A 114917-nucleotide genomic window follows, 5' to 3' on the forward strand; every position below is an offset into this window, starting at 1 on the left:
GCTGGTTTCTTGGTTTGTCCACAGCAGGACCCAAAACCGAGGGGCTACAGCAGCGTGTCGTCCCCCCCAAGGGCTCGGGGAGAGGGGGGCTCTGGGCCTGGGGACACGCGGACCTGGAAGGCATCGCTCCTCGTCCGCGGGCGAGGCCAGCTCCGGCTGAAGGACAGCGCTGCAGCCAGCGGCGGAGCTGGGGCTTCGCCAGGGTCGAGGTGGCCGGGGCTCGGGCGCGGTAGAAACGGGAATTTCCCATGGGGTCGGGTCGGCACCGGAGGATGGTGCAGCTCAGCGCTGGTCCTTCACGTGCCCCCTGCGAGCCCCAACACCCGGGGCGGTCACCGCCTCGTGATGTGAACAGAACCCATCTCCTCTGAGCCTGAGGAAAGGCCAGGGCCTGGCACCGGGGAGGGGACGGGCCCCCGGGGACAAAACGGGGCCCATCGTGGTTATTGCTGGTAGCATTTCCCCAGGGAAGAGGACTGGGGGGATGACGGGACATTTCCAAACTCCCTAGTGGGAGGTTCTCACCCTTCCAGACATCAACTGGAAAGCGAGGGGAAAAATAAAATGAACCTTCAAATCTTATTTTAACAACAAAAGCAGGAGAGAAAAAAAAAATTAGTTTTCTGCTCCACCACCCAGGGGAACCTCTCCGGGTCCCCGCCAGCACCGAACCGGGACAGGCAGGACCACGAGTCGTTCAGAACTGTCCCCCCCAAGGATGCCCCCTGCCAGGTACAGCCCCAAAATCTGCTCTTCGGAAGGTCTCCCCCACCCTCGCAGCACCGAGCCTTGTCGGTCCAAACACCACAGCCCTGCCCCACGCCAGCAGAGAGGACGCTCACGGCCAGCCCGGGGGGGGGGGGAGCTCAAGCAGCCCCTCCAAGTCACAGGGAGGAGGGAGAAATGCCCAGATTTCATCCAAAACAAAACCAGGCTTGCAGGAAAGCTCCGCGTTCTTCCCCCGCCGCAGTTGTGCCAAGTTTCCTTCCAAGTCAAACTCCGCAATGAACCAATTTTCCTGCTGGACCTGAAGCAAGGCTTTGCCACGGCAGGGGGAGTCAAGCTGTTCCTCCAGCCCCTGCACCCCTGAGGAGAGCAAGATGCGCCGCGAGTTTTTTTCCACTGAAGAAGCCAGAAGATTCAAAGTCAAGGTTTAAAATTAAAAAAAAAAAAAAAACAAATTATATATATATATATACACACAAAAATAATTCTGTTCCCTATCTTCCCCTGCTCCCCTCCATTTTGTGATTTGGCAACAGCGTCATCCTCCGGCAAGACTCGTTCTGCGAGGAGACGGCGAGCGCAGGAGCAAACGCCGCCCTTCGGAGCGTGGGGTGGGGGGTGGGGGAAACACACAGCTCCTCAGCGAACCCCCAACGCCTCCAGGGCCCCCCCTCCGCGGGGGAACAGACGTCCCGCTCCGAAACGAAGGGCGAGGAACCCGATCCAGACGTGGCCAAAACCGCCCCGACGGTGCGGAGCAGCTCCCACCCTGCTGCCCCCCCAGAACTGACCGAAAGCCTGCTGAAACGCGGGCTCACGGCAGCACAGAAACCATCAGCCGCCAAACCGATGCGCCGAGAACAAAGCTCCATCGATAACATCTTTATGGCTCGTAACTCTCCCGTCATTCAGACGAAGGACCGGGCCCCCGAGGGATTTCACAGGTCCCGAACTCATTGCACAGTTCACGGAAGAGAGACCGGCGTCCGAACCAACACCGACGGGCCTGCCCACGGGGGGGCGGGGGGGCGGCTCTAACTAAAGCACCCCAGACTGGAGACGCGGTTAACAACCCTCCAGAGGCGGCCAAGCTTCCTCCCACGAGAAAGCCGCCTGGTGACAAGGATTCTTACACAAGCACCTGCCAGGGTTTAACGCCCGGAAGAGTTTCCTCCGATATTTAAAAAGTTACAATACTTTGTGTTTTATAGAAAAAGAGTCACGGTATAGAAGACTGAAATAAAAACAGTAAAAGCCACCTTCGGAGTTTGGAGGGGCTGCCTGCGACCCAGACAGGAATGCCTCCGACCGACCCGGCCTGCAGAACCAAAACCGCTCGCGAGCGGCTCCGGAAACACGGGGCCTTCGGTCAACGAGCGCGCGGCGGCTCCCGCAGCTCTCGAGTCCTGAAGCCTCCAGGCGAACAGTCCCCCGCTGCCAGCGCCGCACGGAGGAGGTGCCCAAAACCACAGCGTCTTCCTCCCGCTCGGCCATCCGTCCCCCAGGCTGTCGGGCAGAGCTCTGCCCCCGGAAGGTAGGAAGTGTCCAGAAAGTTCAGCAGTCTTTGAAAAAAAAAGACTTAGGTGTTCTCCTTTACACGTGGGTATTATATATAGCTATGATTTGCTTTCCCTAGGGCTCGTTTTATTCTGAAAAAGAAGGGAATATATTCAACTCCGGGAACTCCTCATTGTTGTAGTTGGGTCCCTGGTCTCCCAGCATCGTCAGCATGTCCTGTGAGGGTACAAGGAGAGAGTTACGACCCGGACGAGAGCATCACGGCGGGAATTTAGCGGCGGAGGCGTTCGCCAGCGCAGGTACCGCGCGCCAGGGCGGTCCCTTCCCTCCCCAGGGCCCACGGGGTTTGTGTCCGAGGCTGCGGGAGAGATTTAAGTCACGAGCGGCGACGGCACTGGCTGCTTCGCAAGCAGGAGGGGCAAGTCGTGAGGAGAGCTGGAGCTCTCAAGAGTTCAAGAGGGGAGGGGGTTGGCTTTTCTGTTAGGGTTTTTAAATCGGAGCTAGAAGGGTTCATTCGGCCGCGGAGCTGGCGGAGTTTCGCACTGATGCTGCAAGGGACCAAGACACAAAGCCAGGCCCAGCCGAGGCCTCTCGGCCCCTCCTCTCCAGTTTCAGCTCCCTCAGGTTATTCACGAGTTCGAGGCCTCACCAGATGCTACAGACTAGAGGGACAAGCTCTATCCGCCCGCCGCCCGCGCTCGGGGAGCGGAGACCATCCGTCCCCACCCGACGGGCCCACGCCAGTCCTCACTCGGGAGGTTACAAAAAGCACCGTCTTACTGAGAAGACCTCAGGCTGGTTTGGCTGCGGCTGCTGCACGTGCTGCTCCCCGGACGCCGGGCCGTGGTGCTGCCCCTGCCACTGCGGCCACATGCCCACGCCTTCGGCCGCCCGCGTCTGGAACGGGGCCGGGGTCTGCGCCGCCTCCGGGGCTGTTAAACAGAGAACAAGTCGGCAAACGACGCCCGGCGCAGGGTGGTGGTTTCTGGGATGCTTTACTGGGACTGGGAAGCGCCCAACTCCTCGCGTGTTAAAGGGGTAGGATCTCCCCTCCAGGGAAAGCCACGGAACTGCCACATGCACTGAGGCACTTGTTGGCACCCGCCTATGAACAACAAAGGCTGGGGGAGTCCCAGCGGGGTGTGCTCCCTCCCAGTCAGCTTAAAACGGCTCCAAATTCACCTGCTCTGGACGGCGGTTAAAGGCAAGACAGGCCCAGTTAGCCCAAGCAGGGATTTGGCTGTGCTCCCTGCATCCAGGCATTCCCAGCGCACACAAGGAACCGATGGAGCGCCAAGGCTGCACCGGGCTGACGCTCCCAGCTTTCCTCCGAGGGGATTTCGGTGCCACCCCAAGCTCCCCAGCGCCCCGAGCCGCACTCACTGAAGCCCGTGCCACGGCTGGCAAGGTTCGGGTAAGCAGCCCCGGTCGGGGAAGCCGTAGAGCCAGGTGGTGTCATGGGGCTGAAGGAGGACGGGGTGCCTTGGAACGTGCCCATGCTGAAGGAAGGGGGCCGGGTCTTCACCGTCTGGGATGCCACTTGCTGTAAGAGAGCAAGAAACGGGAGAGGAAGCGGTGAGACACGTTTACTGGGAACCTCATCTTCGCCAGGGTGAGAAGTTGCCGGGCTGGCCCCACAGGGGAAAGCCCACGGGCACACAGCACCGCCCCCTCGCTCCCAGTTAAAGCAGGTCGACTGACGACGGCGAGAAGGGTCTGGTAACGCAGCGGGGCCGCGGGGCCTGCACCGAGGGTTCAGGCTTTGCTACCTGGGGTGCGAACGCCGGCCGCGTCCCTGGAGCCCAGTTGGTTCCGCTGACCTGAGCTGGGTTGGAGTGGCGGGAAATCTGCGCCAAGATCCGGCCCGCTGAGGAGGGTTGCTGCTGGATGATGTTCACAGGAGGTACCATGCTGCTGCTCCTGGAAGACAGAACACACCCACTCTCAGGACACGAGGTATCACGCACAGCATGAAGGGGCACCAGCGCCACCCGTGCAAGTTACGGACGGGGGGGAACGAGCCCAGCAACGCAGGTAACTCTGCTCACGTGCCAGCGCCCGCCACGCTGCCCCGCTGCGGGCACAACCGGCAGGAGCTGCTGGGTTCGTGGGCAAGGCTGCTCTCAGCCAGCTCAGCTCCTGGGCTTCGGTCTAAGCACGTCCGAGAGGCACAGCTGTCCCACGGACAAGCCACAGAGCAGAGGGGGATCAGGGAATCGAGGCGGTAGCCGGGAAGGTGAAGATGAGGGCGAGGACTGGCACAGCAGAGGAAGGGCCGCGCTGACCGGGCACAGCCCCAAAGCTCCTGCACCTCCGACCAGGAGCAAAGCAGCCCCAGGCAGGAGAGCAGGAGCCCTTCTCGCCCCCACCCCTCAAAGAAGCCGACGCCTGGACGGGCTCCCTGTAACTGGGCTGCGGGGCAAGGCTTTGGCAGCGGGGGGGTTACAGGGGTGGCTCCTGTACGAAGTTTCCCCCACGTCCGATACAGCCCATGCCGGCCGGCTTTGAGACGGACCCACCGCCGGCCAAGGCCGAGCCCATCAGCGACAGCGTTTTTCGCCTCTGGGATAACGTATGTAAGAGAGTGAAACAGTTGTGGGGCAGCAGGAATTGCAGCAAGTGAGAGGAGGGAGAATGTGGGAGAGAAACACCCTGCAGGCACCCCGGGCAGGGCAGAAGGAGGGGCAGGAGGTGCTGCAGGCGCCGGAGCAGCGATTCCCCTGCGGCCTGTGGGGAAGACCCCGGTGAGGCAGGCTGTGCCCCTGCAGCCCGTGGGCGGGGGAGCAGAGGACTGCCTGCACCCCGGGGAGGACCCCACGCCGGAGGAGGTGGGTGCCTGAAGGAGGCTGTGACCCCGTGGGAAGCCTGCACCGGAGCAGGCTCCTGGCAGGACCTGTGGCCCGTGGGGAGAGAGCAGCCCCCGCTGGAGCAGGTTTGCTGCTGGTGACCCCATGAGGGGGCTCACGCTGGAGCAGTCGGTTCCCAAAGGACGGCACCCCATGGAGGAGACCCACGTTGGGGCAGTTCATGGAGAACTGAACCCGTGGAAGGACTCACGCTGGAGAAGTCACGGAGGACCTGGGCATTTTGGCCAGGGTCAACCCACCACACTCCCCCCGGACTTTCTGCGCATCCTACACCGAACACGTTTATGGACAATCCCCGCCCCGCAGGGAGAGGCTGAGGACACTCAGCAGTGGCGTGAGGACACCCGGACAGGACAGGAATGAGCGCAGGAGAAGCCAGAAGGAACACGAGGCCATTCAAAGCACGGCACGGGAAGCCTCACCTGAAGTTCTCGGCAGGTCGCGACGGGGTGAAGGTGTTTCCCTGCGTAAAGAGGGGCTGGTTGGCAGGCACCGTGCTGGCCGGAATGGCTTTGTTCTGGTCTGCGGAGAGAGGCCGACGCACCTTAGGGCTGAGAGAGTCTCAGCAGCAGGAACAGGGACACAGAACCAGTCGCCAGAGACAAGCCCGTGTAAAGGAAAACTGTTCTGAGCCAAAGCAAACACAACCCTTCCTTATCCAGACACGCACTCCAGATGGTTTTGTAAAAGCCTGTTTAATTCGATTTCCTCTCCATTTTCTAATAAACTTGCATTAAGGTCCTCTGGGGCTAGAGCATCCACGACTTGCAGTGCTCAGACCAGGGACACTGAGAACTGCTCTCGAGGGACGAGCAGGAAGGACCAGGCCACGGCAGGCAGCAAGACCAGAGCAAGAGCCACCCCACCACCCACCCCCTCCCCAGCAAAACGGCGGCTGCGGGACAATCCACTGCCACAGCAGCACCTCAGCACAGACGGGAATTACCCACCCAGCACCAAAACCAGCACTGTCCCGCACAACGCTGAGCCCCTGCACCAGGGGCTGCCCCGAGCGACTCGGGAAAGAGCACCGAGCGCTCCGACCGAAGCCGAGAAATCGGCTAAAGACGCGACGTGCCCCTGGCCGTGCCGCGCCGCCCAGCGCTCCCCTACCTGTGTTGATCCCGCTGTAGATTTCGCTGAACCTCGGGTCCCGCTCCTGATTAAAGAGGCTCTCTGCCTTCTCCAGGGGCTTGCTGTGCTCCGGGCCGGCCGCAGTCACAGGCTGAACGGGAACCTGGGAGCGGGTACGAGCGGGAGCCGTTAGTACCTCGAGCACGGGGGGGGAAGGCAGCGGCGCCGCAGCCGGCGCGGAGAAAACGGCCGAGGGCTTCGCAGGCAAAGCCCTCGCTCCGCTCTCTGGACTCCTGCGCGTTTTTATTGGGATGATGTGGCCGTTTAGGGCTGGCGGCGCCAGCGGGGAGGGTGCTGCAGGGGCCGATCAAAACCAAGCCGGCAGATGCAGCAAAACCCAAAGGCAGAACACCTTCCTCTCCCAAACTCTCAGCAGCCTCCCGTCCATCCGGTGTGGCCACCTCTAAAGCCCCAGCAAAAGGCAATTTAATAAAGCAGGACAACGCACACGAGGAGTAACCAAACCCCGAGTCGATTTACCTGCGAGTGGTCATAACCAGACAGGCTCTCTCTTCCCGGGACCACTTCCAGCTCTGTCTGTGGTGGTGGCTGCTGCTGCCTAAAATAGAAAGTCTCTGTAACAGGAGAACACCGGCTGCTCAAAATGATTGCCAAGGGAACAGATAGTCTGTGGTTACACCAATGATTCATTAGCCCAGAGGAGTTCATTGCTGCAGAGAGGAAAGTTTGGGGAGGAAGGCTATGTGACAGGAGGGCAGAACCAGCGAGAGAGGCACGGTAAAAGGAGCTGAGCACCTCCTGACCTTGAGGGCAGCTGTGCTGTGCCCATCTCCAGGGGAAGGCTGACACTCTGCCCCAGCTGGGGCCTCTGCATTGAGTTTGACAGGGCAGGCCGAGACTCCTGGCTCGAGTTCCTTTAAAGCAAAGAAAGAAAGAAAGAAAAAAAAAAAATGTATTTTAAAAATACTAAACGAAAACAAACAGCTGGCTACTGCGGGCAGGAGCGCGCGCCTGTCTCGGACAAGATTGGAAGCTTTGCTTTTGCAAAACCTGTGCGAGTGAAGGATCCTGCCACTCGGTTTCCGTGGTCTCTGAAAGGGGCGGGGGGGGTGTCACGTAATGCAACGCTGCCTGCCAGGAGCCGCAGGGCTCTGCCCCCTCGCCGCTGAGCAAGGGAGCGGTTCATAACCTACACCAGGAGCACGGCCAGATCTGCAGCATCCTTAAAGCACAAGCAAAGGTTGTAGAAAGCTAAAAATCCCCGAGGCTTCCATTGAGCTCTGTCAGACACTCCAGAGCTGGAGCCCGCAGAAACCACCAGCAGTTTTAGGTTCTAAGCCCAAGACAGCGGTAGAGTTCTTTACGCCCCTCTGTCAACCGGCAGAAGTCAGTTAATGTTTAACTCCCACGAGAAAGGAATAAAAATCCAGCGTTTTCTCGACAGTTCTTTTGCAAGCTGCTGCTTCAGTAGTACCTGATCTCGAAGATGAAACAGTACAGACCACCTAGCAAAGATGCACACAGAGAAAACGCGCCTCAAACACAGCCACGACACAGACTGCTGCTTCTCCGGCCTGAATTTATGCCGTGCTTTTCGAAGGCGTAGTATGGATGTGAGAATGGATGCGTGTGGAATGAATGAGTTCAAAGAGATACCGCTAACACCGGGACAGGAATTAAGGCCTGTATCAGATCTGCATCAGATTTCAGCCCTGCACTGAGGGATTTGTCACTGCTCAAGTCTTAATCCTTCCTCCTCAGGAAGCACCAGCTGCAGGAAGGGAAGGAGCACTCCCTGCGCTCTAGGACTTTGTCTCTTGGCAAAAAAATCCTGGCTTTTCATTTGCCCACAAGCACTCTAGCCTCCCGTTCGCCTGGCTGGAGAGACTCCATTTGCTGCGCCCACCAGGCCCGCAGCCACGAACCACGGGCGGGCACCTTTTTTATTTATTTATTTATTTATTTTTCTTTATTTCAGTTGCAGCTCTTCTGCAAGGGGCCTGGAGCTCTCGCTCGTGGGAAGAGAGCGCAGCTCTGGTCGCTCCCAAAGGGGATGCGCCAGCCCGCTAGAATAGGCGAGAGGGGAAAAAGAAGAGAGCAGCAATGAAAGCCTCCCCCGCTGGAGCTTGTTTCCGAATCCAAGGAACAAAAACTACAGCAGCGGAGAAAAATAAAGCGTCTGCCCCCTACCATCCGCTGCCGACAGCCCTGCTCGCGGGAAAAGCCACCCTCGGGAGCAGCAGCTGCCCCCCCCGGACTGTCGCAGGAGTCCAAGAGCTGCACTCCCCGGCAAGACTTCCCTAATATCAGCTCCGAACGCAAACACAGACAGGAGAGCGGCTCCAGCACCCAGCGTTAAAAAAGGCACTGCCGGCGCTGAACCTCGGCAGCTCGCTCAGCCGTACAACCGCGACAGCCAAAGGAATTGCATTCCCGGCACTTTATAGTCCTCTAGTGCCTGCCACGGCCCAGGGAAAGAGCGCTCACGGGACCCAGCAATTTCTCCAGGGCCTCAGCAAATGGATGGGAAGTTCAGTGAGGGGGAGAGGCCGAAGCTCCCGCAGTTCTGCGCTGCCGGTTGTGCCGGGACAAGGTCCCAGCGGGTTCGTGCGCTATCACTGGTGGTTGGCAAGTCATTTCCGTGTACATACTTGACGTTGGTGTTGGTACAGATGATGTACTCAATTTCATCCGAGTAGGGGTTCTGGAAGGTAAAGGAGCTGGTTCTCATCCAGAGCCATTCCCGGTTTTTGGATCGGAATCGGAACATGACTGACAGAACCTGGCCTTTTAACTTCACCACCTAAAAAAACGTAATGCCATCAGTAGTACCTGATAAGAGAAGGTGTTGAAGAGCAACTTGCTTCTGAGAACGAGCCACCCCCCGCTCAAACCTCACAATGGCCCTTTGCCTCCAAGCCTACCCGACCGCAGCTCGCTCTGCCCCAGCTGCGCGGGGCTGCGCTACTCCCCTCCGCTGCCTCGAGCCCCGAGTGACACGGGAGGGCAACCTAACGCCCCCTCGCTGGCCTTCGCCTTTCTGATCTCTTTGCACTGGTGAGATGTATGAAAAAGCCTCCAGCAAATGAAGCACATGCTGTTGCTCCTGATTCCAACTATTTGGACAAATGGACATGAGCAGCTACTTTTTGGAGTCATGAAAGCACAGGGGCAGTCTTACCTGCCCTGCCACAAGTCCAACGCCCTCAGAAATAAGAGTAACGACAACAGGGCAAGCAAACCACATCCATTTCGAGTTCTGCAGCACTGGGCTGGGCCCTAGAGATGAACCAGTGTTTCAGCCACAGAAGCATGGCATTCAAGTAGGCACTTTGTAGCCACGTCTCTGGCCCTAAAAGCAGACTGGACTAGCAGCCAGAGGATGAATTCAAGAGTTAGACATCGGGTGCTTCTGGTTTGTTTTGCACATTTACAGTTACGTGACTATAGCTGTAACTGTTTGCCATTGGGCAAAGGAGAAATAGCTAAGATTAATTTTTCTCTTGGTTTTCCAAGCAATTTCATCATTTTGCAAGCACCAAGACAGATTCCAGCCTCAATACCACGCTGCAAAGCGGTAGCTAAGGGTGTTGTACCTGCTGAAAGCTGTCCCGCAAAAGCTGCTGGTCTTCCGGGTGGCAGAAATCCACAATGTCTTTCCCCAGAAGTTCCTAATTTTAAAGGAAGCGAGAGAGAGATCAAGTCAGCTCGTCTGGCAGGCATGCTCCCTCTTTCAGGTCTGCCCCATTAACTCCGCTTTGGACAGGTCGTTACTGCTCCCCCCCCACCAAATCTCCGTCACACAAAGTGCAGGACCCAGCGGGCGGTATTTTAAAGAGAAACACAGCAGCAGCTGACTCACGTTTGATCTCTAACTCGGAGGCAAAAATGATCTTAATTGACAGCAGACACAACCCAGAGCCCCCCACCCTTCCAACGATCAAAGTACTTAGAAAAGAAACTGGTGGAGAAGCAGCACACGTACGGTTTAGGCCCTGGGCATTGTTTTATCAGACCTGTCAGACAAGCAGAGCCGTGATGTACGAGAGAGGGAGGAAGGGAAGGGAAGTCCGAAGGGTTTCTTGGCAAGCTCCTACCATTTCCTCACCTGCGGCTGGTAGCCAACCGTAGCCACGCACCGGTGATCTATGAAGGTGAAGATGCCTTCGGTGTTGTGCCGGGAGATGAACTCTGTCGGCTGACAAACGTTGTTCATGTCCGTGCAGTTGGGCGAGCTAGTGACCTGCAAGGTAGCAGGGGCCCGGCGTCAGCAAAGCTCACGAGAGCTGCTCGCTCCTGACCAGCCGGCCCTGCGGCCAGACCGGGGAACATCTTCAGACAGAAGAGTTTAACTCTGCGGACTTTTAGGACAAGGACCACTGCAAGGTGCTACCCACCTGGAGCCTCCCAATAGCCACGAGGCAAAACTTGCTGCCCTGGCCAGCGTCCGGGTCATCATCAGGCAGTGAAACACCTGAGGGGGAAGGGTCAAAAAATTCCAGCAAGGTTAATACAGGAAAACCTGCTAATTTCAGGGGGAAAAAACCAGGCAGTTCTGACTTCAATACATCTCTCTACCCTGTGTTCCAATTCAATATCCTTTCCCATGAAGGAATTTGGTACAGTAAGTTGCCGCCTCCTCCCTTTTTTTGCCAGAAGGGTTAAAAATCTCTGTAACTTTCAGCACAAGCCAGCATATCAGACGGCGTAATATTATTTTAATCCTCTACAATAACTCTACCGTAGAGAGACACGTCTCTGATCCGGCATCTGCAAAAATTAGCTCAATCTTAAAATAAGAGAGAGACAGTCGGAAAGCATTTGCTGGCACGTTTGGTTCCCGGCACGGACAACTTCAGCCCACACGCTCCTACAGCCGGGCACAACCGAGCGCTTCAGCCAAGCCGTTACCTGCGGGGGGCCAGGCCTTGATGTAACCCGTGCAGTGCACCACGACGTAGTGAGGCTCGCCGTCTTTCGCCGCACCCAAGCCGTTCCTTGGGAGAGAGAAACAGTCTCACTGTGCCACGCCGGGGTAAGGCGAGGGCAAGGTTTCTACTTGTGCTTTTAAAAAGCTTCCACAGAATGTCTTCAGGGTAAAAAAAAAAAAAAGAACAAAGACTCAACATAAACGCAAGAGGATCAAGAACAGAATAGGCTGGAATCTATCCCCGTTTCAAATTAACACGGGGCAACGTACACCAGAGCCCAGCAACAACAGGGGCGTTAAATCGACTTCAAATCCAACCTTGGAAAGATTCGTCTTCCCCAGGATCATCTTCCTCGACACAGTGGTACTTTGGTTCCTCTACCAGCAGAGGTAAACCCTCCTGTGAGCTGCACCCCCCCACACCCCCACCGCTCTGGTGACAGAGCTGCAGCTCCCTCTGTCCCTCGCGACGCGGCGCCCTTGCCCATCGTCTCGTATCATTTACCTGCAGCGATTCCTCATGAAGCTGAGACGATTTACAGAGACCGGATCCACCGAGCTGTTGCCACACCTGCACCAGAATCAGAAACGCGAGGGGAAAAGGCTCTTATCTTTCTTGGTCACCATCAAACCACCTTGACAATCGTGAATCAGAGGAAGGACCCTCTAAATGGGGACGACCCTTTGAATCTCCCGTCACCCAGGTGACAAGCCCTCATTCTGCAGGCTTCAAGGGAGGTGACACGCGGGGCCAGAACAAATTGTTACTTGAAAGTGGATCGTCTGAGGAGCCGTCTTTGCATAGGGCAAAGAAAAATCTCAAGAACTGGACTGCTAGCACTGTGGGGAAAGCTCAGCCACGTTCGAGCACGTCTACATCAGGCCGAGCAAAAAAAAAAACCCGCTGAAATAAAAGCGGGACAGGGCCAGGGAGCAAGTTCAGCTTCAGGCTCCAAGGAGGTTTTCCCGAGGGCTCTCCCCGTTACCTCATTCGGCAGATGAAGGACCTTCGGGAACCCATGCACATCCTCATGGACTGCTGGCCTTCCTTCTTGACAGTCCCCGTCTTCAAGTCTAGGATGCGACCTCAAGAGAGAAGAAAACCCAAGATGCTGCTGCCGGCGCGGGCCCTTTCACCCCCACAGGCACCAGGCAACGTACGAGGAAACTCGCACGGCGCAAGCGTCACCAGTGGTACCTTTAGATGCACTCTCAGGGGGGGCTGCAGGATCCTTGTTAGAGAGGCACCAGGGTTTGGTTCCTTCTACAAAGGGAAGGTTTTAATCCAAGTCCTCCGCAGGCTTTCGCGCCGCCCGCCCCACTGCCAGCCCCTTCCCAGGCTGCTTTACCTGTCAGCGCGTTCTCCGAGGTGGAGAGCTGCTCCCTCAGCTTGCCCACGTCATCGGGGTGGACCTGGTCGTACAAGGTGCTGCCAAACCACTCGGATTGGGGCTGGTTCAGGACAGGAGTCACAGAATCGGAGACGTAGACCACCCTCCCGGTCTCGCAGGACACTATGAACAGAAAGCCGTCGGCTGCCTCTAGGATCAGGTGTTTGAGTTCCTGCATTCACAGACAGACAGACAGACACGCTCTTAACTCCGGAGCCAAGCAGCTCACACCGTCTCAGCCCACCCTGGGTGCCCACCTCCCCCCACCCGCCCTTTAATCCCACCCCCCGCCCCGCTCTGAGGGCGGTATTTCCCACCAAGCAGCATCAAGCCAAGACCTGGTCAGTGAGGAAGGAGGGTTTGTAGGTGCCGTCAGTGGAGGTGTTGCCTGTGCCACGCAGGGACTTCATGTGAGACACAGCCATGCGCAAGATGGTGAGCTTGTCTGGTTTGCGGGCCAGGGCACTGCAGGTGGGCACCATATCCGACAGCTCCGTGATGTAGGCAGTCATCTTGTTCCTCCGCCTACGTTCGATCTCGCTGTGATTCTCCCTGCAAAAGGCCAGGGAGGAGGAAGACGAAGTTACCGACGGGCCAGAAGCCTCAGCCGTTTCCCCACGTCAACGCTTCCACAAGGCCAGAGTGCAAAACACAGAGATGCATCGGGGTCATCAGGAGTTAGAAGGGCTACAAGCGCCTCAACATGCTGGGCGTGCACAAAGGAACGCAGGAACAAGTGCAAGGAGGAGAGTCTACGGTTGGACCTTCTTTGCTGCGGACGAGAACCTCGCTTTCAATCACATCAGCTCCCTGGTACCTGGCGAAGGCAACGAGCTACACTCGGCTGCTCTGGCAGAGGAGAAGCTTCCCCATCAATTCCACAACACTGCAGCAAGCCAAAGGACTTCTTCCTTTGCCACGGCCTCTGCTCTCCAAGTGGGGTTCACCTCCCTTTCCTGAGGAAATCTGCTTTTGAACAGCACTGGTGCAGACAGACTAAGACACTAACACCCCACACAGTGCCCAAGGATGAACCCAAGCCCCTCCACCACCACCTTGCAGACGCCCATGCGCCTCCAACCACCAGGCCAGGGCTGCAGCTAAGACTTGGGCCCCTAAGTTACATCCGAGGAGCCTCACCTTGCAGCGCTTTTAGGATGATACTTCTCAGTAACGTCAAGAGCCTCTTACACCACCACGGCAGGAGGGAAAGCTTCAGAGCAGATATACACCTGCTCGCTCTACAGATCAAGGCCAGTGTGGATGGACCATCCAGGAGGCACAGGCCTGGGTGGTGCACGCAGACCCCTAAAGAGGCACCCCGACGAACGCCGCCCGCTTACAGGCCTTAAAGAGGTTCTTCACACCCCTTTGGCGAGTCCGCTCACCGGGCACAGGCCCCATCAACCCCCCTCCCCCCCCCCCCACCCCGAGATCAGAATGTTACTTATTTAGACTTGGATCTTTTCATCCAGCACGTGTTTAACTGGGTCACTAAGGCGGGGTTTTCAAAACAGAACTTAAAAGCCAGGTTTCCTGTATAGAAGGATGGATCAGATGCAAGGAAGCACGTGGTGGGACATGGAATGAGATGAAAGTGTTGGAAGGAACATAGACAGGCAAGTGAATTAAAGAGGGTAAATACAGAAACGAAGCGTTTATCACTACCAGGTGTGTGCAGTCATTCAGTGACCTTGCTCCTTGCAGCAAAAAAACCTGATATTCGGAAAAAGCAGCGCTTCGACTGTCACACTCACCTGCAATTCAGTTTCTCCAAACTCCCATGCTCAAGAGGGAAAACGAAGCCGCCTTCACTACAAGAGCTACTGGGAAACCACCAGACATCTCTCTCACCTCACTTCCAAACAGTCTTTACTACAGGCTCTTGCATGACAGCAACAACTGACCGCAGGGGACAGAGGAAAGGGTGGCTGCTCCTCTGCAGGAAACCCCCAGAGCACTGCTGCTCCCTGCATTCGCAGGCCCCACCTCGGCTTTCCTTATCTCCTCAAGTATTTAAGCTATGCAACACTGCAGTTAGCAGAGGCTGCTGTTTGGGGGGGTATTTTTTGATTTAAAACCAGCCAGCGAGCAATAAACTGCCCAGAACCGTGCTGTTCGCTGCACTCGAGACCGGCTTTTTAGTCCTGTGCGTTGCTTAAGAGCAAGTCCAGGGTGGAACGGTCCTAAGCAGCTGCAGAGCAAGCCTGCAAGGCGGCAAGCCACAAAACAAGCCATTCCTCACAAATCACCAGCCCTCAGCTCCAGTAACGAGCTGTGGGTGGCAAGCGACAGAAACCTCGGTGGGGATTTAAGCGGTTTTTATTTCGCAGCTTTGAAGCGTCCATTTCGAGGTGGGGTTTTTCTGCCGGGGAAACGCCGTCCTGACCACCCAGCAGCTCAACGCACGCGTTCCCAGGGCTCAATGGGGCAGCTTCGAGATGCTCCTTCAGCCATTTCAGCCACAGTCCCTCATTAGGAACTTGGGGGGCGGGGAGGGGGGGAAATAATCCTGTTTTCGGTAAGCCTGAACTGCTGTAAACTCCCGGAAGTTTTTAAGGGGTGGGAAAAAAAAACCTGACCTCAAACATTTTAATGTCTGTTTTGACAGTAAACAGCATTCCTGCAACATCACCTTACCAAGGTGAGAACAGGCCATTTGGCACCTCGATCCAGCCCAAGAGAAACTGTATTCAGCCCAGGTTAGCAAAGCTACAGCACTGGGGAAAGCAAGGGCCCAGCCACGCTCTACCCTGCGGTCTTTGGCAAACAAATCCTTTGTGTATTCCCCAAAGACATTCTCACAAGGAGACTAAATGCCTTTCCCCTCCTAATTCCAATTACACAGCGATTTCCAGAAGTCTGTTCAGCTTCAAGTCCTCTACTGCAGCAGATGAGGGAAGGAGGGGGGGGGGGGGGGGAAAGAGAAGGGATGCCTAGAGAAACATTAAGGAAAGGAAATACTCTGCTTGTCCATGCTTGAAATCTCCATTCTCCTACCTGGCAAGTCTCTCCTTATCCGCTGAACTCTGCTCATCATCAGACCTAAAAATAAAATCAGCGATCTAAGCTAAAATGGAAAAAGTTTAAAGAAATGAAAAATGGGAAGATGTACTAGGAAACCCAGCCTACAGACACGTCTGTTTTGCAGAGGAGCAGTTCCATAAAACAAAGCAGTCATTAGTTTGCAGCATTACACACCACACGGGCGCCTGCCGTCCACACCAGGCTCAAGTTGGAAGTCGCTTACCGAGGCTGCGAACAGGCAAGGGGGAGCCCTGCGTTACACAGCCTGGGGGCAGATTGTTCTGCGCAAGATTAGACCGTTAATGGCAGAGCTGGGAATTAGGGTCCCAGCCGGATTAAACTACTCTTTCTTTAAGGGGAAAAAAAAAAAAAAAAAGAACAGAAATCAATAGCCTCTTTGATAGTATTAACAAATCAGAAAAGCAGATTAAAACCACCCCAAACCCCACAAACAGCGCAGGAGTCACAGCTAGACCACGCGTTTTCGTAACGCTGCTACACAAACACCGCTCAGGACGACCCAGCCGAGAGGGCTGCCCGACCAACGGCACAGACGTCGCGTGCAGCACCTCCAGAGGGGCACGCAGACGCCCCCACCGACCCGCCGGCGCTTCCAGCCTTCAGAGAAGAGGAATCTGCAAACCTTGTTTTACAGAGGCTGCCGGTAAGTTTTGCTCCTTGAGGTCTGGCTGGCCTTGGAAAACAAATAACGCCCAAAAAGTACCGCCAGGAAAGGGGAAGGTACCACACGTGTTCGGTGAGGCAGGCGGGCAGTCTCAGAGGCTGAGCGCCTACAACAGGCACTGCGGATTTGGGGAGCATAGGAGGGGTTTTTAAGCATCAGCCAGCCGTGGTACCCCGCCACTTCCACCAGGTTTTAGTGCAGTCTTTAAAAAAAAAGCAGCCTCCGTGCTCTGTTGTGCCTCACCTCACCGGAGGAGGGAGGATCTCTACCTTAGAGCCCTGCTGACGCCCCACCAGAGAGGGGCTCTGGGCCTTCGCCGTCCAGAGGTGCCATTCAGTCCTTTGGCTGCTTTGTTCATTCCTTCCTCGCCTGCCACGTGGCTATTAACCAGGGTGACCACAGGCCACGGCGCTACAGGGGTCACGAGGAGCCAAGACCCCGCTCCAGCTGCGGCACCGCCCAGGCAGGCGGCAGAACTTTGAACCTGAAGGGCCGTGAGGCTGCTCAGCACCGCAAGCTCGCCCACAGCACCCGCTTTTCTGGTGTCTGGCGTTACCACAGCACTGAAATGTCTCATTAGGGTCTACTATACCTGAAGTTCCCAGAGCTCACGACTTAACACCGGGGAACAAAGTTACCCGAGGGGGGCTGGCAAACGCACTTCTAGTCTGCTTGACTTCGGAGCGAGTTAAACCCCTCAAAAGGCTGGAGGACCACAGCTTAGAAGCCCCTGCTGGCCCCGTGGCAGGTAACAGCGCGACCGTGACCTGAAATTTCGGCTTTGCGATATTTTTTTGTTGGCCACTCTGCATCGAGACTCCGACACAGGTTTCTAGCTCTGGCTGAACCATCGCAGAACAGACACTTTGCACGTTTCTAGACCCCCAGTGTCAGCACGTGAACTCACAGGGAAAGGCCCCTGCACCCACCACCATCCCCGGCTCACCCTGGGATGGGATCTGCCCTGCTAACCCTCAGGCTCCTTGACACAACACGCTGGGCGGTCCTTTCCCCAGTGTCCTCAATCACTTGAATTTTAACTCCTATTTCAGGAATTTCTGAAGGCAGATCCCTCCTTAAGACAAGTCACTAAGCACAGTATCTTGGCCATTAGCCTGTATTTACTCATTTCATCTCGTGGCAAGACATGGCATGAGGTGCCTTGGTGCTGAGGGGACACCCTGGAATTTACAGCACTGTGGAATGCCCACAAAAGCACCTCACTTTGACAAAAACATCAGACATCAACACAAAATAAACCCATGAAACATTTAAATCGAGTTCCAGGGGCTGTAAAAATACCATGAGGTCAGTCCCAGCACTAGATGGTACAGAGCTACGTTCAGACACCAACGGGTAAACAGAGTCAAACTATTGCCTATGATGTTACTGCGCCCTCTGATCTCCAGAAAATCCCCCGTCATAGAGAAAGCTTCTGCCTAGCGCCCCCCAAAACACAACATTTGCCGGGAAACCCTGTTCAAGCAAAACTTGAACTAAGCATGAAACTCATCTCTGCAAGTTTCTTGAGCAGGAGAAAAGAACGAGAGTCCAAGGCAACAGCTGAAAGAAACGTTGAAAAAGAAGAAGGTAATTTCACCAAACTCATAACGAACTGGTCCAAAAAGCCACCAAGGAAAACGTCTGGCTCCTTTGGCGCACCTTCCTTCAGAGAGAGAAAACCTAACGGCTGGTTACGGAAGGGTGCTGCAGGACCCCTCTTACATGAGGGTTGTTTGGCACCAAAAGCTTCAAAAACTGCATCACAGCAGGTTCTTACCTGGCAAATCTCTCTTTATCGTTTGGCATGGGGTCATCATCACATCTAGAAGGGGGAGAAGAAGAGTTCTTAGAGCGGTTACACTTACTTCTTCCCCAAAGGCACCGAGAGAAGAACAAGGTTCAACAAGGGCTGGTGTTAAAAAGGCAAACTCCGCTGCACACGTGCAATCCAGAACCACGCTCTTCACTCAACTACAGTTTATTTTTATCACCTTGATGTTGTTTCCCACCTCACGTTCACATCAAGGACAGTGGCACCACGCTCAGCAATCCAAGCACAACCACACACAAAGGAACAGGTTAAACGGCGCTTTGGAGATGCAGTTGGCCCAAATCAAGACCCTCATCCAGAGGATCTCGGGGGTAAACCCTGCATTCCTCAGGACTTATCACCTCCAAGCCGCTCCGCAGCCATCTTTGAAAGACTGCAACCTATTACAGTTGTCCAACCCTAACCCGTGCAGCGAGGCTACAAGCGAACGACACAAGATCTTCCAACTCTTCTGTGTTCCATATGGATCACGAGAGGATACTTGCAGCCTCGCCAGCTCCTCGGCACTAAGGATGTCTCTGTAACCGAAGCATCCTTACACCAGATGAGAATTCAGCAACACGTGTCTGAGGCACTAACAAAAGCTCAGCGTCTCGCTGCTGGGCCGAGAAGCGATTTGGCAGAAGATTGGGTTTTCTCCCCAATCGAGAGGGGGGCTTGGCCAGCAGCGCTGCTCCTCCAGCGCAGCGCTGGAACAGCCAGCGGCCTGCTGGAAGCATTCATGGAAACTGTCGAATCTTTCGAGGCGCTGGGATCGAACGCAGCGACATCGCCACGGAGGCCTGCAACGCCAGGGCTCGCAAGGCTCGCTTCTTCAGCCGGCCTCAGCCCGCTGCGGGGCCCAGCAGGGAGGCTCGAGGTGGAGGCTGCGTCCAAAGGAGCACCGGGACCCTCTCCCAGCCACGGCCCCTTCTCCGGGCTCACAGGCCCCATGTGCGCAGCAGCTTTGCTTTGGCATCAGCTGCAAGGCTGGAAGAATACTGCTGACTAGGAGAAAGGGAAGAGTTTAAGGAAGGGGAGTGCTGCCTCCTTCAGCCTCTCCCCACTTCCCTCTGGAGAGGACAAGCCACCTGAGCAGCACGCTCCTGCTCCGAGGGGAACGCACAGACCCACCTAGACCACACAACAGAAACTGCAAGGTGCCACGTTCTCCCTCACCTGAGGAATTTACTGTTCCCTTCTCCGTCATCATCAAAATCAAGCCTGAAAAAAAAAAAAAAAATAAGCAAGAAGGTAATTATTAACCAACCAGTTTCTCCTTCACACGCTGCTTTTCCACCTGTCCCTACGGGGCTGCAGAGGACTCTTGAAAGGAAGATTCAAGCACTCCCAGGGGCTGATGTGAAACAACCCACGAAGTCTAGAAGGGAGTTTCCTTCACGTGTCAATGGAAACGGAGCCAGGAAACAGTTCAAAAGAGAGAAAGCCCACTTGGAGCACCCACTGCGTCACAACCTCCTCCACCAAAAGCCCTGCTTCTCCCACGTGGAGCCCAGCAGGCTGCCACGACCACTCCTCGCTCCCACCTCACGAGCCTGGATCTGTTGCATTTGTATAAAAACAACAAGGCAAAACACTTCAAGAGTCAAAAAGCTCAGCGCGGTGACCTGCGGAGTTTGGGCTCTTAGCTCAACAGCGGACGACGTCACTGTGTTTGCTCTAACAGGGTCAAAGAAACATCTCTAACAGGCGTAGGTGGGAGGGCAGAGGCAAAGCTTTGCACCACGCTCCCCTCCTGGATGGAAAACTGCAGCACCGCAGCGTGCGTGTTTGTCAATGAAGTGCGAGGAACAAGTAGCAGACGGTGTGGGAGGAGCTGCAGGGGAGTGGGAGCATCAGCGCCTGGAGGTGAAGGGAAGAGTTTGAGCAACTGGGGGGGGGGGGGGGCGGGGACAGATTTTAATTAGTTTGAAAATTAAAAGGAAATTTCTTGTGCCAGGAATTTTAAGAGCAGCCACTCAATATCCTTTTAATTTGCAAAGGCATTTTTAGCAAACAAAAAGCCTCCCACAAGCACACTGTGGCTTCCCCCCACCCTCTCCCAGAGAGGGCCCAGTCGCAAAGGTCTGAGGAAGGCCCCAACGTTCGCGTTCTCCGTTCCTCTACCTCTCTTGCAGCAACTGGCTTGTCTCGCTGCTTCAGCCACTCCCGTTTCACTCTCAATCCTTGGTGAGCAACCCTCTTCTCCTGCGAGATGCAACTCGACTGTTTAATCCCCTTTTGATATGTAATACAGAACCTGGCTCTAATGGCACAAAGCACACCGCTCCAAAGCAAGAGGACGGGATACAACGCACCCGGAGGAACCGGGAAACTCTTCTTTGCTTAGAAGCAGACAAGTTTCCTCATCACAGGGCTGACCGCTCTTTGAAGAGAGCAAGGCTTCCTCAAAAAACACACTTCACACACACGCCTCCCCCCCCAAAACGAAAGCCACCAGGCGCACAGAGCACACACTCACCCGGGACGCCTCTTGCTGGCTCTCTGAACGATGGCTCCCGCGGCTTGGGCACCCGGGCCAGGGTTCCCAGAGCTGACGGCTGCACCCAGCGAGGAAACATCTGATGCCATTTCTAAACAGGAGAGTAGAAAAAGAAAATAGACCAGTATTACGTCAAATCCCCCTCGAGTTCAGAGGGTGGAGTGTCCTCCACATACAGCTCCCACTAAAAGCGACCGCCTTTCAGCATCTGAGCGGGACAGATTTTGTGCAGGGCGCGTTCCCAGCCCTTTCATCCACGGCCTCGCCAGGGCCTGCACCGAGGGTCCGTTCCAAGCTTTGAGCACACGCTGTTTCCATCAGCCCAAGCGCTCAGATCGCTGAGCTGAAAGATGTGGTCTCCTTCGCAGCCAGAGGAGGAGTCGGCGTGGGCAGGGGCTGAGCCCGTCCTCCTCCGCCAGCTGCACGGGTACGCAGAAGGGGAGGAGAGGAGCTGCGGGTTTGCCCAATAACGTTAACGCCGCCTCTTGAGGAGGGTTTATTTTCCCAACCTAAGAGACAAAGAACGAGGCAAGACGCTTTTAAGGCACCTGGAAAACCACGATCTTCCAGACAGTCATTCCTATCCCGCAGCGGTGCTGACCTGCGGGCACCGCAGGCGCGATCACCCGTCGCTGCCTACGCTCCTCCGCAACGGGCCCCGCACCCAGAGCAACAGAACGTCATTTCGGGGAAGAACTGATACACCTCCCTCACACACGACAGCAGTCTTTCTCGGAACCAAAACCCTTGTGTTTTACATGCAGACAAGTTTCATAAGCAGCAGGACACCTCATCAATGGTTTCCAAGAGATGAAACAGGCGGGTCACGCTCTCGAGAAGCGTGGAACTGGCGAGGCTTCAGAGACCGCGCCACGCGTACTGCAGCGCTGCTTCGAGAGGTTCCTCGCAGACCCAACATTCGAGAAAACGAGAAGTCCGCTCCGAGGTGGGAATAGCAGCCCTTTGTGGTGGCCGGGAAAGAAAAGCATCCAAGTGGAGAACTTGAACGCGGGGCCCTCACAAGCCGGACAGAGGCCCCAGCCCGTTAGGTGTTATGGGTTTTTTTCCACAGAGAAAGCGCAGACCTCTGCTCTCCACGCAGCCACGTGCCCACTGAACCACTTGTTTTTAAAACAAGTTATAAGGCATTTTTTTCATGTTCCTGAAATAACTCAGCTCTGCGCTCATTTTAATGGCTGTGGTTTTTTAACCCGCCGCTAGACTGCAACCAAAACCATTGCTCCAGCCAGAGAAATCTCCACCACAATCCTCGCAAACCAAGTTGTGAGGAGCACCTCGAAGGTAGACAAACCACTTCTGCTTTAGCCAAGTGGAAGGGACCAAAAAAGAAACCACCCCAATGCTCACAAAAAAAAAAAAAAAAAGCCGATCGCTGGGGTTCCCAAACCACAGCAAAGCGGTACACGGATGCAGAGAGCTGCCCGTGCCTGAAACGCTGCCAGAACCCGCGGGACAAAGCAAAGAACTGAAGCCAGATTTAACAAATATGGCAACAAACCGGGGCTTGAGCTGCGAGGCTGTCAAACCTTCGCTTCGCCGAGACCAGGAGGCTACGGCTCGACCCGTAAAGCAGAGCTATACTACAGCGAGCTTCCGCGTGAGCGTCTGTTTTTATTTCTCCCCTCGAACATAAAACAGCCTTTTGTATTCCCAACATCAGGAAAAGAAAGGGAAAAAAAAAAAAAAACAAACCCCATTTTCAACATCGTAGACACGCCTGGGTTTAACAAGGATTTTCCCAGCTCCCGAAGCCAGATTCCCATCCAAGAGCAGTTTAATCTCAGCAGCACTGCCCGAGCTGGACGGTGGTTCGCTTGCAGCTACGAGCAGCGCTGTGCAACAGCCCAGCCACCGCCGTGGTGCGGCCGGCTCGCAGCGACTGCTCCAGCTCTCACAAAACATGTTCCAAAACTTCTGGTATTTCTTAAAGAAAATTAAAGAAAAAAGAAGTCTCTTTTAGCACAGTAATACTGCTAGCCTGTGTTACTGCTCGATTGGTTTTTCTCCGAGCAGCTGGCATGGCTGAAGAAGTTTCTGCCTCGCCAGCCCATAGTGTTTCCCAGGGGTGATAAAATATGGAACAAGCATCCAGCCGAACGCTCGGCAGCTGACGGGGCCCACAACAGTCCCAAACAACAGCGTGAGCGAGCACACCCAACCACAACACCACCTACAGCAACACCAACACGGGGAGTGCTCTGAAGTTTCAAAAAAACCAGTTGAGGACAAAGAACCAGGTATGGAAAGAGACTGGTGAAAGGCTGTCTGAGGGTGGCGTATGGGAATCCATACGGTCTCCATCGGGAAACGGGTCCCTGAGCGATAAAGTCAAGTCAGCTGATGCGATGCACCGAAAAGAAGCGGAGGTTGGCCTTCCTCACCCTCCGTCCTCCACACCGGGACCACAGACCTTCCCCACCGCCTCTCCGTCCGATTTCAGGTCACTTGGACACCTCTGAGCCCCTTCCCTCACTTCTAAGTGACGTCCCAGGGTGCAGAAAGGGCCGATATCAAAGGTCTTTGTTTAGTGCAACGTGGCCCCGAGTGCAAGTAAACCGGGTCAGAAGGTTTATTCCTTTTCCCCAGGAGCCTGTGGCTTTTTGACACACGTGTTTAAATGCCGCGGTCTGAGCAGAAACATCGTTTCTGGAGCACAGCAGATAATCACTTTATTCAGGAGAGAGGAATGTCCGCTTTCGGGCAGGGGAAGGAAGTGACACTGCGCTGTTCCTCTGCAGATCAACCTTTAAAGAGGGCTGGGGGCAGGGAGGGCGTCTTTGTTTGTTTTTAAAGGCCGCAGCCGAGGCTCTGCTCTTTCCAAGGAGCCTGCCGCGCGGGCCGGCATCTCACCGTCGCGTGATGAAACCCCTTTCCCTCGGGCTTCAGCTTCCCACTCGGAAACGTTTGCCTCTCGTGGTACAACGTGCCCTTTCACACGTGGAAGAAAACAAAATATCTTGACATCTGGCGAGGCGAGTCGGTAATATTTTGTTCTGCGTACTGAGGGGGAGCATCCACACGGTTACGTTCTCTTTCACGCCACCCTCGGCCTCTCTACCACAGCCTCACCCCAAGAACAGCGAGAGCACGGGGCAGGCGGGCAGGGTGGGAAGGGGTCTTGGTTTTTCACCTGTCAGAGTTTCGAGGACACTCACCCTTCCTTCCAAACCCCCGTTTTCCCCCGATCCAAACGCGGGCCGTGTAGCAACACTACGCTGAGGCTACCCGAGGCAAAGACCCAGCTGAGGGAGTCGACCAGCTCTAAGCAAGCCTGGTGCGTCCCAGCCTCCCAAACCCCAGATGCGCAACTGAAAACCACCGTCACCAGGAAAGCTGCCCACCAGCTCTTCAAAGCAGCGACTAGCAGCCCCCAGGGACCAGGAGGCTCAGCCCTGACCCAACACACCGAAGGCCAAAGTGGCCAGAACAAAGTTTTCCAACTTCTCCAAAATAACAAAAGAGGCAACGAACACGTTCCTTCGAAACAACCAGTGTTGGGAGCTACAGGACCAGCGGTCATTTCCCTATCGAACGTGGCTTCTTCAAAAAACAGATGTGCCACCCAAAGTCCCAGCCCATCTTTCTCAGAGGGCAGGGCGGGTTTCGCAGCGTCCCTGCCGCAACAAGTAATATCCTCGGTCAGTCGCCGTTCCAGCCCTCTCCAGAAGCAGCCCCGGCTTGCCTTTAACATGTGCTAAACCTAACTAGGGCCAGAAGAGATAAGCAGAGGCAGCGCAGAGAAACTGCGGGTCCTCGTTTGTCACTGAATAGAAATCTGCGAGCCCAACCCCAGTTCGGCCAACAGCTCGACCCAGAAGAGAAGAGGCTGGAAGATGGCGAAGGGAATGTCATCTCCAGAGCCAGACTTCCAGCCCCGCTCTCCTGGGAAGGGCTCTGTTGCAACTACTGGCATCTCAACAGTGAAAAAGCTTCAGAAATAAAGTCACTGAAAATATTGCGAACGGTGATTTACGAGCTGGGCCTGCCACAGCTCTTGGATGCGTTTTTGTTGCACCACTTGGTCGACTACAGCCAGGCGCTGCACAAAGGCCGGTGAAAACGGCGGGTCCCGCTGCACGGTTCTGGCCCAGGCTGTTCACCAGGCTCGGCGTCAGCCAGCGCGTTCTGGCACGGCAAGACTGAGTATAAACCTAACCATGAGCGAGCTCCCCAAAAAGCCACGGGAGTTTCGAGCAGGTTTGGGAGCGGAGGACAGCTGCCGAGCCAGGCTGCTACTACCCCCTCCCCGCCGCCTGCATTTCACTCACGACTGGAAGGCTTCGCTCTGAACAGCGCACGTGGCTTTGTATTTACAGAGTGTCTCAATTTCTGTGTCTCAGGTACATGAAAGATTTATTTTTGGAAGTAGGTGGGAGGTTTCTTGAGGTGGTTTGAACTCCCATGCAATGCCAGCTCAGCGCTTCCATCCCCACGGGAACCTGCTCCAAGAAGCGTTACACAAGTTCGCTAAAATCACCAGAAAAGAAGGGACCCTCCACTTTCCCCATGTGTGAAATCACACATCCATAAAAGTAAATGTTTGAAGCGAAGCTTCACCCAACCAGCACCAAAAGTGTCCCAATAGTCGAAGTTAATACGAAAACCTGTAAAGTGAGGCAAGTGAGGCAAGTCACTCTGCTCTTCTTAATCCCTCCTCACGTTTCCTCCCAGTCAGTGGAGGCTATTCACTCTTCACTCCTAACCAAGAGATTTCAACAACATAAAACCTGCTTCAATTGGCACAGCTGAAAGCTTTCAATCCCGCACTCTTCACAATTTAAGTCTTTTTCAGTTCACCAAGCCCAGGGAGCCGTGTGGTGGCTCACCTCAGACGAGGCAGCAGGAAGGTTTTGCAGATTTCTTTCTCAGCAAGTTTATCTGAGCACAGAGAAGCGCTTTATCCCCCTCTCCCAGGCCTGAGGTGACCCGCTTTGCCCGTGTAGCATTTCCAGGAAGGGCAGAAGGCCCAGGAGGGCACCGCAAGCTGCGGTTTGAACGCTTAAAATAAGCTCCAACTCACGGTTGTGGCCAGTTTGCCCTGCTCAAACTGTGAGGACATTGAGATTCGGGGGCACTACCCAGTATCCACTGCAGCCCTGCAGTCTGTTTCTCAACATCAAGAGGACCCAGCTTCTAAAGAACAATTGTCACACGTTGACCAACAACCTCTGCCTGTACAACGCTCAAGCAGACTGTCCGTATCTCCCCCCCCCGCCGCCGGTTTAAAAGGGCCAGGCTGACATTGGCCAGCCAGTCCGCCTGTAGTCACAAATATTAAACACAGATGTGGAAAGTTCTTTCTTTTCTCCTTGAGAATTGGTTTAAAACTTTCCTATTATGCAAAACGTCACGCGGCTCCGAAGGCCGCGCTCACCCAGGCCCTTCGCAATACACCAACGGTTCAGAGCCACGAGGATCTGCCTCTCTCATCCACTGCAGTCTTACAGAGCTGGCTCAGAACGTACATTTTCCATTCTTACCCCAAGCAACAGCGTTTATTTTCCCCCCCCCCCTTTACATTTAGCCACGCATCCTTTGTCCGCCAAACCGCACCACCTCACTCCAGCCCCACGCTGGCGGGAGAAGCGGTGAACTTCCCGACCATCCCACACCACCACCGACACACACGACTACGGTTTCACCACTCGCAACAATCCCACTGTTTCGTGGGACGCCGCTGTGAGCCAAAAGCGTATTTTGCTGCGGGATGGGATCACAAGTTTGACAGTTTCCATGTCGGATGCGTTTCTGCTAGGCTGAATCGGGAATTCTTGGGGTTTTTTCCTAACACGCCACCTCTAACTTCTGATTGCTGAAGAATTTCAGATCGTTATGTGAAACCACAACCACGTATTTCCAGACACCAGTTCTGCCCCCTTGCCTCAGAATCACCACAGACAAATGACCCAACGTGTTTTCCTCAGTATTTAAAGCCACAAAAGCTTCCTATATCCTTAGAACGAAAAAAAACCCATCCTTTAGAAGTTACATTGAACAGTGCTCGATAAACCTGAACACGCCACATGGCCCAAGACCTCGCCAGCCTCAAGCCACAAGCAAGAACAGTCAGAAACCACAAGCCAAAAGAAAAAACCCCAAAAACCCCACAGAAGCTCAAATTCTGATCTCAGACACCACATTGTAAATCCACTGCGACTTCAGGGACACTGGATTATTCCAGGTAGAGACTAATTTCAGAGCAATTCAGCCAGAATTCTGACAAAGCCAAAACAATTCGATTTTATTCGGCAAGCGTCAGATATCTCCAGCTTCCTCCGAACAGGGAGTCACCCCTTGGTTATCGACCTGAGGGAGCAAAAGTTGAAAGTATATTCTGCTTTCTGCTGACACCCACACCCTTGGTTATGCACCCTCAGCTCAGCAGTTTAAAGGAGAGCTGGAGATTTCTAAAAATCCTTTTCGAAACAGCACATTGGGTTTTGTCTGTTGTTAATTAAGAAAACCTCAATGAAACATACAGCAAAAAAAAAAAAAGGGTCTAAAACTAACATAAACCATGAAGGACGACAGACACAAGCGAGCTCCACTAGTGCCTGCTCCCTCACAGGAGGGCGATGATGGAAACCAGAGCCCAGCACCAGGTACACCAGACCAGCGTGTGCAGGGCCCACACCAACCCCTGAAGCTCAGGGAGCGGAGATGAGCACGGACACCTTCCTCCCCGCCACAAGCAGCTCACACACCGTTTCCTTCTCCCCTTCCAGCTTACCTCCTTTCCAAACCAGCCTGCCACTCAATGAAGAGCTTCCTTTAAAAGTTTCTGCCACTTGACAGCCCCGCTGGTTCTCCAAACCCTCCCGGAGCACCCCAAGCCGGGTCCCTCAGCGCCCTCTCCCCACACTGACTCCCTCATTTCTTCTCACGGGTGCCCCCCACCCTCCCACCACCCACAGGCCCCTCCTGACCCAGCCCCAAACCCCCCCAACCTCCAAATAACACCCCTTGGCTCCCCCAGAACGCCTCCCCCGACCAAGCCTCCCACCCCATTAACCCGGCTCCTCGAAAGCCTCCAGCCCCGTGACACACCTTCGACCCACCCCAAAACTCCTACGGCTCAACCCGGGCCTCCTCCACGAGCCCTGTAGCCCAACCCAGCCCCTACTAACGGCCCCACCGGCCCGGTCCTCCCACCCAACCTCCCTCCGCCGAGCGCTGCCTCTCTCAACGCCGCCCCAGCAGCCCCCAGCCCGGCCCAGGGTCCCCTCAGGCCCCCGGGACGCCCCAGCCCGAACCCCCCAGACCCGACCCGACCCGCCCCCCCCCGCTCCCCACGACTCCCACAACCCCCCCCCCGCAGCCCCCCGGCCCAGACGCCCCCGGCTCACCCGGGTTGGCGGCGGTAGCTGCCATGGCCGGTGCGGGCAGGCAGCCGCCCCCCGCCTCCCTCCTCACCGCCACTGCCAAGATGGCGGCACAGGAAAACCCTCGGAGCTGCCGCGCAGCCTAACCCGCCCGCCGGGAGGGGCGGGACGGGGGACGAGGGACCGCGCTCCTATTGGTTCAGGCAGGGGGCGGAGGGCGGAGCGAAGGCGCCAGACGGCACAGACAGCAGGGTAGGGTGAGCGTCGCCATGCCCCGCCCCGACCGCGGGAGGGGGCGGGGCTCCGGCAAGGGGGCGTGGCTACGGCGGGGGGTGTGTGGCGCGCGAGGCGCGGGTTGGGTGACGTCACGTGTTGTGGTGGGTGGTTTTTTTTTAATCGGAGGGCAGGAATCCTGCTGGGACTGGGACTGGGATTAGGGTTGGGACTGGGACTGGGACTGGGATTAGGGTTGGGACTGGGATTAGGGTTGAGACTGGGACTGGGACTGGGACTGGGATTAGGGTTGGGACTGGGACTGGGATTAGGATTAGGGTTGAGACTGGGACTGCGGTTGGGCTGGGACTGGGATTGGGATTAGGGTTACAGTTGGGGATTGGGACTGGGATTGTAACTGGGATTAGGGTTGAGACTGGGATTAGGTTGGGGCAGGGACTGGGATCGGGGTTGAGACTGGGATCAGGTTGGGGCAGGGATTAGGTTTGAGACTGGGATTAGGACTGGGATTAGGGTTAAGGCTGGGGTGGGGGCTGGGAGCAGGGATTCAGACTGGCCAGGGGATTCGAGTTGGAACAGGGACGGGGCTCTGGGTGGGGACTGGGGCCGGGCCCCCTTGTCCCCCCTCCTGCTCCCCCCAGGCACCGGCGGGACCCCAAAACTCAGCCTTTGCCAGAAAAAATCCCTGGAAAAAACACGCCACGCCAGCCTGGGGGCACTCGCCAGGGTGGCAAAGCTTCGCTATAAAATAATGCTCTTCCTCCAAATGATCCTTTTTCCTCTTGAGGGGGCAAAAATAAAGAAACCCCGGGAGCAGGGACATTCCTGACGTGTTTAAACCATTTCGGGGCGTTTTGCCGGGGCCGTTTCGCAAGAGCTAAATGGGCGGCTCCGTTCAAAGCCCAAAGCGTCGCCGTTTCAAAGAGTTTTCCCCATTTTAGTCCAAAATGAGCCAAGGGCCAGCTCTAAGGTATCTCACAGGGTGCAGAGACCTGGTTCCCGCTGTGTTTCGGGGATAAATCCTCCTCGACGCTCCCCAATTCACCCCGGGCCTTGCAAGACCCGCGAAGGGACCCCGGAGCCGTCACCCACCGGGCCAAGGGGGTGCTGGAAATAGCGGGTGAGAATTTAATCCGCCGGATTAGTTTCTCCCCGTTCCTGGGAGCGCCTGAAAGGCGACGCCGCCGCATTCCTGCAGTATTCATGAAGCCCCGGTGACGGGCAGGCACCCACAGCCGGGGAGGAGGACGACGGGGCAGGGAGAGGGGCAGAGCGTCCGTCCGTCCGTCCACAGGGAGGTAAGAAGCTGCCCCAGTCGGAGCTCACGGGACGGGGCTGAGACCCGGGGGCTTCCCGCTATCCCTGGGTGCTGCAGGACTTGGTCCTGGCGGTTTATTCACCACCCTCAGCAGAGTTCGGGCTGTGGGCATCCGCTCCTGGAGCATGTGAGCTTTATAAAAAAATATATTAAAAAAAAAAAAAGGAAATTAAAAAAAATCTATATATCCCCAGGCACATGCCTATATACACGCAGCTCGGGCCGTGTGGCTCTCCTGGCGCCACTCAACAAGCCTCCACCTCTTCTCCAACCTTGTAAAAATCTAATTATCCGTCCTCTGCCACAAATATCTCTCTTCAGCAACGAGAAACCCCTCCTTTTCCACCCCTGTTTGCTCACCGGCGGTTTCTCGTCCCGTCCTGCTTCCAACCCCCAGCCAGCGTCCGTTTTGCTGGGCGTCAGCCAAGCCCCGGCACGATCCTTGCACCCAACGCAGTGGGGAGTGTGGGGTCCTGTGGAAAAAAAAACCAAACCCAAACAAAACAACTTAATAGGGATATTTTAACCTGCTTTTTCCTGGGAAATGAGGAGGCTGGGCAGGGAAGAGAAGCTGGAAGGGGTGGCAGGGCGAGACGGCGAAGACCCCTGTGGCGAGGGTGCCTGGGACAAGGACGGCTGTCCCCCAAGCTCCAACCAACAGCCGTGACAAGGAGCAGAGGGGGTCTCAAGGCCGTTTTGGCTGGTTTTGACCTCCCGCCCAGCACTTCCCCTGCACCGTGACCCGCTCGGCTCCTGTGGATCCCACCCGTCTGTGCCCCGCAGGGATGCTGGTCGCAGCCGGGCGCCTGGGGCCACGCACCCGAGGGCCACCCGCATGGAGAACGCCACGGCGCCGCCGGCCATCGACGTGGACAAGGGCTTTGCCATGGCCTTCGTGGTGCTCCTGTGCCTCTTCCTCCTGGCCATGATGGTGCGGTGCGCCAGGCTCATCGTGGATCCCTACAGCGCCATCCCTACCTCCACCTGGGAAGAAGAGCAGATCAACTGAGCCGGCGCCAGCACCGCCCAGGGACCCCCGGCACCCCCAGGGACCACAGCCCCCAGCCCTCGCTCACCACGGGGTGCTCCAGAGCACCCCAGGGCCCCCAGCCCCACCCAGGACCACCCAGCACCCCAGGGCCCTCCAGCACTGTGGAGGCCTCAGGACCCTCAGAGCCACCCATTGCCCCCCAGGACCCTCAGAGCTCCCCACCACACCCCCCTCAAGGCCCCCCAGTGCCCTCAGAGCCCTCCCCCACCCCCAGCACCTCAGCCCTCCCCCTCAGGCCCCTCAGAGCTCCTCATCGCCCCCCAGGGCCGCCCCCACCTCAGAGCCACCAGTACCCCCAGGGCCTACCCATCCTCCCCGGGTGCCCCATCACCTCTGGGCCCCCAGTACCCCCGCCTCGGGCCTACCCGGCCCCTCAGGGTCTACCTGTCCCCTCAGAGCTCCCCCCCACTCGGCACTTCATACCTCCCTCCTGTAGGCGGCAGCACTGCGCCTTTCCCGCGGCGCTGCCCCTTTAAGAACCCCATCCCCAGCTCCTCTACGCATGCGCTTCGACCAGACCACACCCCCCCCTCGCAGACCGGTGGGCGAGGCCCGCCCCTCGCGCATGCGCGGTACGGCGCCTTCGCCGCCGTCCTGGCGGGCAGGGGAGGGACGAGCACCTGAGGGCTGCTGTTACCGGAAGTGACGCAAGCAGCTTCCGGTGTGCAGCGCCCCCACTTGTGCTCCTTTCTCCTCCGTCTCCCCAACCGCCGGGGTCGCGGCGGGCCCCGGGCCTCGGGGCCTCGGTGAGTGCGGCCTGTCCGAGGGGGGCAGCGCGGGTGAGGGGGGGCTGGGGGGCAGGGGGAATTGGGGGGGGGGGTCGGGGGGGTCTGCGAGGGGCCCGTGGGGCAGGGGCTGGGGGGGGGGGTGGGAGGTTGGGGGGCCCTGTGTGGGGGCGAGAGGGCGCTGTGGGGCAGGAGGAAGGGGGCAGGGAGGGGCGGGGGGGCACGTTGAGGTGGGGAGGGGGCTGTGGGAGTTGGGGTGAAGACTTTTGGGGGGGGGGGATGCTTGGGGTGAGGAGGGAGAGCGGGGAGCTCCCCGCGTGGGAGGTGTGGGGCTTGCTTTGGGGGGCAGGGGGGGGGGCTGTGAGGCAGGGGCGTTTGCAGGCCAAAACTTGCAAATAAAAGCAATCCGTGGGGTGTAAGGGAGTCGGGGGGCTGGAGGTTGAGGGGCTGGGGGGGGGCTTTGGGTCGCAGGGGGGCTGTGGCGGCGCTGGGAGGAGGTGCTGACAAGGGGCCGTTTGGGTGGTAGGGGTGCGTTTGGGGGGGGGGGGTGGTCGCTGGGGTGGGAGCGGAGCTGGGAGGTGTTGGGGGGCTCTGGGTTGCCTTTGCGTTTGTAGGGCTGGAGGAGGGGGGGGGGGGGCTGGGGGGGGCCTTGGGTGCAGCCGGGAGGGAAATGCGGGTGGGGGGAGCTGGGAGGGGCTGGAGTGGGGTGACAGGAGAGAGGAGGGAGGTGTGGGACCAGGGCTGGCAGAGGAGGAGGAGGCAAAGGGGGGCTGGAGACCCGGGTGTGCTTAGATCCAGGGAGAGGTGAGAGCAGGGAGGAGGAAGGCGCCTGCGAGTGCTGCGGACGGGGCGGGGGGGGCAGGCTCAAAAATAATGGAATTATTAAAAAACCTATCACCAGGCCCAGCTCAAAGGGGGACGTGGGGGGCTGCAGGCCTGGACAGAGGAAACTGCTGGGGCCATCCTGGGGGCTGGAAGTTATAATGTCCCTTAAACACCCCAGGCAGGGGAAGGACAGGGGCTCTTCTGGGCTGCTGTGCGAAGGTGTGGGACAGGCTGGGAGAGGCCTCGCCGTGGCTCTCCTCCCAGGCGAGGCAGAGGGTGGGGAACTGCTCCGGGGGTTTTGCGGAGGGGAGGGCGCCGAGGTGGGGAAGCGTAAGGTCCCGGCGTTGGGCGGGTTTGGGGAGCGGGTGCAGAGATCTCGGGGAGGCGTCGGGGAATCCCTGGTTGTCCTGGAATCCTCTGGCTCCCCAGTTGGCTTGCACTTTGGTTATTTTTGGCTCCCTGTGATACGTTTTCCTCCTGACTAGCTTTGAAAAAAGGGAGCTGATCCCTCGCGAGCGCTGTGCCTGGGTCTCGCTGGCCTGTTCTCAGCTCTCTGTGGTGTCAGGTGGAGCAGAAATGGATTCGGAGGAGATCAAAGAGCTGCAGCAAGAGGTGATGGAGGAGCTGGGAATCTCCATGGAGGAGCTCCAGGAGATCATTGACAAAGAGCTGGAGAATTTTGAGTGCGTGAAGCAGAGGAAGCAGCAGCTGGAAGAGCTGGAGAAGTGCGTGAAACAGAAGGAAGAAGAGGTGGCTCGCGTCGACCGGCTCTTTGATGATGCTTCGAGGTGGGTGCGCTCGGGATCCCGGCCCCGTGTCCGCGTCGGGCCTCAGAGCAGAGGAGGGGGAGGCCGTTCGGTGGGTGCTGCCCATTTCCCTTCCCTGTAGACGGACGGGGTGACTCCGGGTTGGCTCGTTGCGTGGGGTTAGTGAGGGGTAACTCAAATGATTCCCCTGTGGTTTGAAGTCCTTCGGGTGAAGGCTCTTCCCTCACCTCATCGGGGCTCTAATTAATTAGCAGCTCCCCAGCAGTCGGTCCCCGTTTCCCCCCGCGGTGCTGTGGGACGTGCAGCTGGGCTCACCTTCTCGGCTCCTGTCCCTGCCCTTCTTTCCCCCCCCCCCCAGAGCCATCGATAAATGCGAGATCCTGGTGAAGGACCTGTACTCCAAACTGGGCCTCCAGTACCGCGAGAGCAGCTCTGAGGACGAGGACTTGGCCGCCAAGGCCATGGAAGTGATTGAGATCCCAGACGAGGATGACGACGATGTCATGAGCATCGATTCGGACTGGAAGCACAGTTCAGTAGCTCGTGGCGCCGGGGGGGAGGGATGGAGACCTGAGGGTGTCCTGGAGGAGGTGGGAAGGAGGGGGATCAGTAAGGGCGTCCTGAAGTTGGCCATAGGCCACGCTGGCCCGTGGCGGGGAGAGGATCAGGTAGGAGAAGCCGTTGGCTCGTGAGGAACGTCACCGCTCCCGTGGTCCGCCAGGGCCCCTGACTGTCCCGTTGTTCCTGGACTCCCAGACGGAGGCTTCTCCCTGGGCAGCTGCTGGCGGGTGTCTGGAAGGGGTGGCTCCGTCAGCGCCCTGCTTGGGCGGGTGTCTTGGCAGGGACGGGGGAGGCTTTTGTGTGGGTGCTTTTCTCTGTTCCCTCTTCTTCCAGTGACTTAACTGCGATGGATTTTTCCCTCCCCAGGATATTTTAAAACCACTTTTTTTTTTTCCTCTTTCAACACAGGCGACAGCAGTCCCAGGATCACCAAGGATCAGACTCTGGTGAGTTGGAAAAGACCTGGCTGCTGTGTTCTTCTGAAGGGGGAGCCCTTGGGACAGCAGCGTATTGGGGCGAAAACGAAAAGGTTCTTCATGTTTCCCTTCTCTTTCCTTCCCTCCAGCTGCGGGAAGCCATGGCTGCAATGAGGAAGTCTGCCCAGGACGTTCAGAAGTTTATGGATGCCGTGAACAAGAAAACAAACGCCCAGGACGCACAAAGAGGTCAGCGTGTGGGAGCTGCCTGGGGTGACAGCCGGGGGCTGACACCCCGTGCGCCCTTCCCCCGGCCCTGTCGGCACCCTACACCTCTGGGTTTTCTTTCTGAAGAAGAAAATGGCCCTTCTGTTTCCCGCTGGGAAGGCCCACTAGGGTACATTGATTCCAAATTCCTAATTTTCTTTGAGCCCTTTCCGAAAGCAAATGCGAGTGGTGAAGTTTCCATGAGGTGAAAGCTTTTTAACAGTGATTAAACCTCACTTGCTGCTTCCTCCATCCAGTAAAGCTGAGGCACGCAGGCTGATGGAGGTGAAGGAGGGCAAGAACCTCCTGCCTCGGGTCAACAATTGTTCCTCCGATCGCTGGCACCAGAGAGGGCGTTTTGGGGCGCTTTCTAACTTCTCTTGTGCTGTTCCTTGGGTAGATGCACCAGCCCCCCAGGAAACCCCTGGCGCTGTCCAGCCCGTTGGCCCCGCAGCGGCCGGGAGCGATCTCAGCAATGACGGTGACCTGAACGTTGGCATGAGGATCCTGGGTAAGAGGAGAACCAAGACGTGGCACAAAGGAACGCTCATTGCCATCCAGACCGTCGGTACGTCCCTCGCCTGGCGCGGCGACGCGGGGCTCGGCGCTTTCGCTCGCTTTGGGTGGGTAACGGCGGGCACGGAGCGGGTCGGAGCGCACCCGGAGGGAGCTGTGAAGGCAGCACGTCCCCGCTCTGGTGTTTTACCTTCTAAACTCGTTTCTGAAAGGCTCTCAGAGAAGTTCTGAACCTGGATCGGAACGGGGTCGGCTGCTGGGCTCGTGGCGTGACGTCGTTTGCCTTTTGTTCATCTTGCCGCGTGGGAATGTCTTTCAGGCGCTGGGAAGAAGTACAAGGTGAAGTTTGACAACAAAGGGAAGAGTTTGCTTTCGGGCAACCACATCGCCTACGACTATCACCCCTCACCCGAGCAACACTACGTCGGCCGGAGGGTTGTGGCGAAATACAAAGACGGGAATCAGGTCTGGCTGTACGCTGGCATCGTGGCTGAAACCCCAAACATCAAGAATAAAGACAGGTATTAATTCTTCTCCACGCTCAGGTAACCCCCTCTCTCTCCTTTTTGGTTTGCTTGGGTTGGTTTTAGGGAAAAAAAAGAGAAGGAAAAAACGGTGCATTTGTGTATTTGCTGTCGTGGGAGCTAAATTCTTTTCTGCCCTTTCTGGGGTCGCAGCTCTTGAGTGTTGTTTCCTCACCCTTTCCTATCTCCGAGAGCTCTGGGTGGAGCTTCCATTCTGTTTCTCGTGTCCCTGAGTCAAAAATCGCACCTGGTAATTCATCCCCATGATCACACCCACGGCAGCCTGCGCTGCTCGGGGCACAAACCACAGCGCCGGGAGATACGAGCCCTGGCGGCGTTCAGTGCCGGCAGCGCTGCCCAAGCGCCGGAGGAGGAGGAGGAGGAAGAGCAGGTCTCAAGCAGCCTTTTCCGTCGCGTAGGAAGACGGGGCAGAGCTTCAGGGGCTGCTTTAGGCTCGTGGTCTTCCCGAGCAGATTCATCAAGGGTATAATTGCCCTTTGTTTCGAATGTGGATCTGCCCTAAGTGCCTAATGGCATCGGATTCTCTCCGATACACGTGGAGTGACTGAAGAGGAGCTGTGTTTACTACTCGTTGCACAGTTACTCCTCCTGGCCAGGCTGGCTGCATGGTGAGAGCTGAGCGTTACAACCTCCACGCAGCTCCGTGTCCCGAGGTTGCTGCTCAGAGGCACCCGGCGCTGAGGGGTGCCCTACCCAGCCCCGTGGTGCCCTGGGGGCTCTGGGACTGCAGGTGGAGCCCTGGGGGCGTCCCCAGCTCCCTCCCCGTGGTGCTGTTCCAGTCCCGGTGTGCAGCCTCTGCGGAGGCTTTGTCCCAAAGGCTCCAAAAATACATTTTCTTGGAGAATTTAGGAGCGATAAAACCATCTTTTCCTGTGGCCGAGGCCTTCAGGACCCTCCGGAGACCCGGGAGGGGCGCTCCCCTGCCACGAGGTGGTGGGGGGCTGCGTTTGATTCAGCTGCATTTCTAATTCTACTTCTGCTGCTCCCCAGGTTCCTGATCTTCTTTGATGACGGCTACGCTTCCTACGTCAAGGAGTGGGAGCTGTACCCGGTCTGCCGGCCACGTGAGTGATCTCTGCCCCTCCCGTGCCCTTCTGCTGACGCTGCCCGGGGAGCCTTTGGGTGTGGGAAGGGGCCTGGGCTCCAAGGATGGGGGACAGCCGGCGTGTCCCCCTATGGAGCTGGAGGAAATGGTGGTTTGTTACCGGCGGAGCGAGCGTGCGGTGGCTCCTGGGTGCATTCACGTGGCTGGACCGCCAAAAATCCGGCCCCTCGGGATCGCTGCTTGGTTGTTCTCGTGTAAAAATCCATCGGAGATCTCTTTAGAAAAGGAATTCAAGGTTCTCTTTGGAAGAGTCTTTTCCTCCTCTTGCCTTTCTCCCGCCCATCCCTTTCTGACCAGTGAAAAAGACCTGGGAAGACATCGAGGATGTTTCCTGCCGCGATTTCATCGAGGAGTACATCACGGCCTACCCCAACCGTCCCATGGTGCTGCTGAAGAACGGCCAGCTGATCAAAACGGAGTGGGAAGGGACCTGGTGGAAATCCAGAGTGGAAGAAGTGGATGGCAGTCTGGTCAAAATCCTTTTCCTGGTAGGGCAATTTCCTTTCTCCCATGAGAGGGGGAAGATGGGCTGAGATTTGAGGCTGGGAGGGGGGGGCTGGCTCCGTGGGGCTGACTGCTCCAGTTGCCTCGTCCACGTCGGACGGGGTCCTGGGGCTGGGGGGGGGTTGGCTCGGTGGTTAGACTGGCGGTTTCTGCCGTGCAGTGACTCTCCTTTGCGTGACAAAAGCTTCGAAAGCCCTTTGAAGCGTTTTGCACAGGAAACCCTAAAGTGGCAGAGGAACGAAACCGCTCAACCGCCGGTGCTCTGCCCTCGTCCCTTTCTTGAGGTGAACCCCAAGCCACGTCTTCTGTCCAAACACAAGGGCTGGTTTGAGGAGCGGGAGCGAACTGGAGCAGCAGCTCCCACGCTCTGCTGGCTCCAGCTGCACAAGCCGCAGGAAGGGAGCGGACGTACTGCCCGTGCCCGCTGTCCCCCCTTCCCGCCCGGATAACGGCGTCGCCGCTGGGGCTGGGGCTTCCAAACTGAACCTGCCTCTCCTAGAGCAGCTGAGGAGGTGGCTCGTCTCCCGAGGGTGTCTCCCACAGCCCTCGTTAGTCAGTGGGTGGGCTCAGAACAGAGCTGTGCTTGAGGTTTGGGGTCTTGGTATTGGGCCTCTTTCTGGATTTGGTTTGTATTCGGCGTTCCCCCCCCGCTGTGAATTACCCCTTTTGTCCTCTCTTGGCTGCACAGTCTTCCGAGAGCCTTCAGGTCGATGCTTTGCCGCCTTTCCCTGCGGTTCTGCTCCCCGTAAAAGCACGCCGCTGCCTCCCAGGCCCGTGTTGCACCTCGGGAAGCTCCTGCCGTAGGTGCTGTGAGTGTTGCCTTCTCCTTGCTGCAGGATGACAAACGGTGTGAGTGGATTTACCGGGGTTCCACCCGCCTCGAGCCCATGTTCAGCATGAAAACTTCCACCGCCTCCACCCAAGAGAAGAAGCAGAGTGGACAAGCCAGGACTCGTCCCAATGTCGGTACGTGGCATCTTTTGACGCGCGTGCTGGAATTTGAACGAACGCGTTGGCGGGGGGGCAGGTGGGTTGGTTTGGGGGTTGTTTGGTTTTGGTGGGGGGGGGGGGTGTGGTGGTGGTTTTTTTTTTATAGCAGAACTCCTGGAGATGTGAGATTTGCCGTGGCCTTTTTCTCCTGGCACAAAGCTGCCGCAAAACCGGTTGTGTGAAGTGGCCAGAATCTATTTTGGGTGACTGGCCGTGACTCAGAGCTCAGCCAGTGACCCGGTGTTAATTGCACTTGCCTTTGGGAACCGAATCGGTTGTTTTGGGAACTAAATCAATATTTTGTGGCTAGTGCCACCAGCTTTGGTTGATGGTGGAGACTTCTCCTGTTGATCCTTTGCTCTTTCCCCTTCCCCACCAGGTGCTGTCAGGAGCAAAGGGCCTGTAGTCCAATATACACAAGATTTAATGGGAGCTGGAACCCAGTACAAGCCGTTGGAGCAGATGCAGGCAGCACGGTCCGTTTCTCCACAGCCTGCTGAGATGGAGTAAGTACAAGCCAGTCCTCTGCTTCCACCACTCCTTCCTTTGCCTTTCCTCTCCAGCGCTCCGCTCTTTCAGGCACCGCCACCCTTTCTGTGTCGAGGCATCCTCAGGTGCAGGTTCCCTCCATGACTAGGCTTGTTTCCCAGTTACACAAACCGGTTTTAGTTGTGCTTTGTGGGGGGGGAAACTCTAGAGAAAAGGTTTCTGGATGAGTCAGTGGGGGCGGGAGAGCTGACAGCCCAGCACCCCCCGAGCCGAATGCCGTGTTCTCCCTCAGGGCTAAAGCTTCGCACTTGATGTATTTCCGAGTTAGAACGTTTGCTCCTTCTCTTCTGAAAATCTGAATTGCTCCCTCGTGTCACGATCCAGGCACTGGCCCCCGGCTGCCTTGTGTCCCTCCACTTGGACTGACCTGCTCGCAGACCTCGGTGACTTACGAGGCCCTGAGAACTCGGGATCAGTGGTTGGTCTCGGTGGTCACGGACCAAACCTGGTCAACCTAAGCCACAACCAAGTCACACACGTGCCTCCCGCTGCCCGGGGCCCGAGCGGGACGCTCTCGGAGGCGCAGGCCGGTGCCGGAGGAGGCCTGGATGAAGGAGGAGCTCGGCCTTGTGATGGAGGGAGCGTGTTGGAGAGCACCAGGGTACCTGAGCCTGTGCTCTGGGACTTTAATCTGAGGGAGAGAGATGCTGTCCCCGTCCATTTTTGTCACCACTGCGGATTTCCCATCCGAATTTACGGACGCCTGGCCCCCTGCCAGCACGTCTTCTGCTGCGACTGTGCCTTGCTGCATGGGCAGAGGGGCGGAGGGCGCTGTCCCAGCTGCCAGGAACCTGTGCAGGAGGTGAACCTCTATTCACCGGACGCTCTGCGGGTGTAGCAGCCCCTAAGAAACCCCCCCAGCCGCCGGCCTCGGGAGGGGGGTTCCTCTCCCAGTGCCGTAGGATCCCTTCTGCCCCCGGACGTGGGGGCTGACTTGGAAACGCTCCCCCTGTGCCGTTCTGACCAAGCCTTGAGGACCGAAGCCAGAACAACCTCGTTCCTCGCCTCCAACGCAACCGAGACGAGAGGCCGCTGCTGAAGGGCTGCTCCAGCGTGAGACGGGCAGCGCTTGCCTCCTCCACCGGCAGCCCCGGGCCCCGCCCGTGAGCAGAGGAAGAGCAGGGCTGTCCCCCCCGACACGAGGGCACCCCGAGCCGTCGAGGGAGCGGGAAGGATGAGCGGTGACACGGCGTGAAGACGAAGTCGGACCGCGGCCATCAGCCGGCCTGCGGTCTCGCCGGCTGCCGAATCGCTCCTTTTCCATTCAACGGGCCTTGCCGTGGTTACAAGACACATTTTTTTTTTCCCCTCCCTCTCCCCCCAGAGGCTTTGACTTGAGGAGCTCGTTCTCAGCTCTACCCCAAGCAGACACTACAGCCCTTGCCCTGCCCCTGCCGTTAAACCTGAACTGCTTGAGGGCGCCTGGTTTTTAGCGTTGACTGAAGGCAGCGTTCTATATCCACGTCCCCGCCGGGATACTGTTGGGTTAAAAACACGTCGGCTTTAGGTTATTAAAAGTGGGAGAATGGTTTCTTCACTGTGGTGTTTTGTTCGCTCTGACGAAGGCCTGGTTCTCTTCCCTCTCTAGTCTCGCTCCTACGGTGCCAGGGAGCTGCTGTCGGCCACTTCTGGCTGTTTAAAGCCCGTTGATGGAAGCTTTTATCTCTTGCTTTTGAGTTTTGGAATGCGGTTAACACCTTGCTTTTGAGGCAGATGTTTGCAGAAACGGCCACCCCCTCCTGCTGTCACTGTCTCCTCCCTTTCTGCCCTGATAACTTCACGACGTTCTTCCACTTGGGGGGGGAAAAGCAGCGCCTGGTTTTGTGGGGGTGCTTCTGTTTCATCGGTATAAACGGGTTGAGAACCTCTGCTGCTGTTTTCTCAGAGTGGCAGGGCCGGTGTCTTCCAGGTGCCTCCCACCTTCCCGACGTTGTTCGGTGGGTGCAGAGGTGTTTGGGAGCCATTTCGTCCCTGGTGTTCTCACGTTCCCCTGCACACTCTTACCTTGTTCCTCGGAACGGACGGCAGAGTCCTCTGCGCTCCTTGGTCCTCCCGCTGCTCAGTACCGTTGCACTCGCTGAGCCTCCGTAAACTCTTGTTCCTGCTAGTGCAGGGGTTTCTTCATGTGCTGGTTTGCCCGGCTTCCTGAAATCAAGGCCTTGGACACCCTCATTCCACTCCCTCTCGCCCCCATGCCTCGCTTCCAAATATTTGTCAGAACTGTCAGAAGCAGTTTGGAAACGTAGCTGAGTTCTGGCACTTGGGGAGGGGGGAGGGGGGGCGCGGTGGGTGGCACGAGCCGTCAGAAATCGGCTGACGGTCACCCTTGTTTGGCAGAAACCTGCTCCGCTTCTCTTGGTCGGGGCCCAGGCGCTGCCTTGCGCGGGGGAGCGTTACTTCGTGTCTCTCCAAACCCTGCCCGCGGCGTGAGCGGGCGCACCTTGCAGATCACCTCCCTTCTTCCCTCGCGCAGGGGCTCCGACGGTCAGCTGGCCCAGTCGAGAAAGCAAGTGGCCAAGAAAAGCACCTCCTTCCGCCCTGGCTCCGTCAGCTCGGGGCAGTCGTCGCCTTCGTCGCCCGTCCTGAGCGACACCCCTCCGGCGGGAAGGGCCGGCGCGGCCCAGCAGCATCGGTAAGCAAAGCTTCTACGTGATTTCGTACAGATCCCGGCGCCCCGGTGAGAACTGGGGATGCTGGGAGAGATCTGGGGCTTGGCTGGTTGAGTGCAGGCTCACTTCGGGGTGGGCTGACGCCTTTATTCGCCAGCTGGGCCGAGCGTTTGTCTTCCTCGTGGCTTGTTCGCCCTCCCAGACGACTGTTCGTTACCTTTTGTGGTTGGCTTGAGCCTGGAGGGTCCCTTATCAGTTCTGACCAGCGTTTACCCCAGCAGGACCCCGGCCAAAGCCTCTGGCCCTGCTGCTTCTTAGCAGACTCCTGTTTCTGCGAGCTTTCTGGGCTGCTGTCAGTGTAAATCTGCAGGTGGCTTTTCCACAGTGGTGGCACCACTCCGCAGCACAGAAGCTGCTGATCCCGGTTCCGAGACCACAACCAGCTTGTGCTTGTTTCTGCTTTTGGGGGAGGATTTTTTTTTTTGAGTTCTCTGCGGCTGTCGCGCTCCCAGCCCTGCTCCCCGGGGGATGCTGGGGCTCGCGTCCAACGCGACTCGGCAGCAAAGCCGACGGGGCGTCCCAGCGCGTCGCTCGCAGCTGCCTGGAGAGGAACGAAGCGCCGCTTGGAGGAGGAAGCACCGCTCCCTCCTTACGCCGCCGCCGCCGCCGCTCAGCGTCTCCCTTGCCCCCTACCAGGCTCTCCGGCGGCCCGGCGCAGGCCTTCCACGGCATGATGGACCGCGTGCCCAACGAGCCCTCGTACCGCGCCCCGCTGGAGAAGCTCTTCTACCTGCCGCACGTCTGCAGCTACACCTGCCTGTCCCGCGTCCGGCCCATGCGCAGCGATCAGTACCGCAGCAAGAACCCCCTCCTCATCCCGCTGCTCTACGACTTCCGCCGCATGACGGCCCGCCGGCGCGTCAACCGCAAGATGGGCTTCCACGTCCTCTACAAGACGCCGTGCGGGCTGTGCCTGCGCACCATGCAGGAGATCGAGCGGTACCTGTTCGAGACGGACTGCGACTTCCTCTTCCTGGAGATGTTCTGCCTCGACCCCTACGTACTGGTGGATCGCAAGTTCCAGCCCTACAAGCCCTACTACTACATCGCCGACATCACCAAGGGCAAGGAGGACGTGCCGCTGTCCTGCGTCAACGAGATCGACAACACCCCGCCCCCGCAGGTGGCCTACAGCAAGGAGCGCATCCCCGGCAAAGGGGTTTACATCAACACCAGCTGGGAGTTCCTCGTGGGCTGCGACTGCAAGGACGGCTGCAGAGACAAGTAGGTGACTCCCGGGCTGTCGCTGGGATTGGGGGGATTGGGGGGAACAGCACCCGGGCTGCGCCGCCTGGCCTGGGGACAGCCCCAGCCCGACCTGCTCTGGACCCCACGCAGCTCGGGGGGGGGGGCACAGACTTGCCTCCAGGTCCCGTCTCTGCGTTGACACGCGCAGAAAGACGGGATTTCTTTTCCTTTCGGCCGAAACACAAACTTTTGGGGCGCGGCCGGGGGGGGGGGGGGTTTCTGCCTGTCTCTCCAGATCGAAATGTGCCTGTCAGCAGCTGACGGTCCAGGCGACTGGCTGCACCCCCGGGGGGCAGATCAACCCCAACTCGGGCTACCAGCACAAGAGGCTGGAGGAATGCCTCCCCACAGGGTAAGCCGAGCTGCCCCTTCCCCTTCCCTCGCAAATACCAACCCCAGAAACGTGGCCCTGGGCGGTATCTCCCGGAGCCGAGCGCAGATGCTGAAAACCTGCCGCTGTCCCCGATTTCCTCTGCCGCTGGGTGGCCCGGGCTCCGCGTGTGTTACCTGGCGCCTGCCCTCTCCCCAATCCCCTGCTGAGCTTTAGGGCGCTGCTGCGAGTCCCCTCGGCGTCGTTCCTGGTGCCGCACCGAGCCTTTTCCCGCGCTTTCCGCGAGGAAGAGCTCGCCTCTCTCCTTTCTTCCAGAGTCTACGAGTGTAACAAGCGGTGCAAGTGCAACGTGAACATGTGCACCAACCGCTTGGTCCAGCACGGGCTCCAAGTCCGACTGCAGCTGTTCAAGACGCAGAACAAAGGCTGGGGCATCCGCTGCCTCGACGACATCGCGAAAGGCTCGTTCGTCTGCATCTACGCAGGTGGGACCTCGCCCCCGCTCAGCCACTCGGTAGAAGCCTCTTAGTTTTTGAAACAGGGGCTGGGAAGGAAAAGCCTCGCTTGAGCCAGCGCTCTTTGAGGGGTTTGGTCAAGGAGGGGGAGAACCAGTATTTGGAAAGATGTGGTTGGGCCAAGCTTGTGGCAGGCCTGAGGCCTGGGCTTTGCGTATCGCCCGGTGCCAAACCCGCGGGCGTGAGGCTCTTCCTGCGCTCGTTGAGGGGACGGGAAAGTGAAAACGCGGACCTGATTTCCTAATTCACGGGCCCTCCCTTGCCCGACTCTGCGACAAGCCGCTGCAGAAACCCCTGTGGCCGCAGCGCCGGCGTCGAGCGAAGCGCTCGGATCCCCAGCGCCGTCTCGGCACCGGGCCGGGGGGGAGAACCAACACGCGCCCGCATCCTGTTTACCCCGCGCCGGGCGCTGGGACGGCGGCACGAGCCGGTAAAATGCAGAAGTTGCGCCGGGCGGTCGCGTTGCTTCTGAAACAAAACGAACCGCAGGCCCTGCCCTGCGCTGGGGCGCGGGTTTCTTGCCCTGGGCGTTGCCTCTGCGCTACACCCTCGCCTCCACCCTCCAGAGGAGAAGCAGTCGCCCTGTTTGAGCGGCTGGTTGTAGAGGTTTCCATGGTGGAACCCCCAGGCGAGGGCCACACGCTTCAGATTTCCGTCGCCTCGAGCGCCGGGGGTGACACGTTGTCCTTGCCCAGCGCTGCGTTCGGGTGGTGTCGGTCCCGTTTGCCCCTCAGCGAGCCCTCGGGGAGGATAAAACCGGTGGGAATGTCACCTCACACGCCCTTTTCTATTCGTTTCCCACCCCCAGGGAAAATCCTCACGGATGACTTCGCCGACAAAGAAGGGCTAGAGATGGGCGACGAGTATTTTGCGAACCTGGATCACATCGAGAGCGTGGAGAACTTCAAGGAGGGCTACGAGAGCGACGCCAAGTGCTCTTCCGACAGCAGCGGGGTGGACCTCAAGGACGACGAGGAGGAAAACACGGGCACGGAGGAGCAGGAGGAGTCCAACGAGGACAGCTCTGACGACAACTTCTGCAAGGACGAGGACTTCAGCACCAGCTCGGTGTGGCGCAGCTACGCCACGCGGCGGCAGACGCGGGGCCAGAAGGAGAACGGGCTGTCGGAGACGGCCTCCAAGGACTCGGGCCTCACCCGCCAAATCAGCCACGACGAGACGGCGGCGGCGGCGGCGGCGGCGGCCTCCTGCAAGCTGCCCGTGTCGGAGGAGAGCTCCAAGAACAAAGTGGCCTCGTGGTTGAGCTCCAACAGCATGGCCGACGGCTTCCAGGACAACGACAGCGCCTCCTCCTTCAAGATGAGCGAAGGAGGCGAAGCCAAGGCCGGCAAAACGGAGCTGCCTGGGGAGAGAGAGAAAACCTCCGCTTCTGCCCCGGGCGACCTGGATGGAGAGTCAAAAGCATCGAAGAAGGATGTAAGGGAGGGCCGTGGGGCGGGGAGACGAGAGGCTGGGGGTGGGGGTGAGGGAACGGAGACCCAGAGGTGTGTCCGGAGAGGGAGCCGCCGCCTGCCGGCGTCCCCGAGGCGGTGGAGAGCGCTCGGACAGGGCTGGGGCCAGCAGGGAGCTGGAGGGGGTCTCTGTCCGCCCCCTGGGACTGGGAGTGTGGAGGGTGGGAGACCTGTGGTCATAACTTGGCCCTGCTGGAGCAACCCCTGGTCCGGGCGTCACGCTGAGCGGTGGGGACAGGCGGCTTCTCACAACCGGGCTGCTCTTTTGGGGGAGCATTTCCACGGGAGGGCTGAAGAGCGCTCCGGAAGGGAGAGACTTTAATCGTCCCCACTTCTCCCCTCTGCAGGAACCTGAAGATGCAACCAAAATTCCCGGGTAAGGTTCCCTAAATTGTATTTTCCTGCTTTTTTTTTTAAAAAAATTTCCAAATACCGCTCTGAACGAATCGCCCCAGCTCCGGGGCTGTCCCTTCCCTCCGTTCCTGTCGCTGCCAGAGCTAACGGGAGAGCTTGGGCGGGTCTGGGCTGCGCCCCAGGGAGCGCTGCCGAATTAAACCCTTGGAGAACGCGCTCCGGTCCGGCTCCCGGCTTCCCTCGGCCGCTCTGGCGCTGCCCGGCCCCGCAGCCGCTCTCCCTGGCGATGCAGGGGTCACCCGCTCTTGTCCTCACCCCCGCAGGCTGAGCGACCTGGGAAGGATGTACGGCTACAACCCGAGCCCTCCCAAACTGGAAGGGGTCCGGAGGCCGATGAGCAAGACGGCCCTGCTGCAGAGCAGACGGCATTCTCTCGCCCCGCCGCCCGCCACGGATGCCGGCGGCGATCCTTCGGGCTTCAGGCACGGGCCGGAAGGGGTGAGCCTGGCTTTGCCTCAACTCCCGACTGGTTTGGTGAAGAGCTTGATCCTTGCTTTGCCTTGTTTCTGTGCCGCTTTCCTGCCCAGTCGAGCACCAGCGCAGGGCTCGTGGGTCGTAGTTGTGGTTTTCCTGGGCGGGGGGGTGGGGGGGGGGGCAGTTGGTTTCCTTCAGCCGGTGGGGGGGGGTCTTTCCTGGTTCTGAGAGCCCCAAAAAACCCCACGGCACGGCGGTTGGGCCGTGTGTTACAGTGGGACGTAGCACCTTGGTTCGCGGGGCCCAGCACACCGGGGACCCGTTGCTCGGCAGAGCCGGGTCTAGGAAGCCATCCCGAGGGACGGGCTTTGGGGTTGGGGGCTCTTCTCCCTTCCTTGCGAAGCCCAGAGCACCTGCTGCTCGCGAGTCTCGGGCAGTCTGGGTGCTGCAGGACCAGCCAGCCCCCCGAAACCCCACCGCTGTTCCAGGCATTGGCTTGTGCGATGGGGTTCCTGTCCCGTTCCAGCTCCGAGCTGCGAGATCCGCTTCCAAAGGGCTTCCCAGAGCACGGAGGGGCCTTGCTGGAAGAGAGCAAAATACTGCTGGGGGGGGGGGGGGGGGGGAAAGGGAGCCCCCAGCGCCGCTCGGGAAGCGATGGAGCGGCGCTCCCCCCGCCCCGGCACAGGCCGCGCTCGGGAGCTGTGAATCCCTTTCCGCAGGACGTGCTGACCCTGTCGAGCAGCACCGACAGCGAGGGGGAGAACGGGCAGGCGGCGGCGGGGCAGGCCCAGGGCACCACCAACGACAGCGACGACATCCAGACCATTTCCTCGGGCTCCGAGGAGGAGGAAGGGGACGACAAGAAAAACCCCTCGTCCGGATCAGGTGAGGGCAGCTGCTGGGGCGGGGGGGAGGAGCGAGGGCTGAGCACCGAAAGTGCAGCGAGAAATTGGGGCCAGAAAGCACCAGGAAGGGCTCACGAGGACACGGTGCGTCCTGCCGCAGGCGTGGCTGAGCTTTGCCTCGCCAGGGTTTGAAGCTTCCCCGTGTAACTGCAAGCCCCGGCCCTCGAGTACTAGATTTTTGTGGATATCTTAAAAAACGGCAACTTTGAGGCTTACCAGGGTGGGTCTCCAGGCTCCGCTGGGTCGAGTGGAGAGCGGGGAGATTCCCAGGAGCCATCCCAGGGTGGCGGTTTAGCCCCAAGCTGCATCCCCGAGGGGTTTATTACCCCGGTGTGAAAGAGGAGAGCGTCTCGGGGGCGGCAGCACCGCGGCGGGGCTCCTCTTGGGGGAAGCCGGAGAGAGAAGGCGGCAGCGTTGGCTCCTCTCTGGCGGCAGGTCCCGTGAAGAGGCAGGTGGCGGTGAAATCCACCCGGGGCTTCGCCTTGAAATCCACCCACGGGATCGCCATCAAGTCGACCAACATGGCAGCGGCCGACAAGGGCGAGAGCGCGCCCGTCCGCAGGACCACCCGCCAGTTCTACGACGGAGAGGAGTCCTGTTACATCATCGATGCCAAGCTGGAGGGGAACCTGGGCCGCTACCTCAACGTGAGTCGCTGCCCTTGGCCGGGGACGAAAGGGGAACGTCCTTTGGCAGCTGAGAAGGGAAAGGGAGGTCTTTGGGGTGACCTGCCCTTCCAGTGGGCGCGTTCCTCCCCAAGACTAGCTAAATACAGTCAAAAAAAGTGGGGAAAGAGCAGAACTAGGAGGAGGATCCGCTCCCCCGCATGAAACAGGGCAGCTGCTCCGGCCCCGTGACGCGCGGTGAGCGGGACGGCGCCGAGTCAGGCCTTCCAGCGCCCGTTACCGAGCGTGGGCCTCGTGACTCACCCCCGGCTCTGCAGGCAGGGGAGGGAGCGTGTCCCGTTCCAGCAGCCCGGCGCTGGGCGCAGCGGACGAATCGGGAACGGCGCTTGTTTAGAAAGGCTCGTGTTCGCTGCTGGCCGGGTCGCATCGCGCCCGCCGCGGGGCCTCGCTCACTCGGGCCGTCTCCGCTCCCCTTACAGCACAGCTGCAGCCCCAACCTCTTCGTGCAGAACGTTTTCGTGGACACCCACGACCTCCGCTTCCCCTGGGTCGCCTTCTTCGCCAGCAAGTGAGTCGCGGGGGGCGCCGGGGGCTCGCTCGGACCCAGCTCCTTGGCTGCGCCACCAGGGCGGGCCGGGCGGTTCCCGCTCCTGGGTAACCTCAGGCCCCGGTTTCACAACAGCCTGAGCTGGGGCAGGGAGGGGGGAGAAGCTCGGTGAGGAGTTGGGCGAGAGCCTCTCTCCCGGGCGGGGGCTTCTGGGGCCGTTTTCCATCAGGTTTCGACCTTTCCAAAGCGGGGAGCTCAGCACGGAGCGGCCGCCTGCCCGGCTCGGTGCGGTCGCACCCCTCGCGGGCGGCAGCGGCGGCGGAGCCCCGCCACGCGCCTCTCGGGCACCGCGAGCGCGGCGCCTCCTCTGCGAAGCCCCACGGGAGTGATTCAGCGGGGGAACTTTGTCCCTTCGCTCGCGGCGGAGCCAAAGGCGGCCGCGGCGGCTGCTTCACCGTTGCCCCAGGGGAAGCCGGACTGCGCCGCCCGGGCCAGAGAGGTCGTACGGAGGCGTCGAGCTCCGCTAGCGGGAGCCCCGGCTTCGCCTCCTTTTCGGAAGGGCCTCTTCTCCCAGCCCCTGCCTGCCTCGTCATTGTGTTTTCCCTCCCCAGGAGGATACGAGCCGGCACGGAGCTGACGTGGGATTACAACTACGAAGTGGGCAGCGTGGAAGGCAAAGAGCTGCTGTGCTGCTGCGGGGCCATCGAGTGCCGAGGGCGGCTGCTCTGAGCCCACCCGCCCCCGCCCCGGATCCGGCCCGCCCGCAGGCTCGGTGCCGCCTTTCCCTTTGTGAGGGCAAAGCTTCTCCTCCAGAGGTGGCGGTTTGATAGGGACCGTGACGGAGCCGAGTGGCTTCGCGGTCTCCCGTTCGCTTGAAAATCACAGCGGGGCAGAGGGACACGCAGCAGAAACGTAACCTGGCCCCTGCGGCGGCCGCGGTGCCCAAACCTGGCGCCGTGAGCTTGGCCGCCACCGCGGCCCGGCGGGCGAGGACGGTCTCTTCCCTCGGCGCCGCAGGGAAGGCCGTGAGCCGAGCCGTGCCCGCTCCTGGCAGCTCTTCCTGCTCTCTTCCGCCTCCCCTCCACCAAATTTCAGCCCCAACACCCACGTGTTGCTCACGGTTTTCCAGCAGGAAACACTTCACCGAGGCTCCAGGGACGTGCTTTGCCGTGGGGAGCGAGAGGCCGATGTCCCTGCGGCCTCTGGGAGGGAGTGAGGATGGGGGGGGGGGGAGGTAAATCCAGGCTGGTCCACTCTTCCTGGGCTCAGAGCAGTGACACGAATTTAAGTGGAAAAAAAAAAAAAAAAAGCAGTCTTCAACTGTGAGATGTTGTAAAGAATCTTTTCATTGTTAAAAAGCAATAAACTATGTTTTTCTATTAAAAAACTGCCCTGAACTTTAGACGCAGCAAAAAAAAACCCTGAAAGAGCAGGATTTAACCACTTCCTTCATCCTTGTTGCCATGGGGCTTGCGGGAAAACGGCCAGCGGCAGATGGGCCCGGACACGGGCCCAGGGAGGGCAACGAGCTCCCAAAGGCATTTTCACCTTCCCTCCAGCAAAACAAATACTCATTAAATCCTCCACTTGATGAAGCTCGAGAGAATCCGGTCAAACTTTTCTTGCCAGGGAGTAACTCGCTGCCGATCACCTTCTCCCCCCTCCCAGGACAGGCTCGGAAGCGAGAGTTTGGCTTCAAGGGCTGCCGTTGGGGCTGGGCCAGCCTTGATCCCGGCTGGATCAGCCCAAACCTGATTCGGGCACCGGTGGCCGGGGGAGGGAAGGGCAGAGCCGGTGCAGGCGGCCAGGGAGGGGGGAGCAGCCGCCTGCCAGCGGCTCTGGCTGCCGGACGCGGCAGGACCGAACCCAACGGCGGCTCCACGAGCAAAACTCGCTCTTTTTTTTCCCCCCCTGGCAGAGGTGCAAAATGCCAAGCGTTGGGGTTTGGCTTCGCTTTCTTTTTGGGGAGTGGGGGGGGGGGCACGGCTCGTACCTGCGCATCCAAAGGGTTCAGTGACCCACCGCGACCACGGGCTAAAAAGAGGCCGATTTTGACAAACTGGACTCAAATCTCCCACCGGCTGAAGAGCAAAACCTCCGTCTGGGGGAGAGCTGGAGCGGCAAAAAAGTGGGTTCCAGCTCCCACCCCCGCCCCTCAGGCACCCAACCCGAGAGCAGCCCCTGCAGCACCGCGCTCACACAAGGGAGGCTTTTTTCTGTGCTAAATAACCCTTTTTTTTTTTTTTTTCCTCTCCTTAAAAAAAAAAAAACCTTTCTGGGGCCTCCGCGAGCTCCAGTTCCACCCGTAGCGTCCACCTGAATGGCAGCTTTGTCACCCAGCAGGGCGAGGAGGGCGGCTGAAACCCACGCTCCGGCCTGGGTTTGAAGACACGGAGAGCTTTCGGGGTGGGGAAAAAAAAAAAAAAAAAAAAATCATAAAAAAATACCAAAATCCTCAACTCCGCCCACTCCTGGCACCGTCTAAACGAAAGCTAAAGGGGGCTGTGCCAAAGCCACCACCCCCAAATCCCCACGGGAGCCAGGGCCACTGGGCCAGCCACAGAAGATGCCCAAGGCCTTTAGTTTTTATACTGAAGTTTATTAGTTTTTTAACTTTTAATATATTTAACCTTTTATTTATTTTTTTTTTTTTAAAAAACAAAAACAACAAAACATGTTTTGGTCTGACGTTGGTTAATGGTCCTTTTCCCCCACCCCTCCGCGCTGGGAGGTCTCGCCACATCCCGGGTGGATGCGGGAGGCAGAGCCAAGCCCGGCTCCTTCTGTCTTCCAAATAAATAGAAACAAACAAAACCAAACAAAAAAAAAAAAGAAAAGAAAAGAAAAGAAAAAAAATCAGTTGTAAATTTGTCCTGTTACAGCTGGGGAAGGGACCGGGAGAGACCACGGAGAGGGAGAGACTCGAGACCCATTTACAGAAGAGGAATAAGGGGCTTAAACTCCTCCGTGAGACACTACTAGTGACTAAACCCTGCAGCTTCCTCCCCCCAGTCCTTCCATAGCGTCGTCTCATCGTTCAGCCTCTACAACACCCAGGACTTCACCTGCTCCTCCCTCCCAGCCCCCCGAGGACCTTGGAGCAGGGATTTCCACCGCCCTCCCTCGCTCGGTGCTGGCGGAGAAGCCAGACCCGGGGCGGGGAAGGGGAAATAACGCAGGGCTGGAGCCCGGCGAGGGGCTGGAGCCGACGCGAGGGGCTGCGGGGAAGGGCAGGAGCCATCCCGGAGGGAACCCGGCGAGAGCCGCCCTCGCTCTGCCTGTCCCGGGGCACCGCGGTGGATTAAGGCAGTGGGTGAAAGGCAGGCAGGGCACCGACGGTGAGCGTGAGGTGGAAAAGCAGCGACCGCTGCCGTCCCCGGAGCCGCGGCCCCTCTCCGGAGGAGGCGACAGAGGGGGCCGGGGGCCGAGACGGCCTCTCCGGGGTCCCGGTTTGCTCTGCTGGACCGGGGAGGGGAGAGGAGGGAGGGGACGGGGACCTCGGCACGACACGAGGGTGGCATCGGTGGGATTCGACATCTCACGGGTTTGGCCTCCGGCGGGGCCCCCGGCCGCCCCCGCCAGCGCAGAGACGGGGCGAGGGCGCTCAGTCGGTTTTGCGGTGGTTGTTGTTGAGGACGGGGTGGCCGTTGGAAAGGGGCCCGTTCTTCGCCGCCGCCGCCGCCTCCTCCTCCTCCTCTGAATTATCCGTCTCTTCACGGTCGCTCCTCTCGTCCTCCACGACCTGGGGGGGGGAAGAGGGAAAAGGTGGGGGCGGGGGGGGGCTCGGTCAGCGGCACCGTGTTTTCCTGCCGTGCCTCAGTTTCCCTCATCGCAACCGCCGCTGTTTCCTCCCCACCCAGGGCTCTCTGGGGCTCGGGACGCCAAGTGCAGCCCAGCTTCATGGTTTAGGGGTTCCCCCCTGCAAACCCCCTGCTTCCACCTTGCTCCCAGAGCGGACCTGCACGCTCCACCCACCCCGAGCCGCGTTGGACACAGCCCCTTGGCCCCACAGCAGCGTCTCCCCGCGGGGCTGGGAGCCCCGAGCCAAGCCCAGGCCCCCTCTTGCCTTTCCAGTTATGAACTTCTGGGCCATGCGGATGATGAGGTAGGCCCAGAAGATGTGCAGCGACTGCAGCACCACCATCATGAAGTTGAAGAAGTAGTAGCCGAAGAAGGCCGGGTAGAGATCCAGCGGATAAACCATCGTGCAGTGCATGATCCTGCCGGGAGACGCAGCTCTGTTACGGGCACGGCCCAGCATCCCACCCCCGGAGGGTCCTTCCCCACCCCGTGCCTCAGTTTCCCCACCCGTTCGCCAGCCACCGGCGCTCACCAAAAGGGCAGGATGACCAGGCGGGTGACGATGAAGACGGCGGCGAAGACGATGAAGATGTTGTTGCAGGTGTTTCTCCAGCCGGCGTAGTTGAACATCTTGGCGGACTGCAGGGGAAGAGGGGGGGGGGGGGGGGGTGAGGCGGGGAGGGGCCACGGGACGCGGCCGCGGCGGCGGGGAGGGGGACGTACCTCCAGCAGATAGTCCGAGGAGTCGTGCAGGGCCATGATGAGGGTCCCTGCCCGGATGTAGTTGGCGAACCAGGAGAAGCTGATGAGGATGATGGTGGCGACGTGGTGGATGATTTGCTCTTTGAAGTCCTGCGCCCAGGAGAAGGGGGAGTCGGGGCGGGGGGGGGTGGTCACAGCAGCCCGGCTCCAAGCCCAGCGCCCCACCACCCTCCTCGGGGCACCGTGGCCCCAGATCCTCCCAGCCCACTGGTCCCCAAGGGCCACCACGAGGGCGAAGAAAACCCTGCGAGGACGCGTCTGCCACCCCTGTCCCCAGAGCCCCACCGCCGCAGCCCACCTTGCGCTTGACGTCAGAGGCGATGCTGAAGAGCAGGGACCAGTAGAAGGAGAGCTCGATCATGTAGTACCAGTACTGGGAGGGCAACATGCTCTGAAAGCCAAGAGACAGGTTGGGGGGAATCCTCCATGGCCCTCAGGGGGGGTTTGATCCCCTTCCGTGGGCACCAGCCAGACCCTGGCGACCCTCCTGCACCCCCCCCCGCGGCACGCAAACCCCTTCTCCAAACCCACGCGGGTGCCAGAGACACCGGGTAACCCCAGAGAGACCCTCCCGCACCCCCTCACCCTCCAGTTCCCATCTCTGATGGCCCAGGCAGCTCCCAGGGGGGAGGGAAGGGCCGTGGGACGGCGACTGGGAGGGGGTCGGGCGCTCACCTGGATGGGGTATCCCTTCCACACCTCCCGGAGGTCGTAGAACCAGGGTTTCTGTGGGGTGCGGGGAGGAGAGAGACAAGAGAGGTGTTAGAGGGGGCTCGGGGGGGCCGAGGGGGCCGGGCGTGCGTGGGAGGGGGCCAGTACTTACATCCACTATGACAGCCATGCCAGCAATGAAAGCAATAAGGTAAAAGGTGAATCGCCAACTGGAAAAAGGAAGCAGACGGTCCTCAGACGGGCACCGGGGCGAGGGAGGGAGAAGGACGGACCCACCGGCCCCCTATTCCACCCTCCCAGGGCAGCTCCTGGCCAAACGGGGGCCCCCCAGCCCCATCTGACGCCGGGGACGCCGGGTCTCACCTGGCCTCCCTGAATTTCTTGAGCAGGCTGGGCCGGTCTTGGTTGCGGCGGCGGCGAAACCAGCGCTCCACCTGCCGCACCGTGCAGCCGCTCTTCTTCGAGAGCATCTCCACGTCGGCCTGGGGGTTGCGGGGGGGGGGTGGGGGGGGGCAGGGATGTCACCGCCGCGCCACGGGGCCCAGGCTGCGCCGCTCGCCACCACCCCCACCCCCCCCAGCGACGTCGAGCCCCTTTTTGGGGACCCCCCCTACCCCTCCCGTCACCTGCTTGGGGTGTTTGGTGGTGGCGGCGTAGAACTTCTCCAGCACGGCGTTGGGGGTGGCTTTTAACCTGATCTTCTCCTTGACGTTCAGCAGCCCGGCCAGTGGGGTGGCCACGTACCTGGGGAAGGAGCAAGGGGACACCAAACGTCCCCATTTCCGCGTCACCTGGCTGACACGGCCCCATCAAAGCCACCCAGAGCCCCACAGCCACTCGGTGCCTCAGTTTCCCCAACGCACTGGGTTTTACCCCGTCCAAGGTGGGTTTTACCACGGAGGGAATCCCCCAGGAGCCTCTGTCACGCCAGGGGCGGGGGACCGGCCCCCCACGAAACGGCAGGGCCGCATCCACCCCGGCGAGGGGTGCCTCCCCCTTCTCCCGCCGTCCCAACAAAGCCCCGTCTGTTCCCGGCCTCGGCTCGCCATTGTTTGCCCAACAAACCGCTCCTCAAACGCCGGGGCCCGCGGCCGACCGTGCCGCGATAAGGGCGGCGGAGGATGCACAAAGCCGGGTCTGTGCGGGGCCGCCGGGGGGCAGGTCCCCGGCCCTAAATGGAGGGGGGGGGTGGGGGGTGCACAGGCAGGACCCCCGGGGGGGCCACGGCCACCCCCAACCAGGCTGAGAACGGGGTGACGCCTCCAGGGGGTCACCACGGCGTGTCCCCAACCCCGCGGGGCGCAGGGAGAGCTGCGGCGGGGTTGTCATCCGCCACACACATCCCCCACCACACCCCCCCCCCCCGGGAAGGGACTCACGTCTCAAAGAGGTGCCGGACGATGAGGAAGAGGAAGGCCAAGGGGAGGGTGATGTAGAGATCGGCGGCTTTGGCGTAGACTCGCCCATCCCGGTCCTCCAGGTCGGCCCAGGTGAGGTTTGCCGGGAGCCAGAGCCGTTCCCACCAAAAATAGCTGTACAGGGTCTGAAACATGCTGGGGCGGGGAGGGAAAGAGAGGGAGAGGTGAGGGGGGCACCGCGCACCCCCCAGGACGGGGGGGAACCCCATACGGAGGCACCTGCTCGGACCCCGGTTCCCTGCTCGCAGCCGGTCGCGGCTCCCTCCGGCCGGTGCCACCGGGGCCGGAGCCCAGCACCCTGAGCCCCGGGGAGGGGCGGCACCCGGGTCCCACCTCAGCTCCCGGTGAGCCCCCGGCCAAGGCACCCGCCGGGGAGGGTCCGCGGGGCCGGTGAGATCCCCCTCGTGCCGCACGGAGCGGCCGGGCGCTGGGCTCCGGCACAGAGGGACTTTGCTCCCTACGGCGGAGAGGTCACCGGGTGATGATTAACCGAGACCGGCGGGACCGATCCTTGGCACCGGCCAGAGGGAGGAGGCACCGGGTTCCCGTTCTCCGGGACATCCCCGACGGCGTCGCACCGGCCAGCGACGGGCACGCCGCCAGGATGAAGAGCAGCGGGGGTGGGAAGCCCCCCAACACGGTTCCTCTCCTGCCTCAGCACCCTGAGGTTGATGGCGGGATCAGAGCCCAGCGTCGGGGCGGGGGGGAAACTGAGGCACGGAGCCCAGCGCCGGGGTGGGGGGAAACTGAGGCACGGAGCCCAGCGCCACCCCTCGGCCGGGCAGCCGGACCGGGGCGGGCGCGCGGGGCAGGATTAGGGATTTGCCAGCGGCACAATGAGCACCTTTGTGCCTCAAAAAGGCTCCCGGCGGGCACGGGGAGCGTCACCGTCACCGTTCCCGCAAGCCACCCCCGCCGTGGGGTCGGTGCATCCCGGTTCTTCCATCCCCTCCACGCTGGCACCTCCCAGCACCGGAGACGAGCCGGTTTTTCCCCAAAAAAACAGGGCTCCGTGGGGCTGGGCTGGGGGGTCGGGGGTCCCGAGCCCCGGGGAGGCGAATCCCCACCGGGATTCAGGCGCGGGATGAGGCGGCTTCGCTCCGGGGAGGGGGAAAGAGGAACCGCCGGGGCCGGTTTCGCAAGCCGAGGAGGGAGTGAGCCCCGGTTCCCGCTGAACCGGGCCGGGACGGCCGCGCCGCGGGCAGGTAACGGGCCGCCGGAGCGTGGGAGGCCCCGGTGGGGACCGGTGGCATCTGCTCCCGCGGGGAAACGGGGACAGCGGGGCCCTGCTGGTGTCCCAGGGACAGGGAGGAGCTGGAACCGGGTACCGCCGAGCCGGTGCGGGGGGGGGGTGGTGGTGGTGTCACGGTCAGCCGGGACCCCGCCCCCGCGAGGGGATTTTAGGGAAGTGGGAAAAGCCTAAAATTTTTAGGTCACGGAGTGAAAAAAAAACGGGATCGGGAACATCGCTGGGGAACCGAATCGCGGCGGGGACCCGGCACCGAGGGGCGAGGGGGGGGGTGTCCCCGGCTGGGGGTACCGGGGCACCACCGGCTGGAGACACCCCGGGGCGGGGGGGGGGGGGGGCAGAGGCCGCACCCCAGCCCCGGCGGGGACAGAGGCCGGGCCCGGGGCCTCGCAGCGGGCCGGGGGGGGACACACACCGCCTCCCTCCAGCCCCGGCCCTGGGAGGGGGAAATCGAGGCCCAGGGCCGCCCGGGAAGCACCGTGTGGGCTCCGGGGCGGACCCTCCCGCCCCGCCGCAGGGCCTCCAGCCGGGCCCTGCCCCGCCCGCCCGCCCCCCCACCAGGCCCCGGCCCACCACAAGCGGGAGGCCCGGAGGATTGGGGGGAGGGGGGACGGGGACGACACGGACGGACAGGGGGAACCGGCCGTCTCACCGCCGCCGCCCCGTCGCGACCCGGCCCGAGCCGCCGCCCCGGCCCGACCCTCCCGCCGCGGGGCCGGGCCCGGGCCCGGTGCTGCCCGGCGGAGACCGGAGGCTCCGGCCATCCCCTCCCCCCCCCGCCCCCGCCCCACTCACGCGCCGCCCGGAGCCGGAGCCGCCGCCGCCTCGCGCTGCCGCTCGCCCCCCCCCCCCCCCGCGCCCCGCGCGCGCCCCGCGCCAGGCAGCGGGCGGGAGTGACGTCACCGCCAACGCCGAAGGCCCGGAGGGGAGCGGGGCCCGCTGAGGGGCGGGGCGGGGCGGGGCGCGGCGCCAGGCGTGAGCAATCCATCGCCGCAGGGCGGATCGGCGGGGGCGGGCGGGGGGAGGGAACCGAGGGAGGGGCGTGGGGTGGAGCCCACCCACCCCCATAGGCCCCTGCACGCGCCCCGACGGCCCCCCCGTACACCCCCCCACACCCTATACACACCCCCTATAGACCCCCCCCACCCCCGGCTGGCGGCGGTCCCGGGGAGCGGCGCCCCCTGCTGGCCGCGTCGCTACACCCCAAACCCCCCCCAACCCACGTGCCCGTGGGGTACAGGGGGTCCTGTCACCCCAAGCCCCCCCCAAACCCGCGCGTCCGTGGGGTGCAGAGGGTCCCGTCACCCCAAGCCCCCCCCAAACCCGCGCGTCCGTGGAGTGCAGAGGATCCCGTCACCCCAAGCCCCCCCAAAACCCACGCGTCCGTGGGGTGCAGAGGGTCCCGTCACCCCAAGCCCCCCCCAAACCCGCGCGTCCGTGGGGTGCAGAGGGTCCCGTCACCCCAAGCCCACGTGCCTGTGGGGTGCAGGGGGTCCCGTCATCCCAAACCCACGTGCCCGTAGGCCCCCCCACGTGTCCAAGGCCGCAGCCACGTGCGTGGGGACAAGTCCTTTATTTGCCAAGGGCTAAGGCCACATTTCGGACACAGGGTGCGTGTCATCGTCCCCCCCCGAGACACGTGTCCCCTCCGTGTCTCAGAGCAGAGATTGAGGGGTGGGACACCCCCCCTGCGAGTGGGACCCCACCCGTGTTAAGGCCACTGGAAAGATTTGGGTGGTCCCAGCAGTGGGTAAGGAAGGGCAGACCCCACTCCCCCCATATGTGCGTGTCCCCCCACTCTTGTCCCCAGGGACCCCCATGGGAGTCAGGGGGGCTCTGGGCACGGGGACCCCACCCCACGCCCCAGCTCGGCCAGGAGTCGTGGGGGGGGGATGGTGGGGATGGGGCAGGGGTGCCCCCCCCGGGGGTCCGGGCACGGGGCGCTATAGGAGGGCGCAGTCCAAGTCCGGCTTCTGCCGCTGCCTCCGCTCTCCGCCCGGCTGCGCGCGGCCCTGCGGGCACAAGAAAGGGGCTGAAGAGCGGGAGGACCCGCAGAGACCCCCCCCTCATCCCCCCCCAGGGGGACACTGCCACCCTCCCCGGGGACCAGCCCGTGGGGCACAGCGGGGGGGTGAGAAGCACCCCACGGTGCAGCGCCGGGAGGGTGCACCCGCTTACCTGCGCCGCGACCTGCTGCTGCCGCTGGTGAGGATGAGGATGATGGTGATGGTGATACTCCTCCTGCTGCAGCTGGCGAGCGAGCTCCAGGTCACTGAGCACGGAGGAGGCCGGACCCTGCTGCTGCTGCAGGGACAGGGCGATCATGTAATCCTGGGGGGGGACAGAAAGAGGGGGGGCAGGGCTCAGCACAGCGGCTCCAAACCCTCCAGCATCGCCCGGAGCTGGGACAGGACTCAGGTGTCCCCCGCTGCCACCGGTTGTCCCTTACCTGGTCCACTTGTCTCTGCTGGAGCCGGTGGTCCGGGGGTGCCGCGACAGCCCCCTCCTTGCCCGGAGCGTGGCTGAGATGAAAATCGGTGTCGCAGAAGCAGCTGTCACCGTCCACGTTGTGGAGGCTCTCCCAGACCACCCTCTCCTCCTGCAGGAAGCCCTGGTCCGTCACCAGCAGGTAGAGGTGACCCTGAAGAGAGGGAAGAGGGGACAGTCGGCCCCAGCCAGCACTGGGAGGGGGTCCACCGGCTCGAAGGAAGCCGGGGAACGGGCCAGAGCCGCACCTTGTGCTTTATCATGGTGCTGAAGTGGTTGTTGCGGAAGAAGACGCTGAGCTCGCCCTCCCTGACGGCGGCCGTGAGCTCGCAGAGCCCGTGGTAGGTCAACTGGGAGGCCGTGGACTCCAGGAACTGCTCCGCCACCAGCCCTGGGGGGGGGGGACAGCGGGGTGGGAGTGGGGCCGGGGTGTGGAGGCGTTGTCCCCCCAGGGACCCCGGGGAGCGAGCGGCCGTTACCTTCGCTCACCAGGCTGGAGTCGCTGGCCTGTTTGCAGGTGATGATCTTCTCCACCAGTTGGTTGTAGCTGAGCTTGCCCACGGCCTGCACCACCTCTGGGCTCTGCGGGGAGGGGAAGGGCCGGGGCGGGGGTGAGCACCGGGTCTGCGGGGACCTGCCCTCCCACCCACGGCAGCCCCGGAGGGTTCACTTTGAGCCCTCCCCAACCAGCTGGACCACTGCTCCGTCACGGGGACATCCATGAAGCCGAGCTGGGGGCTTTCACCGTGGGGAAGGACCCATCACGGAAGGGTTTGGGTTGGAAGGGCCCTTCAAAGATCATCTAGACGCCCCCTTTGCCACGGGGAGGGAAATCTTCCACTAGGTCAGGTTGCTCAAAGCCCCGTCCATCGCCTCACAGAAGGGTTTGGGTTGGAAGGGACCTTCAAAGATCTTCTAGTCCAACCTCCTGCCGTGGGCAGGGACACCTTCCACTGGAGCTGGTGGCCCTCTCAGCCCATTTCCCATGACGGGGCAACCACAGCTGCTCTGGGCAACCCGTTGCAGCGTCTCACCAGCCCTTGGATGACTCCTTTGCATCCCCGGACCCACGCAAGCCCCCGGCCAGGCAGCAGGACAGCTGTGGGGCCAGCTCACCTGGGGGTCCACCAGCCAGCCGTGGTAGAGGGGGACGTTGAGGAGGTCGAAGACGATGCACTCGGGCGTGTACTCAAAGTCAGAGACGCCCGTGAACCGCACGTTGACATCCAGCCCCGTCGAGAGCTTGGGGAGGACCGTCATGGTGTCGTTGATGTTCTGGGGGGGGGGGAAGAAACAAGGGGGCTCGCTCAGGAAGCGCGTTGGCACCCCGAGTCTCGCAGCCCAAGGCCACCAGCGCTCCCCAAGACGGGGGGGGTGGTCAATTTTCGGGCTGGGTGACAGGCGTCCTCGCTCCTCACCTGCTGGAAGTTGAGCTGCAGCCCCTCGGAGGGCTCCCGGGGTTGGGTGGACAAGATGCAATCCCCTGCAAGGCAGCGCGGTCAGCCCCCGGCGAGCCGGTTAACCGCGGCACCCCGCCGGCCCGGCAAGCGGGGGGGGGCAGCCATGATGGGGGGCCCCCCGGGGAGCTCACCCAAGTGTGCCATCAGCTCCTCGGCCGTGACCACCTCCTTCTGCGGGGGCAGCTTCACCTGGAAGCACCAAGAGGCTGGGGACCGGCCTGTGGCCCCTTCCCCTGGCGATCCAGGGGGAGCCGAGGCCTGTGTGTCCCCCCCCAGCCCCCCCAAACCCCACCCCACTGCACCCCACTTGCCTTCCACTGCAGGAAGAGGATGTTCATGATGGCCAGGAGCGGGCAGGGCCCGTTCTCGCTCTGCATGATGACGGGCGTCCGCTCGCCCTTCCAGGGGATCCACTTCACACAATAAAAATCCGCCTCCGCTTCCCGACTGGGGGTCCGGGTTGGGGGGGGCTCAGCCGGTAACCCCACCGGCCCAGCACCCGGGCTGTGCACAGGGGCACCCGGCAGGGTCCCCCCACCCTCCGCGGGCTGCTTCTCCGGACCATCTTCCCTCGGATGCTCATCGGAGGGGAGACGTGGGGCGCAGCCCGGCTGCCCCACGGCGGGGCTGGAAGGCACGTCCACCTCTTCGCCACGCGGCACGGCGGCTTCCTTGTCCGGTGCCGGGCTCTCCCGGCCACCAGCCGGCACTTCTTCCCCATCGACGGCGTCCGCCGGGAGCTGGCAGGTCCCTTCGCCGCTGGAAGGGGCCGGGATCGTCCCTTCCCGCTCGGGCGGCTGCTCCATGGGAGCAGGCAGACCCTCACCGTGGCGTCCTGCCTCGAGTGGGTCCGGATCAGGCCCCTGGGAATGCTCTGGGTCCATCCGGGAACAGCCACATCCCAAACGTCTCCCTTAGAAGGTAAAACTTGGGTATTTCAAGAAAAAAAAAATATAAATTAGTCCAATTTGTTTACCAGGTACGGCTCGTTTACCTCATTTTTTCTCCCCCATCCCCTTACATTCACTTAAATAACGAAAAATAAACCGTTGCCTGCTCACACCTCTAAATCACCACTAAAAAAATTGATGCCGTGGCCACGGGCGGCTTTTCCTCCACCTCCCGATGGCACAGAAAGGGGAAAAAACCCCAAACCGACCTGGGAGGGACTGAGGGGTCCGACGGAGCCAAAGGGGCGTGGAGGGACGGTCGGAGTCCTGCGCTTCCGCCGGCGTTTTCCTGCGAACTCAGCCCGGAGAAGGTGCTCCTGCGGAGAGATTTGGAAAATTCAGCTTTGAAATAGTCAAGAGAATTGGAACATTTGGCCTCGAGATACTCGAGAGATTTGGAAAATTCAGCTTTGAAATGGTCAAGAGAATTGGAACATTTGGCCTCGAGATACTCGAGAGATTTGGAAAATTCAGCTTTGAAATGGTCAAGAGAATTGGAACATTTGGCCTCGAGATACTCGAGAGATTCGGGAAATTCAGCTTTGAAATGGTCAAGAGAATTGGAGAATTTGGCCTCAAGATACTCGAGAGATTTGGGAAATTCAGCCTTTGAGCACTCCGTGCCAGGAGGACGGCTGCTCCAGCTTCAACTGGGTTTTCTGCCCCGTCCGCCCGCGGTGCCCCCGCCGCGGCACAGCCACCCACGCCGGCTCACCGGGGATCTCCTCAGCCCCTAATCCTCCTCCCGCCCGGCGCAGGCTGCGCTCACAGCCATAACGGGGGGACCGGACCCTCTTGGAGCCCCCTGTGTTCCCAAGGGAGACGGGGATGCTCAGGGAGGGATACAGGCGCCAGCGGCGATAACTGGTGATGGAAACACCCGGGGAGGGTGGGAATTGGGGGGGAAAAGGGGTTTTTTGGGGAGGTGGTGGGAGCCCAGGAGAAAATTCAGGGGGTCAGTGCCCTCCATGCCGTTCCTGTCTCTTTTTGGGCCGGAGCAGAGGGGTCTTGGGGGAAGGAAAAGGAAGGGGCTGGATGGAAACCCGCCTGTTTGTTTGTTACGATTCATTAACAAGTAGTGCAGAGAGAAATAAATAAGCAAATAAATATTATCAAGAAAGAAACTGATATGCAGATAAAGCAACAGCATCAGCAAACAAATATTCTTGACAGGCGGGTGGATAAATCCATGTTCTTAATAAACGAATCCATAAACAAACAAATAATGTCTGTAAATAAACAGGGTGGAAAGAAATAAACAAACATCCCCCGCAGCGATACAGGTGAGTGCGTAAGTAAGTGGGATTAGCGACTGAACGGGTCATAAACAAGTATTTTTGGTACAGAAGCAGATGGGTAAGTAAACAGTCTTATGAACTAACTAAATAATGGGCTTTATAAAGAAACAAAACAACAGGGACTACAGTAAAATACAAAATAAGACAAAATAAAATACAACACAACACTCTATAAAGAGGGAGCGGCCGGTGTGGGCGCGGAGGAGCGGGTGCTGCCCGGTGCCCGGTGCCCGGCTGAACCCGCCGCGGCCGCTCCCGCCGCACCGGCCCGACCAGCAGCCGGGGCAGCGCCCGGGGAGGCGCCGGGAACCGGAGAAACCGGCTGGGGGCGGCCGGTGCAGCCCCGGCCGGCGAGGGCTCCGGGGGCCGCCTGCCTCCCTTGCTCCCCACCTGGCAGCCGGGCCCTCAAAACGCCCCAAAACGCCCCAAAACGCCGCCGGCGCTGCCACAAGCCCCGTGTCGCCCTTGACCCGCGCCCACCCGTCGCCCACCCACCCCCCTGACCCGCTCTTACTGTGCAGCCGCTTTGCTGTCGAGCCCCCGCTCCCTCCTTTTCCCTCCTTTTTCGTCCTTTTCTCCTTCTTTTTCTTTTTTCCTGCCTTTTCCTTCTTTATTCCTCCTCTCTTCTCTTTTTTCCTTATTTATTCCTCCTTTTCCCCTGCTTTTTTACTTTTTTTTTCCTCCCTATTTATTCCTCCTTTTTACTCCTTTCTGCTCCTTTTTCCTTCTTGTTCCTTTTCCTTCTTTTTTGCTTTTTTCCTTTTATCCTCCTTTTTTACTCTTTCCTCCTTTTTTTCCTCTTTATTCCTCCTTTTCCCTTCCTGTTCCTTCTTTTTCCTCTTTTATTCCTCTTTTTTACTCCTTTCCCTCTCCTTTTTTCCTTCTGTATTCCTTTTCCCTCCTTTATTCCTCCTTTTCCCCTCCTTTATTCCTCCTTTCCCCCCCTTTATTCCTTTCCCCCCCTTTATTCCTCCTTTTCCCCTCCTTTATTCCTCCTTTTCCCCTCCTTTATTCCTCCTTTTCCCCTCCTTTATTCCGCCTTTCCCCCTTCTTTATTCCGCCTTTTCCCCTTCTTTATTCCGCCTTTTCCCTCCTTTTTCACTCCTTTATTCCTTTTTTCCCCTCCTTTTTTCCTCCCTTTTCCCTTCTTTTTTCCTTTTTCCCTCCTTTTCCCCCCCGTTTCCCCCCTTTCCCCGCCCGGGCAGAGGCCTGCTCTCCACCGCCGAGCCCCACGCTCCGGCTCTCTGCCGGGAAGGCGGATTTACAGCCGGGGCGAGGAGGAGGAGGAGGAGGAGGAGGAGGAGGAGGGGCAGGAGGGGCGGGGAGAGAAGGCAGCTGCCTGCAAAGCCGCCACACCGCCCCGCCGCCGCTTCCCTCAGGCACGGCGAGGCCTGGTCGCCGGCGGCGCCGAAAAAAAAACCCGATTTTTTTCTTTTTCCTCTTTCTTCCCTATTTTTGACACTCGGCGCTGGGCAAGAGAAGAGGGGCGGTGGGGGACACACCCCCCCCCGGTTTCACCCTCAAGCCCTCCCAGTCTGCCGGTTACTGGTCACCGGTCGCGACTGGGGCGGCGCCATCTTGAGGGGCCTGGGGGCTACCACCCCCCCCCCCCCATCACCCCCCCCCAGCCGCGGCCCGCGGGGGCTGCCGGGAAGGGGGCGGGGTCAGCGGCGGCCGCCGCTGACCCCGCCCCCTTCCCGGCAGCCCCCGCGGGAGGCCACGCCCCCGATGCCTGAGGCGGGGTGGCGGGGGGCGGGTCGTACTGAGCCGTACTGGGTTGTACTGGGCCGTACGGAGTTGTACTGGGCCGTACCGGGCTGGGAGGGGTCGGGAGGGTCGGGGCGCGGATCGGCGCCGTTATGGAGCGGTTCGTGGAGGGGAACCGGGCGGCTCTGCAGGTAGCGGGGCCGGGGGGGAGCGGAGCAGGGGCTGGGCTCTGGGGGAGAAGGTGGGGGGGGGGGGGGCCACACGGATACTGGGTGCTCGGGGGAGATGGGTGCAGGGGGATGGGGGTGCCCAGGGGAGCGGGGTTCATGGGGACTGGGGTGCCCAGAAAAGGAGGGTGCAGGGGGACTGGGGTCTCTGGAGACTGGGTACCCAGGGGTTTGGGGTGCGGGGGGGGGGGGGGGGGGAGCTGGGTGCCCAGGGGAGCAGGGTGCATGGAGACTGGGGTGCAGAGGGCTTGGGGTGCATGGGGACTGGGGGAGCTGGGTGCATGGGGACTGGGGGAGCTGGGTGCATGGGGACTGGGTGCCCAGGAAAGAAGGATGCAGGGGGAAATGGGGTGCAGGGGGAGCAGAGTGCACGAGGACTGGGTGTGCAGGGAACTGGGGTGCAGGGGGAGATGGGTGCTCAGGGCAGTGGGGTGCAGGGGGGAGTGGGGTCTGTGGAGACTGGGTGCCCAGGGGCTTGGGATGTTGGGGGGTTTGAGGTGCCCAGGAAAGCAGGGTGCAGCAGGGTGCCCAGGCGACTGCGTGCCCAGGGGAGCAGCATGCCCAGGGACTGGGGTGCGGAGGGGGGGGGAGCAGGGTGCGGGGGGAGCAGGGTGTGCAGAGGATCAAGGCCCCCGAGTGGGGTGCACCCACCTCCCCTGGAGAGAGGGGCTGGTCGTGTGCTGCCCCTCAGCCCCACGACAGCCCAGGCTGGGGTGGCACAGCCGCACCGGGGACACCTCAGACCATTTCCATGGCTGGGGGCTCCCCAGGACCCCCGACCCCACCCCTGCAGCCTCATCCCTGTCCTCGGAGCTCACGGGTGCAGGTCCCCTGGCTGGGTGCGGGGTTAATGCCGCAGGTGGCTCTCGGTTGTTTACTTCCTCGGCTTATACTGAATAAATGAGCGAATCTGGGTTATGGCATGAAATAGCTGTCACCAAAAAAGGGCCTGGAGACAGGGCGGCTCCCTCGAGCGGGACAGGCGCCAGCAGCCGGGGATGGGAGATTTGTAGGGTGACATGGGTGACATTTTTTTCTTGCTGCTGCAGGCAAGAAAAAAAAAAAAGGGGGTGAAACACCGTGTTTTGGGGGACAGCCAGCCCCAGACTCACCATCTCTGGGAAAAACACTTTGGTTTGGGGTTAAAGTAACTAAAGGTTCCCGGGGCTGCGATGGTGTCCCCCGGGGTGGGAACGTCCCTGTCCCCAGTGCCATGGTCACTTGTGGCCGAGCTGAGTTTTCCCGTTCTCGCCGGGGCCCCAGTGTGCCCAGTTTCTTGCACGTGCCCCAAAAACGTGAGGCTTTCGTGGCAGAAATGGATCCCGGCCAGGTCGTGTGCCAAGGGCAGGTCGGTGCTTTGGGGATGCCAGGAGCCCAACCAGGGGCGGCTGCGAGATGGGTGCTGGCGGGTGGCACCCACGACAAGTGGCTCTGGAGACGCTGGCATGTTCCCTCGAGGGCAGTGAAGGGGAAGGGAGCAGCTTGGGGGTCTTTGGAGGACGGGGACGCATCGCTGCTGTGCCTGACACCTCCCACCCCGGCAGGAGCACGTCCGGCGTCACCAGGAGATCCACGTGGTGATGGGCAACGAGGCCTGTGACCTGGACTCCACCGTCTCAGCCCTGGCCCTGGCTTATTTCCTGGCGAAGGTGAGGCTCGCCCACCGGCTCGGGGACAAACAGTGGCTTGGGGGGCGCCTCACCGGGTGTCACCCCCTCCGCCGCAGACCTCCCCGGCCCCCAAAGCCGCCTTCATCCCCGTGCTGAACATCCCTCGCGCCGACTTCGCCCTCCGGACGGAGACGACGTTCCTGCTGCGGGAGCAGGGCATCCCCGCCGCCTCCCTCATCTTTCGGGATGAGATCGACCTGGGGGGGCTGCACCGCGCCGGGCTGCTCTCCCTGACGCTGGTCGATCACCACGTCCTGCCCGGGTGAGCAGCGGAGAGGGGGGGGGACACAGGGACAACCAGGGCCACCGACGCGAAGCCTCGCTTGATTTTTGGCCCAGGGTGGGTAAAACCTTTCCCTTTCCGGGGTGTTTTTAGGGTAGGAGGAGAGGAACAAAGGGGGTTTCCAGGCTCTGCTGGGGGTGACGCGTCGCGGCTGCACCCCGGGGCTGTGCCGGGGGTCTCACCCTCCCCGTCTCGCCCGCCAGCGCCGACGCAGCCCTGGAGGAGGCCGTGGTGGAGGTCCTCGATCACCGGCCGTTGGAACGGGACCGAGCTCCCGGCTGCCAGGTGACGGCAGAGCCGGTGGGCTCCTGCGCCACGCTGGTGACGGAGCGGATCGCCCAAGGTCCCCCCGGCGTGCTGGACAGACCCACGGCCGCGCTGCTGCACGGTGAGGACAGGCGGCGCTCGCTGAGCCCCATCCGAGGGGGACGGTGACGACTGACAGCCCCTGGTTGTTCCTCCCCCCCCCTCGCCAGGCACCATCTTGCTGGACTGTGTGAACCTGAGCCCGGCCGCCGGCAAGGTGACGCCCAGGGACGTGGCGTGCGTCTCCCTGCTCGAGGCGAGGTTCCCCGAGCTGCCGGCCCGCGACACCATCTTTGGAGCCCTGCAAGCGGCCAAATTTGACGTCTCAGGTCCGCCCGCTGTGTGGTGGCATCCGGGGTCTGGCTGGGACGGGCATCCTGGGACAGACCCCTCTCCCTGGGGACGAGGACGTGTCCCCAAGGCTCACGCTCAGCCCCTCTCGCCTCCCAGGGCTGACGACGGAGCAGATGCTGCGGAAGGACCTCAAAGTCCTCTCCGGAGATGAGCTGGTCCTTGCCGTCAGCGCCATCTACGTGGACTTGGAGGTGAGGCTTGGGGGGAAGGGGAAACTGAGGCAGGGGGTGGCACGGTGGGGACGGCGAGGTGACACCAGCATCTCGCCCCCTCCAGACCTTCCTGCACCGGCCTGGCTTGCTGCAGGACCTGGATGCTTTCTGCCAAGCTCAGGGCTACGCGGGGCTGGTGGCCATGACCATCTCTTTCAATGAGCACAAGGAGCCCTCCCGGCAGCTCGCGGTCTACAGCCGGCGTGAGACCCTCCGCAGCGTGGTGAGCAGGGGACGGGGGCCGGGCACCCCAATCCCTCGGCACGGGGGTCTGGGGTGGGAGCCAGGCGGTTCTCAGCTGCGGTTTACCCCAAAACCCCCCAGTTTTGGGGGTGCTGGGGGTGGTCCCAGCCGCTGTGCTCCCTCCCTCGCAGGTGTGCCAGGCGCTGGAGGAGGTGACGACGCCGTCCCTGCACCTCCAGCCCCTCCCGAGCCCCTGGTCCTGCGTGGGCGCCTACACCCAGGGCAACGCTTTGGCGTCACGGAAGAAGGTCCTGCCCATCCTGCGGGCAGCCCTGGGGGGGCCGGGCGCTGCCGGGGGGCCGGAGGAGGAGGTGGTCCCACCGCCCACCCCGATGAACAGCCTGGTGGAGGAATGCCCGCTGGCACAAGCCGTACCCCCCCTCTGCCCCCAGGATGTCCTGGAGCGGGTCAGCCGCATTGCCGCTGGGCAGCCCCCTGGCTCCCCAAAATAAGAGCGGGTGCCCCCTGGCTTGTGGGGGCCGTACGAGGAGGTGGGGTCCCGGGGCAGGTCCCGGCGGGGTGCCCAGGCGTGGGGGGGTTGCAGCCGTCTTCATTAGAGCTCGGCTTCCTTCGTTACAGCTTGGCTCCTGGCGGGGATGGGTCCTCGTTGGAATTTGGCTCCCCCTGCCCCGATGGCCCTGCGGGGGTTTGGTCCCCCGGGGTGCGTTTTTGGGGACCCCGTGGGCAGCGGGGCCGGGGCAGCGCTCACACCCACTTAACGAAGGCGCTGAGGGGATTAACGAGGTTTTGCCGTTCTTCCTACCTTGGGGGGGGGGGGTGTGGGGGGCCCTGGGTGGTGGGTCCGGATGCGCAGCCAGCCCGCGACGCTCACCCACCTTCTCCGAGGATTAAATTTCTCTGTTTTCTTCCACTTCTGGCTCTTGGCTCTTCTTCCGCGACGGGTTCGGCGCTGCCCCGCCCTCTCTGTGGGCATCCCCGGGGGTGAACCCCCCTCTTTTCCTGGGGCGCAACCCCTCTGTCAATACCCTCCCCGGGTCAGAGGAGCGTTTGGGGGGTCCATAGGATGGACAGGGGGGAGCTTGGTGCAGCCGAACCTCCAAATCCAGCCCAGCCGGGAGGAAACCGGTTGTGCCGCGACGAGCCGTGGCCTCTACTGGCTGCGAATGCAGCCAAACCAGTTTGGATGAGCCACCGGTGCCGTCACCGGAGCCCTTCACCGGTGGGGAGCCACAGGGCGGGAGAGGCTCCCCGGAGAGGTGAGCGGCCCCGGTGCTGGGAGTCTCTGAGGTCTCGTAGAGGGTTGAGCAGGGCCGCGATGGGGGTCCCTGGGGAGTGTCCGCGCCGTCTCCCTGCCGCCGGGCGCACCCATTTGCAGGTGCTTTCGGTTTGGCAATGGGGTGGGAGAGGTGGGAAACGGGGGCGGTTCAGCGTGGAGCTGCTGGGGGATGCGAGAACCCCGGGGGGGGCTGGTCCCTGAGCATCTCTCTGCAGGTGACGGTGACAAGGATGGCCACAGTGATGGCCACCGGCGTCAGCCTGGACCTGAGCGAGGAGTGGCAGGACGAGGACTTCCCTGGGTAAGCGGGTGATGGGAGCGGCACCCCCAAACCCGCTCCCTCATACTGGGGTCCCACTGACCGCCCAGCCCTGTCCCTGCCAGGCCCCTGCCGGAGGGGTGCCCGGGGGCCGGGGGTGCCCCGCGGCGCATGCGGAGGCGGCTGCCGGCGCTGGAGCGGACCGAGAGCGCCGAGCGCTCCCCCGACGCCAGCATCGACCTCGACCTGGATGCGCTGGAGACACCCTCGGGCAGCGACGGCTTCGAGTGGGAGGGTGAGACCCGGCCGGGGTGGGGGTGCGGGGGACCCCCAGGTTCCTCCCGCCCCAGTGCCGCACTAACCGGCTGCCCGCAGAGGAGCTGCCGCACCCCTGGGGCTTCACCGAGGGGGTTGGCAGCCGGCGGGTGCTGGACACGGAGGACGAGCAGCCGGAGGAGAACATGGACCTGAGCGCGGTGGAACCCTACAGCCGGGTCCTCTCCCATGGGGGTAACGCGGGGCTGGAGGCCCGGGGTGGGACTCCTGGGTCCCCTCCCTGACCCCGCTGGGTCTCAGCGGGGACGATAGGTGCTGGCAGTGCCACCTTCTCCTCCGGCCAGGGTACCACGGCGAGGGCTTTGGCGCCATCCTGCTCTTTGCCGCCTGCCACCTCCCAGACAGCGGCATCCCGCGGTACGGCTACGTGATGGAGAACCTGCTCAGGTGGGTTCCCTGGAGGGGACCCAGGAGCCTTCCCATGTGCCCCGTGCCTCAGTTTCCCCAATCTGACGGGCCACGCCGTCCCTCTAGGTACATCGTGGGCACCCTGGAGAGGACAGTGGCCGACCGCTACATCCTGGTGTGCCTGAGCGGGGCGGCAGCACGGGGGCAGATCCCCTCCTTCGGCTGGATGAAACGGTGCTACCGGGCTATGGATCGGCGGTGAGCGTGCCGGTGGGGGCGGGGGGGGGGTTGGCAGCGAGTGTGCCGGGATCGCGGTGAGCCCTGGAGCATCCCGGTCCTTCCCAGGCTCCAGAAGAGCCTCCAGGCTGTGATCATCGTCCACCCCACCTGGTACATCAGGGCGCTCGTGACGCTCTCCCGGCCCTTTCTCAGGTAGGGTTGCTCGCACCCGCGCGTGCAAGGCCTCGCACGGGGATGGTCGCCTCCTCCCTGGGGCTTCCCGTGCCAGCTCCTGGTGAACCGGCCCTGTGACACGAGGGTGTAACGAGCTGGGGGGGCCTCGGCCCCCCACCTCCATCTCCCCCAGCCCCACCTTCAGTGGCAAGATCCGGTTCGCCGCCAGCCTGCGGGAGCTCTCCCAGCTCATCCCCTTGGAGCCGGCGCACATCCCCGAGCCCGTCCGGCGGTGAGTCCCCTCCGCAGGGCCGGGGTTTGGGGGGGTCCCTGCACTCCCAGCCACGGATGCTCTTTTCTCCCCGCAGGCTGGAGCCGAGCTGGGATGGCAGCCGGGACGGGATGAGGTGACAGAGACACACAGGGACCAGCGGTGGCATCAGGGACGCACGGTGTGCCCAAAGCGGTCCCCGAGCACCCATGGGTGAATAAAGGACGTGGATGGGAGCGTGGTGCCCAGCGTATGTGGGGGTGTCTCGGCTTTTCCTGGCAAATTTGGCAGCCCCGGCAGCAGAGGAGGGAGGCGAGGAGCCCCGGGCAGCTCGCGGACGCGCTCCTCGGGCCAGCACAAGGGTTTTATTTCAAGGGTGGGTGGTTGTGGCCAGGGGAGGGGAAACCGAACGGAGCCTTGGCACTCGCTTACCAAGGCCGAGCGCGCCGCGGGGCTGGAAAAGCCTGGCCCCACGCAGGAGCATCCCGGCGTGGTGTGGAGCATGGCACAGGGGAAAGCCGCTGCCGCCTGGCTGTAATGCCCGGCACGTGCTATTTAATATTTAATCCCGGCGCAATTTAAACTATATACACCCGCGCCCGAATTCGGGAGCCCGAGTCCCTCCTCGGGTCGGGCCCCGTCCTGCCTCGGCCGGTGCCGGTGAAACCCTGGTGGCGATGCCGGGTGGAGGTGACCCCACCACGGTCCTGCCTCCGAGGCGGCAGAGGCTGCCTAGTTGCTTTTTTGAGCTTAAAAAAAATCATATATCCTAAAAAAGAAGGAAGGTGGCAGTTTGCTGGCAGTGGAAATGCCGGCTGGAGGCACCGTGGGCTCGTTGATGGTGTCAGCGCTGAGCCGCTGCCGGTGAGACGCCAAAGCATCGGGGTTTAGTCCCGGTTTTGCTCTTCTACGCCTTTCGGGGAGGGCACCAAAGCAGCCCCTGCACCAGGACCGGCCTCACCACGATCCCCCGGGGAAACCTCGGCACCACGGCCCAGTGCCGAGAGGGGCCCATGGGAGACGCTGGTGTGGAAAAAAAGGAAAACTGGGAGGATTTGGCACATCTTGGCTGCACCTGGCAGCTGCTGGCGTGCTTCGGGAGGGCGGCTGCGTCCTTTCGGCTGAAACGCTGGTCGGGCACAAGGTGGGGGCTGCTGTCCCCGCTCCCTCCCCGTGTCACCGACCCGATGCCTCCGGGAAGGAGGGATTTGGCGGGAGGACGACGACCAAAAGCCACCGGGAGCCGGGCGAGGATCGCTCTGCATAAATTACCGCGGGATTAAAGCACTCGAGGTCGGATTCTCCTCTGGTTGGGGGATCAGGCAGTTCAAGTTTGGGCTGAAAAAGCCAGGAATCTGCAAAGTCCAAGAGGACGAGTTATGGAACGGCACAAGCGGTGGCTCGTTTGGGTGTGTTAATTAGTGGTGGTGCCTTGGAGGGGGACAGCGGGTGCTCAGGGCTGCCACGGCCGCCCGCACGGCCGTGTACTCACACGCTACAAGACCCGGGAGTTGCTCCACTGTCGCTCCCGACCGCCCTTGGACCTCATCTCCTGGACCGCGCCAGTCTGTGGGGAAGGTGCCAAGGTGCGTCACCACCACTGTGACACCCACCCACCACCCAACTGTGCTGTCCCATCACCCAAGCATAAGACCTGTCACCCCAACACTGACACCCACCACCCAACCGTGATACTCTACCACCCCAACACTGACACCAACCACCCAATCATGAGACCCAGCACCCCAACAGCAACACCCACCACCCAACCGTGAGACCCAGCACCCCAACGCTGACACCCACCACCCAACCGTGAGACCCAGCACCCCAACAGCAACACCCACCACCCAACCATGAGACCCAGCACCCCGGGGCAGGGTACCATGGGCAGGCCTTCTCCTGCGGCCATGTCGCCAGAGCCGATGTGTGTCAGGTGGACGAAGTTCATGGGCTCCCCAATCATGGAGCGGTCGATCCGTCTCCTCCTCTTCTTCTGCAAGTGGATGAAGGCCATCAGCCCCCACTGAGCCCATGGCCCCAGGACCCCAAACCCTCCCCAAACTGTCCAGGCTGAAGCTACTCACGGGCTGTGGCTTCTCTACGACGCAGCAGCCCAGCTTGTGCCAGAAGTCACTCATATTCGCGGCGGCCAGCTTCCCTCCGCGCCGGGCCGGCTGCCGGGGTGGGCCGCGCCGGTGCAGAGACCCCCCGTACAGGGTCACTCCATGAGGATGGGTGAGGGGACCTGGTCGGGGTGGCACGGCGTGGAGAGGAGCAGCCGGCTGTGGGTGTGAAGGGAGGGGTGATGCCTGCACTCCTGACTCCCCGAATCAAACCTAAATCCACTTCCCATTGACCAAACGGAGTCAGAGACTCCCGAGGGACCCTGGGCATCGTACAGAGACCCCCCAAAGGACGCACCAGGACACCCCCCAGGGACCCGGGGCATCACATAGCCAAGCAGAAGAGTTGTCCCCGTGGCCAGGGCAGGATCCAGCCCCAGCCCACACTCCAGCGCAGGACGCATCTGAAGGATGCTGCGGCAGGATGGAGCGGGGGGACAGAGGCAGCCCTGGCAAATCCCAACTCCCTGAGCCAGGCAGCTATAAATATCCCGGCCTTTCCAAAAAGGGGCCGGAGGCTGAGCTCTTCCGCTCCGGCTCGAAATGCAGACGGGGGAAAAATAAACAGGGGCTGTGCCCGGCCGGTGGGACTCTACCCCAAACCCCCACGGCCTCGGCTGGGGCAGCCAACGGGGGTGTGGAAAGGGGGTTCACCCCCAAAGTGCGTGTTCCCCCCCCAGCCCCAAGGAGAGACAACTCCTTCACTGCGAAAGCACCCGGCGGCGTGCACGCAACTCACCCACCCACGAAGGGCCGTGGCCTGAGCACAGCCCTGTATCAGCCGCCAGAGAGTCCCCACGCCGGCGTGGGGGGCGGCGAGCGGCTGCGCCAAGGCAAGGACAAGTTTTGCCGGAGCTCGGCCGCGGCAGCAGACGGGTGCTGGACCCCACCGTGCCGGCAAACAGGAAAAGTCCCTTCCTCTGCCCCTGCGCCGGCGGCGCCGGATGGGTCCAAAGTTTGCGGCAGCTGGCCTGCGCTTCCTGCCTGTGGCGAGGAGGAGTGGGGGCCATGGGTGCTGGGTGCCGGGGCCGGCAGCACCCCAAAATGGGTTGCTAACCCCCACCTTGGGTGCCCAGGGATGCTCTGACCCTGCGGGATTGCGTCGCCACGGCACTGTCCCCCATTCACGGCCTTGCCAGGGCCAGCGGGCAGGATCTGGCCCCCGGGTGACCCGGGTGCCCCCCAGGAGTGACCCTGCGGCGAGGCAGCACCCACAGCCCATCCCCTTGGCGTCAGGGCACCCGCGGGTGCGTGGCCATGCCCACTCCCCTGCCGCTGCCAGCCTGGCCCTGGGTCCCAGTGGGGAGGCGGAGGCACGACCGACGGAGCCCCCGCAGAGCCCCCCCACGCCCCTCACCCTGCTGTCTCAGCCCTGGCCCCCAGCTCCCACCCCCCCGCCGGCGAGCGCAGCTGCTGAGAACGGGCAGGTTGTGACACGTCCGGGGTGATGTAAACTGGAGCCGTGCCCACGCCAGATCCATGCACCGGCACCCCCCGGCCTCTCCCCCGGGCTGCGGACGGCCAGACGGCCGGAGCGGGCTGGGGGGGGGGGGCTGCCTTTTCTTTCCAGCCTGATTTCCTTAGGAAATGAGGCTGCCGGAGCCGGCCCCTGCCATAACGCCCCGGCTTGCCGCCGGATCCGGCAGTGCAGTGGAAAGGCCTTGCGGGGGGATGTGGGGGTGTCACCCCCCCAAATTTGGCATCGTAACCGGTTCCCGGGGCGCTGGTAGAGCCTCTGCGGGGAGCCCCAGGAGTGAGCACAGCCTCGTACGAGCCACCACCGAATCCTGGATGTAAATCCCAAGGGGTTCAATCCACCGTGACCCCCAGCTCGGACCGCTCCTTCCTCCCCCCAAAACCGCCCCCCAGCACCCACCGGGCCTCACGTCCTCACGCCCAGCGAAGGGCGACGGCTGGGGCCTTATCCGGCCGCTCTCCTGGCTCCGGGCGGTTGTCGGCGGCGGGTCCCGCAGGCCGCAGCTGCCCCCGGTTCCCCCCGTTCCGTGGGGGGGGGGTGTGTGTGTCTCACACGCCCCCCTCACCGCTTGCCCACCCCTGCAATGAGTTGTGTCCGGTCTCAGCCCACCTGGTCGGAGGGACCTGGCCCCGCGGTGGCCCCGGGGAGGACGGCTCACAGCCGGGCCCGCTCCGGCACACACAAAATGACTTCCCTGTTGGGAAACCACCGCTCGGCGGCTCTGCGTCACCGGCGGGGAACCGGGGAGAGGAGCGAGGCTGTTCGGGGGGGGTGGGGGGCACTCCAGGCCCCCCCAGCACTGGGGGTCACCCACCCCAGGGGTGCCCGCTGGGGTCCCCCCAAGCTCAGAAGGGAGGGCGGCGTGTGGGGATGAGGGGGTGCTGGATGAGAACCCTGGGACGCCCCTGGCTGCAGGCCCGGCACCCCCAGGATGGGGTGGCAAAGTGGGGGGAGAGCCTCCTTTGTGGGGGACGGTCGCGGCTGCCATCCCGGGGGCACCCGGTGCCGGCAAAGGTGGGGGAGCCATGCGGCTCGGTAGGGCCGGGGGGTCCCAGAAAGGCTGGAGGTTCCGGGGGTCACTCTAAGGCTGGGGAGTCCCAGCAGGGCTGGGGACTCCTGGGGTCCTGGGGGGTCCCGACAAGGCTGGGGGGGTCCCGGTAAGGCTGGGGGATTCTGGTGGGGGTGGGGGGTCCAGGTAGGTTTGGGGGGTCCCGGCAGCGCTGGGGACCCCGGGGGTCCTGGTAGCGCTGGGGGATCCGGGTAAGGCTGAGGGTCCGGACAGAACCGAGGGTCCTGGCAGGGCTGGGGGGTCCCGGTAAGGCTGGGAGGGGGTCTCGGTAAGGCTGGGGGGCTCCCGGCAGGGTTCGGGGTGCCGGCAGGACTCCCCGGTCTGAGCAGAGGGTTGCAAGGTGGGGGTCCCCCGCCGCCCCCCACTCCCGTCTCGGTGCCGCCCCCGGTGCCCCCTCCCCCCCCTCCCCGTCTTCCCACGCCGCTTTCCGGGGCCCTTCCGCGGGCTCGGAGGGAGTGGGAGGGGGGCGGTGCCGATGGGGGTCCCATTACCTGTCCCGGCGTAGGGTGCGGGGTCCCGGTGCCGGTGCCGGTGCCGGTGCCCAGCTCGCAGCGGCCAGGCGTGGCCCGGCGGGTGCGGGACGCGACGCTCCCCCGCCGCCCGGCTCGGCTCGGCTCGGCCCGGCCTGGCCCGGAGCACAGCTCCCACCCTGGACGCCGCCGGCATTGCAGGGGCCGCGGCCGGGAGGAGGGCGGGGGGAGCCGGCGGGGTCGGGGGGAGCCGGGGTCCCGGAGGGGATGGGGGTCCTGGGATCCCGGTAGGTTTGGGGGGTCCCTGTAGGGCTGAGGCGTCCTGGTGAGGCTGGGGGGGTCTGGGCAGGGTTGGGGGGGGGGGGGGGTCGCAGCAAGGCTGGGGGGGTCCCTGAAGGGTTGGGGGTCCTGGGGCTAAGCAGTGCTTGGGGGTCCCAGCGGGGCTGGGGGTCCTGATAGGAATGGGCGTCACAGGGGTCCAGGGACTCAACAATGCCTGGGGGCTTGGTAGGGGGTCCCTGGGAGGGATGGGGTTTCTGGGGGTCCCAGTAGGACTTGGGGTTCCAGGGTGTAGCAAAGCTGGGCATGCTGGTAGGGCTGGGGGTCCCCAGCTGGAGGGTCCAGGGGCTCAGCCACGTCAGAGGGCCCCACATGGCAGGGGGTTCTGGGAGCCCTGGGGGGGTCCCACAGGTCCTGGTAGGGCTGGGGGTGCCCAGCAAGACTGGGGGTCCCCACCAGGGCTCAGTTATGCTCCCTATCAGCCTTATTCCCACTTTTTCCATGGATGTGCCAGAGCCCTCGGGGGACAAAAGCACCCGGAATGGTGGAAACCCCCGGAACACCCCACAGCCAGGGTTGAGCAGCGTTGCATCACTTCCAGCTCTGGGACCTTCTGCTTGCACAACACCCGCCGTGGTCCTGCCACCGCCACCGCCGTGGTCCTGCCACCGCCACCGCCACCGCCATGGTCCTGCCACCGCCACCGCCACCGCCATGGTCCTGCCACCACCACCACTGCTGCTGGCAAAATCCTGCAGCTCCAGGCACCGGCCAAGCTAGACTGGGACCTCCAGGGTGTCCCCTCCTGGGGGTCCCCAGCTCTGGGTGAGCCCCAGAGTGTCCCTTCCCGTGTCAGCCCCCAAATCCAAACCATCCCCATCGCTCCCACTCCGTCCCGAACAAGGCGGCACTGTCCCCGCTCAGTCGGGTCTCTGTCCCGTGCCTGTCCTGAGCCGTCAGGGCGGCCCCGGCTGATAATACCCCGAGTGTTCGAGACCTCATTTCAGCTGAAGAGCCCTTTTTTTTTTTTTTTTTTTTTTTTTTTTTGCTTTGCTTTTTGTGCTGCCAGAGGACATTGTCCCCCGCTACAGCCCCCCCCAGCAATGTGTCTGCTGGGTCTGGGCAACCCTCCTGAAACCACCGAGTCCAAAGCTGCTGCGGCGAAGAGATTTCAGCCCCTGCAGAGCGGAGGGACCCCAGATTGCCTCGTCCTCCGCCTTCCCCTGTGGGGTTTGGCCCCGGGTCCCTTCTCAGAGAGGGACATCGCAGGTTTGGGTTGTCACGCCTGAGCCAGCCCTTTCAGCAGGTGTTGCCCCAAAGTGAAGGGGTTGGGCAAGGCAGATGGGTCCCATCCAGCTCCCTATCGAGTCACCCAGCCAAGCTGCACCCCGTGGCCTCGGGGATCCCCAAAAACACAGCAGCTCGACCCCCCTGGAGGGATCAGCATCCTCCACTGAGCCCCTGGTTGGCATTTTCCCTGTGCTGGGCGCTGGCCGGGCCGAGCCGAGCTGAGACCGGGTCTATTTAGGAGCAGAGGACACGGGATCCTCTTGGCTCATGGCGGTGGTGGGGAGAGGAGGAGGAGGAGGAGGAGGCAGAAATAGCCCGGCTGAAAGCCGAGCGCTGGTGAAAGGACTTGGCACTGGCAGAAACAAACCACACAGAGGGAATGAGGAGGAAAAGGGATAAAAAAAAAACACCTAAAACCCCAGAGGAATGTTGATCCTGGGCAATGCCCCGGGGAGAGGAGCGCGAGGGCTGCCCTCAGCCTCTCAGGTGTGTGGATCCAGCCTGTGCCCCCCTAAAAAAGGCTGTTTCGGGGCTCCGCAGTGGCTGGGGCAGGGAGATTCGCAGGTCAGAGGGGGTGCACTGGGGTTTTCTTTGCTGTCCCGCTCCCCAGGGTCGCCGTCCCTCCGACACCGCATTGGCACGGGGGCCGTGGTCATGGCCTGGTGCCCACGGGTGCCGTGGCGGGGAGCAGGGGGGCAGCAGGGCTGCACGAGGTGCCCCCCACCCCTGGCTTCGAAGCAGCCCTTCTCCCAGCCCTGGCAGCGATGCCGGCTTTGGGTGTCTCCCTCCTATTTCTAGCACCACGTCTGGCTTCAGACACAAAGCCGAGATATTTTTGCTCTGTAGCATCAGGACCAAACACCTCCAGACTCAGCAACGCCACAACCCCCCCCCCCAAACCCAAGCTTTATCTGTGTTTTTTCGCACCAAACCTCCCTGCGCTTGACCTGTAAAGCGCCCTCCTACAGCCCAAGGTTCAGGGGTGCTGCAGCACCCCATTTCTTCGCACACAGGTAAAAAGAAACCTTTGCCAGCTCCTTGGAGGCTGAAAACAACCCATTATCCCCCCCAGATCCTGAGCTGGAGGCTGCAGGAGCGAAGTGGGAATCGCTGCGGGAAATCTCGCATCCTCTCTAGGTTTAATACATCCCCGTCTTGGGGGTCCAGCGCGCAGGATCCCCTCCTGCGCGTCAGCGGCGGCCGTCCTCCCCCTCCCCGGCGCGGGTGGGAGCCGCTGACTCATCTGCCCATCGTCTCCCTCCCCTCCACGACGAAGGGGAATTCATCGAGCGGCTTCGAGGGGCTGCATTGCAGACCCAGACGCGCCAGCAGACAAAAGCGACGCTGCGACACCCGCAGCTTCCCAGCACAAAGAGCCCGGCCGGCATCGAACCCACCCGTCCTCGACAGGTAAGGGGTAGCGGGATGAGGGCGAGGGGGATCAAAGGCAAGAGGATGCTTTTTTTGGGTTTTAAGATGCTTGGGTAGAGGGGGGCACTGGCACACCGGGATTTTTATTTGGCGGGGGGGACATGAGCAACAACCAGCAGGGATTAATCGGGTTAAGGTGGTTTTGCCCCCAAGGGACCACACTGGTCCCGGGGGAGATGCTTTTCCTTGGGGGTGACACACCACGCAGGAGGGGGTTTCCCCCATATCGACTGCCTTTTCTGGATATTTTAACTTTTTTATTTCTTGTCACTCAATTCTCTTCCCCCCCCCCCCCCCCCCTTGAAGCTTTAAAACCTATTGTCCACAACATCCTCACCGTTAAATCGCTCGCTGCTGTTGTGCAGAGAGATGCCCAGGGATGTGTCCCCGGGGCGGGGGCTATTTCAAAGCACCGTGGCTCAATTTACCCTGGGGGGGGGGGGGGCGGGTGACACAGGAGCCTTTCATAGCCTCTGAGTTACATCGGGAATCTTAAATTTAGCAGCTGGTCACCCCTCATTGCACGGACGGGGAGCGAGGGAGGGCGTGATTCAAGGTATGTCTGAATCATCCTTTAGGATCCCAGTTCCCAGGGCTTAAAATGGGGGAACCGGTGAGAAAAGGAGGATATTTTGGGTCAGCCAGTTGATTTCTTCCTCCCCACCTCCCCTGCCAAATGCGGGGAGGTGAATGACATAATTCTGCCAGGGAAAAGCAAGTCAGCGCGGCAGTGACTCAGCTCAGGCCGCGCCGTGCCGGAGAAAAAGCTGAACCGCGTCCCCTCCCGTTCTTTCCCAGTTCTCTGTGGATCCGGGTGGGGTTGCAGGAGGGGCTCTGCGGCACGGCACGGCGGGATGGCACGGCACGGCGGGCACGCAGCCGGCACCGGCGGGGTGGGTGGGGTGCGATGGCAACGCCGAGCGACGCTTCTTCCAGCCCCTTCTAGAGGGTTCGGTCGCGGTCCCCCGGGGCGATGCGGTGCCACGCAGGCCGGGGAGGGAGGGGACGGCGTGGGGTCTGCAGGCAGCGGGGGGATGTGCAGGGACACCCCCCCCCCCCCCCCCCGCTGCCTCTTCAGTTTGGTGGAAAAAGGGTTCGTCTGGATCCTGGTTTCTGTCCCTCTCGGCAGAGCGGGATGCGGGGGACGGCCCCTCTCTGCTCCCCGCTGCTGCCACCCCACAGGCAGCGAGGTGCCCGGGATGGATTTTGGGAGATGCGGCTGGGAAAGGGCTCACCCTCCACCCCAGCCTTCCTTCCCATGCTCCCTTTTGTGTGGATGGGGAAACTGAGGCAGGGGGGCGACAAGTCCCATTGTACCCCCTCCAAATTAGGGCTCAGAGAAGGGCCGTGACCAAGGCCGTGGATAAGACCAGTGGCAGAGCTCCAGTCTGTTTTTAGACCCAGCCTCGAGTCAAACCTCCACGACACCACACTCTCCTGCCCCGCTGAATCTATTTGGGGGGGGGGGGTATTTGGTCAGTGTGGCAACGCCCGAGAGTTTCGACCACTTTGGGGCAACTCCTGGGCCATTGGTAGAGCTTTTCTCCTCCTCTTCTCTCCCCTCACCCCCTTCACAGCCCGAAAATGCTGGACACCATCAGCAGCCAGTACGATTCCTTCATCTACTGGAGGATGCCGATCCCCCGGCTGGATGTGGCGGAGCTGGAGGGGCTGGGGCTCAGCGACGTGGCCCTCTACAAACCCAAAGGAGGGCTGGGCAAGCTCGTCGGCGAGCGGGATCAGGACGGCCGGGACATCTCCGAAGAAGAGGACAGTCTGCTGCAGTTCAACAGCTTTAATTTCTGGAGAGCTCCTATCGCCAGCATTAGCTCGTTAGATTTCGATCTAATTTGAAGGCCTCCTTTCTGCCCCTCCTCACCCTCCCTGCCCTCTCCCTCTCTGCTAGGCATGCCAGGATTCGGTTTTGTTGTCAGTTTGGAGGTTGTTTTTTTGTGTTTCCGGGTAGTTTTTGACATCGCTACTTAACTCAGCAGCTTACCCCGGCCCCGATGGCGATGGGCTCTCCGCAAAGCTTCGACCTCTCTCTGCCTTCCCCCTCTTTTCTTCCCTTCTTGCAGTAGCGCTGGACGGTGCAAGCAGGGGGGTAACAGAACAGGGGGCAAACCCGAGGGGAGGGGGCAGAAATAGCCACCCCACCGCCCCACGTCCGCACGCTTGAGGTGCTGGGGGGGGTTTCTGCCACCACCCCGCACCCTGCGGCTGCGCGGCCGCGGGCGTCCCTGTGCTCTGGGCCGAGTGTTCGAGCTCATTTCTCATGTGCTTTTTTAAGAAACTCATTTGTGCAAAGGGAGCGGCGCAGGACCGATGGGAATCGCCTTCACATTGCAGAAAACATCGTCCCCGCTCCTCTCCCAGGGACACAGAGACCCTCTGCCCTCCCCTGGCCCAGTTTCTCCAAAAGCCGCTTCGCTCCTTAACCTTCCCCTTGAGAACACAAGGTGGAAGAGGCAGGGATGTGCCTGGGACACCAGCACAAACCTCTTTCTTGAAAGAAATCGTCTCTTTGAGCCTTGTGGCTTGAGCCCAAGCAGGAGAAACGATGGCCAGGAGGGTAAATACACATGGAAACGCTCCAGCCTTGCTTGGTAGGGTCAAGGCGGGATGTTCGCTGCCCGAAATTCGATTTTTTTCCTCCCTTTTTTCTCCCCCACGTGCTTTATCCCAGGTGTGACTCCTGACTGGGACAGAGGCTGGGTACGTTGTGGGCTCTGGATGGGTAAGGGGGGCTGAGCTGAAAGATAAGATGGAGAATTTAGTTTGATCTTACCCTGAAATGAAAAAGTTTCTGGTTCCCCACCTAATTAATCAACTCCTTTAAAAATAACAACAACAAAATGCTGCATTCACTCAAGTGGAAGGAAGCCTTGCGTTTTCCCCGGGGAGGTTTTCACCTGCACTCTCCCCAGGCTGAGGCTTATTTCTGAGCATCATCTCAAAACGGGGAAAAAAACCCAAATCAACCCAACTTTGAATCATTTCCAGCTTTTAAACACTTCTTTTCCCCCCCAAGATTTTATTTCTGGGAGCAAAAGACTGGTTTGTCTTCTTGAATGTGCTTTTTTTGAGTTTGATGGGGGTGATGTGGAGCATCCCAAAACTATCCTAAGAGTTGAGGGGGTACATGGCTGGGAGGAGGCTGAGGCAGCACTTAGAAGGTGCCAAAAAAAAGAGGCAAATATTGGAAAATTCTGCGCTCTGTCATGAGAAGGGAGTGCAGCTCTCCTGTAACCTCCAGAAATGACCCAGCCTGCTGGCTTTGAACCACCCGTGTGAAAACAGAGGTGAAAAATGTAAACTCTCCTATGCAGAGCTGTTTGATTTCTGCGTTCCCAGCTGGGAAAACCCACAGGAGAAGTATTTATTATGAAACTTTAAATAAAATGATTTAAAAACATACACATTCCTGTGGACACTTGAAAAAAAAATTCCACATAGGCCCGCATCAAGTTCTTCCAGTAATTTGCCATTAAATTGTTTTAAATCTTTTTACAGTGAGCTGAGAGCTGACGTGAGAACACGCGCCCACGTGTCTTCGCAAACACTGTGGAGGATTTAACGGCAGAAAAACTAAGCCTCAGGGATTATTTTAAGAACCTGAAGGATATTGTTTAAACTTCAGCTTTTCCAAACCCCACAGGAAAACGTCCCAGAGGAGCCCCAGAGAAGAAAGAGGCCCCAGGGTTTCACATTTACCTCAGAAAGAGCATTTTTAACACATTAGGGGCACCTGAGGGGGTAACACACCGCAGAGACGGGGGGCTTCGGCACCCTGAGGAGAGCCCACCCCTCGGCAAGAAGGCACCCAGGGGAGGCAGAGATACACAGACTTTATCTACGTACATATACACATATTTGTATTTATAGGCACATCTAAGGGCCGAGAGCTCTGCGGAGGACCTGGCCCCGCCACCTCACGGAGGCGCCAACACCCCTGAGCACACACCACCGCCGCCTCCCTTTTATACTTGGCGCCTAAACGCCTCTGCCGGAACTAACTGCAGGGGCGCATTACCCCCATCCGCGGTCATGCCAACTAGAGTACTTCTCTTGCTATCCTTCCGCTAGAGAAATTACTCCCCTTTTAGGGTTCCCCCGTTGCTCGCCGCCCTCCTCCCATCCCGGTCGGGGAGGGGGACGGGGCAAAGAAGGAGAAATTCCCTCAGCCCGCCCCGTGCCCGCTGCAACAGAGCGAGGGGAGGCCCAATCCGCCCTTCCTCCGCCGACGGCCGCGGACTCTTTTGTTAAGCCGCGATGTATCCTTCCGCCACGGCCTCCCGGCCTCGCTTCCGGGTCGGCCATTTTGTGTGGCGGCGGCGGGAGGGGCGGGAACAGCCGCGGAGGGGGGGGGGGGGCGCGGGGGGGGCGGGCTGGTAGCGAGGGGGGCGGTGCCGCGCGCCAGGAACAGCCGCGTGCCTGGGGGGGGGGCCCGAGCCGCCGAGTGAGTGGGGCCGGGGGCGGCGGCGGGGGGGGGGGCCCCGGGGGGGGGGCCCGGGGGGGGGGCACCCCGTGAGGGGGCAGTGCCGGGGGCCGGTTTGATGGGGTTCGGAACGGGCTGTCGTGTGTGTGTCCCCCGCGGGGAGGGGTGTTTTGGGGGTCCCGTCGGGGTGTCCGTATGGGGGGGGGGGAGCAGGAGGGGCCCTGAGGGGGGGTCCCGCCGCGGGAAGGAGGGTCCCTGCCCCGGGGGGAGCGGCGAGAGGACGGGCTCCTCGGGGGGGGGGGGGGGGTGGTGGTGTCCTGGACCCGGAGAGGGGAAAGGGGCTCCGGTCTCCTACAGGGCACGGGGGGGGCTCGGGAGTTTGAGGGGGGTCATGAGGCAGGTCTACGGAGCTGCCCCCCCCCCCCCCCCGGCTGTTGGGGGGAGGTTTGGGGTCCGGAGAAGCGCTGTCTGTCCTTTAACGTCTGAAGTGCGGCGAGGGGGAGGTGGAGGAGCCTGTCAACGGGAGCCCGAGCTGCGAGTAGTGTAAATAACTTAAAAAAAAAAGAGGGAACCTCAGTCTGAAATCCCCCCAGCAGCCGGTGGGAAGAGAGCAGGAATGCGAGGAGAGGCCTCCGAGTAATTAATAAGCGGCAAAGGTTCATTTTCAAACGAGGAGAGGAACTGGTGGGTTTTGTTAATCATCCAGCTTCTCCTTTCTTTTCCAAGCACGCCCAGAGCGGTAAACTCCAGTCTCGCCAGTACGTAAGCTGGTGGTTCGCGTTGTGAACGCAGCGTTCGGTGCAGCCGCTCATGCCCGGAAAACATGCAAGTGTTTTCAACGTGGGTGACAAGAAAGAACACTTAAAAAAATATATATATTCTCTGTCCCACAAGAAGTGAGAAAGGGGAAAAAAAAAACCAACCCACCCTCAGACTGGAAAGTCCTGAAGGGCAGAGGGGTTGTGGTAGTCAAACGCGTGCGTGGTGAAGGTCCTGGTGGTTGGTAAACTCTTGAGCTCTTGACTTCCAAGCCTCGGGCGTTGCACGGAATAACTGGGAAAAGCTGCACGTGCGGAACAGTCTGTTCTTAGAGCGAGACGTGTTTGTGGAGGGAGGAGGCGTGGGCGCCGCGTCCCGGTGAGCTTTAGGGGTGAGCTCTGCTGCTTGGCTGGAAAGGGCTTGGGCTACCGATAGCCGGTTGTCGCTGAGGACGGGGTGGGATGTTTCTCTTAAAGAACAAGAAATAAGGTGGGAAGAAACGGAGCTTTCCAGCTGTTTCACGGAACTGTGATTGAAGGGAAAAAACCATCAGTCGAGGGCCTTGGTGCTGTTGGGCCGGGGGGGGCTCGGTGCCCATTTGCACAGGCGGTCGTTTGGAGCCGCTTGCTGGACTGGTTCATGAGTTGGTGGATGGACTTTAGCGCCCGTCTCTGGTAGGCCTGGCCTACCAGCGTCACCCCCTCCTTGGGGGAAAAACGCTGTCGTTCGCTGTGGCCGTAATTACGCTGTTTTGTGTCGCTCGGAGTAAATAGAGACGCTGTTGTGCGGCACGTTGAGCGCAGCTTTTGGGTTCCGCTCCTTTTGCGACCTTGAGCAAGTCACCGGAGTCGCCAAGGTTTGTTTTACCCTCTACCGGCAGAGAACGGGGATGGTCCCCCCATGCTCCGTTGCTAGCGCTGGGGTCACACAGAGCGGCTCGGAGATTAAATCATGTTCTTAAAGCGCTTTAAAAAAAAAAAAAATCACAGCGGTGGCGTGAACAGCTTTGCCGTTGCTTTTGTAGGTGCTGCTCTTGGAACGGGATCCACATGGGCAAGTCTTCGTGTCCGTGCACGGCGCTGTTGAGGTGAGCGGGATTTTGCAGGAGCTCTGGTGGCTTGTGGTGTCTGGCCCGTTGGCCGAGCCCCCGTGCTGCCTCCTCGTGATGTTCTGGGGCATGGAGTTGTAAAATATGATAAACATTTGTGCCTGTTTATGGGTCGTGTTGGGCCCGCTTCTGTACGGGAAGCTGGCGTGTGTGGACGGGCCGTGGTGGTACAGCGCTTTGACGTGCCTCCCCTCACTGCTTTTTGGTCTGTCTGCTTTCTGTTTCTTGCTTTCCAAGCAGCTTTCGGCCAATCCTTGGTCCCATGTACGAAGATGTCCTTAGTGGACCTAGGGAAGAGGTTGCTGGAAGCGGCTCGCAAAGGCGAAGATGACGAAGTGCGGAAGCTGATGGCGAGCGGTGCTCCCTTCACCACCGACTGGGTACGTCGGGGGGAGGAACGGGCGGTGGTTTTCTGTGCGAAACGGGTCGCGCGGGCGCTCCTCGAGGCTGGGCCTGAAGCATCGAAATGGGAATCGGAGCAGGAAAACCAGTGGGGATTGGCAGAAAATGCCTCTCTGGGTTTCTGTGGCGGAGCGGGTTCCAGATAAAGCACTTTAAAACCCGAGATGTTTCTCAGGCAAAGATGAGTTGACGTTTGTGTAAAGATTGATCTCTGCCTGACGCACGAGAGCCGTGCTGCCCCGGACAGCGGCGTCTGGAGGGTTCGATGCTCTAAGAAGTGCAGTTCCCAACAGCTGAGCTAAATGATGAGTCAGGTCAAATTGGAAGAACCGTTAAACCTCTCGGCAAGAGGAAGTTCTTTTAAAAAAGCTGTATTTAATTGCTTGAACTTTCTCAGTCAAGAAACTCATCTTTGGGGTGTTTTTTTTGTTTCCTTAAAGAAACAAACCCCTGAAAACAAACAGCCCGTCCTGGGTTGCAAAGGAAATAAAAGCTTTAATGAAAGTGAAGAGTAACAGTTGGATAAAGAGGGAACCAGAGGATACCGAACAAGCCGTCGGTAGCCGTTTTCCTTCTTTGCTTCCTAACTTACCGGTCTGCTCGTTCGTAACGTTGCGAGGTGAAGGCATTAACTGTCCCGGGAAGCAGCAGAGCTTCGGAATATCGCGACGCTGCCCTTTTCTGAACGGCGGTGGAATGGTCTGCCGTGGTGTTGAAGTGGCAGAGCTGGCCTGCTGCCGTTTGGAAAAGCAGCTCCGTGATGAATGGGTGGCGCAGCGGAGAAAGTAAAAGCGTGTTTGATCTTCAAGTTATCAGATAAAACCCCGGAAAAGTTTAGCGCTTGTTGGGAAAATCATTGGATGGGCAGCCCCTACTTCTAAGTGGAGAGAAAAAAAACCCACAAGTTAAATTAGTTACTTGCCGAAGCTTCGTCACTTTGGTTACTGCCGGGCACGCGCGTGGTGATGGCTGTGCCTGTCCTCTCTCTCGCTGGGCGCAGGCAGTAACTCTCCTAAATTAACACGCAGCTCGGGACGTCGCCCCTTCACCTCGCTGCCCAGTACGGCCACTACTCGACAGCAGAAGTGCTGCTGCGAGCTGGCGTCAGCAGGGACGCCCGGACGAAAGTGGACCGGACGCCGCTGCACATGGCCGCGGCCGACGGACACACTCACATTGTGGAGCTGCTCATCCGGGTGAGTAGCTTCGGTCGGACTTCAAGGCTGGTCTGAGTCACCCTTGGAGTTTGGTGTTGGTGTTTAAGCGCCAGCGCCGGCACCGCCTTTCAGACACCGAGCGGTGCCGCGCAGGCAGGTGACGCCTGGTTTCCTTCAGAACGGGGCCGATGTCAACGCCAAGGACATGCTGAAGATGACGGCGCTGCACTGGGCGACAGAGCACAACCACCGCGACGTGGTCGAGCTGCTCATCAAGTACGGGGCCGACGTCCACGCCTTCAGCAAGTTCGATAAATCGGCTTTTGATATCGCCTTGGACAAGAACAACGCGGAGACGCTGGTGATGCTACAGGTGGGTTGAGGAGGGAGAAACTCGTTGGGAGTTCTCTGACCCACGGCCGTGTCTGCCCCAGAGCGAGGGGGGATCCTGTTGTGTCCGGTGGGATCGTTTTCTGCTTGCAGAGAGAGCCAGAAACGCGGAGGTGGACGAGGTTTGTTGGCTTTCGGCGTCAGCTCGCGCCTGCCTGCTGGGGGGCGGTGGGGATGGGGTTTTGTTGCCGGTCGTAGCGTAAGTTGCCGGGTTTCGGTGGCAGTTTTGTCACAGCTTTTGCACTGGAGCCCCTGACGTGCTGCAGAGAGGAATAATCTGCCTCTAGAACGTTTCAAGGATGCTAGGTGCCCCACAAAGCGTGACGAATGAGTGCCTGACCCCACTCTCTTTCCCAGGAAGCGATGCAGAACCAGGGAGACGCTCATCCAGAGAGACCGAATCCCGTCACCAACACCGTGACTCTCACCTCACCATTTATTCTCACGCCAGGGGAAGTTTTCGATCTCACTGGTCTGGTCTCTTCAGCAAACTCCAAAACAACCTCAGGTAAGGTCTTAGGTGACCTTGAGTGGGGAAGGCTTGAAAAAAGGTCCTAGGGCTGCTTACCAGCAGAGGGCAGATGGTCGTTTAGTAGAGGAAAAGTGGTGAAATCCGGCCAAACACGCCCAACTGCTTCCTGCCCCGGAATATTTTTGCCGGGGAAGGTAACAAAGCAGATTTCTGGCTGATGTAAATAAAAGTGGTTCCACAGTGAGCGGCGGAGCTCTGCTGAGCTCAGCTGCGGGGCTGCTCCAGCTCTGTTACAGGCAGCAGAGCTTGAGAAAATGGATTTGGCCGATTGCAACAGAGGAATAATGGGAATTGTTGCCCGTGCCAAACCCCGAGCGGTGCAGAGCGATGGGGGAACAGTTTGCTTTGTTCTTTGTTGGCTGCGGGCGCTGAGCGAGTGTTTTGCTGTACGTAAACGTAGAGTAAGGAAATTGCAGAATGAGCAGGTCTGTTGGGTCTGTCGATGGCTCCTTGTTCCTTCTGTCCCGCACGTTAGGTGGAAATAATTGTGTTCCTCGTTGTTCCGTGGGCCTTATTTGGGTGGGAAGACTTTGAACTTAAGGCTGAGTGCGAATTCTCTTTGTGCAATTCCAACTTTCATAATAACTCTTGAAGTGGATTTTCTGTATTGGGGGAAATCCAAACCGTTGTTTCTCTTCAGCCTCAAGGAGGCTGCTAAATACAACTGTTGTGGAGCTGTTTGGCCTCATCCTGCAAACGCTTCGGCATGTGAGTAATTCTTCGATTAGTGGGCCTGTTCACACGCGTGAATGTTTGCCTGTTGGCTAGAGAGGGCTCTCAAAACCCCCGGTGCTGGTGTTCTGCACTCTGCCCCAGACCTCTCCGCCTGTGCCTGCCCAGGGCGACGGCAGGAACGCTCCAGACGTGCTCTGAAAGCCGTCAGGGCTGCTCGCAGCTTTGAGGCACTGACAAACCCGCGTTTGGAAGGGGGAAAAAAAAACCCCAAAGCGTTCCTCTCCTCCCTGTGAGGAGAACGTGGCGCGATTGGCACGCGTCGCCTTCGGTCGAGGGTATGCCACGAACTCAAAGGGGTGGAAAACTTGGGATTTTTGGACCCCGGGTGACTCTGGCCACGGTCGGCGTCGCTGGCTCTGCAGACGGGTCTGGCTCTGCCTGGGAGCCAGGTAGGAGTCGGAGGCTCCCACCCTGCTGAAAGGCAACTTTGGAAACTGCTGGTTTCCAGAGGAAACGCACGCGCAGCCTGTTCAGGCCTTCTCCTGGTGCGAACGCAGCCCTTCAGTTGAAATCATTCCCCTTTTTCCATCGCCTCCACCCTTTTGAGGCGGAAATCAATCCTGTGCCCTCTCTGCCGCTGTTTCGCTGGGCTAAGCAAGCCGGTTGTCCCGAGTCCCTGGAATCCCTCTGCGGTGTGGGGGTGAGCTCTAGATGAGCTCTGGGCGCTGCCCTTGTGAACCCCCGTCTCTCCCCGCTCCTCTCCTCGTTATCTCCTGCAATGAAATCGCCTTTTTCGCTGCCGCAACGCGGCGGCGGCGGCTTATTGTCCGCGTGTGACTGGGCTGAAATACCCTGGGTTTTCCCCCCGCCGTGACCCTTCAAGCATCGGTAGTAGCTGGTCGGTGTGAAATACCCGGTGCCTCCTGCTCTGGGCCACGTCAGGAGCGTTTTTTCCTCATTTCCCACAAGAGGGCATCAGCGACTGCGCCTTCGTTACGACAAATCTCCTACTTAACGCTTAGGGCCGATGATTTTTCTTACCTCTCTGAAATTCCCTATGTCTTCCGTTATTGAAAAGGGTTTTAAATGGGAACAAGTCGCTTCAGCTGGTCTGAAGAAATGTGGCTCCCAGCTGCTGAAAACAGTCCCTGGGCCCGTGGTATTTCCACACGCCTGGCCCACGGCCTCTTGAAAGTGTCGTTCTGTGGGGAAAAAAAAAAAAAAAAGCCCCTTGACAACCTTTGTAAAAGCAGGAGCCGGCGAGAAAGAGAGGAAATCGGTTGCAAGGGTTAAGGCAGGAGAACTTTAGCTGAACTTCCCGTTGTGTGCTTACAATCTCTTTATCTACGCTGGCAAGGAGGTACAGGATCTTTTTTTTTTTTTTTTTTAAAGAGGGACGGTGGGTTACAGGCGCTGAGTTTGCGCCCGTTTAGTTCATTTCCTCTTCCATTCTTACAACGTCTGCCTTTGAATAGGGGTGACCGTGGTCAATTGGAGGAAGAAACATTGTTTTTTTGGAACCGAGAAGACTGGTTTATCTCGTTCCAATCAATACCCCCGTCGCAGGGACCCGTGGTCTTTGCGTGGCTGAACCCGAGAGGGGAGAGGAAAGGAGCAGCGTGCCCAGCACGTTGCGGCCGACTGACCGGCGCAGCCGGTCTCTGCGTGGGAGCAGAGGGCCTGTGCTGAGGCGTTCGGCCCGTGAAGTAGCGCCGGAGACTTTCCCAGCTGAGGAAGAACTTGGGGGCTGTCGCTTACTCCTAAGAGCCACCGGGTTCGAGATGTTCTGGAGGTTTTGTGAGTTTGAAAGTCGCGGCACGACGCCCGCAGCAGCCGCCCTGCGCGGCACCGCCGCGGCCAGACCCCAGCGTGCCGATGAGTGTCACCGGGCGGCGTAGCCGCGTCCTGGAATGCCACCGTGTCCCCAGGTCGGAGCTCGGCGTGCCGAGGAGCCCGGCAGGCCGCCTGCCGCTCTGCGGTTCCCGCAGCGGAGCTGGGGCCGACGGGTCCGCGTTTGCTGTTCTTTTTGTTACGCGATTCAGAAAAAACTTAGTTCAACACTTGCCTTAAATTCAATTCAAATTACCCTGAGATACCTGGAGTGGGGACAGTCTGTCCTAGAGTCCTGTCAAAGCCCTTGGTGCGGTTCGCAGAGGCGCCTCCCGTGAAAACGGAGCCGTCCCACCACCCTCCCTCCGTCGACCCCTGGGAGCCCAGGAGAGGCTTCGTGCCCGATATCTCGGTCCCCAGATGACAAAACGGTCGCGTTGCGGCTGCTTTGGTCGCCGTTCAGGCACGGCAGGTCCTGACCGTCCTTTCCTTTGCCCTCCTCTTTCCCGAGCAGGGGACTCGCCCGTCTCTACGGTGCAGTTTTCCAATTCGACGACGTCCGTCCTGGCCACGCTCGCGGCCCTCGCCGAAGTGTCGGCCCCGCTGTCCAACGCGAGCGGAGACCCAGGTAGGGGCGACCGGCCAGATGCCGATCCCGGGCTGTGAGGTTCTGGTGAGTGTCTGGCCTGGGAGTTGAAGGAAATTGAAGCTGTGGAAGTGAATTTGCTGCCTTTCAGGGGGAGGAAGAGAGGATTATAAATATTTGTGAAGCAGCGGGTTAATTTTGTTTGTTTGTTTATTCCACCCCAGTTCAAACCTCATTAAAAAACCAGCGACTCTTACCAATAGAAGTAGCTTGATTTTTTTATTAACCAAAAAAACCCCAAACCCCGATGCTCCAGAGTGGGGGTTTCCTTTAATGTATAAATGTAGATGAGTATTTGTTTGGGAAGGGAATTGTGGGAAACGCTTTCTGTCCCCAGTCTGCTGTAAAACCCTGAGCCCTGAGTCTCTGGGAGCTTTTCCTTACGGAAAGGTTGGGGCGTTTTTTGTGTTTGGGTTGTTTTTATGCTCTCGTAGGCTGTGTTTGTAGAGTGTGATTGACCTTTAATTAACTTCAGATTTAGGAATTTGATAAAGTTGAAGTTTATATAATCCTCTCGCCTTGGAATTCATTTATTTTCCCCGAAGCTAAGCGTTTTTCCTAGAATCTAGACACGAGCAATTTGCCTTCTTTGAGCTGCTGGTGCCACACCACTGGTTCCTTGACCCGTGCTGCTCGAGTGTTTTCCTCTCTGGCACCCGGAGCGCCCGCAGCAGGTCACATCCCCTCTGTTTCCTGCGCTGGGAGCAGGATGCAGCCGCGGGGCTGAAATCCTGATTGTTTGTGCGAGCCGTTGAGTCACACAAAAAGTGTCCCAGGGAGCTGAACCGCTCTGTGGTCGTCCGGCCAAACTAAACAGCCCCCTCACGGCTGCCTTGGCCGGGCTCTTGAGGCACCAAGAGTTTTTTGCGTGCGGTTTGTCCTCGTTAGAGCTGGGGAAGGGTCGTGGAAGGAGCTTTGCGGAGCCAGGTCTGCTGAACAGCTGCCCTCAGCTCCGGGCTGTGTAACTGAAGTTTGCTGGATGCTGGCACGGAGCAGTTCACACAAAAACACGGGGTTACTCTAGAAGACTTGCTCTGCGAAGGGGTAGCGGGTTTTATTTTCCCTCCCCTCCTAAGACTTAGTGGATCCCCAGATCGTTTTCCACAGGGCGGGTGTCCCGGGAGTCTCAGCTGAGCTCTTTCACTAGACTTCAGTTTCTATTCAAGGAAGAGAGAAGGAAATGCTGACTTCTTTTTTTTTTTTTTTTTTTGGCTTTATTTCTCAAGGTAAGACGGAGGAAATCGTGGAAGCGAATTCCGTCGATTCTGCCCTGCACCAAGTGGTCGGCAGCGGAGGGCAGCGCGTCATCGCCATCGTCACCGACGGCGGCCTGCAAACAGCCATCCCCGCCGGCGGCCTCGGCCAGCCCTTCCTCCTCACCGTGCAGGATGGGCAGCAAGGTAAGGAGGGGCTGAGCTCGGAAGGCAGCGCCGAGGATTAACCTCAAAAAGACGAGACAAAACAGAGCTGCTGCCCTGTCGAGCCCCGCGAGGCCGGCGGCCGGTGGGGTCTGGCGTGTCGGCGCCGTGGTGTGACCGATCCGCGCCTGGCGGCCGGGCTCCGGGAGGAGCTGAAACGTCCGTGTGGCTGACGTCAGCGGCGGAGCTCGCCAGCCCTTGTTTGCAGCTTCGTGCGCGCCGCTGCGCTCTCGTAGCTTGGGCTTTGCAGGAGAACCCAACGCCTTCAGTGGAGCGTTGCGGGAGGAGAAATGCCAAGTTGCCTTTTTGGCAGCCGGGCAAAGACGACTCCCTGGGAGTAAATCACTTGCCCGATGAAACTGCAGCCTGTTGCCTTCAGCCCTCGCTCCCTCGTCCTTGTAAAACTTAGCGTGAGGCCGTTAATATCAGCTTAAACACCCGTTCTCCTCCGTGACGCGGGTTAAACGCGGCCTGGGGCAACGTGCTCCCTCGCTTTTACAAGGCAAATGTGAATCGTGCTCAGTAAAACAGGGCAGAGCTCCAGGGCGCTGATACAGGGAATTTGCCTTTCCTCAAGGGATGCAATTCATCCGCCTGCCGGCTGCCGGCAGCTCCTGTGGCGTGTCCTGGGGAGGCTCGGTGATTTGGATTAACGGGGGCGCAGAGAAAGAGGATTAGGAGGCAGAGCAGCTCTCCTGGCCCACGCGTGCAGCGCTGCAACGTGAGATGGGTCACAGCGGCTCTGTCTTGTTTACCGGCTTCACGAGCGAAAAGCAATTTTCCAAAGCTGTTAATTATTCAGAATTATTTGCCAAATTACTACAAATAATTCCTGGCTTGTAACCCGTTCTCAGTCGGAGGAAGACAAAGGGAGAACTGTTTAGGTAGCGCTGCCTTCAGCGGCTCACGTGGTGCCTTTCTCCTCCTTCGTTGGACGAATTCTTGCTCCTGCCTTCCCCGAGCGAAGCCCGTGTTTGCAGATTTAAAAAGTGTTTGTTCTCTGGCGCGTTTGCGGCTCTGCCTGCGCGTAAAGCTGATTCGGAGCTTAGCCACCGGGGCTGGGAATTTTCGAGAAGAGCTTTCTGTTCCACTTGCTTGGCCTGTCTCGGCCGTTCGTGGCGTTACTGAGGCATCAGGGTGAGCGGTTTTGCCTCACGTGTTTTCTAAGAGGCAAATCCTTTGATTTTGGATCCTGTCGGCCTCGTTGTGGTGAAATACTCGGGTATTTCAATGGCCTGAATAAAGAAAACCAGAAGCCCGGTCCCGAGTTTCTCTCCTCTCCGGGAAGACTTGGGCATGGCCGATCCACAGGTCTCCTGCTCTCTCCAGAACCGCGTGGCGCCCTCACTTCGGAGAAGCCTTTTGGGGAAACATCTGTGCGAAACCACGTCTCGCGCCGTCTAACTTGTCACCTTCTAATTTTGCAGTTTTAACTGTCCCTGCTGGTCAGGTGGCAGAAGAGGCTGTTGTTGAAGACGGAGGTGACGCAGACGGCGAGGAGAAGCCGGCGGCCAAGAAGCAAAAAGTGGAACAAAGTGTAGATGACTCGGAGGAAGCCAAGGTAGACCCTCCCGCCCGTAGCTTTGATTCCCGTCGCCTCCTGCGTGCTCCTCTGCTGCGCTGAGGATGTCGGGCTCCCAGACGGAGCCGTCTCGGATAGAAGCGAGCTGCGCCCTGCTGGGCTGAGCCCGGGGGTGCCTCTGTCCCAGAGGGCTCGGGGGTTCCCTGCTCTTCCCGCCCGTGCTCCTGCGTTAGCGACGGACACGCGGGCGGCGGAGAGGAGCGATGCTCCGTGGAGCGGGGGCAGGAGGAGAAGAGGCAGCAAACCCGCTGTGGTGCCTGGGCCGAAGCTGAAACTCGAGGTTTTTAGATGAAGCGTGGTCGTTTACGGAGATTCTTGAGGATTTCCTGTAGAAGCACCACGCGTGGCCTCGGCTCTTCCTAAAGCAGCGGGAGCGACTCTCCCGTCGCTCTGTGGGGGAGGAAGAACGTTCTCGGCTGCCTCTCGGCGCTAACAGCCCTTTGTGTCCTTGTGTCTTGCTCCACCCGCTTCCACCCTTTGACGTTCGTCACGGTGAGATCGCACCTAACTTCCCAGTTCGTGCCTCCCCGTGTCCCAGTTGCCTCTGGTAACCCGGGAGGAGAAGCCAGTTGAACACAGCGCGACCCCAGCCCGTTCCTAGCGCGCTTTGCTGTCGTACCTCCAACCGTTGGAGCGTTTGCCGGCCCCGCTCCCTTCGTGTCGCGGGCTGGGCTCCGTGGCGGGGCCCCTCAGCTCTTGTTTTCTGCAGGACAGCGTCGAAAGGGAAGCGCTGGAGCAGCAGCTGCAAGAGGCGAACCGGAAGGCTCAGGAGTATCGCAGCCAGCTCTTGAAGAAAGAGCGAGAGGCGGAGGAGTACCGGCTGAAGCTGGCAGCCATGGCGAGGCAGCAGCCCAACGGGGCGGAGGTGACGGTGCTCGAAGAGGTCGCCGAGGTTGACCCGCTCGTGGTAACCTCGGAAGACATCAAGGAATCCGTGCTGTCCATGCTGGAAACGGATCAGCCGACTGATATCGCCGTGGAAACTGTAACCTCCTAATCCTCAGCGACCGACTGGGTTTTGTAAAGGAAAATAACTTTTTTTTTTTTTTTTTTTTTTTTTTTTTTCCCGTTGTTAAATAAGGTGCTGTTGGCCGGCGGGGCTGAGAGCAGAGGGCTGTTGTCAAAGCCGCCCCCGTCGCCGGGGCTAGAAGCTTCTCCAGCCTCTCGCAACGTAACTCTGCTTTCCCCGCGGTGCCGGAAGGTGCTTTTAAAGCCTCACCCTGAGAGGTGGGAGCTTTGGAACGAAACGTTGAGCCAGCGAGTGACACTTGGCGATGGCAGTACCTGCGTCGGCGGGGAGTGGAAGAGAAAGACCTCGTTGCCAGAGCGGCCGGTGTTGGCAGTGACCGCTCCGAGCCCAGACGTCCTGCGGTGACCCGAGCCGTTCGCTCCCTCCTGCGGGGTCGAGGCACCGGGTCTGGCCCTTCAGAAGACGCCCGGGGTCTCCTGAGGTGTTGCTCTGAAACCTTCAGAGGTGCGGAGGGGCTTTCCCCTCCAGCCAGAAAGCGAGTTACAAATTCCTCTTCTCCCAAAGCCATCGATCTTTTTGATCGAGGCAACCTTCGGTGCAAGAGCAAAGGCCGGGCTGAGCGGGTCGGCCGGAGCCTCGCGTGCCGTCGGGGAGTCCCGCGCTTCGCCCTCCTTGTGGCACGAACAAGCCGGGGCAGCTCTTCGTTTAGAGCCTTTGGCTGCCCGAAAGGGCTCGCAAAAAAGAAAATTCCTCCTCCGGGGTGGGATCTTTGGGCAAATGTTCCGTTTGAGGGGTTGGCGCCAAACGGCGGCGTTCCCCGGTGACGTGCGCGAAGCCGCGCGGGCGGCGGCCCGGTCGGGTTGGCTGTGGTGACACGAATCCTTTATTTTTTACTAAACAGGTTTTATTTTTAACCTTTTTTTAACAAGCAGCTGGTCTCGTCACTGAAACGTTCGCGGCTTTTTTGCTCTTTGCAGGCCCGTTTGGCGCCGGGGGCAGGGCGGGTTTCAAGGCCCGAGCCGTGGCGTGGGGCTCGATGGCGGAAGGTTATCGCTGAAGGTTAGAAAAATGCCGTGAACAAGTAAAGTTTAGAAAAACACCGTCACGAAGCTGTGCCATCGGTCCTGAGAAGGTTGGAGGGGCGAGGAGCGGCCCCAGCAGCTCGCCTGCTCTCCGAGAGGATCGGCTCGCCAGGAAGAGCCCACAGCTCCTCCGGCCCGTAGGTCATCGCGTTGTTGGGGATTTTTTGTCCCAGTTTTGTGACCGCTGGCGGGATTCACGGTCGTAATTCGACGTTGTGGTCCCTGCACCGCATTTTTCCGTATTATTTCTGTGCGTGTCCAGATAACAGGGGTTTCTCTTGGATCAGGTACTGCCCTTGTTAGCGTTTCTTTGCCGGTAGGTCGGCCCGTGTCCTGACGTCAGAGACGTGACACGGACTGACGAGGTCATAACGGTACGAGCGCAGCGTCACGGCTCTGAGGGAATTTCCCACCCCAGGAGGAACCCGCTTTTCATCCCCAAAACGGTCGGTTCCTGGTGGTTGGGGTGAAAGGAAAGTGGGAGCTGCCGAAATCCCGCCTTGGGCGGCGTGTCGGGGTGTTTCCCCGGGCGGGTTCGCCGGCGAGCGGTGGGAGAGGAAGGTTTTTGTGACTTCCTGGAAGGGCTTGGTGAGACTTGCTGGGTTTTGAGAATCGAAGGGCATCTATTTATAGCCAGTGCAGCTGTATTTATAGGCGAGACTGAAAATCTTTCCAAAAGGTATTTTGAAGAAGGCTTTAATAATTATTTTTTATGAATCGACGTTTGGAGAGACTCAGGTCCTTGTTATCGATCACTTCAGCGTTTCCTCGCTGCGTTCTTTTCTTCTCTTCCCCAGAACACCGACAGTTTGGGTCTGTCTGAACTAAAAACCTGTGTTAGAGGGTTCGAGACAGCCTTAAAGTCATTCCAGGCTGGTTCTTCTGATGCCCAGAGGCGTGGACGGGTGTGAGGGACTCCGTCAGCTTCGGCTTTTACCTTGTGCCTGACATTGGTGCTGCTGCTTTGTAAATTCGAGGAGCTCGCCAGCTGTAGCGTGTATAAACGCTGCGTTGTGCCTTCCAGGCTCCGTTCTCTCCAGCCTTCCCCTGAAAAAGGGCCGGTTTTGCCAAAAAGTCCCTTCAGCTGCGAAACAAACTTCCCCTTCAGAAGAAGAGGGGAAAAAAAACAGAAGTCCGTGGCGCTCAGGGTAACCGGGTTGGGTTTGCGGAGCTGGAACCGCTGGAGCTGGCAGCGTTCGGACCGCGTCGCCTCGCGGGGGGCTGCAATCGCTCCTCCATTTTATTTTTAGAAGTACTCGCGTTCGGGCTCTGGACAAAGACGAGGGAATTTGATCTCTGCCCGGCATTCAGAAAGAATTTCAACCCGGCCGCCTCTTTCACAGAAAGGATTTGGGGCTTTTTAAGCCAAGACCAGCAGTTTTCGGGTCGGTGCGTGGTCAGCCCTGGCAGCGTCGGGCTGGCGCGAGCGGGTCAAGAACCTCCCCCCGGGCCGGACTCTGCCGCGTCAGGGCTTTTCTCGCCTTCGCCGTCCTCTCGCCGCCAGGCGCAGGATCCCAGGAGGTTCAAGGCCAAACCGACCCCTTCGCTGGCCCTTAGCGAGGCCGAGCAGCCACGCTCCAACTCCGCCCGCGCGTCCGGCCCCGCCGCGAGCTCAGCATCGCCGGCATCGCCGCCGCGCTGGCTCGCGTGCTTGCGCGGGCGGGAGAATCCCGGCCCGCTTCCCGGGGCCGCCGACGCTCTTCAAACCGTTGTTTCTCCGCGCTGGGGGAGGCGGCGTGGCGCTCATTGAACCGCTTTGGGGTTAATTAGACGCTTATTTCCCCTCTCGTTCGCGGTAACCAGCTCTGAGCCGTTCCCCTCACCCGAAATCCGGAGCAGGGCGTTGTAAATCCGGTGGGGACGAGCGGAGGAGGTCACGGAAACACAAACTCAATCCAATCCAGATACCCACGAAGGGGAATAACCAACCCCGGGGGTTCAGCTGAGCGTGGCGCGCGTCCCCCCCTCACACCCCGACCTGTCGCCCGCGGGGCGGTTCTTGGTGCCAAATCGGATTATTCCTTTAATCTCGCCTTTACCGGGTTGTTTTCCCCGTGCCAGGCGCGGCGCCGGGGTATTTATCGCAGAATAAATTGCCGCTTCGTGGCGGCAGGTCTCTCTCGCGCCCCGTTAGTGCTGTGAGGAGGACCCGAACGCTTGGGACCCCCTTTCCACCGCGGGTAAATGTTTGGAAACGTGGAAATTTCAATGTTTATACCTACGGGGTTGGTTTTGTACTGTTTCTTAATAAAATACCACGACCTCAGTGAGTCTCCACCCTGTCCTCAAGCTGGGCTCGGGGCTCTGGTGGCACCTTCCCGCCCCCCTTGTCCCACCCTCACCCCGGACAGAGCCAGGCGGGCACCGGTGTGAGATCACCCACGTGTTTAATGGCCGAGCCCTGGTCCTACACGGTAGGACGAACCGAGCTCTGGCACGGCCAGCCGCCCTGGTGCCCCCCGGGGCGAGGGGGCTGCGGCCATCAGGGCGGGCGGCAACGAGCCCCAAAGCAGCGAATAAATTAGAAAGGATCAAAAAAACCACCCACCCACCCACCCGAGCCCTGGGAGCCGGCGACGTGGGGACCCCTCGGCACCCCGGGCCGCGCTGGGGGTGGCTCAGCGTTGTGGGGACCCTGCCACCCAGGGCAGGGCTTGTGGTGTGTCCCCCACCCCCACCACCAGCCACAGCAGGGGTGTCCCATGGGTGCTGGGGACCAGGGTGGCCCCAGTGGGGGGGGTTCAGGGCCACCCAGGGGCCGCTGGCACCAGCGGGGGCTTGGGCAGCACGGGGGGCTTCATGGAGAGGGAGCGCTCCAGGGTGCCGGGCCGGGGGCCCCAGGGTGGCCCCCCCGGAGCCCCCAGCGAGTGCATGCGGGTGAGCCCCCGGCCCAGGCCGGGGGGTCTCGTGGATGTCCCCCCCAGCGAGTGTCTCTGTGCCAGGGGCCGCCGGGGTGGCGGGGGGCTGTCGGGGGGCACGTCCAGCCGCCGGGGCGCCCCGTCGCGGGGGGCCGGGGGGAGGCTGGAGAACAGGGCGCCCGGCTGCACCCGGTTGGCGAAAGAGCCGGTGCCCGGGGGGGTCACTGGCCACCCCGAGCCCCCCGCCCCGTGCAGCCGCTGCAGCAGCTCCTCCAGGGTGGCCTTGGGTGGGGGTCCCGGGCCGGGGGGCTCCGGGCACCCTGGGGTGCCGAGATGGGTGGCCTGGTCTCGCCGGGGCTCCGCCGCTCGCTCCCGCGGCGTCTTGGTGGGTGGCTGCGGGGTGGCCTCGGGGGTGGGCAGCTCGGGGGGGTCCCGCAGGCCCCCGGCCCCTCCCTGGGGCGGCAGCGGGGGGTAGAGGCGAGGGGCAGGCGGCTGGGCCGGGGGTCGCGGGACGGCGGGGGGCTCCGGGGGTCCCTTGCGGACAGCGGGGCGGCGGCAGTAGGCCGCCAGCAGCCCGGCAGCCAGGGCACCCAGGGCGAAGGCGCCCAGCACGCAGCCCACCAGCACCGGCACCGGCACCGTCGCCGCGGCCCCTGGCCCAGGCTGACGCACCCCTGCAGGAGCGCCCATCAGCCCACCGCGCAGATGGGGACCCCCACGCCGGGGTCCCTCCTGGCCCTTGGGGGTCCCTCTCCCACCCCTGGGTTCCCTTCCTGGTTCCCCAGGGTCCCCCCACCCCAACGTCCCTCTTCTGTCCCTGGGGTCCCCCCACGCTGGGTCGTTCTCCTGTCCCCAGGGCCCCCTCCTGGTCTCTGGGGTCCCTCTCCCATCCCTGGGGTCCCTCCTGTCCCCAGGGTCCTTCTGTCCTATCCCTGGGGTCCTTCCTTGTCCTTGGGGTCCCCCCCACCCTGGGTCCCTCCCCAGTCCCTGAGGTCCCCCTGTCCCTGGGATCCCTCTCCCATCCCAGGGGTCCCTCCCGAGTCCCTCCCTGGTCCCCAGGGTCCCTCCTAATGGGGTGTCCAGGGGGTACAGATGGGGTGTCACTGACCATGGGCCAAGTCCCTGTCCCCATCACTGTCCCCCGCCGCTGGTGCATCTGTGAGAGCAGAGCAGGGTTGGGCCAGGCCACCCATGTCCCCTGGGGCCACCTGTGTCCCCCCCCTGCTGTCCCCAACATCCTCCAGTGTCACCCAGGTGTCCCAGGGCCCCCAGTGTTGCCCTGGTGCCACCCGCATCTCCTCATGACCTCATGTCCCCAGAAGTTCCCATGGTGACACTCCGTGTCCCCAAATATTCCCATGTCCCCAGTGTCCCCCATGTCCCCCCCCTTCACCTTGGCAGGTCTCAGTGCTCCCGGGGGATCCCTCCATGTCCTGCTCGAAGCCGCTCCTGGGGCACACAGCGGGGGGGATGTCACCCACTGTCCCCAGTGTCCCTACCCCGTGAGGAAGGGACCCAGGAGAGTGGGGTGGGGGGGGACACTGACCCCCCAGGGAAGGCCACCGCGGGGGACACTTACGGCAGGTCCTCGGAGAAGGGGACGCAGCCCCTGGGGGGCAGCCAGACGCAGTAGGGGTCACGGGCAGCCAGGCAGCTCCTGCACGGGGGGACGCAGGCGGAGGGGTGCTGAGCTGCCCTCGCACGCCCCTGTGCCCTCGTGCACCCCCAGCCCTCGCACGCCCCTGTGCTCTCACGCGTACATCTCGGTGCCCGTGTGTGCCCCCGTGCCCCCCGTGCACGCCCTGTGCCCGTGTGTGCCTCCGTGCCCTTGCACACCCCCGTGCCTGTGCGTGCCCCTGTGCCCTCGCACACCCCCAGCCCTTGCACGCCCCTGTGCTCTCACACGTACATCTCCGTGCCTGTGTGGCCCCATGCCCTTGCACGCCCTCGTGCCCTTGCACAGCCCTGTGCTCTCACACACTCTTGTGCCCACGTGTGCCCCTGTGCCCTCGCACACCCCCATACCCTTGCACACCCTCGTGCCCTCGCACACCCTTGTGCCCGTGTGTGCCCCCATGCCCTTGCACACCCCTGTGTTCTCACACGTACATTTCCATGTCCGGGTGTGCCCCCCTGCCCTCGCACGCCCCCGTGCCCTCGCACGCCCCCCTGCCCTCGCACGCCCCCGTCCGCCCCTCGCTCACCTGCGGCAGGCGCCGTGCCGGGCGCAGCGGCTCAGGGGCAGCCGCACCAGGCACCCGGCGAAGGCGACGTAGAGCTCCCGGCCCGGCGGGTGCAGCTCCAGCCCCAGCACCCGGCTGGCGTCCCGTGGCCCCCGGCACCTGCACCCCCCGTAGCACCCATCGTGACGGCCCCACGGCACCCGGCAGCACCCCACAGTGCCTGCCAGCACCCTGCAGCACCCCGCAGCACCCGGCAGCTCCACGGCACCCACCAGCAGCCCACGGCACCTGCCTGGTCCTGCAGCACCTGCCTGACCCCACGGCACCCATCAGCACCCATCAGCACCCATCAGCACCTGCCTGACCCCACGGCACCCATCAGCACCTGCTTGGTTCCACAGCACCCAGCAGCACCCTACAGCACCTGCCTGACCCCACAGCACCCATCAGCACCCATCAGCACTTGCCTGACCCCACGGCACCCATCAGCACCCATCAGCACTTGCCTGACCCCATGGCACCCATCAGCACTTGCCTGACCCCACAGCACCCATCAGCACCCTACAGCACCTGCATGACCCCATGGCACCCATCAGCTCCCCGTGGCACCTATGTGGCCCCCACCAGCACCCATCAATGTCCCGTAGCACCCACATCGCCCCCCAGCACGTACCCCACCACTGCACCCATCAGTGCCCTCTGCCTCCTGGCACCCATCGGCACCCATGGCCCCCACGAGCCTCCCAGCACCACCAGCACCCGCAGACTCATGGCCCCCCACAAGCCCCCAGCATCACCAGCACCCGCAGCCCTGGGCACCCAGTGCCTGGCACTCACCGCCCGGGGTCATAGAGGCTGATCTCCTCCAGCAGCAGCGTCTCAGCGCCGGCCTCCCCAGCGTCACCGGGCTCCCGGCTCTCGCCAGGTGCCAGGGTGCCACCGGGGTGCCGGGTGGCCCCGGGATGCCGCGTGGCCGCCAGGACCTTCAGCACCCGCCCGTCCTCGGCGCCCAGGAAGAGCACGGTCTGGTTCCCCCGTGGCCCCGCGCCCGTGTCCACCGCCAGCTGCGTCAGCCTGCGCCCAGCGCACCCTCGCACGAGGCCTCGCACGCGGCTCCGCAGCCGCTTGCACACCCCGTGCACCGGGGCGCGGCGGGCACTTGCAACGGGGCCTCGCACGCTGCGACACGCCCTCACACCGCGGCCCCTTGCACCCGAGTCTTCCCCACCCCCACGTGGGTTTCCACCGGGGCTTTGCACCAGGGCCTCGCACACCCTTGCACAAGCGCCTTGCACGAGGACCCTCTCCACCCTGCAGCACCCACACCCTCCTCGCATCAGCTCCCCCCCCCGCCGCTGTCCCCAAGGCCACCCTGTCCCCGAGGCCACCCATCCCCGCCACCGGGGCGTACCTGGTGCCGGTGCGGGTGAAGAGGGGTCGCCCGCCGGCGGGTGCCACGGCGCCGTGCAGCAGCGGGTGCTCCTTGGCGAAGGCCAACGTCTCGTCGGGGAAGTCCCCAGAGGTGACGATGCCGGCGGCCGGTCCCATCCCGGCGCAGCAGCCCGGCCTGCGGCACAGCCGGCGTGGGGACCCAGGCGTCCAGGCGGCCACCGCGCCCTGGGGGGGACCCAGGTGTCTGGGTGCAGGGGGCGGGTACCTGGGTCGGGGCACCCTGTCCTCGGGCACCAGGGTCCAGGTGCCGGCGGCGCCGCGGGGCTCAGCGAAGGGTCCCTCGAACGCCCGCTCCACGTCTGCCAGGTAGAAGGCGCAGACGGCCGAGCCGGGGATGCTGTGACGGTGGCAGGGGGTGGCACCAGTGCTGGGGACGCCGTTGTCCCCTCCTGGGGCTGCCTTGGTTGGGCAGGACCCCTCCACGCCCCCGTTGGTCCCCACTGTGTCCCCACGGCCTGTTCCCCTGCGTCTGCGTCCCCCTGTCCTGTCCCACTGTGTCACCCCATCCCCATGGCCCATCTCCCATGTCCCCATCTCTCCTGTCCCCACGTCCCCCCATGCCACGCTCCCCTGCCCAGCGTGGCCTACAGCCCCACATCCCCTTGGCCACCCACGTCCCCATGCTCACGCCCCCGACGAGCCCCCGTCCCCGTGTCCCCGTCCCCCCCGCCACCATGCCTGTTGGGCTGGGTGCCGAAGAGGGCGAGGACGGCGGGGCGCCCGTGCAGAGCCCGGGGGGGTGTCACCGCCTCCAGGACATCGAAGTAGAAGACGGCGTCCCCGGGGACGGCGCACTGCAGCCGCACCTTCAGGAAGGACGTCCAGCGCCGCTCCAGCACCCGCGGGGAGCCGCCCCGGTCGTTGCGGCACACCCGCGCCACCCGCGCCACCACCACCTGCGCCGGCACCCGCGCAGGCGTCAGCACGTGGGCACCCACGGGCACCAGCACCCAGGGACCCACGGGCACCAGCACACGGGCACCCATGGGTGTCAGCACCCAGGGACCCACGGGCATCGGCACTGTCACCCAGAGGTACTGGCACCTCCGGCTGGCACCCACGGGCGCCTCCACGTGGGACTAGCACCCAGGGGCACCCACGGGCATCAGTCACCGTGGGCTGGCACCCAGGAGCACCCACAGGCAGCAGTGCCCAGCCAGACACCCCAGTGAGGGGCACTGGGGTCTCCCCTGCCTTGATGCCGGGGCAATGGGCACTCGGGTGCCCCCTCCTCGTGCCGCCACGTCCCCGCGCCCCCCGTGCCCACCTTGCCCAGGGCGCTGAGCTCCACGGCGACCTCCCTGAAGAAGAAGTAGACGTAGGGGCCGTAGGGCAGCGCCTGGATGAAGTGGGGCTCTGGGGGGGGGGACCAGAGGGGGACACCGTCAGCCCCCGCTGCCTCTTGTCCCCTTCCCCCTCTACGGCCCCAGAGCCCTGTATCCCTAGATCCCAGCCCCCAGTATCCCCCACAGCCCTCCAGTCCCCCGTACACCCCCAGCCCCCCCAGCGGGGTACCCTGCAGCCAGCGGGAGCTGTACTTGAGGGTGCGCAGCGGGGGGCGGCCGGGGCTGAGGCTGCGGTAGATCACGGAGTCGCTCGCCTGGAAGTCGGCCACCGTGGCTGAGTACAGGCTGCCGTCTGCGGAGGGGGGGACACACACACACCAGCGTCAGCCCTGGTGTCCCCCCCACCAGGGGATCCCCATCCCCCCCCCCGCCCCCTCCAGCACCCACCGACAAAGAGGGCGACGATGCTCTGCTTGGCGTCGAAGGGGCACCGGGCCTGGCCGCTCACCTCCTCGCCCTCCTGCGCCAGGCTGCTCACCTTCAGGGGTGGGGGGGATGAAGCAATGAGATGACCCCCCCCCCCCCCATGCTCATCACACCCCCTCACGCCGCCCCCAGCCCCAGCACGGAGATGCTGAGGACCCCCACACTCACCACACCTCTGGGCACCGCCCCGCTGCGCTCCCCAGCGGAGGCTGAGACCCCCCCCCACTCATCACACCCACCACCACCTCACTCGCCAGCGGGGGCTGAGGCCCCCCCCCACTCATGACGCCCTCGCTCCCTCCCCGGCTCCCCTCACCTGGTAGGTGCGGCAGAGGGGGCTGAAGGCGTTGGTGCCGCAGGCCAGGAGGGTGCCGGCGTCGCGGGGCACCAGCACCCTGATGTAGTTGTGGCACTCGTCCTGCGCGGGGACGCGTGGGGACATGGGGGTGGGGGGGTGGAACATGGGGAGCCCCCGTGTCACCACCTGCCCCTGCCCTGAGCCCCGTTTGCCCCCGTACCCTGTACCCCCCACATACACCTGTACCCTCCTAAACCCGTATCTCCGTACCCCCTACCACGTACCCCGGCACCCCTGTGCCTCTGCACCATGTCTACCTGTACCCCCAAACCCCCAGCACCCCGTATCCCCCCATACCCCCCCCCGCACCCCTCTGCCCCACTCCCTGTACCCCCACCCCGTACCCCCGTACCTGCCGCCGGCCCCGCATGGCGCAGTTCTCCCTGTCCCGCGTCTCCCAGGTGAGGTGCTGCCGGGCGAGACGGGCGGGGTGGGCAGGGGGACACCCCACCCCGAACCCCCGTGTCCCCAGGATGGCAGCCCCGGCCCCCTTACCCGCTCGGGGTACAGCGTCCCCTTGTCCTGCCCCAGGTCGAAGGCGTAGATGTGGTCCCTGGGGGGTGGGAGCGGGGAGGGTGTGAGCGTGCGAGGGGCACGGGGATGTGCGAGGGGACACGGGCACACACGCCACGCACAAGCACAAGGGACATGGGGACACATGGGGGCACAAGCACGTACAAGTGTGCAGGAGCACATGCTGGCAGGCACAAGTGTGCACCAGCACGGATCATGGTGCTCGAGTGTGCAGAAGAGGGTGCAAGTGCACGCAAGCGTGCCCAAGCACGGACGAGCACACACAAGTTTGCACAAGTGTGCACAAGCTTGCAGAAGCAAACAAGCCTCTAGAAGCACACGCGAGCATGAACAAGCTTGCACAAGCACAGGTAAGCGTGTACAAGCACGCACAAGTGTGCACAAGCATGTGCAAGCATGGACAAGCATGCAAGAGCACACACAAGTGCAGACAAGCATGTACAAGCACACACAAGCACGCACAGGCACGCACAAGCTGGCAAACGGGGGGACAAGCTTGCACAAGCACAGACAAGGACGTACAAGAGCACACGAGCGTGCACAAGCTTGCCCAAGCATGCACAAGCACGCAGAAGGGGGACGAGCTTGCACAAGCGCACACAAAGCACAGGCAAGCATGCACAAGCACACACAAGCTTGCACAAGCTCAGCTAAGCACGCAGAAGCGCGCACAAGCACACGTGAGCTTTCACAAGCAGAGAGAAGTGCATAGAAGCATGCACGAGCGTGCACAAGCACAAAGCACCTAAGAGCGTGCACAAACACACAGAAGTGTGCACAAGCACAAAGCACACAGGACCGTGCACAAGCACAAAGCACTCATGAGCGTGCACAAGCACGCACAAGCACAAAGCACACACGAGCGTGCACAAGTACAAAGCACACAGGACCATGCACAAGCACACAGCACTCATGAGCGTGCACAAGCATGCACAAGCACAAAGCACTCACGAGCGTGCACAAGCACACAGGAGCGTGAACAAGCACAAGCACACACGAGCGTGCACAAGCACACAGCACTCATGAGCGTGCACAAGCATGCACAAGCACAAAGCACTCACAAGCGTGCACAAGCACAAAGCACACAGGACCGTGCACAAGCATGCACAAGCACACATGAGCGTGAACAAACACAAAGCACACACGAGCGTGCACGAGCACAAAGCACACAGGACCGTGCACAAGCACAAAGCACACAGGACCGTGCACAAGCACGCACAAGCACAAAGCACTCACGAGCGTGCACAAGCACAAAGCACACAGGACCGTGCACAAGCACAAAGGACCGTGCACAAGCACGCACAAGCACAAGCACACATGAGCGTGCACAAGCACAAAGCACACAAGACCGTGCACAAGCACACAGCACTCATGAGCGTGCACAAGCATGCACAAGCACAAAGCACTCACAAGCGTGCACAAGCACAAAGCACACAGGACCGTGCACAAGCATGCACAAGCACACATGAGCGTGAACAAACACAAAGCACACACGAGCGTGCACGAGCACAAAGCACACACGAGCGTGCACAAGCACAAAGCACACAGGACCGTGCACAAGCACGCACAAGCACAAAGCACTCACGAGCGTGCACAAGCACAAAGCACACAAGACCGTGCACAAGCACAAAGCACTCACGAGCGTGCACAAGCACAAGCACACACGAGCGTGCCCGAGCACACGGCCCCGCTCACCGGGCGGCGACGAAGAGGGTGCCGTTGAGGCGCAGCATGTGCTGGAAGTCGAGGCCGAGCTGGGCCGTGGCGTTGTCCCCCCGAAAGCCCCCGAAGCGGGGGTAGGCGGCGGTGGCTGCGGGGACAGCGGGGACACGCCGTGACCCCCCCATCAGCCCCCCGAGCCCTGGTGAGCCCCCCTCCCCCCGGCCCAGCACCCCCCTGCCCCCCCGCTCACCTGCCAGCCCCACGGTGCTGCGCGCCACCAGGTCCCGCGGGAAGGACTGCGCCGCCCCCCCGGGGATGAGGATGAGGAGGACGAAGGGCAGCGGGACCCTCGGCATCGTCGCGGGCCCCCGGCGGGGACGCGGGGCTGAGGGTGACCCCCACCCCGGGCTGCGAGGGGCTGAGCTCAGCGGGGGGAAACTGAGGCACAGGGGAACGTGGGGGGACACAGGGACAGGCGCCCCAGTGCCTCCTCCCAGTGTCCCCAGTACCCTCCTCCCCGTGCTCCCAACCCAGTGTTCCTGTATCCCCATCCCAGTGATCCCAGTGCCCCCTCCCAGTGGTCCCAGTGCCCCCACTTCACAGTCCCCAGTGCCCCTGCTCCAATGTGCCCTTGCCACCATCCCCAGTACCCCCGTCCCAGTGCTCCCGGTGCCCCGGGAACTGGTGCCAGCAGCGCCGGGACACCAGGCACAGCACAAGCGTGTGCAGCGGGGCACGGCTGTGCTCACCCCCACCCCCCCAGCACAGCGCCCGGCCCCACAGCACCCACCTGCACCCTCACAGCACCCCAAAATACCCCACAGCACCCACCTGCACCCCCACAACAGCGCCCCACCGACACCCTGCCACAGCACCCCAAAACACCCCGAGTACCCCTCAACACCCCCTCTATACTCCAAAACCACCCCCAAAACACCCCAAAACCACCCCCCCACAACATCCCCCCAACGACACCTCACCTACACCCCACAAGCCCCTCACAGCACCCCAAGTACCTCCCACAACACCCCACCTACACCCCCAAACCCCTCCAAAACACCCCAAAAACACCCAAAACCACCTTCCCCACAATGCCCCCCCATATCCCGCCCGAACAGCCCGCCTGAACCCCCCTACCCCCCTCACAGTACCCCAGAACCCTCACAACACCCCAAAACCACCTCCAAACCCCCTCCAACCTCCCCCCAAACCTCTCCAAAGCACCCCAAAACCCCTCAAACCCACTCCCTCACACCACCCCCCCCATATCCCGCCCGAACACCCCGCCTACACCCCAAACCCCCTCCAAAACACCCCGAAACCCTCACAACACCCCAAAACCACCCCCGAACCCTCTCCAACCTCCCCCAAACCCCTCCAAATCTCCCCCAAAACCTCTCAAACCCACCCCCTCACCCCCACCCTCCCCGTATCCCGCCCCAACACCCCACCGACGCCCCCCGAACCCCCTCCACAACACACGCCCCCGCCCCGCCCCGACCCCTCCGCTCCCGGTACCGGCTCCGCTCCCCGAGCGGTCCCGAACGGCCCCGAGCGGCTCCGCCCCGGAACGGGCCGGGACCGGCCGAAGCGGGGCCGGGGGCGGGGACCGGGGACCCCCGTGGGACCCCCCCGGGCCCCCCCCCCGCCCCCCGCCGGGGCCACCCTATAGATAGTCGTTAATCCCCGCTAATGAGCTGATCCTCATTAACTACTGGGGAGGGGCGGGGCTTGCACACGCGTGTGCCCAGCGCTGCGCCCGGCGGGGGTGGAGGCGCGCGCGCGGGGGGGTGGGGGGGGCTTGCACGCGCGTGTGCACAGCCCCGCCCCCGCGTGCGACCCCGCCCCCGCGCGGAGCCCCTTGCACACGCGTGTGCGACGCGGCTGTCACCTCTGCGTGCGTGTCCCCTGTCCCCCCTCCTGCACCAGCGGGCGGCCGTTTGCACGCACGTGTGCAGCCGGCCCAGCGGGGACTGGGAGCTACTGGGGGTTGCTACTGGGAGCGCTGGGCTCCTCCCCCTCAAGGTACCCCTCAGGCCCTGGTCCCCAAATGCCACCAGTCCCCCCGGAGCGGGGGACCCTGGGGATATCCCGGGGGGGACTGGGTGGCCCTGGGGAGACCCCCGAGGTTCTGGAGGGGTCCCCAAGGGTGCGGGGACAGGGTGACACCTGGTGGCACAGCGTGGCGTGGCACCTAGGTCCCCTGGGTGGACCTGGGTGGGGGACGACGGTGTCCCCAAGTGGATGCCCGCAGCCCCGGGGACGTGGCTGCTCCCCCAGAGTGTCCCCGAGGGGTGACAGCATCCCCAGCAGGTGACCACGTCCCCAGTGGGGTGACACTGTCCCCAGGGGGGGTGTCCGTGTCCCTGAGGGGATGATCACGTTCCCCAAAGGGAATGTCAGGGGGTTAACAGCGTCCCCAGGGCTGTGACCATGTCCCTGGGGGGACATTTGTGTCCCCAGGGGGGTGACAAAGAGGCAGAGCTGTGTGACAGTGATCCGTTTTATTTACAGGCTCTCGTTCCCGTCCCCGTGGGGGTCCAGGTGCTGGCATGGGGGGGGTGTCCCCCCCCGAGAGCAAAGATGTACAAATAAATACAACCAGAGGAAAAACAACAGCTGGTAAATCTTGTCCCAGTACCTCCCAGTACCTCCCAGTAGCCCTGCGAGAGGGCTGGCTCTGCACCCAGGCGTTGGGTGTCCCCGCAGCAGGGAATGTCCCTTGAAGAACACAGGGAGGGGACAGCGTGTGTCCCTCCAAAATCCCTCTGTCCTCTCTACCATCCCCGCCCCTGCAAGGGCTGGGCGCCGGGGGGTGCCCCGGGGTGCCCGTCACCGCGGGGTGGGAGTCACGGCGTCCCGTCCCCGGCGTCCCCGGTGTCACAGCGTGAAGATCTCGTCCTCGGCATCACGGAGGGCGGCTGCCCGCGGGGTCCTGGTGAGGGGCCGGGGGCCGAGGCGGGGGCCGCGGGGGGCTGGGGGGCCCCTGGCGTCGGGGCTCTGGGTGCTTTCGGCCTCAGTCGTGCTGCAGGGGATGCAGCGGGGTGGCACTGAGGGGTGGCCTTGCCACCCGCCCACCCACCCTGCAGCCAAACCCGCCTTCCAAAAGACCCCATTTTGCCCCAAAAAGGGGAGGCGGGACGGGCGCGCTCACCCTGTGCCGCTGGCGCGGAGCCGTTGCGCCGCCGCCGCCGCCTTGGAGCGCCCGATCTCGGCGTCGAGCTGCCGCAGGAAATCGGTGGCCGAGAGGTCGTGGCGGGACGGGGCGGGGGTGGCCGGGGTGTCCCCCGGGGGGATGGGCACGTCCTTGTCCTCGTCCTCGGGGCGGGGTCCCCCTGGCTGCGCCGGTGCGGGGATGAGGAGGGTGGGCTTGAGGAAGATGGTGTCCGAGGTGTAGAGGCGGTTGGCGCGTTTGATCTGCTCCATCTGCCGGGGACGGGTTGGGGACAGAGACAGGGATGGGGATGGGGACAGATAAGGATGGGGACAGGGATGGGGACAGGAATGGGGACAGGAATAAGGACGGGGACAGGGATGGGGACAGAGATACGGATGGGGACACGGATGGGATGGGGACAGGGATGGGGATGGGATAACGGTGGGAACAGAGACAGGGACAGGGCCGGGGACAGGGACAGGATGGGGACAGGGATAAGGATGGGGACAGGGACAGGGATGGGGACAGGGACAGGGATGGGGACAGGGACAGGGATGGGGACAGGGATGGAGACAGGAAAAGGATGGGGACAGGGATAAGGATGGGGACAGGGATGGGGACATGGATGGGATGGGGACAGAGATAAGGATGGGGAAGGGATGGGGACAGGGATAAGGATGGGGACAGGGATAAGGATGGGGACAGGGATAAGGATGGGGACAGGGATAAGGATGGGGACAGGGATAAGGATGGGGACAGGGACCAAAACAGGGACAGGGACAGAGATAAGGAAGGGATGGGGTCAGGGACGAGGGACAGGACAGGGATGGGGACAGCCATAGGGACAGGGTGGGGACGGAAGGGGACAGGGGTGTCCCCATGGGGCTGCCGGGGGACCGCGAGGCCGTCCTGCCCGCCCTGCCCCGGCGATCCTGCCCCGCCCCGCCCCACGGCCACACCGGACCCCTGGAGGTCCCCGTCCCCGTTACCCCCCCCGCCCTGCCCCTGCCCCACGGCGCCCCCGGTCCCCGCGACCGCTCACCGTCACCCCGTAGCGCAGCGCCAGCCCCGGCAGCGTGTCCCCGGGCTCCAGGCGGTGCTCCCGGGCGGACGCCCCCGCTCCGCCGCTCCCCGCCGCCATGACGGGACGGCCCCGTTCAGCCCCGACCCCCGCCAGTGCGGGGTGGGGGGGGCTCATGCGAACAGCCCCAGCCCGGGCGGGGGGACCGGCCCAGGGTCCCGGCGCGCCGGCCGCCGCTCAACGGAGGCGGGTTCGGCCCCGCAGCCCTCGCGGAGGCCTCTGGGACTTGTAGTCTGGGACTGCGGGGACCCTGCCGCCCCCCCCTCGGGCAGTGCTGCCGCCAACCTCACCCCCGCCCCAGGATCCTCCCCGGCCCCCCGGCCTCTGCCACCTGCCCGGTCTCTGCCCCGGGGGGGGGGGGCTCTGCCCTCCGCCCCGCTGCAGCGTGTGGTGCCTCGGAACTACAACTCCCGTCGTGCCGCGGGGCCGCGTCCGCCTGGGGTCCTCCCGCCCCGCCTCTCGCGCTCTCTAATTGGTCGCTGCTGCCGCGCGTAGCCCGCCGGGAAAAGCCACCCGGAAGTTGGACGAAAGGGGGCCGGTTCCCATAGTAACGGCGGGCCGGCGGTGGGGTCGCCATGTCCTTCAAGCGGGAGGGGGACGACCCCGGTCAGCTGGGGGTGCTGCAGGTAGGTCCCAGCCCCCCCCGGACACCCCCAAACCATCCCTCGGCTTCCCAGGCCCCCCCCAACCCCGGCCTCCCCACATACCCCCCGGGTTCGCCCCCTTGCCCCGGCCTGCCCCCGCCGCCCCTGTTCCCCCCAGCCCTTCCCGCCCCTCCTGCCCGCCGTCTCCCCTGCCTGCAAATGTTCCTCTGCCCCCCCGCTTCCCCTTCACCCCTGCCCTAACTTGACCCCGCTCAGGGTTCCCCTCCCAGCGCCCCAAATACCCCCCCCTTGGCCCAGGCCGCTCCCCGAAATTACCCCCTTCCCCTGCCTCAACCTGCCCCCGCCGCCAAACCGCCCCCTCCCCAGCCTTGACACCCCAATTCCCCACTTGCCACGCCCCCATTGCTCCTTCAGAGGAGGGTCCCCAGGGTGCTGAGGTTTCCCAGCCTAAGGAGGGGGGGACAGGGCTGGGGACAAGGGCTGGTTCCCTGTGGGGGAGACACACCCCCCCCCCCCCAGCAGCAGGCACAGAGGAGACCAGCGCCCACCTGGCCCCCTCGGTCCCTCCCAGAAAAGACGCGTGGCGGACCTGCTGGCCAACTACATCCCCGAGGACGAGGCGCTGCTGCTGAGGAGCGGGAGGTAAGCGAGACCCCCGAGCGCAGCCCCCCCCCCCCCCCTCCAGCTGCTTGCAGGGTCCTGACGGCAGCTTTTCCCCCCACCCTTGGCACAGGTACGCCTGCACGGTGTGCGCCCACCGCCCCGTCTTCGACACGCTGGACGTGCTGACGGTCCACAGGGCCGGCAAGAAGCACACGGGCAGTAAGTGGGGGGGGGCTGGCGGCAGGGTGGGCTGCGCCGAGCGAGCGTGTCCCCCTGAGAGGAGGAGTTAAGGGAATCTTAGTCGATAAGGCGTTGCTTAATGATTACCTAGGTTGCTGTATAGTCCAGGGGATCGATTTAATAGATGTGGCTTAACGTTTCTGTTGGCCATTGTACAAATTAGTTGAAGCAAGAAGTCCTGTGCCCCCCTACGATAGACAGTCCCCTATAAGAGTGATGAACCTGTCTTAAGAACCGGCTGAAACCGACTCTGAAGTTGGGGCAAGAGCCGAGGAGCACCTGAGTCTGCGCAAGGACAAGGGGTTACCAGCGGTGACGAAGAGGAGCCATCGGCCTTCATCTTTACGAACCCCCCCCCCCCCCCGACGACCACCACAAGGAGGCACTGCGCAAGCGCAGAGAGGAGAAGTTTGTGGAAATGACTTTTGGGACTGATTTTAATAGGAAGGGGGGACAGGTCATACATATGTATAGGTGTATTGGGAAACCTGACGTATAAGTAACGCTTAACGGTATAAAAAACACAAGTTGCCGCGTTGGGGCGCGCACGACTTTGGTGGGGCTGCCCCCCCCGGTGCTGCCCAGCGCTGAATAAACACACCTCCTCGACAAGCTCACGGATTGTGGAGTCCGTTTTCCGCGCGTCACCCTCTCCCGTCCCCTTCGCTCTCTTCCAGGCCTGCAGCGCTTCTACGGCAAGAAGCGCTCGCTCCAGGACGCGGCCCAGAAGCGGCGGCACGAGGAGGAGGTGCAGGCCGAGGAGGCGGGTGTGCAGGTTGGTGTGGGTGCCCCTTCCTCGCCTCGCCGGACTCTCCAGCCGGGCCTCCCCATCCCGAGCTCTGTTCCCCCACCTCGAGCTCTGTCCCCCCACCCCGAGCTCTGTCCCCTCTCCCCGAGCTCTGTCCCCCCACCCCGAGCTCTGTCCCCTCTCCCCGAGCTCTGTCCCCCCACCCTGAGCTCTGTCCCCCCTCCCCGAGCTCTGTCCCCCCACCCCGAGCTCTGTCCCCTCTCCCCGAGCTCTGTCCCCTCTCCCCGAGCTCTGTCCCGCCACCCCGAGCTCTGTCCCCTCTCCCTGAGCTCTGTCCCCCCACCCCGAGCTCTGTCCCCCCACCCCGAGCTCTGTCCCTTCTCCCCGAGCTCTGTCCCCTCTCCTCGAGCTCTGTCCCGCCACCCCGAGCTCTGTCCCGCCACCCCGAGCTCTGTCCCCTCTCCCCGAGCTCTGTCCCCCCACCCCGAGCTCTGTCCCCCCACCCCGAGCTCTGTCCCCTCTCCTCGAGCTCTGTCCCGCCACCCCGAGCTCTGTCCCCTCTCCCTGAGCTCTGTCCCCCCACCCCGAGCTCTGTCCCCCCACCCCGAGCTCTGTCCCCTCTCCCCAAGCTCTGTCCCCCCACCCCGAGCTCTGTCCCCCCACCCCGAGCTCTGTCCCCTCTCCCCGAGCTCTGTCCCCCCACCCCGAGCTCTGTCCCCTCTCCTCGAGCTCTGTCCCGCCACCCCGAGCTCTGTCCCGCCACCCCGAGCTCTGTCCCCTCTCCCTGAGCTCTGTCCCGCCACCCCGAGCTCTGTCCCCCCACCCCGAGCTCTGTCCCCCCACCCCGAGCTCTGTCCCCTCTCCTCGAGCTCTGTCCCGCCACCCCGAGCTCTGTCCCGCCACCCCGAGCTCTGTCCCCTCTCCCTGAGCTCTGTCCCCCCTCCCCGAGCTCTGTCCCCCCTCCCCGAGCTCTGTCCCCCCACCCCGAGCTCTGTCCCCCCACCCTGAGCTCTGTCCCCTCTCCCCAGGGCTCCCCGGCCCCTCTGCTGGCCCGGACGAGGAGGATTGCCCGCAGCGCTCTGCTGAAAGCTGCTCCCTACAACAGCTGCTGCCGGAGGACGACGGGGTGAGGCCTTTGGGGTCACTGCTGGAGGATGAGGAGAAGCTCTGGGCTTCCCGGGAGGGGACAGGCAGTGCCATGGCCTCACCGCCATTGTGATCATCAAGTTGGGATTTTGAAGGGATAATGACTTTTCATTGATCACTAATTGCTTTTAATGAACGACTGAATTGCTTTAAGGAATAACTCACGCTGTGTATTGATGATATTAGTTTCCATCGTAGTAAGAAACACCCAAACCCTCCCTGATGCTCAGAGACAGCAGCTGCCTCACGAAGAAGGTCAAAGCTAAAGCTGCTGCGGGGTGTGAAATGGCCCAGAACGGAACAGGGAGGCAGGAGACAGGGACGGGGGGTGAAAGTTTCATCTTCTCTGATGGGGTGAAACCAGAGAAACTAAGGAATGTTGAGGTGAAGACCCTCACCTCCTCCCCTTCCTGATTTGTACATCAGAGACCTTGATCAGTAAGATAACCCCTGATTACATTAGTATGGGAATACTAATGAAGTTAGTTAATAGGGTGGAGCAATCAGTGTAAATGTCAACATTCATAGCGGGCATAACACGCACGCTGATGTTAAAATGTGTTAAAGAGCACGACTTTGCAGAAAAAGGATACAAAATGCTGAATTTTTTGGTGTAACTCGGAAGCCCGTCAGGAGGAGCCACCCCCCGTGCTCCCCAGCGCTGCCGTAACGAAGCGCCGGCTTCTCTGCCGCGGGGGAGAGAAGTTGGTCGCGATGGCGACCCCCCCCCCGTCAACACCACCGGGTGTTTTTCGGACGAGGCCCTGACTCCTCTTCCCATGGCAGGGTGGAGGGGAGCAGCTCAAGAGCTGGCGTGACCCCGACAGGGCCGAGCGCCGCCGCGCCGCTGCCGGAGCCGTCGCGGAATGACGGCGAAGCGGTGGACGCCAGCCCCGCAGCCCTGCTGCCGGGGCACCGCGGCGGGCAAGCAGGTGAGAACCACCCGTTGGGTGCGGGGCTGCGGCAGCGCCATCGGGGCGGGGCGCTCAGGCCCTCAGCCGGGCCTCTCCCCCATTTCTGCGGGTCTCACCAGCCCCTTCTCTGCCCTCCCAGACGCACCGAAAGCGGCTCCGGCCCGGACGCAGCGAAGTGGCAAAGGAAAAACCTCATCGTCGGCGCTGAGCCGGCCCGAAGGCCTCAGCCCCGAGAGACGGCGGGCGCTGGAGCGGTACCTGCAGCTGCGGAGGTGAGTCCTGGCCCCGTTGGTGGGGGGAGCCCCGTAAAAAGCCGCTTCTCACTCCTTCCGTCTGCGCGTCCCCAGCGCCGGCTGGATCCAGGACCGCTCCGGCAAGTGGGTGAAGGACCAGAACGCCGAATTCGACTCCGACGAGGACGAGCCGCCCGCCCTGCTGCCCTCCTGAGCCCCCCCTCTGCCCCACTGGTCCCCACGGGGACGGTGTGTGTCCCCCCACCCCGCTCCCAGGTTGTCCCCAAGCCCCACCGGGAATAGAAGCAGCTGGAGAGGCCGGAGGTGTCTGAGCCGTTGGGGCAGGCCCCAGGGAGGGGTGATATTGGGGCGGGGGGGGGGGGGGGGGGGTGTCTCAGCTTTATTGCCGCCATGGGGTGCTCAACCTGGTGGCTTTTCGGGGTGTCCCCACCCGCAGCCAGGGCCCTGCGAGCGCTGCCAGCCGCCATGTGGCTTTTGGCCCGGCCCCTCCTGTCCCTGGCCCAAGTCCCGCTCCTTTTCTCACACGCTGGCAGCTGCCTGCGGGTCGTGGCCTTTCGGGGTGATGGCGCTGGGTTCCCCCCCGCCCCCCCCCGGCCCCGGCCCCGGCAGCTGTCCCAGCGCTTCGGAAAGCGCCTGGCCACGCCACCCTCCCCCTGCCTCAGTTTCTCCCCTCCGCTTTTCCTGCCAGCCTTTGGGTGCCTGCGGGTGCTCCCACCTCAGGGAGGGGAGCACCCGTGGGACTGTTGTTTACGGGGCTGCACCCTGAGCTGGCACCCACGCCCCTGGCACAGCACCCACCACCCACCCAAGGGTCTCTCTGGGCCCCCAGGCCGGACCCTGTCCCTTGAGGGGGCTCCCTGGCAGCGC

At 61.6% G+C, this 114917-nt stretch overlaps 12 protein-coding genes across 17 annotated transcripts; 6 read left to right on the top strand and 6 right to left on the bottom strand.

Moving 5' to 3' along the window:
- Positions 1 to 1358: 1358 nt before the first annotated feature.
- Positions 1359 to 27964, bottom strand: ARNT (aryl hydrocarbon receptor nuclear translocator). Of its 5 annotated transcripts, XM_086478547.1 has the most exons (24): positions 27923 to 27964; positions 20535 to 20646; positions 19232 to 19276; positions 18020 to 18064; positions 15528 to 15572; positions 12866 to 13079; positions 12486 to 12699; positions 12335 to 12400; positions 12123 to 12222; positions 11642 to 11707; positions 11118 to 11203; positions 10604 to 10680; positions 10315 to 10449; positions 9803 to 9877; positions 8858 to 9009; positions 7010 to 7120; positions 6726 to 6804; positions 6225 to 6348; positions 5534 to 5633; positions 4014 to 4164; positions 3628 to 3787; positions 3427 to 3429; positions 3025 to 3176; positions 1359 to 2460 (listed from the first exon to the last, which is right to left on the bottom strand). In XM_086478547.1, the coding sequence occupies exons 1-24, from the start codon at positions 27945 to 27947 to the stop codon at positions 2371 to 2373; spliced, it is 2427 nt and encodes an 808-aa protein (XP_086334673.1). In that variant the 5' UTR covers positions 27948 to 27964; the 3' UTR covers positions 1359 to 2370. The 5 variants fall into 5 exon arrangements, with proteins under 5 accessions (XP_086334673.1, XP_086334672.1, XP_086334675.1 ...); XM_086478546.1 differs by lacking the exon at positions 3427 to 3429; XM_086478549.1 differs by lacking the exons at positions 3427 to 3429; positions 12335 to 12400 and having other exon boundaries at positions 4014 to 4158.
- Positions 27965 to 31180: 3216 nt separating this feature from the next.
- SETDB1 (SET domain bifurcated histone lysine methyltransferase 1) lies at positions 31181 to 48143 on the top strand. Its single transcript, XM_086478286.1, has 22 exons — positions 31181 to 31247; positions 32617 to 32839; positions 33177 to 33349; positions 33788 to 33825; positions 33945 to 34044; positions 34463 to 34630; positions 34898 to 35099; positions 36114 to 36187; positions 36526 to 36716; positions 37503 to 37698; positions 38102 to 38228; positions 40745 to 40903; positions 41577 to 42164; positions 42424 to 42540; positions 42835 to 43004; positions 43843 to 44471; positions 44854 to 44882; positions 45184 to 45316; positions 46054 to 46219; positions 46675 to 46886; positions 47345 to 47433; positions 48024 to 48143. Exons 2-22 carry the CDS (start codon positions 32628 to 32630, stop codon positions 48139 to 48141), a joined length of 3891 nt encoding a protein of 1296 aa, XP_086334412.1. The 5' UTR covers positions 31181 to 31247; positions 32617 to 32627; the 3' UTR covers positions 48142 to 48143.
- A 1727-nt stretch (positions 48144 to 49870) lies between these two features.
- CERS2 (ceramide synthase 2) lies at positions 49871 to 56138 on the bottom strand. Its single transcript, XM_086478495.1, has 11 exons — positions 56110 to 56138; positions 54027 to 54200; positions 53274 to 53391; positions 53011 to 53129; positions 52799 to 52856; positions 52651 to 52701; positions 52274 to 52366; positions 51937 to 52065; positions 51746 to 51852; positions 51479 to 51632; positions 49871 to 51154 (listed from the first exon to the last, which is right to left on the bottom strand). The coding sequence occupies exons 2-11, from the start codon at positions 54197 to 54199 to the stop codon at positions 51017 to 51019; spliced, it is 1140 nt and encodes a 379-aa protein (XP_086334621.1). The 5' UTR covers position 54200; positions 56110 to 56138; the 3' UTR covers positions 49871 to 51016.
- Positions 56139 to 57257: 1119 nt separating this feature from the next.
- On the bottom strand, positions 57258 to 62138 carry MINDY1 (MINDY lysine 48 deubiquitinase 1). Its single transcript, XM_086478494.1, has 12 exons — positions 62024 to 62138; positions 60421 to 60528; positions 59924 to 60188; positions 59573 to 59872; positions 59393 to 59450; positions 59220 to 59284; positions 58918 to 59076; positions 58281 to 58383; positions 58050 to 58192; positions 57764 to 57955; positions 57493 to 57645; positions 57258 to 57326 (listed from the first exon to the last, which is right to left on the bottom strand). Exons 3-12 carry the CDS (start codon positions 60143 to 60145, stop codon positions 57258 to 57260), a joined length of 1464 nt encoding a protein of 487 aa, XP_086334620.1. The 5' UTR covers positions 60146 to 60188; positions 60421 to 60528; positions 62024 to 62138.
- A 1230-nt stretch (positions 62139 to 63368) lies between these two features.
- On the top strand, positions 63369 to 67249 carry PRUNE1 (prune exopolyphosphatase 1). Its single transcript, XM_086478467.1, has 8 exons — positions 63369 to 63407; positions 64988 to 65092; positions 65170 to 65375; positions 65600 to 65784; positions 65873 to 66031; positions 66153 to 66247; positions 66333 to 66491; positions 66643 to 67249. The coding sequence occupies exons 1-8, from the start codon at positions 63369 to 63371 to the stop codon at positions 66961 to 66963; spliced, it is 1269 nt and encodes a 422-aa protein (XP_086334593.1). The 3' UTR covers positions 66964 to 67249.
- A 538-nt stretch (positions 67250 to 67787) lies between these two features.
- On the top strand, positions 67788 to 70622 carry BNIPL (BCL2 interacting protein like). Its single transcript, XM_086478237.1, has 9 exons — positions 67788 to 67847; positions 67964 to 68049; positions 68133 to 68302; positions 68383 to 68517; positions 68628 to 68730; positions 68818 to 68949; positions 69037 to 69123; positions 69278 to 69376; positions 70280 to 70622. Exons 1-9 carry the CDS (start codon positions 67788 to 67790, stop codon positions 70620 to 70622), a joined length of 1215 nt encoding a protein of 404 aa, XP_086334363.1.
- Positions 69878 to 71576, bottom strand: CDC42SE1 (CDC42 small effector 1). Its single transcript, XM_009946617.2, has 4 exons — positions 71440 to 71576; positions 71238 to 71348; positions 70848 to 70922; positions 69878 to 70710 (listed from the first exon to the last, which is right to left on the bottom strand). Exons 1-3 carry the CDS (start codon positions 71491 to 71493, stop codon positions 70851 to 70853), a joined length of 237 nt encoding a protein of 78 aa, XP_009944919.1. The 5' UTR covers positions 71494 to 71576; the 3' UTR covers positions 69878 to 70710; positions 70848 to 70850.
- Positions 71577 to 79078: 7502 nt separating this feature from the next.
- MLLT11 (MLLT11 transcription factor 7 cofactor) lies at positions 79079 to 79348 on the top strand. The gene has a single exon (XM_009962137.1). It carries the CDS (start codon positions 79079 to 79081, stop codon positions 79346 to 79348), a length of 270 nt encoding a protein of 89 aa, XP_009960439.1.
- Positions 79349 to 84043: 4695 nt separating this feature from the next.
- Positions 84044 to 93480, top strand: GABPB2 (GA binding protein transcription factor subunit beta 2). The gene is made up of 8 exons (XM_086478289.1): positions 84044 to 84179; positions 85230 to 85397; positions 85537 to 85731; positions 86106 to 86256; positions 89300 to 89413; positions 90658 to 90831; positions 92277 to 92410; positions 93141 to 93480. Exons 1-8 carry the CDS (start codon positions 84072 to 84074, stop codon positions 93426 to 93428), a joined length of 1332 nt encoding a protein of 443 aa, XP_086334415.1. The 5' UTR covers positions 84044 to 84071; the 3' UTR covers positions 93429 to 93480.
- Positions 93481 to 97224: 3744 nt separating this feature from the next.
- SEMA6C (semaphorin 6C) lies at positions 97225 to 105658 on the bottom strand. Of its 2 annotated transcripts, none has more exons than XM_086478272.1 (17): positions 105553 to 105658; positions 105336 to 105450; positions 103602 to 103659; positions 103459 to 103515; positions 103065 to 103166; positions 102710 to 102800; positions 102492 to 102614; positions 102244 to 102332; positions 101655 to 101872; positions 101182 to 101313; positions 100936 to 101091; positions 100362 to 100598; positions 99546 to 99683; positions 98921 to 98998; positions 98735 to 98790; positions 98450 to 98488; positions 97225 to 98015 (listed from the first exon to the last, which is right to left on the bottom strand). In XM_086478272.1, exons 1-17 carry the CDS (start codon positions 105656 to 105658, stop codon positions 97225 to 97227), a joined length of 2586 nt encoding a protein of 861 aa, XP_086334398.1. The 2 variants fall into 2 exon arrangements, with proteins under 2 accessions (XP_086334398.1, XP_086334397.1); XM_086478271.1 differs by having other exon boundaries at positions 98450 to 98499; positions 98731 to 98790.
- A 2524-nt stretch (positions 105659 to 108182) lies between these two features.
- Positions 108183 to 109600, bottom strand: LYSMD1 (LysM domain containing 1). The gene is made up of 3 exons (XM_086478430.1): positions 109502 to 109600; positions 108457 to 108728; positions 108183 to 108327 (listed from the first exon to the last, which is right to left on the bottom strand). Exons 1-3 carry the CDS (start codon positions 109598 to 109600, stop codon positions 108183 to 108185), a joined length of 516 nt encoding a protein of 171 aa, XP_086334556.1.
- A 482-nt stretch (positions 109601 to 110082) lies between these two features.
- SCNM1 (sodium channel modifier 1) lies at positions 110083 to 114263 on the top strand. Its single transcript, XM_086478238.1, has 8 exons — positions 110083 to 110166; positions 110717 to 110787; positions 110879 to 110967; positions 111666 to 111763; positions 112765 to 112862; positions 113669 to 113814; positions 113936 to 114068; positions 114144 to 114263. The coding sequence occupies exons 1-8, from the start codon at positions 110116 to 110118 to the stop codon at positions 114241 to 114243; spliced, it is 786 nt and encodes a 261-aa protein (XP_086334364.1). The 5' UTR covers positions 110083 to 110115; the 3' UTR covers positions 114244 to 114263.
- The last annotated feature ends 654 nt before the right edge of the window (positions 114264 to 114917 follow it).

Source organism: Leptosomus discolor, chromosome 26 (assembly GCF_034619465.1).
Source record: "Leptosomus discolor isolate bLepDis1 chromosome 26, bLepDis1.hap2, whole genome shotgun sequence".
In the NCBI taxonomy this organism is placed as follows: domain Eukaryota; kingdom Metazoa; phylum Chordata; class Aves; order Leptosomiformes; family Leptosomidae; genus Leptosomus; species Leptosomus discolor.

Coding starts and splice junctions, on each gene's coding strand:
- ARNT (XM_086478547.1), bottom strand. CDS start 27,947: ATGGCAGCTACCGCCGCCAACCCGG. Junction 11,204..11,641: donor TTCATGAGGAATCGCTGCAG/GTAAATGATACG, acceptor CTCTCTCCCAAG/GAACGGCTTGGGTGCGGCGA. Junction 6,805..7,009: donor ACAGCACAGCTGCCCTCAAG/GTCAGGAGGTGC, acceptor TTTCTATTTTAG/GCAGCAGCAGCCACCACCAC.
- SETDB1 (XM_086478286.1), top strand. CDS start 32,628: ATGGATTCGGAGGAGATCAAAGAGCTGCAGCAAGAGGTGATGGAGGAG. Junction 45,317..46,053: donor CCCCGCCGCCCGCCACGGAT/GCCGGCGGCGAT, acceptor CCCTTTCCGCAG/GACGTGCTGACCCTGTCGAG. Junction 46,220..46,674: donor AAACCCCTCGTCCGGATCAG/GTGAGGGCAGCT, acceptor CTCTGGCGGCAG/GTCCCGTGAAGAGGCAGGTG.
- CERS2 (XM_086478495.1), bottom strand. CDS start 54,199: ATGTTTCAGACCCTGTACAGCTATTTTTGGTGGGAACGGCTCTGGCTC. Junction 52,066..52,273: donor CCTCTGACGTCAAGCGCAAG/GTGGGCTGCGGC, acceptor TCCTGGGCGCAG/GACTTCAAAGAGCAAATCAT. Junction 51,155..51,478: donor AGAAGTTCATAACTGGAAAG/GCAAGAGGGGGC, acceptor TCCCCCCCCCAG/GTCGTGGAGGACGAGAGGAG.
- MINDY1 (XM_086478494.1), bottom strand. CDS start 60,145: ATGGACCCAGAGCATTCCCAGGGGCCTGATCCGGACCCACTCGAGGCA. Junction 59,285..59,392: donor GGAGCTGATGGCACACTTGG/GTGAGCTCCCCG, acceptor GCTGCCTTGCAG/GGGATTGCATCTTGTCCACC. Junction 57,646..57,763: donor AGCAGAGACAAGTGGACCAG/GTAAGGGACAAC, acceptor GTCCCCCCCCAG/GATTACATGATCGCCCTGTC.
- PRUNE1 (XM_086478467.1), top strand. CDS start 63,369: ATGGAGCGGTTCGTGGAGGGGAACCGGGCGGCTCTGCAG. Junction 63,408..64,987: donor GGAACCGGGCGGCTCTGCAG/GTAGCGGGGCCG, acceptor CCACCCCGGCAG/GAGCACGTCCGGCGTCACCA. Junction 65,093..65,169: donor TGGCTTATTTCCTGGCGAAG/GTGAGGCTCGCC, acceptor CCTCCGCCGCAG/ACCTCCCCGGCCCCCAAAGC.
- BNIPL (XM_086478237.1), top strand. CDS start 67,788: ATGGGGGTCCCTGGGGAGTGTCCGCGCCGTCTCCCTGCCGCCGGGCGC. Junction 68,518..68,627: donor CCGGGTCCTCTCCCATGGGG/GTAACGCGGGGC, acceptor TCCTCCGGCCAG/GGTACCACGGCGAGGGCTTT. Junction 69,377..70,279: donor ATCCCCGAGCCCGTCCGGCG/GTGAGTCCCCTC, acceptor CCTTTCGGGGAG/GGCACCAAAGCAGCCCCTGC.
- CDC42SE1 (XM_009946617.2), bottom strand. CDS start 71,493: ATGAGTGACTTCTGGCACAAGCTGGGCTGCTGCGTCGTAGAGAAGCCA. Junction 71,349..71,439: donor TCGTAGAGAAGCCACAGCCC/GTGAGTAGCTTC, acceptor ATCCACTTGCAG/AAGAAGAGGAGGAGACGGAT. Junction 70,923..71,237: donor CAGGAGAAGGCCTGCCCATG/GTACCCTGCCCC, acceptor CCTTCCCCACAG/ACTGGCGCGGTCCAGGAGAT.
- MLLT11 (XM_009962137.1), top strand. CDS start 79,079: ATGCTGGACACCATCAGCAGCCAGTACGATTCCTTCATCTACTGGAGG.
- GABPB2 (XM_086478289.1), top strand. CDS start 84,072: ATGTCCTTAGTGGACCTAGGGAAGAGGTTGCTGGAAGCGGCTCGCAAA. Junction 90,832..92,276: donor CGTGCAGGATGGGCAGCAAG/GTAAGGAGGGGC, acceptor CTAATTTTGCAG/TTTTAACTGTCCCTGCTGGT. Junction 92,411..93,140: donor ATGACTCGGAGGAAGCCAAG/GTAGACCCTCCC, acceptor TGTTTTCTGCAG/GACAGCGTCGAAAGGGAAGC.
- SEMA6C (XM_086478271.1), bottom strand. CDS start 105,658: ATGCCGAGGGTCCCGCTGCCCTTCGTCCTCCTCATCCTCATCCCCGGG. Junction 101,092..101,181: donor GACAGGGTGCCCCGACCCAG/GTACCCGCCCCC, acceptor GCTGTGCCGCAG/GCCGGGCTGCTGCGCCGGGA. Junction 98,500..98,730: donor ACTGAGACCTGCCAAGGTGA/AGGGGGGGGACA, acceptor CTCTGCTCTCAC/AGATGCACCAGCGGCGGGGG.
- LYSMD1 (XM_086478430.1), bottom strand. CDS start 109,600: ATGGCGGCGGGGAGCGGCGGAGCGGGGGCGTCCGCCCGGGAGCACCGC. Junction 108,729..109,501: donor CGCTGCGCTACGGGGTGACG/GTGAGCGGTCGC, acceptor CGTCCCCGGCAG/ATGGAGCAGATCAAACGCGC. Junction 108,328..108,456: donor CTCCGCGCCAGCGGCACAGG/GTGAGCGCGCCC, acceptor CATCCCCTGCAG/CACGACTGAGGCCGAAAGCA.
- SCNM1 (XM_086478238.1), top strand. CDS start 110,116: ATGTCCTTCAAGCGGGAGGGGGACGACCCCGGTCAGCTGGGGGTGCTG. Junction 110,788..110,878: donor CTGCTGCTGAGGAGCGGGAG/GTAAGCGAGACC, acceptor CCCTTGGCACAG/GTACGCCTGCACGGTGTGCG. Junction 112,863..113,668: donor TGCTGCCGGAGGACGACGGG/GTGAGGCCTTTG, acceptor TTCCCATGGCAG/GGTGGAGGGGAGCAGCTCAA.